Below are 112533 nucleotides of genomic sequence, written 5' to 3'. Positions count from 1 at the left end.
GGGCCACTCTGTTTAGCATAAAATAGATTATCTAGCATTTATCTCCATTTGCTGCCCTTGTAGCTTGGGGGATTCTGATTTTAAGTTTTTCCTGGATACATGTTCAGATACAGTTGACAGATCGATTTTTTTTTTTTTTTTGTGTCAGCTTTAAGCAAAAAAAAAAAAAGAAATTAATTCTCATGACGAAAATGGTAATATATCCAAAAATTACAACAAAAAAAATTGAGTAAGTTATTTCTAGTGAAAAGTAATGTTTACGGAAAGTTTGGTAAAATCGCATTTTATAAACTAGGCAGTAGTAGGTTGCACACAGAGCATAACTCTGAAACAAATATTTTAGATTACTTGTTCATGGCTGCTATATTTGTTGTAGTGATAGACATTTTTTTCTTATTCACTAAAAACACAATAGCAGTTGTTCTACTTGATGAATTTTCATAATTTTTGGATATCATTCAAACATGGTAGTGTTCGATTATATGGTTAAGTGGCAGTTTTAGTAATTTAGAACTGCTTTAAAGCTTCACTGCTCACTCATTTTTCGACCAAATTTCAAACAATTATTACATTCTCAGCTATATTGTGAAAAAAATTGTTTTTCAATTTTCATTCAGTAAAACAAGTTGAATTTACTAGTGTTCAAAAACATAAGGAGGTGAGCAACGTTTTTTTTCTGACTGGTTTCCATAACAACCACATTGCTTCAGTGACAAGTGTTGCTACTAATTCACTGCTCTCGCGAAAAGAGAAGTAACAAGTGAAGCAGACAAGTGCCATACATTGTTTTACATATGTGTATTATATTTATGGAGGCAAAAAAGTAACACTGAATTAAATAAAGAACAAGTGAATTTACTAGAAGCCTACAAAAATCATGGATTACAATAGAAAAATGTGAGCATGAAAAGTAATATGGTTACGCTTAAACATGGAAAAGAAAAGGACAAGATATTTTAGTAAAAATATAATAAATTGATAACTTAAAATATTGCAGTATTAGGAATTGATTATATAATGTTATATTGAATTTTTTTTAAAAATCTTAGTCCTGCAATATTTTAAGTTATGAATTTATTATATTTTTTACTAGAATATCTTGTCTTTTTCTTTTCCATATTTAAGCTTAACCATATTATTTTTCATGCTCGCATTTTTCTATTGTAATATTACTATTTTCGACATGACAAATACGTAATATTATAATGATGTTGCATGCCTGGGTAACAGCAATTCACCCTGCTTATGGGCTAAGGGTAAGGTAGGGTGTTTGATACTAGGTTTAAGAAATTCATTCTTTTTTCCAAAGTCCGGAATGTTTTTATTGCTGATCTGGTGGACAGAAAAGTGCAGTTGACATGGCGACGAGAAGTCTACTTTGATATCTAGGCTGATATTGCCATTGGGCCACATGATTTAATTCAAGTGTCGAACCACCATGTAAGTTATGGGGATTGAGCTGAGCAATGGAAAGGCATAACTGATAAGAAAGTTTTCTTTTGAAAAACAAGTTGGAGAGAAAGAGAAAAATTAATTGAAGAGAGATATGGTTAAAATACAGATAGGAAAAATGATAATGAGAAAAAGTAATTTCCAGAGAAAATAGTGATCTCAAAGAGATGGTGGTCAGAATTAGGGTTCAATAAAAAAAAAAAAAATGTTTTAAGAAATATAGAGGATTTGCTTGCTGGCATCGGAGCAAATGCCAGAAACCTCGCCCAGAAGAGCTAAGTTAAAAGGCTCTTCCTCCAGACTAAGAAGTTGTCTCAATCTAAGTTGAATCATCCTGCATTACGAAGCCGTAAAGAATCCGAAGAATTAACTTCCTTTGTACAAAGTGTACCCTGAATATTTTATGAATTATTTTTTTGTTTATAAGAAATGACCTGGTTTTTCTTTTAGTGATTGCCTGTCAAATTGAAGGTGCAGTTAATTTCAGGTCTACTGACGCCCAGACAGTGAAGACACAGACCAAGCCCTTGTGAGAAGAGAACTCAGCAAGAAGTCGAAGTGGCATACAGCTGTTTGAAGTAAACAGTGTTGCCACAAATTTATGGTCATGCACGTTTTGTGTGTTCCGAGCATCTGAGTGGTATTTTCTGGTGACCAGTGAGAGTCTCATCTTTGAAGGGTCAACGATTGGACAAAGATAAAGGTGTTGCCATGGGGGACTTAGGTCTGCACATTTTCTTGCCTGTGTGTATGACCTGACCCCTGCTGGGTTAGAATATTGTCTTAACAAGCATCTTTTCCTGTGCTAATTCCTATGTACATGTATGGCATAGTTTTCTATCTTTTAAATATTTCAGCATTCTTTGGCCATCGTTTTATCTTTGTAATCAATAAATCATCCCTAAGACAATAAAACTGACGCTAAAAGAATGTCAATTTAAAGGGTTCGAAAATTATACCATACAGTCATGCATGATGTAATTAAACAAAATTAAGGATGAGCACCAGAAAACCTCCACCAGTGTTGAATCAGAACCTCTTAAGGTAGAAGAGTTGGAAAAGGGACATAAAGACTAATATATTCTACACTAAACAGAACAATCGTTATCCAGAATAATTACAAATAGACTTACAATAAGAGTCCTAAATGTTTAGCAGTCAATCAACATATTGGTATTATTTAAGAGTGGAAATCATTTTTGGATAATCTAATATCTATAAGTGCAATAAAAATGAAGGGGCCTACTCGTACATTAATTTACAAATGATCTATACACACGACCAAACCTGTTAAGTTGTAAAAAATATTACGAACTTTGAGCATAAAATTCTTTTAACCAAAATAAACAGTCTGTAAGTAGAGCTGCAGTAAAACAAAACAAACCTAAGGGAAGAAAGTTACAACACCATCACTACCTGAAATACTTCTGGATTCTTCATATGAAGCCAATAGAATGCAAGTACTTGTGAGAATACCTTTTTTTTTTTTTTGTATCCGGTTGAAGAGATCTAAATCAGCAAAGCAGGAGTTGGCTTTTTACCAACTCTCTCTCAACTGTTCTACATCTACAAACAAAAACTTACGCATTCTTTCAATATGACCAAACCAAAAGTTTCCTATTCTGTGCACATTTCCCGCTGAGGTCATCAGATCTGTGCATAAACATTAATTATACAGGGTGCAGCAGAAATATCCCACGCATTTTGACATCCAATCTTCCCAGTCATACTCGTGCAGTTTCTGAGAAATCATGAATGGAACTGCATATCAGTGTGTAGAATTCTTCCGACTGTTCAAGATAATCCCAAGGCGAAAGCGTATTTGCGAGCTGAACATGTAAGAGACTGAGTAACAGAAAGTCTTGTAGCTTGAACACTGACGTTTCAGCGTTTCGAGGTCGTCTTAAATGGCAAACCTGTAGCTCTGAAATTTGCAACCCATAGTTGTATTGATTTTCTATCTGCAACAGCATCATGCCATCCTAACTTGTAATGAACTTGGAAAGCTCTGTGTGTTGCAATTACAGATTCATCATTCTTCAAAAAACATGTCTACAATAAAAGCACAATGTGCACTAATCCAAACTATATTGCTCGATGAGGGCACTTAAAAAAAAAAAAAAACAAAAAAAAACATTATTAGCTAAATGAAAACAATTGGCACTTGCATAAGTTCATTAACAACATATAGTTGAAAGTTAAAAATGCAGGAGATATTTGTGCTGCACCCTGTACATCCATCATATTCTAATATCATTTCTCTCCATGCAACACAAACACTCATTCCTCACTGACCAGGTTTAACTTCTATACATCATCTCACTGTGTACATACTTTTCCCATGATTGACAGCAGCAGCAGCACTCTGCTGGTTAATAATAACAAAGTTTCATCAACCACCAGTTTTTAACTGTGCTCTAATACTATCATCAAACTAACAAAACTTCTGAATAGCTTTGCCATCCAAATGTACTTTCTCTACATTCAAGTTTTCATCTCTATCATTTTTTGCACATAAACTGGTTACCATTTTCCAACCTACCTGTAATTCCACTGCATTTCTTATGTAGACAATGCATAAAAGTACCAAACATTCGAGTTACTCCATACTTGTAGAGCAGAGAAATTTTACTTGTTACTTTTTTTTCTGAAAGCTTTCTAGTATTACAACCTGTGATTATCACTTTGGTTTTGGTAACATTTACTCTTGGGGAATTGATTTTTTTTCATATCTTTCGTCAATTTCTATAAATTAACAAACCATCAGGTGGTGGTTCAGAATTTCCTCTCAATTAAAAAACAAAAATAAAAATCTGTATGATTAATTAATCTCTATGTACTCGTGATGAAACAAATATCATACTCCAAAAATTATGTAAATTGATCAGGCATTATTTTTTTTATATAAAGAAAATCATTTTTAAAAAGAATTTAAGTGATTAATGGGAAATTGTAGGCATTACAAGGCTGATCCAGAATGCCTCATTTTAGGGAGATGGATTTTCTCCACATTAAAAAACATTTCTAACTCTGCCTTCATGGAGAGGAAAGTAAAGAGAAATTTCTGTACAAATGGTTGGCAATGGTACAAATTTGTTCCTAATTTATGTAAATCCCACCAAATAATATCTCTTGAAACTCTACCAAAAGCTTTCTCCAAATTTACAAATGCAAAATACAAGTTCTTAATCAAGATATTTCTCTCGCATTGTCTCAGGATAAATTTAGCAGCAGTGATTTCTTGCCCAGGCATAAAATCTAAGTGCATGGTTATTTGATTTATTTGTTGCTCAATTATTCCCAGGACTTGATCCATCAAATTTAAACCTCTTTAATTACTTCCATCTAGAGCTCCTCCTTTAACCTGGTCATCCTGCCAGATCAACAGCTGATTAGTATCACACAGAATCAGTAAATCTATCAATGGACCTTTTGTTTCCAGAGCAATAGCTTTTTATACATCAAAGGCATTTTTAGCGTTTGATTCACAAGCTTGATACCTATGGAATGTCTGGAAATATATTCTCTCAACCCTCAATTCCTTTATGATCTTTATTTCGGAAGTTCGAGAAAATTGCCCAGTTGAGGATGAAGGAATTAATGTTTTTGGTCAATTTTTCGATATTTGTCGTCCGAAGGTACAAGCTTCAAAATGATACCGATCTCATGAAAATGTCGTCTCTGTCAAAAGTTTTAGGCAGACATACATACATACATACATAAAAGTAATCTTGTCTGTCAATTTTTGGTCAACAGACTTGAAACTAGATATAAAGGAGATTTGGACGTGTGGAACAAATTCAATTTGGTTTTTAGCTGGTAAAAATAACTGCTAAAGGGAGTCAAAATTGGAACTTGCCAAGCGTAAATCGAATTAGTGTTCCTCTACAAATGCGCAAATATACATTTAGATGTTAAACTGCATCATTTTTTAAATTTTCGATATCCATCTGTTCTTGGGTCGTGGTAGCGAATATCGCTGGAGAGCTAAATGTTTTGGTTTTGATCCTAGTTGATGCTACCCAAGTCACTTTAACTCTTGAAATCACTACTATATATTGGGTACAATATAATAATTAATGGAGGCTCTATAATAATAAATCTGCATAAATTAAAATATATTCAAGCGTATTTTACGACCAGGCTGTGTGCTAGTCGGTTTATAAAAATAGTTATTGATAGACAGAAATTTGAAACTTTCCAAATCATATTCTGAGACCATTCTTTGATAGCAGCATTTTGTATTTTATTGATCATGTTTTTGATTCTCTCACTTTCAACCTGGAGCACATGATACAATAAAAAAAAATGTGGCTTGTTACTTTTAAAACCAACCTCTCGTCTCACCAACTCGTATCCTCACTTTGTCCCAATTAAAATATACTAACTTGGGTTCCCAGGTGTTTGGAGGTATGTGTTGAGCAAAAAAAAAAAAATGGTAGTAGGCAGGCAGGTTCAAACCCATGACGCGAAGACGGAAAAGAGAGTGAAAGAAAATCTGACGTCTTACCGCTACTCCATGACGCAATCGGAAGTTCGAGAAAATTGAGGATGAAGGAATTAATGTTTTTGGTCAATTTTTCGATATTTGTCATCTGAAGATCCGAGCTTCAAAATGATACCGATCTCATGAAAATGTCGCCTCTGTCAAAAGTTTTAAGCAGACATACATACATACATTTAAACAGATAGGTGAGATGTATTAAAATATATGACTTTCTCCTTGAGGATGTCCCTATCATTTGATAAGCCTTTGAACAAATCATAAATGAAAACTTTGATTCAATAAAAACAATACTTCTACTACAAGGAGGGTAGAAAATGGACTTTAGATTTACTTTTGGTCGCCTCGTTACTCTTTCTTCCCTTAGTCTTCATATTCCATGAGCAATGTTTTTGACAAAGGGAGAAGAATTGCTGTTTTTTTGGATCAGAATCTCTAGCCATGTCATACATATTGTTGACTAGTTTCTGACCTTGAAGTGTTCTCTTTCTTAGACTCATTAAGTGACTTCCTGCCTTGTCTGGAGCGATTTCAATTTTTAAAAAAATCCTCCACCTGTATAAGAGTGAGAAGTGTTGTGAAGAAGTTTTTTCTTTTTTTGTATATCTAAAAGCTAAACAATTTTTATGAACAGCAAGGTTTATTTCCAAACATTTTCTATCTGTGGAACACAATACCATGAGGCTGTTTCCCATCTGGTCGTTTTTAAGCCCAATGTGAACAAACTTTTGTTGAGCAGTCTACATAAATAATCAAATTCTGATTTTTTTTTTTACCCATGGAACATGAACTGGAATAGATACATTGAGACCATTGCCAAGGCTGCTGCAAAGAAGGTAGGCTCTCTCTACCATGCTAGAAAATTACTTTTTTTTTTTTTTTTTTTTTACATGAGTGTCACCTCTTATCAAGGCCCAGAGGCCACTCGAGGATAAGGGTTAATAGGTATGCATTAGTCATTGTGATTTTAGCATAGTAAACAGTGGGAATTTTGTAACTTGGATTACTTAGGGGGACGATTCAATTAGAACTTGTTCACATTGGACTTTTTCTTTTTTTTTCATAGGTATCACCACATTATCAAGGCCAAGAGGCCACTCAAGGATAAGGGTTAAAGGGTGTACAGTAGAGATTGGACAATATAGTAATCATTAGTAATGAAAATTTGTTAAATTTGATAACTTATATGGAACGGCTCATCAAGAACTTATTTATGTTAGACTTGAAGACAACCATATTGTAGTCAGCCGGAAAGCAGGAAAACGGAAGACAATTCCACAGGTGTGCAGTTCTAATAAAAAAGCTTTGTTCATGGAATCTACTTTTAGGTTTAGGCACAGATAAAGAGTGGGGGGAATTATTGATAGTGTTTACAGCTAGACGAGTGTTTCTTGTGAAAGTTTTGCGAGGGGGGACCATAGACTGAAGCTCAGTCGAACACTTTCCATGAAAATAACGATACATCAGAGACAAACTCGCAACATCTTTTCTGTGAGATAGAGGTTGCAAGGAAGAGAAAAGGACATCTCCTACGAGGCTACGAAGTCTATTTTGAACTCTATCAAGGCAGGACAAGTCCTTTCTAGCAGCTCCTGCCCAGATGTGGCAACAGTATTCCATCCTTGGACGTACCTGACTCTTATATAGATAGAGAATTGCATCAGCAGTGAGATATCTACTGGATCGATAGAAAGATCCCACCATTTTTCCAGCGGCCTTGGCAACAGATTTGATGTACGTGTTCCATTTAAGATCAGGAGTAATGGTCAAGCCCAGAAGCTTGTCAAAACTTGAGGCCTCCTGAAGACGAGAGCCATTCATTTCAATTGATGCCAGATGGGGATCAGAATGTTGATGATGTAAAGAGAGAAGCTTGATTTTAGATGCATTAAAAGTAACCAGCCACTCCTTTCCCCATTGTACTACATGCTCAAGATCAGAGGAGAGAGAATTGGAGAGAACTTGGTCGTTTACTGTCTTAGATGTTCTACCATCTGAAAGTATCCTGTACCTCTATAAGGCCACCATTCGCCCATGTATGGAGTACTGTTGTCACATTTGGGCTGGTGCATCTGCTGCTTGTCTCTCACTCCTGGACAGGGTTCAAAAGAGAGTCGCTAACCTGATAGGTCCTGAACTGTCATCTAGGCTTCAGCCTCTGTCCCATCGACGAAATGTTGCATCTCTCTGCCTGTTCTACAAATACTTTAATGATGAATGCTCTGACGAACTACAAACACTTGTACCTCCTCGACATGACTACCCCCCGACAAGCAACTAAGTCCCACCCCTTTACAGTAGAGATCTCTAGGTGTAAAAAAGCCTTTTACTACAATAGTTTCTTCCCCAGAACTGCAAGTTTTTGGAATTCCCTTCCGGAATTCTGCTTTCTCAACTGTACTGATATGCAGAAGTTCAAGTGTAATGTGAACAAACATCTTGCTACTCAACTCCCTTCATAATGCCCTGCAAATTGTCCCTGATAGTAGCCCCGTACTTCAAAGTGGCACTGTGCCTTGTTTGGGGTGAAAATTGATTAAAAAAAAAAATTACAAAATCGACAATCTCATTAACCCCTATTATAACCCTAACACCCTCTCTTGTCCGAGGGCCGGGCCGCATCCGTCGCTATCCTGGTTCACGGGAGCATACTTGTGATGTACTTCTGGCTGTGTTCGTCGCTCCCAGCTCACAGGACCATAGATGCAGCCCAGCAGAGCTACATTCTTACTTGTCTAGTGGTGGGCTCCTTAAGGGTGACCAAACTCTCACTGGTCACTGGAAAATATCTTTCTGCTGCTCAGGGCATGCGAAATGTGCATGACCCTAAGTCCGTGTGGCAACATTGTCGATTTTGGCCGTCACTCTGGCTTCGTGCTGGATCCAGTCTATTTCTTTCATCATCTGGTGTCAGGGCATACCTGAAATAAGCTGTATCTTCATTTAGGCCGGCAATCGAGAAAGAAAGAAAAACTCTGGTTCATTTTCGTAAAAACCAACAAAATAATTATTCATAAATCGTTCTACACTTGTTTAAAGTTGAGTTCTTTGATCCGAGCTTCATGATGCAGGTTGCATAACTTAAGTTCCTCTAATTAATTTCCCAGCTAAGAACAAGAGCCTTTCAACTTAGCTCCTATGAGGGTTTCGCCCCGCCCCTTGCCCCAGGCAGGGTGAGAGCGATGTGGACGCCTCGATGCCAGCCAGTAAAAAGGACCCTAACTCTAAAAAGCCAATCGTTTTTATAAAACTGGCTTCTTCTCTCCTCAGTTCCCACCTCAAGCTGTCACTAAGATCTGAATTCTCTTCCTATTGCTCGCAGGTGTTTAAAACCAACCCTTCCGTTGTTGATAGATGTATAACAGCCGTGATATAGGAACAATTCTCGTTTGTCTTTCTCTTAAAAACCCCACCCTGGCACTGATGTGATAAGCGATAACTATTTATTTCCATGAGTGATTTGTCATCTGAGTCAAACATTTTTGGCTGGCAACCTTTTTCCTTTTTCTTGACCCTAAACTTCCTATAGATGTCGGCCAGTGAGACCGCATCCCCCCACGTACCTTTCAACAGAACATTGTTTCGTTAATAATTTGAATTGTTGTTCTAACCTAAACCAGAAAACGACCCTGTATTGTTTTTTTCTGCCAACTCAAGAATCTCATTATCCTATTTATTTATTTTTTTTCCCCCCATTGAAATATTTTATTTCTTCTGAACATTTTTGCCTCTTCTTGTCGCTACATAAGTACAAAATGAAAATTAAAACCGCTTAGGAACAACTCTCATTGAAATATTTACTATTTCTTCTCTGGTGGACAGGAATCTCATAAACATCTGTTTTTCCTTGACCAAATGTCAGCATGACACCCCCCCCCCCCGCAACCATACCTCATCCTCTCCCATCTTCTCTTCCTCTACTTGAAAAGCAAGATCATCTGGTGTCGCCAGGGATCTCGTCATACTATCCTCTAACCATGATAAGCATTAATATATTAAAAAAAAAAAAAACATAATTGTACTAAGATTTCAATCTTCAAGAACAACTGTGGTTCCTGCCAGAATTTCCCTTATATTAAAGGAAAATAAATAAAAATCTGTATGTAGCTGTGATAAAATGAAAATATCATTCCAAAAAATTGATCAAGTAGTTTTATTTTTAAATAAGAAATTCAAATTTTATGAATAGAGGGCATGTGACTGTTTCACCTACCATTTAAAAAAAAAAAAAACTAAAAAAAAAAACTCAAAACAAGGGAGGTAATTCAACGCTAATTCTTACTAGATTGATGTTGTAATGCCTACGAATTGCCATTAATCGTTTAAAAAGGATTTTATATAAAAAAATTATTTGATCAATTTACATGATTTGGGGGGGGGTATTTTTGTTTTGTCATACAATTTTTCTGCTGTGTTTGCAAGCAACCCGCAGTAACACTGCTGAAAGGTACTTCAAAAGAACTAGTAGTCTCGAACCACTTCATATTAAGTACAGAGAAGGAGGAGGGCAAAAGTTTGAAAAAAAAAGCACCCATGTGATAAATAATGGTGGCCTGTGATTAGTTGTTTTATTAAGCCAGACTCATTTTATATTCTATATTTACGAGATAAATAAAAGACTTTTGAAGAAAAATAGTTAATAATTTCAATATATTTATTTCTTAAAATAAATTTTTTTTTTTTTTTTAATTCATGTTTCCTTAACTAGAGCATCTTTGAGTATTTTTCTGTGTACAGGTGGTATGAAAGTCCTGCTTAATTTATCCATAATTTCATTGACAGGCAAAGTTGCATCAGCATTATCAGTGCTGCAATGAAACACCCAATCAACCAATTTAGTCACACAAGCATCATCCAAGTGATGACCCGTTTTCTGAAGGGTTTTCTTTAACTCGGTTGAACTCATTGGACTGAAAGAAAAAAAAAGTTATTACATTTTTACTCAAAGTGTCATGAAAATAAAACTTAAATCTATTTAAATAAAACAGTAGATGTATGCCTGTCTGTGTGTAAATATGTGATACTATAAAGTGGGCCTTAGGTGGACTTGAGTCACTAAGTGCTGAGAGGGGGGGGCAATAGACAAAGGAACATGAAACAATAGATAGAAAGTAACAAACAATGAATCTCTAGGTATTTTTAGATCGAGCTTTTTAGAGTTGACATGACAATAGAAACCTACAGATAAAACAGGGGAGGGCAGCTTCCAGTAGTCGGGGTGGGTGGGGGCGACCTCATATACCAACCTAGAGGAGACAAGTTAGTTGACAACTAGATGCCCGTCGCGGCGGTGGAAGTTGGACAGTTTTAGAGTTGACTGTGAAACAGAAATAGAGACGATCGATAGAACAGGGCGAAGACACACACACACACACCCACACACACACACACACACACACACACACACACACACACACACACAAGTCCAACAGTCAATTATATGTGAACATTAGCGTTTGTGTTTTTCCTTTTTTTGTTCCACGATTTATTATATTTGTACTTTTGTGAAACCGTGTGTGTTCCCATCGACAGTCGCCAGCGAGAAAATCACTATCCGTCCATAAGAGGAATAGTCGAACGAAAAATCCACAATACACGATGTTGGGAGTCGGCGATCTGTTGGGGCCGCGCACATCTGGTCATAAATATGTAACCACTAAACTCTTAAACTATTGGTCAGATAAACACTGAAATTAACAGGAAACAGTAATTATACACCAATGATGGTTTATAATGAGTAAAATATTTGGATAGATAACGCGTATAGAAATGGCAAGTTGAAATACAAAATGTTCATTTCAACTTGTTGACTTTTCTATTAGTTTGCACATGCATAAATTAACCATAGCTAAAATTGGTGTTTAATTTTATAACTTTTTTTTATCCATCTGCTGAGTTAGCTCAAACGATACTGGACATGACTGGAGTGCATGACTTTTGGTTTCAATTCTAGCTGATGGCACCAAAGTCATTTTTTTTAAACTTTTGAAATCAGCACTATATATATATATATATATATATATATATATATATATATATATATATATATATATATATATATATATATATATACATACACAGGGTGAGCCAAAAGTAGGTGGACAGTAAAAAAAAAATTATTTAGAGATCACATATATGTACAACTATATGTAATAAGACAATTATATTAATGACAATTGAATGTTATTTATCAATGCAAATGCTTAAACTGTTTTCCTTCTTGATTTAGCTTTGAAGTCTGCCTCTTACGCTTCGGCTTTTGGCTCATCTTGTATATAAATATGAATACTGTATATTTCGGCATATTAGATAACTCTTAAAGTTAAAAATCATCTTTAAAAACCAATATTTCATAAGATACTGGGTGTTGCAATCTCTAGCCTAGGTTAAACAAACATGGTTTTGTGATTTAGCAGTCGTCTTATACAACCGATATATGATAAATTTATGAAAATTTGCTCCAATTTTGTACCTCGTCTTATCTGACAGTCGCCTTATACGCCGAAATATACGGCATATAAATATTCAATAGCGAATTGGCTCTGTAATAATAAATATGAAATCTGCATGAATTAAAATATATTTAAGTGTATTTTACGATTGGCACGGTTTTGTGCCCTCCTCCCACTAGGTGTCTAATAAAACCATTACTAAAACCATTAATATGCACAAATAAAGTTAAAATCCCGAATTCATTGGTTTTATAAAGCTGTAACAATACTATCAGATTGAAAAGGATTAATGCCAAACTGGAATATTTTTCTGAAAAAAATTGGAAAAGTATGTTGCTCATGTGATGGGGAGGGGGCTGGAAAATCTTCTTCCATCCTTCTCTCAGTCGAGGTAACGGTAAGAAAATAAATGAAAAGTAAAAAAGGAGAGTGTCACAGATTTCTGCCACCTGCTCTGGTGGCAGTAAGAGTTAAAAAAATAAATTAAAAATAAAGGCGGATCCCGACACATTGGAAAATTGTAAATTAATTTCTATTGGTTAAAAGACAAAGTTATGCTCGTTTATGCTCGATAAGTATAATAAGCTTCAAAGACTGTTCTGTTTGCCCACCAAATCCACGTCGTTAAGAGACAAACCCTGGACTTGAAGTTAAAATTAACTAGAACTTGATAATCGAGCTAGTTCAAACACTTTTAGTAGTAAGTGCATTTAGAAGTTGTTTTTTGTTGTTTTTTTTCTACACAAACACAACATTGTAACTCAGATAATTATTTTTATACCAAAAAAACAAACAAAAAAAAAACAACAACATTCGAATTGTTGTTTATTTTTCGTATTTAAAGATGATATATTCAGTAACACAACAATGATGACCAACGTCGGACGATTGACATCTTGATCTTTGACAACATTGGGAGAGTAGTAATTTGATGGACCTGAACCTTTTGACATCTGCGGTTTTCATTAGAGCAGCAACTTTTTTTACGAGCATGTACCAAGTGACCAACTGGAACCCAGAAACAGCCAACATAACTTTAATCAGTTGACTATAAGGTCAAGCACGCTCACCAGAACAACTACCAGATGACAGAAGACAACAGAAGTAGCAGACAGTCAAAGAAGAAGAGGTAAGTCTCTTCTTGGTTCATTTTGTTTTTGCTTAGTTTTGTGCTCTGCGGTTTTATTTTAAATTCAACTTTAAACAGAGTTGAGGACAGTTATGACGTAGGTTAATAATTTAAAACAAGCCAAGCATGCAGGGTTTCCCTCCACAAGTGAAAAAAAAAAAAAAAATCCAAGGCGTGGTTATTGAGAAAAGTGCAAACAAATAAATGGATGAACGGTTTAAGGGCAATTTTACGCCTATAATGTCCCCTATGGAAGCAACCAGAATTGTACTGGAAAATCCGTTCTAGCAAAAATTTACTTTTATCATGACTAATGTTTGTGCAAAATTTTTTTTAATCCAAGGCATGGTTATTAAGAAAAGTACGAACAAATGAACAGGTGTGAATTACTAGGTCCAGTCCGTCCTTTGTCAAGGGACCAAAACAAAAAAATAAACAAAGAAAGAAAAATAGTGTACTCCCAAGATAAGCACGGTATAACTTTGGGAATACCTCAGACAATATGGATATGTGCGGTGCAGCATATTTTGCTAGTGCATGTGGATGTCGGATGTTGCAACGATAGATGCTTGGCCAAGAACTGACAATATCTCTGGTTAGAGTCAGACATTATCTTTGTTTAAAAAAGTAAGTGCCTCATTTCAAGAAAGGGTCCTGCTGGGACCGGCTTCGTGAAATAAACAATGTCTAGATACCAGTTGGATTTTATCTTCAGAGAATGTTTTCTCTGGGCAACTGGACAATGACTGCCAACAAAGGGCCACAACCAGCTACGAGTAAAGAGATCCCAGGAAAATAGAAAGAGAGGTGGTTATAACAAGCCCCTCAGTCCCATCCTTACGGAAAAGGAAAAGTAAGAGTTGAATGTTTGAGGGGCAGTTGATTCTTAGAAGAACTATGAGGCAGTTCGAGTGAGTTTGCTTCTCCAACCAGTTGGGTCTCATTGGGGATCTCAGCCAAGAGACTCAGGTGCTTGTTAAGATAGAGTTGACAGATCAATTTTTTTTTTAAATATGTGGATTTAAACAAAAACAACAATACCTACTTAATTGCCATGTCGAAAATAGTAATATATCCAAAAATTACGAAAATTTATTAAGTGGAAAATTATTTATAGTTAAAAGTAATTTTTACAGAAAATTAGGGAGGGGGGATTGCATTTTCCCTAGATGTAAACACCTTGGAAATTGCGAATATAGGGAACAAACTTATCTCCCTTTTCGACACTTTAATGGTGGATTTTTTTTTAAGACCATAACGATGGACTTTATTTTTTTTTACTAAAAACGCATTAGCAGTTGTTCTACTCAATGAATTTTCGTAATTTTTAGATATATTAATATTTTCGACATGGTATCAAGTAAATACTGTTATTTTTGCTTAAAACCACATTTTTAAAACATCGACCTGTCAACTCTATCTTAACAAGTACTGAGACTTAGTAATGCGTGGCGGCCGAGCAGCTGATGAAGCTACTTACCCAAAATAATAAACATTTTTGATTTTTACAACAGAATCACCACTTATTTAGGTCTGAAAGCTACTCGAGGATAAGGATCAATGAGTGTACGGTGATCACTGAGCGTAGTAATTGTTAGAGGTGGAAATTTGGTATAATTTGATTATTTAAGGAGACAGCTCAAGAAAAACTTGTTTGCATTGAACTTGAAGACGACCATATTGTAGTCAGCTGGAAAGCAGGTCAGCAGAACAGGGTTCCACAGGCAGGCAATTCTAGGAAAGAAGCTATGTTCATGGAGTTTGTATTAAATTTAGGCATGGACAGCATGGGGAAAAATTGTTGATATTGGTTGTAGTTAGACGAGTGTTTTTTTGTTTAAAGTTTAGCAGGGGGGGGGGGAATCATAGATTGAAGCTCAGATGACCATTTGAGAGTTCTTTGTTGCAGTGTAGGATTGATCGACAGGCGATCTTAGCCCAGAACATGTGGGAGACGATCACAGCAGATGAGTTATCAAATTTACCGAATTTTCATTACTAATGATTACTATATTGTCCAATTTCTACTGTACACTCTTTAACCCTTATCCTTGAGTGGCCTCTTGGCCTTGATAATGTGGTGATGCCTGTGTAAAAAAAAAAAAAAAAAGATGAGTGCACACAGTGCATCATCACATGGAGAAATAAGGCCGAGATAAAACTTTAGCCCATCCTTATATGGTCAGTATTTAATGCAATTTGATGATCGACTTATTTACTTGTTTCTAATATTCAAGGGATTTTCTAAAAGTAATGCCTCTTATTTTTATTCCGTCTGAATTGATTATAGGAGATTGCAAATTGCATTGTCATGATGACCGAACTTATGCATTCAAAACCTGAAAGTTTTATCTCTCTGTTGCAGATATTGACGGTGTGAGACTCTAAGAAAGCAACCCCTGTCATGGACGTGCGTCAGAAGCAGATATGCATCATTGAATTCCTCCATGCAGAAAAAATTGAACTAATCAACATTCTCGGTGTCTCTTGAATGTTTACGAAGTCGATGCAGTTAATGCCAGCACAGTAAGGAGATGAGTTCGTTGATTTCACAGTGGCGGCAGATATGTGAGTGACAAGGTGCGCACCGGACTTTTACAACCAAAGGCATCGTTCATCGCTGACAAAAGTGCATGGTAGTGAGTATGTAGAAAAATAAACTCTGGAGCACAAAAGGTCACTCATGGGTATTTGAGAATCTTACCTGCTATCTCCAGTTTGACGTAACTTGTTTATGAAATCTGTTTGTACTTTCTGCTGCCAATCTCGAAGCATTGTTAAGAAACCTTCTTCATTATCCTAGAAAAGGCAACAAAAAAAAAAAGAAAAGATGAAATATATTAAGAACTTGGTATTGAAATATTTTGTACCCTCCATTTAAAATAATGGGGATGTGGGAGATTATGCTTCACCAGTGTTTGCGTTAATATTCATATTCACATGAAATAATATCTAAATCTGTGAAGTTAAAAAAAAGAAATAAAGAAAAACGTCTCAAGCTGGAAAGTTTTAAAACAAAAAAGAAAATAATCATATCAATCAGTATAAAAAGAAGGGAAGAAAAATAAAAGTCTAATTACAGAAATAGTGAAAGATTTATTTCCATATTCATTTAAGATAGCGGAGTAGGATTTTCTGTTTGATTTAAGTTGATATGAACTAGGTACACCAAGGTTTTCAGTTGGTATCATTGCGGAGAATTCTAGTACATATTTGAGAAGCCTTAAACCTTGTATTACATTTTCACTTACGTGTGTAAACATGTGATGTGTAGCATGTTTTGCGAGTGTGTGTAGATATCGGATGTTGCTTGGCTAGAGGAAGAGGTGGGATGCAGAGAGTTGAAAATATCTTTGGCCAGAGTCAAACCACCCAAGAGATATTCTCTTTGTTTGAAAAAGTAAGTGGCTCATTTAATGGAAAAATCATGCTGGGATCGACCTTTGTCGGAAAAATAATATTCTTAGATGGGCTCTGGATAAAACCCCTATGAATAGAGACAGTCTTAGACTGCCTTCAGCAGATGTCTGAAGCAGCCAACCTCAAAGCAAATGAATACTGACTTTGATAACAAAGAGTCAGAATTAGTCAAGGATGAAGAGATCCCAAGTGAATAGAAGGGAGACTGTCTTAGCCAGCACCCCTCCCTCCAGAAGAGTAGGAGGAAGAGTGGGAGTTAAACGTTTGAAGCAGTGGTAAGCTGCCAGGCAGTAGTCTTTCAGAACAGAGAGTTTGTTGTGTTGAGTTGGACTGTTGTTTTTCAGTTGACCGAGATAGAAAAGAAACTCATTCTGCAAGTCAGTAATGAACCTTATGTTTTGCTAATGCATGTGAGTGGCAGACATTGCAGTAATAGATGCTTATCCAAAGAAAGAGGAGGTGTTGCAGAGAGCTGAAAATATCTCTGGCCAGAGCCAGACCACCCAAGAGATATTCTCTTTGTTTGAAAAAGTAAGTGGCTCATTTAATGGGAAACTCATGCTAGGTTTGGTTTTGTGAGAAAAACAATGTCTGGAGACCAGTTGGACTTTATCTTCAGTGAATGCTTACTCTGGATGGCTGACCAATAAAAAGCCAGAGTCAGGCAGGTGTAAAGAAACCCTTAAGGTGAGTGTTGGAGTTGAATATTGGAGAGCAGGTAGTTGGGCCGGGTTCTCCAGGTAGGTGGCTCTCAGAAAAGTTGACTGTAATGGGATTTTAGTGTGTCTGGTTGAGCAAAGATTAAATGCTACAAGTCTGTCATTCACCTAAAAAAAAAAAAAAAAAAATGAAACATTATTTGTTTATAAATAGAGCTTCAAGTTAGTATGAGGACTCTTTATTGCAGTGCTGACTGGACGGACAGACGGCCTTAGCCTGGAACAATGTGTGAGATGATCATATGATACATGGTCGCACATGTGTATAGACCTTCATACACCCGGCAGAACATTAAATTCGGGATCGTTTGCTGACAAAACCACTCAGACACTAATATTAATTTATAAAGAAAAGAGAAAAATAGTCTCACTATACCTAACTACATTGTGCACCCCCTCCTTTCCCTTGAGGATGGTATCTTAAACACGTTTCCTCTGCTTGAAGTCTTGCCAGGAAATTTGCTATCCAGAAGTAACACGGTTTTGTCAACTTACATTCTGGGGTCACCTCTGATCCTTAGGTATCACTCAAAATTTTCAATTCAAACAATTCCAATTGTCTGTTGTTGTATTTCTGTATGTATAAAAACAGGTCACCTGGCATTGCCTGATCGAAAAATAAGCTTAAATATGACATTTTAATTTATGCAGATTTCTTTTTTTATTATTATAGAGCCAATATTCTATTGATTATTATATTGTACCTAATACGTAGTAGTGATTTCAAATTAAAAAAAAAATATGACTTGAGAGCTATCAGCTAAAATCGAAACCAAAACATTTAGCTATTCAGCCTTATATGCATACAAAACTTAAAAAAATAACCTTGTTAAAGATATAACTATATTTGCACATGCGTAGAAATAATGTTTAGTTGACTTAGGCCTGCCAAGTTTCAGATTTTTCAATTTTTACCCCAAAGTAATTATTTTTACTGGCTAAAAGCAAAATCGAATTTGTTCCACAGGTGCAAATTTCCTATATATCAAGTTTCAAGTCTGTAGACCAAAAATTGACAGAGTAGTTTGGTATACACAGAGAAACAGACAGACAAGGTCACTTGTATATATATTTAATTATTTAGGGAGGCACAAAACTTTATTATAGCTATTAAAAAAGTAAGACTGAGTGTTTTATATCCATGGTAAAAAGAAGAACGGAGGGAAAACATTCGATGGAGATTAAAAAAAAAAGCTGAATCGAGTTTTTTTTTTGCAGAGGGAAATGAATTTAAATGGAGGAACGCCTAAAATAAAATCAAACTATCGGAGAGAAAAAAAAAATGGGGGAACGACTAGAATAAATCTATCGTTATGATAATTATACACTGGAGAGGAAACACCTTAGAGATTAATCACGTTCAGACCCAAAAGACAATCCCTTTGCTTACAGAGAGAAGGTCTCTTTAAATGATTGTGAATAGTCTCCAAGACCTTCAGATGAAATAATGAGTGAGCGAAAATGAGTCACTGCTGAAATTCATTGCACATCGTGGGTTTTAAGCAAATAGTCCGTTATAGCAGAACCATACGTATTACTCAAAATGTCCATTGGTCGGTAGATTCCATTCCTGATTTTGCTGGATGCATGTTGTTGGACGTGACCATCTAACCTAAGGGTCGTTCTGTCAACATAGTTGACACTGCAATTACATTTAAATTGATAAATGCCATTATTCATATGATGGGGGTGCAGAACGTCCTTTTGAGAGGATAGCAATAATAATAATCTGCTCTGAGCAGTCAACTCAAAACTGTCTCCTAAATTTAATGACTTGAAAACGAAAATGCTAAGAGTTTTGCCTTAGTCTTTGTTTCAGAGTGTCACCGATAAGCAGAAATGACTTGCCTTCTTGGCCACTCTCACGACGATTCGAAAACTGACCACTGACCGTGAGGTGTCTTACTGTCTCAAGAATTCAAAAGAACTCAGCTGTTCCCCATCATCTTTACATTAATCTAACTTCCTATACTTTAGTTCTGATAAAGAACTATTTCCTCTCATTGTCATAGCTTTTTTTATTAATCACTTCCTAACACTCTGGGAAGGGAGTCCATAATATTACAGTAATACAAAATTCAAATAATAGAGGAGAGGAAGACAACCAATGAGATGGGTCGATGAGATAAGGGTTGAGGCAGGCACGTCACTCCTGATAGAAAGATAATTTTGATAAGTGGTAAAATTTTGTTTTCAAGTGCATGGCGAAGCTCTCCAGAGTATGCAAATAATTCAAGAAGTAATAGTCTTTCAAAGTGTGTGATCTGAGTATTAAAGAGAAATTGCTAGAATTATGAAGGTGTACCTTACCTGAATAAACAGCTCTTTGTATTTTATGTTATCCTTGGTTTGCATTTGTTGCACGGCAGCCGTTAACAGACAACGTGTTGCGTCTGGGTTTTTAATGCAGAAAAAATTATTGAGTTCTTGGCTGAATTCTTCTTGCGTCAAGAAACCATCATCAGGGGTTTTATCAATCGGCGTTCTTGTTTCGGTTCCCCTCCTTCTTTTTTCGCCAGCCAATAATGATTGATACAAGTCTGAGACTAATTTTTGCCTCCCGTGATATATACTTTCGCCAGCCTGTTTAGACAAAGACAATAAAAAGAATAGTTTCTCAAAATGTTAAAAGACATATTCGAAAAAAAATAAATTAATAAAAATATTGGCTTGAAGCTGTTTCGATAAACCTGATATCTCTGTTGGCTTATATTTAATTGTGACGGTTCTGAATTTTTGAGATGAGGGTTGCTTATTCATATTATTTGTATTCTTCAGACTACTGTTTTCATCTTGAGTGCTACTTTCAAACCGTTTTGGTTGATATAACTTTCTGTTGAATTTGGGGATCTTTCTCTTGAACTTGGGGATCTGCATAAAAATAAACCATTTGAAGAACAGGGGGGTTTGTTTTGAGGAAGGCAAACTGTACACAAGCTATGTTGAGGCATGACGTATTATTTGAACCTGAGAGAAAACACTGAAGTTAAGTTGGTGCGAATTACGGTTTTACTGAAAAGGAGTGCTGTCAATTTTTATTTGGATCCCCAAAAATTCAGATATTTCAGATTTACATTAAATTTGATCTTTCGCCATCAAACACCAATTTAGCATGATTCCCCAAATTTCAAGCCTTAAATTTTAGACATTTTCTAGAATTAAAATTATGAGCCTTGCATTTTAATTTAGTTTTTTTATACAATGAGAATAAAAATTTCATTAAAATTTGGATAACTTCCATTTTTTTGTGAAATTAAAAAAATAAGTATTAAACACCAATTGATAATTATTCCTTAAATGTCAGTTTCTTGGAAACTTTATGAGGCATGTACTTATAAGCACAACCTCCCATTTGAAAATTCAAATATTTCAGATTTGCATTAAATTTTATCTATAGTCATTAGACATCAATTAAGCAAGATCGCCTTAATTTCAATTTCTCCTTAAGACTCCTTAAATTTTATACATTTTTCACGAATAAACATCATGTAATAAATGTCGATCAAAATTTGAATAAGGATTCTAGACATGAGGTTTAATATCAATATATCTTGATTTTAATCTTCGTAAGAAGATATAAAAGTGATGCAAGACTATTCTAGTTATTTAGAAAAGTAAAATTTGCGAATTCTTCAGATAATTTAAAAGAAAAAATTAAAAAGAAATGATTATTTACTCGAGTTGAAAAATGTTGAGAGTTCAAAGGGAAGAAAATATCGCCTTACTTGTCCATCGATAATATCCATAAACAGCTTAAACTTGTCAGAGGTGTGTATCAGTTTATTACAGGCTGCACTAAAAGTGTATGCCCACTTGACTCTTTCATCTGAATTTGGAAATTTTTCATGCAGGTAGTCGTCTAAAAAATCTGCCAACGGTTTAGGATTCTACAAAAGTAAAAAAAAAATAAAATAAAAAATAAAACATTTTTTATTTCAATTTTGTTTTTATCATTTTGTTCTAGCTGAGGATGGAGCATCCTATCGAATGCCAGACATTCACCCACTATCCTATACATCCCAACTGAGAGATCTTTTTAGAGTTCTAACTGTTTCTTTAAGTGCAATTGTTTGACTGTCTAAATACATTAAAAAAGGGCCAGAGACTAGATGATGTTACATTTGTGATCCCACAGTTGGAGATTGCATTTCACTGGTAATTCGTCATGACTGTGGGAGCTAACGGTTACATTATATTTTACACCAAGCTGTTTTTCAGCCATCTGTGCACTTTCTGTTGAACTCGGGAATTTGCATAGAATTTTGAACTAAATTCTATATTTAATCCGCAGGGGTAGCATGCTCTCATTCTATCAGCCATGACTGGGTAGAAGTCTTAAGTAATTTGCAATTGTATTCTTAGTGTCACCTGCTCTGAGGATTGACCCATTATCTCCCAGAAAAGTGTTACTTTACAACTGAATTTTACCAAGTATTTTTATCCACTATGCCAGGGGTGATAAGGAATTGTTTGATTTGAGACAATTCCTATCCGCAAATGTTCAGCTGATTTTGATCATTTTTTTTTTTGCGCTAGACTTTCATTGCTTTTGCTTTTGGAATTTATGGACCACGTCCTATCTGCTTATCCTTCAGCTTATATTCATGTCTGTGTAGACTTTAATGTTCACAATGTGGAATGGTTAACTCATTCAAACAAGACAGATGATGAGGGGAGGTTCTGTCATGATTTCTCCATTGCTTATGACCTCACTCAGATTGTTCACGAACGCACCCTTGTGCCCGATACTGATGGCCAGTATGCAAGTCTCCTAGACCTTTTTCTCACAACTTTCCCTGAACTGTGTTCAGCTTCCGTTCTGTCTCCACTTGGATCTTCTGACCACTCTGTTGTATCAATTAAGATAAAAATGAAATGTAATAAATCCTCAGATGTATCTCTCCATCGTACAGTATATCGATACTCTATGGCTGACTGGGATAGCTTCCGTACATTTATATCAGATCTATCTCTGTGTTCCATGTTTAAAAAGGATGTGTCTTCTATAGTATCAGACCTTATGGAATGATTAATTGTAGGTATAGACTGTTTCATACCCTCGAAAAAGTTTCAGCAAAAACCTAATAACCAGCCATAGTTCTCTCCAGAATGTGCTGCTGCCGTTGCGCACAGAAATCACCTTTTCCATTGCTTCCAGCATAATAGATGTACTAAGACTAAAGCCGCTTTTAGGACTGCCAGCAACTACTGTAAAAAAGTAATAAAGAATGCAAGAGAACTATATGCTCAGTCCGTGAAGTCCAAACTAGCTGAGCAGCGGCTTGGTTCCCACCAGTTTTGGCAAATAGCAAACAGAATCCTGAACAGAAGCGTGTGCTCTATCCCAACTATTATCAATGGACCTGAGGTAATTTTGTCAGCATCAAACAAAGCCAAACTCTTTGCCAAGAACTTTGCAGCTAATTCTACCCTTTGCGACCAAGGCCGCCAACCCCCAATATTTCCTCCTGTATCAGAAAACACGCTATGTGATATACAAATATCTGTACGTGATGTTGCCAAGATAATTAAAAACGTTGATTCCAGTAAAGAAACCGGCCCTGACGGTAGTCCAATTATAGTATTCAAAAAAACTTCAACCTGAACTAGCGCCCATACTTACTAAACTGTTTAAACGTTGTCTTAAGGAGAATTGCTTCCCATCACCCTGGAAAATCTCATCAGTATGCCCTGTATTTAAGAATTCAGGTGATCGCTCATCTCCCTCTCAGTACAGGCCAATAAGTCTCCTGTGCATCATGAGTAAGTCACTGGAATCTGTGTTAAATAGAGAAGTAATCGATCATCTCAGCAAAAATAACATTCCTAGTGACATGCAATATGGTTTCTGTTCTGCTAGATCAACAGCAGATGTGCTTACAGTTATATCTCATAGGATTAGCGAATTTCTTGACAAAGGCTTCCTTTCTAGGACAATTGCTCTTGACATATCAAAGGCCTTTGATAGAGTATGGCATAAAGGTTTACTTCACAAGATCTCCAGCTATGGTATAGGTGGAAATGTCTTCTCAATTATTAAATCATTTCTCTCTGATAGGTTCATAAGAGTAGTGGTTGATGGGCAGAAATCAGAAGCTCACAGTATTAATACTGGAGTCCCTCAGGGGTCCATCCTGGGCCCAACTCTCTTTCTGATCTACATTAATGATCTTCCAAATCACATCTTTACATCATTCGTAGACATTGACCGTAAATGACCAAGTTTTCTCTGATTCTCCCTCCTCTGATCTTGAGCAAGTGGTACAATGGGGAAAGAGGTGGCTTGTTACTTTTAATGCATCTAAAACTAAGCTTTTATCTTTACATAATCAACATTCTGATCCCCATCTGGCATCAATTGAAATGAATGACTTTCGTCTTGGGCAGGCCTCATGTTTTGACAAGCTTGTGGGCTTGACCTTTACTCCTGATCTGAAGTGGAAAACATACATTAAATCCGTTGCCAAGGCCGCTGGAAAAATAGTGGGATCCTTCTATCGATCCAGTAGATATTTCACTGCTGATGCAATTCTCTATCTATATGTGAGCCAGGTACGTCCAGGGATGGAGTACTGTTGCCACATCTGGGCAGGAGCTGCAAGAAAGGATTTATCATACCTTGATAGAGTTCAAAATAGACTTTGTAGTCTTGTAGGAGATGTCCATTTGTCTTCCCTGCAACCTCTTTCTCACAGAAAAGATGTAGGGAGTTTGTCTCTGCTTTATCATTATTTTCATGGCAAGTGCTTGACTGGGCTTCGATCTATGGTCCCCCTCGCCAAACTTTCACAAGAAACACTCGTTAAGCTGAAAACACTATTAATAATTCCACCCACTCTTTATCTGTGCCTAAACCTAAACGTAGATTCAATGAACAAAGCTTCTTTCTTAGAACTGCACGCCTATGGAATTGTCTTCCATTTTCCTGCTTTCCAGCTGGCTACAATATGGTTGTCTTCAAGTCTAACATAAACAAGTTTTTGAGGAGCCATTCCATATAAGTTAACAAATTTACCAAATTTCCATTACTAACAAGTATTACACTGCATATCAAATTATTAATGAGTTTAAATTTTTTTTAAATATTTAAGGAACGAGTGAATAAAAATCCATGAAACTTTCAGAAACTGCTTACAAGATTATTCAGCTTCTCCAGTCATAAAATAAAAGTATTCAAAGCAGTATTAGCAAAACTATGGCAGAAGATAATATATATATCTGTTAATTTCAGTGTGTCAAGTTATTAACGAGGTTGAGAAAAAAAAAAAACACAATATATGCATAACTTGTTTCTTGAAATAATTTTCAAACATTAAATGAACTAAGAAAAATGCTTAGAACACAATAAGTTCATAGCAATTTCTACATTGACATAATTGGTAGGGGATATGCGATCCTTTTTTATGAATGACTTGTAAAAGACGTTGGTCCACAGAATTAGTCAAATTTGTGATTTTGTCAACAGTTATTCCTCACGATACCTCTTGGAGAGCATCCCACAACTCATCTTTGCTCTTAAATTGGTGTTCACTTGCATAGAAGGGTCGCTTCATGATAAAGGTTCTCAGTTGAGTTCAAATCTGGTGAATTCACGGGCCACTCCATCTTCTATAGCCCAGAGAACCCCAGTTGTTGCAAATACTCTTTGCTTTTGTTTGCTGCATGCAAGGGAGCATTATCCTGCACTTATGCAGGATAATGCTCCCTTGTACGCAGAAAACAAAAGCAAAGGGTATTTGCATAATGGTTCTTCTGAACGTCAACCTTTGTTTCTTCAACCATGGTTCAAAGTGCTCTTTCAGAAAAGCTATGTAAGCATTTGACATCATTTTTACGCCTTCTGGGACTCTCCATGGGCCAACTAAAGTACATCCAATAATCCCTGCCCAAATCATTATCCCACCACCCACCTTGTTGGCGTCTTAATCGCTGATGACGATGTCGTCCATCTAGGACCCATCCCTTGCTCCAGCCATCTGGGCCATCAAGAGTGGCACGCACTTCATCCGTGAACAAAACTTTGGAAAAATCCGTTTTCATGTTGTCCTCTGTCCATTTCAATCAGTTTTGTATGTGATGTTGCTTTAATGGAGGCTTTGTCACAGGCTTAACAGACTTTGCCACTTCTTTCAGAAGGTGACATCGAGTACTTTTTGAGACATTCTTCAATCCGACTAGGTCAAAGATTTCTCAACTTGTTTGCTCAGGGTTTATTAACTACTTCATCTTTAATTTGGAGTAGAGAACGGCGTGTAGTGGACCAGGGCATATAATACCCTAGCTCGCCACAAGAAAATAATGAAACGAATGGAATTGAAGGAAACAAAGACTCAATTGATGGATAAGATAAATGTCGTTTATTTGCTATTGAAAGAATGAACGTTTTAGTTATAACATGTGTTCATTTCCGCGCGTGTGTAACCAATGTTCGTTGCGGGGTTGGTGTTGTTGAAGAATAGGAAATGTGTGTTCATCTCACTATCATTTGTTCGCGCGTGGGAAGAGAAATGAGTGTTGTAGTGGAAATGAGAATGGTAGTCCAGCGTGTAGACAAAGAAGAGGATATGAGAGTTGACATCAGTTAGTAGTCAGCTACGCGAAGGTGTTCTCAGGGACCAGTAGTAGATAGAGAGAGAAAGAGCGTAAATGTGTACATACGGTCTGTTAGCTCGTGCCCCATACATAGTAGTAAGTGGGCGTGAGGTACGTGTGTGCGCGCGCCGAAATGGCGGCGGCTAGCGCGCCGACCAGCCACCTAGGAGGCTAGTCTCGAAAAGGAAGAAGCCGGTTGTTGCTCTTTGTTTTATACTTGTTTCCTGTGGTCATTTGTGCATGTGTATAATTCCTTAAAAAGCGGAAGTGACGTCGTCCATGTGTGTGTTCGTGTGCGCATGTGTGAGTACATATGTGTGCATTAGCGTGTGTATCTATACACGTGAATGTGAGTGTATGTATGCGAACGTGAATATGTGTACATGTGTGGACATGGGCGCGTATGTTTGGGTGCGCATATGTATATGACATAGCTTGAAATGTGAATGTGTGTTTTTGTGTGAGACTTGAAAAAGGCTCATACAGGCGTGAAACAACCCTAGATTTACCTTTATCGACTCTCTTACATACCTTTGTAGGGTTCTTGACAAAGTTCTTCACAGTTTGATGGTACCTTGTTATCATTTTCGATATTTCAAGGGTAGTTTTACCTTTTGCTAGCTGTTCTGTAATAGTACTCTTTTCAGAACTACTCAAACCACCTTTACGACCCATTTTATTGATGAAACAAACTGTTATCGCGTTAATAATTTGACATGCAGTGTATATTGTCCAATTGTCTATTGTACACTCTTTAACCCTTATCCTTGAGTGGCCTCTTGGCCTTGATAAGTGGTGGTGCCTATGTAAAAAAAAACTCCCAAAAACATTTTTCTTAACAATGTAGAATCATGCAGCATAAAAGATTCGGCTCAGCTCCATGAGGGGTGTGTTATATGGAACAAATCTCTGGAGAGTAATATTAATTTTTATCGCTGCCCTGGTAGCTCTCACAATTTAAACTTTTGGCAGCTGAAGTCCAATCCTCTTATTTTGTCACTAATTGTGTAACATCGAACGTTTGACATCAAAGAAACTGTTTATAGTTAACACTAATGTTTGGATTATATCTACCTTTTCTCCTGGGGAGGTTAGATACAAGGTTAGGTGTGGTTTTGAAACTAGCATAAGCACATTCTAACATACAAAAATGCCTAAGCAGTCATGTCGACATTCCCCTATAGAGATACCTAACGCAATAAAACTTACTTTACAATTCATAATGAACTCATAGCACGTGTGCATACTTCAACGTAAATGCTCTGACTTGACAAGCAACAAAATCCCACCTCTTCACTGTAGAGGTCCCAAGATGCTAGATTGTTTTTTTGGAATTCAATTTCTAAAAGCCGTCCAAACACATATCAACATGTAAAAACGGAGATGATGATGATGATGATGATGATGATGATGATGATGATTATGATTATAATGATTATGATGATGATGATGTGCAGAACAGGAAACTTGACTAAAACATGTTTTTTCTTTTCTTTATTGAAAACATTTACACTTAAGAATGATATGATATATTATGTGATAAGGATGGACTAAAGAAAAAGCGGGATAAATAAACACCTAGCCAGAGATAAGCGAGTTTAGAAATCAATTTCAAAAAGCTGTCCAACACATGCCAGCATGTAAACTGGACGTTAAACTGATGATGATGACGATGATGATGTGGGGAAGGTGTGAGTCGAGAAAACTGAACAAAAAAGAAAAAAAAAAAACAGAAATAGGTGTCCCCCACCCCAGGTGTTAGGAAATAAAAGAAAAAGGAGGAAAATATATGCAGGGTTCATGCAAGGTTGGAAAGTTCTTGAATTTTGACTTTTGCCTTGAAAAGTCCTTATTTCTATTATTACCGTAAAAATATGGGAAATGTCTTGAAAGGCTTTAAAAATTGCATTATTAAAAATAAAATCGAAATATTATTGTGGAGTTACGTCCCTTTATCATGAAACTATCTGATGTTTTCCATGTAATAACATTGAGTAGTTTTATGATAAAGGAGTTTAATTCTTGTATCCACAACACTGGAAATTCAAAATTTAAAAGTAAAACAAACACAGCATAGACCAATCTACAATGAGAAAAATAACATTAAATCGCTCTTGGTTGACCAAATATAAATGGATCAGAGAATGTAAATATGATTGTCGACAGGCATATTGTTGTGTATGTGAAACGAAATTTGTTTTGAGCAAAATGGGTGAAAGTGCATTGAAATCGCACATGGCTGGCATTAAATGTAAGATGAGCAACAACTTTAAATAGTTGACCAGTTAGGTTGCGCGTTAGAGAACTTCATGTAACTAACTGTAACCTTTAAAATTACTTTATAAAATAAAGACATAAATGAAAATGGCTTTTCCTTTTGTCAATTATTAAGTTTTTTTGGTTTATTATATCATTGTTTATATATCATATTTTGTTTTGGAAACTTGAATTTTGTCTGGAGAAGGCCTTCAAAAACTGAGACTGAAAGTCCTTGAAAATGGGCATTGGAAACCCTGAATAAAATCCTGATTTTATTTTCTTAACTTGGAGGTCACTGTTTGCCACTCTAGGGTGAGGGTTAATGAGTGTTAGCTAGATGGTGAGACAACACAGTGACAACCAACTGTAAGCTGTTCACTGGAGTAGACAAAAAAACAAAAGGACTGAACACTGGACTTGAGATGGATTTAGATTTGGTTTGCAGGTACTTTAGGATTGATAATGGGTTTTATAACTTTATGGCATGACTATAGGGTGCAGCAGTAAATGAGTTTTTACAACAATAAGAATGATTTACAGATGACAAAGTCCACTTTATGTTAGTAAGAGTTGAGAGTTGTGAGTTGTTCACTTGATGACAGAGCTTGGACATCAAGGAACAAAGATTGTGGTTTTGGGCAGATGGAGAAATAAACTGACCAATATATATGTAAACCTTAGTGCTTAGAGAATAATTTCTCACAATGGTGTCATACACAAACTCAGAACTCAACCAATATATACAGAATATATCAGAGTCTGTGTTTTCTATGGTTTTATATTTGTGTTTTATTTTAGTTTTATACTTGTGAGCTCGTGCACTCCCTTCAATGATTGCAAGTGTGAGAAACTATGATGGCCATAAGAACAGAAGATGGAAAAGAAATCGATGGCCCACAATGTTGGGGTCGCTGTTGAATGGAATAGCACATGATATCACAAAGCTAATATATTGTATTTTGACACTTGTAGATAATCATTTTCTTTTATTTTATGGAAATCATTCCAAACAAGGCATGAAGCCTCTTGATCTAAGAACCTAAAAAAAAGAATAAAATACTATTTCAAGGTAAAAAATTAGCCAACAAACTTATTTTCTACCTGTAACATAATAGTATGGTATAATCACGTTGACACAACGGTTCTCGTTAGATCATCGAAGTTAAGCAATGTTGAGCCTGGTCAGTACCAGATGGGTGACCAATTTGGGAATTCCAGGTGCTGTATGTAGGAGGATGTCGACACCTCCCTGCAAGAGTTGCAAAAACCTAACGTCGTCATCTCCCTTAACGGGGATATACATGCGACTGGGGACCGCTTGTGAATTTCATACTCCCATGGAGCTGGTTAAACCCGCATAGGGTTAGTGCTACTTTCATATATATGTGACATAATGTAAATGCAAGAGTTAGGAGTAAGTTCAGGGAACTCCTGTCATTATTAACTAGTAGAACGCTACCATTCTCGATCAAGAGAAGAATCTTATCAGGTATATGTGTGCAGTGTGATGACGTATGGAAATGAAACCTGGCCAGTGATGGTTGAGGACATGCGTTGCATAGATAGAAATAATATGAGAATGATAAGATGGATGTGTAATGTGTGTCTTCAAGACAGACTTAGATCTGAAGACCTCAGAGGAAGATTAAATTTGGATAGTATAGGGAGATATGTGCAGAACAGGAGACTTTGATAGTATGGCCACATTGAAAGAATGAATGAGACAGTTATATGGTAACAAGTTCTGTTCATGGGGGAAAGCCAACAAAAACATTTGTGGAAGTAATAAAAATGAACTTTACAGAAAGAGGGATAAAGACCTGGCCAGAGATTTGTGAGTCTGGAAGTTAATTTCTTAAAGCCATCTAGATTCATGCATTCGGTCGGCAATTGTTTTCGAGTGAGAGTGACGACATGGTCTCACGAGAAAAGGGTACTAGTAAATGAATAAGTGCATGAGTATCAACAAAGATAAAAGGTTGGATGATTGTCCTCTTAGTAGACAATAGAGAACAGTTCATATGAGAAAGTGCATATATATGTTGAAGCCAGCTCGTGTTCATCTGTATATGTAGGTAATGTGCGTGTGTTTGTATGCGTTACATTAAGTCTATGTGTGTGTGTGTGTGTGTACCTATTGTCATGTTTGATTATTGGATCTTCTTGTCAAATTCAAACTCGAGTCTGAAATGGCCCAGGAGTTTTCTCTAGAGAGAAGTTTGGGGTTTGGTTGGAGGAATGTAGATGAGTTGTTGGCAGTTTCGTCTCATAGGTACGAAAGAGAACGTAAACAGTGAGTGATCCCTTTTATAATTTCTTGCCAGGTGCTCAGCTCACATGAGAGATCGCCTCTGGTTGAGCAAGCCAGAAAGAAAATTAAATCCTTGCACCAATCAATACCAAGCTTAGAAATTAAGCATAGATTAAAAATCATTAACTGCAACATATTATTGCTTATTTGCTTGTTGAGCATCATTCACTATGATGATTTTTTTTTATTGGCATTCGTTTCCCCGATATCTTTCTATTAAGAATTCTTTTTAGAAAGACATCGGGTACTTACAGAACAGTGAAGGTTGCGAACACCCTTGAGTAAAAGTGTTTTTGTGGAACAAACTTGTGATTTGAAAGGTTGTCAGCCTGTGTTGTTAACCACTGAGCCACTGTCACCTCTTTGCTATTGCAGCTGTTGTTATCTGTAGTATAGCTGCTGACCCCCCCTCCATTGCACAGAAGAAAGAGATTAATCAAGATCTTGATTACCACTGCTATTTTTTCTAGTATAACGAGTTGGTGTCTTAAATTTACAAAAATGACAAGTTATTAATAAGATTACTTACAGGGTTAGTGTCGATATCTTTTGTTCTGTTCTCCCAAATGTCAAGCAACAACAAATAGCAATCTCGAACGAGCAGTCGATGACCCTGAATCGTACCTTCAAATCTTAAAAATATGGGAACTTTTGGATCTATGCCCTGCAAAAAATGAAAAAAAGCATACTTATATTATTTGGATTATTTAGACTATCTTGTTTGTTATTTTCACAAGGTTTTGGCCAATATGTGCAAAACAGGAGACTTTGATACTATGGCCACGTTGAAAGAATGAATGAGACAGTTATAGTAACAGGTTCTGTTCATGGGGGAAAGCCAACAAAAACATTGATGGAAGTAATAAAAATGGACTTCACAGAAAGAGGGATAAAGACCTGGCCAGAGATTTGTGAGTTTGGAAGTCAATTTCTTAAAGCCATCTGATTCATACGTCGAGGTCGGCAATTGTTTTCGAATGAGAGGGATGAGATGGCCTCACGAGTAGTAATCTTCAGCCTTTTTCAGGTGCATCTATATGAAACTTGGAAATTCTAGTGAAACTGGTGGGAGTTTTAAACTGGACCTTTTAAGGAAAGAGTCTTAAACGAAACTTGACTACACACAGACAATTGGTCAGCATTTGTTACATATATTATTAAATATATAATTTATTAACTTTGACATCAATGTTATATTTCTCCTAGTCTATCTGTCCTGTCCAATTTTTTCTTAGAAACTACTGGGCCGATTTGGCTGAAATTTTGTATGGACCATTGTTATGATAAGATGCAGAAAGCTAAATATGCACAGTTAGGGATTAATAGGAATTAATGATCTTCCACATCACATCCTTACATCATTTGTAGACATTTATGCTGATGACACTATCTATGGTAGCATATCTAATGACCAAGTTCTCTCCGATTATCTCTCCTCTGATCTTGAGCAAGTGGTATAATGGGGAATGCATCTAAAACCAAGCTTCTCTCTTTACATCATCAACGTTCTGATCCCCATTTGGCATCAATTGAAATGAATGGCTCTCGTCTTGAGGAGGCCTCAGGTTTTGACAAGCTTCAGGGCTTAACTGTTAGTCCTGATCTTAAATGGAACAGGTACATCAAATCTGTCGCCAAGGCTGCTAGAAAAATGGTGGGATCCTTCTATCGATCCAGTAGATATCTCACTGCTGATGCAATTCTCTATTTATATAAGAGCCAGGTACGCCCAAGGATGGAATACTGTTGCCACATCTGAGCAAGAGCTGCTAGAAAGGACCTGTCCTGCCTTGATAGAGTTCAAAATAGACTTCATAGCCTTGTAGGAGATATACATTTCTCTTCCATGCAACCTCTGTCTCACAGAAAAGATATTGTGAGTTTGTCTCTGCTGTATCGTTATTTTCATGGAAAGTGTTCGACTGAGCTGCAGTCTATTGTCCCTCCTCGCCAAACTTTTACAAGAAATACTCGTCTAGCTGAAAACACTATCAATAATTCCTCCCACTCGTTATCTGTGCGTAAACCTAAACGTAGATTCCATGAACAAAGCTTCTTTCTTAGAACTGCATGCCTGTGGAATTGTCTTCTGCTTTCCTGCTTTCCAGCTGACTACAATATGGTTGTCTTCAAGTCTAACGTAAACAAGTTCTTGATAAGCCGTTCCACTTGTTAATGAGTTTACCGAATTTCCATTACTAACGATTACTATATCGTCCAATTTCTACTGTACACTCTTTAACCCTTATCCTCGAGTGGCCTCTTGACCTTGATAAGCTTCTTTCTTAGAACTGCACGCCTGTGGAACTCTGTTCCGTCTGCCTGCTTCCCACCGGACTACAACTTGGATGTGTTCAAGTCCAACGTTAACAAATTCCTAATGAACCGCCCCCTTAAGTAAACACTTCATCAAATCTCCACACTAACGTAATGTACTTGCAATAACCCTTATCCCTGAGTGGCTTCCGGGCCTTGATAAGTGGTGATCACTGTAAAAAAAAAAAAAAATAAAAAAAATAAGTGGTGATGCCTATGTAAAAAAAAAGAAAAAAAATTAATAGGGATTACTCACTACTACTATCTAGATGTTTCCTCAAAAATGACTGGGCCAAACTGGTTGAAATTTTATATTGATCTTTGTTATAACAAGGTACTGCGAACTAACTATTATGGTGTCCACTAGATGCACAGTAAGGGACTAATAGGGATTAGTATTTAATACATTATATATATATATATATATATATATATATATATTCAGTCATCAATTTGGTATAAAGCACTCCTAAGTCAACGGTGTATAACTTTTGCTTGTTTATAATCTTTTTTTTTTTTTTTTTTTTTTGCTAGGATAGGAAACTAATTAATTCAAAACATTTTTATTCACAAATTTTAGAACAAAGGATTTCAGAATAGATTGAGATGTCATCATTTTTTTTTTTTTTTTTTTACATTTTCACCCCAAACAAGGCACATCGCCACTTTGATGTAGGGGGCTACTATTAGGGACACAGGCTACAGGGGTACTAGGTGGGGAGTAGGGCAGCAAGATGTCGGTTCACGTTACACTTGAACTTCTGCATGTCAGTACAGTTGGGGAAGCAGGAACCTGGCAGGGAGTTCCAAAGTCTAGCGGTTCTGGGGAAGAAACTACTGGAGTAGAAGGCTCTCTTACATCTAGAGATCTCAACTGTGAAGGGGTGGGATTTTGCTGCTTGTCGGGTTTGTTGGGGGTATTTACGTAGAGGGGGTACAAGTGTTTGCAGTTCGTTGGAACATTCACCGTTAAAGTACTTGTAGAACAGGCAGAGGGATGCTACATTACGTCGATGGGACAGAGGGTGAAGCTTGGATGATAGTTCAGGACCTATTAGGTTGGCGACTCTCTTTTGAACCTTGTCTAAGAGTGAGAGACTAGTAGCAGATGCACCGACCCAAATATGACAACAATACTCCATACATGGGTGAATGGTGGTCTTATACAGGTACAGGATACTTTCAGGTGTCAGTAGCTTTCTAGCATGGTAGAGAGAACCTACCTTTTTCGCAGCGGTCCAGGAAATGCTCTCAATGTAATTGTTCCAACTCATGTTTCCTGTGAATGTTAGGCTGAGGAGTTTAAAAGATGTGCTTTCAGATAAAGAGTCTTTGATCATTGCTATTGGTGGTAGAGAAGGTTTCTTGTAGTTAGTGAAGGAAACAAGTTTAGTCTTGGCAGCATTGAATGTAACCATACATTTTTGTCCACATTCCACTACAGATTGGACGTCATCCTCTAGTGTTTCTGCCATTTCTTTATATATGTGTTTATTTGTTTTCCTGTCGTGTCTGTTATAGAGTGTGGTGTCATCAGCATATATACCCATCTCACAGACAATTTTGTCAGGGAGGTAATTTATGAATATTAGGAATAATAGAGGTTCAAGGATAGACCCCTGAGGCACTCCCGCATTTATATCATATTGTTTAGATGTACAACCATCGAGGACAACCTGGATTTTTCTCTTATCTTAGACAAATTTAATTATGTTAAGTATTCTTCGAGTGATACCGTATGATCTGATTTTCCTGAGAAGACCTTCGTGCCATACCTTGTCAAAAGCCTTAGATATATCTAGAGCTACCGCTCTATCCTCCCCTGCTTTGTCAAGTGAATGGTATATACGCTCGGAGATTACAGTTAGAATGTCTGCTGTGGAACGGGCTTGCCTAAATCTATATTGTTGGTCGGTAAGAAGTTTAGCATCTGTAAGGTGATGGACTACAGCTTGGTTAATTATGGACCCAAATATTAGGAGGCTAATGGGGCAGTAATTTGTTGGGTCAGTTCTTTTGCCAGAATTCTTGAAAACTGGTATCACAGAAGCAGTTTTCCAGCAGGCAGGAAAGCAAGATTTATTGAGGCATTTGCTGTAAAGTTTGGAGAGGATTGGAGCTACTTCGGCAGAACACTTTTATAGTAGCACAGCCGGGATGAGATCAGGTCCATATGCTTTTGCAGTGTCAAGATTTTTTATAAAAGCATGCACTTGAGAAGGGGTGATTTTCAGATCGTCAAGTGTGGCATCTGTCCGCAAAGGAAAGTCTGGGAGAGGGTGGTTAGCAGGGTCTAGTGTGGAGTTGAAGGCAAACCGACTGGCAAGCATGTTAGCCTTCTCGGTTGCTGAGCAAACAACTTTATGATTGTTGGATAATGGGGGAATTGTTGATTGCCCATTATTTACTACACTGTTGTAGATTTTCCAGAAGTCACGGGTTCCTAATTTCTGAGCTTTGATGCATTTTGGGGTGGTTTCAGTAAATTCTCTCTTAGCTGTCACTATTTCTTTCTTACAGTTACTTCTAGCTTCTATATACTTCAGTCTGTTTGAACTGGATGTCGGTTAAATATATCGTATGCGTGCTGCCTTTGCGTGATGGCAGCTGCACATGTGGAAGTAAACCATTGGGGAGAGTGGGGCTTGCTATAAAATTTCCATGTGGGGACATGTGCTTCAATTGCTGTTTTGAACCATTCAGTGGTCTCATTTGCACACTGTTCAGCAGGAAGTGAAAAGATATTTCGCCATGGGGTGTCTCTAATGAGATCCCTGATGGCTTCCTAGTCAGCCTTTTTATAATATCTCGTTGTTTTGAGCAATGTCTCTTCCATTTTGGCTCTAGAGGTTAAGGTGATTTCAACTATTATCACTACATGATCAGCATTCCCAAGTGGGCTATGGGAGTTCGTAACACAATCATCAGGAACTGTGGTCAGAAACAGATCTAAAAGTGATGTGTGTTGTTCTTGCTGGTCAGGGAAACGGGTAGGAAACGTACTCGTCTGTGATAGGGAATGAGATATAGAGAAGCTATGTGTTGTGCTACCAGCTGCATCTGTGTTATTAGAGAATCCAAGCCAGTTACTGTGGTGGACATTGAAGTCACCAAATACATGGACTTGTGCGCTAGTGTCGAGGGAAAGTGCTGTATCTATGCTGTCAGAGACTTTGTTTATTAGGGTCGAGGGAGAGCGGTAGAGAAAATAAAAGTAACTAATATTATGTTGCATGTTAAGTCTAAAGCACATAAAGGCTTGATCGTCCGATTCTAGTTTTCTTTCTCTAGTCAGGAGGAGGGTGTTTCGAATATAGACTCCAAGCCCGTGCATATGTCTGTCAGAGTCCTTACGGCAGAGTGGGAGATATCCGAGCATGTTAAAGTAGTTAGAGGGGATGGAGAAGTGTAGGTTAGTCTCACTTAGTGCTAACATATCCGGGGTGTTTGTTAGGAGAAATGCTTCAGCATCATTTAAATTAGTTCTAAGCCCACGGATGTTAGTAAATGCAAGCATCAAGGGAGGAGGCAATTTGATTTTCTTTGAGGTTTTTCCTGGTTTAAGCGTAGATCTTTTCTTTCTCTTTCTCTACTACAACATTCGATATTGCTTTTATCATTTGTCCTTTATTTGAATCGCCTTTTCTCTTACCATTTAAAATTTTCATCTATACATTCAAAGAATTTCAAAATACATTGTGATGCCATGATAGACCTTCTTCTCTATGTAACAAAGTGCTATGTAAATGCATGAGAAGTGATGTCATCGGTGTGTGTGTGTGTGGGGGGGGGGAAGTACTATAAAAAAAGAAACACAAAGATCTAGATACGGACAAGATAACATTTGAAATCTCGGGAGAGACGTGGAGATCACGTGGGTGACGTCATGGCTGTAACAATGAAAAAATAAATGTCATTGCAGAAAACCGAAAAAGCGAGTTGGAGTTATTTCCTGTTCTTTTGTCCACTTTTCGACTGAGGCCACGTGTGTGTGCAAGTGTACTACATTACATCTATTCTACCTCTTCTGTCTATGTTTTGATTATTTGCATCATTTAAATTTTATCATCATCTAAAGACAAGATGAGGCTCAGATGAGTTGGAATGTGTCGAGAGCTGACAATGACACTGTTGTGAAATTCACCTTTAAATTTGAAGTTGTTAGAAAGTGACTAAGAAGAAGATCGATGAGATGGACAGACAACCTTATTACATGGGGTCAATACTTATTAAGACCCAAAGGTCATTTGAGAACAAGGGTTAATGAGTGTGTGGTTGTCACCAGGATAACATCATATTAATGGTTAGTGGTGAAAATGAGGTAGAAATGGATTATTTAGAGGGGGGGGGGCTAAAAAGAAATTGTTTACATTGGACTTAAAGACGACCATATTGTAGTCAGCGGGGAAGTAAGCCAGTGGAACAGAGTTTCACAGGCAGGCATTTCTAGGAAAGAAGCTTTGTACATGGAAGTTGCATTTAAATTCAGGCATAGATAGAGTGGGGGAAATTGTTGATAGTTGTTGTAGTTAGACGAGTGTTTTCTGTGAAAATTTAGCAGGAGGTGTGGACCATAGATGATCACCTGAGAGTTCTTTGTTGCAGTGATTGATTGACAGACGACCTTAGCCCAGAATAATATATGGGAGACTATCACGGCAGATAAGTGCACACAGTACACCATCACATGGAGAAATAAGGCCCAGATAAGACTTTAGCCCATCCTTACGTTGTCAGACCGAGGTATGCAATTTTATAATCGATTTATTTACTTGTTTCTAATATATAAGGGATGTTCTAAGAATAATGCCTCCTATCTTTATTCCGCCCAAATTGATCATATTGTTTTCTGTGAAAAACATACATTGTTTGCAAATTGCATTGTTATGATGATTGAACCTGAAGTTTGGCAAAGGGGAATCATAGATGGAAGCTCAGACGAGCACTTGCAATGAAAATAACTATAGAGCAGAGACAGGCTTGCAACGTCTATTCTGTGGGACATGCACAATGATTGCCATAACACTGGCCTTCTCTTGGACTAAGTCTGTAATCATGCCAAGCTGAGACAAAACAAGAGACCAACTCTCCTATATTTAATTAGAATATAACAGAAAAAGTCTCACAAAAGGAAAAACAAAACCTTTCTTTATATAAGAAAAACAAAAGAGTTTATTCAATTACCCTCACCATTTGGTTTAAGTAGAAGAAAGTTTTCAAAGTGAAGAAAATAGAAAACTTATAAAGTTCTTTGGTCTGTCAAAGGTCTTTAGGCAAAGATAGTCTATGCTTGAGTGTCCAGTCGATAGAAACAGGAAAGAAAAAGAGAAGAGACGTTTCTCCTTGTTTTCAGGTTTCCCTGAGAAGATGAAGTAGTTCTTTAGGGAACAGATAGAATCAATGTGCCCTGAAAGTTTTGTTTTTTTTACTTGTTAGTCACCCCTTATCAAGGCCCAAAGGCCACTCGAGGATATGGGTTAATGAATGTAAGGTGGTAGTGTAGTAATAGTTAATGGTGTAAATTTGTTAAAATTTGATTATTTATGGGGACAACTTAACAGGAACTTGTTTACATTGGATTTGAAGGCTACCATGTCGTATTCAAATGAGAAGCAGGTAAGTAGAACTGTGTTCCAAAAGCAGGCAGTTCTGGGAAAGAAGCTTTGTTCATGGAATCTACATTTAGATTTAGGCACAGAGAGTAGGGCAAATCATATATAGTGGTTGTAGCTAGTCGAGTGTTTTTTTGGGAAAGTATTGCAAGGGGGGGACCATTGTTGAGCACTTTCCATGAAAATAATGATAGAGCAGAGACAGGCTCGCAACATCTCTTCTCTGGGAAAGAGCTGGTTGGTTAGTGTGTGACCAAATCACCTAGCAGGGACATGACTGCAACAAATTCATTATTGCAGACCTCGTCATAGCTCAGGTCTAAATCCAAGAAAAAGAACTTATACATTCTACCATCATTTCTCTTATTATTTACCCGTTATTTACGCTATATGACTTTTCTCCTACTATCACAACGAAAAATGTAATATAATTGATATGTCCTGCGAAAAGGGTATCAAAAATTTATAATAAACAGATAAACTGTTTTAAAACTACATGAAGATGCAAACATTTAATTTAATGAGATTTTTTTTTATTAATGCTTTGGACATCTTTGTTTCATTCTCTTTTTGGTCCCCCGACAAAAGGAGGGTGGACCTGTAAATTCACTCTTGTCCATTCGTTCGTTTATCTGTCCCCACTTTTCTCAATAACTACACCTTGGAATTTTTTGAAATTTTGCACAAACATTAAACACGATATGAGTAAAAAAGTAACAGGACGGATTTTGGGGGGAAAACTCCGGTGATCCCCTAGGGATGTCTTCAGGTTAAAATGACTAAAATTGACACTTATGTGCTTATTAAAAAAAAGATTGATGCCTTGGATTTTTATAAAACTTTCTGAAAAGTTATAACTAACTGATTTCTATATCATTTTGTTTGTCTATACTTTGTGATAATTCTTGGCTGTGCCCTGGGGTCTCTTTTAGAGCTAATAAAAACACTCAATTTTTTTGGACTATTTTACCATATTTATCCAAAATTTTCTGTTTATGTCTATTTAGCAGTTTTTCATGGTGCTGAGCTCAAATTTAAATATGTTAAGACCTTGGGAATTTTTGGGACTAAATATGGAGGGATGGAGAGGCAAATGATGGACTTAGTCATTTCGTTTTTTGCATGAACTCAAATTTGCATATGTTAAGGCCTAAAACTGCACCGTTTGCTCATTTTCATCAGGATTTGACGTCCCCTGGGGACTTTGGGGGTTAATAGGGGGGGGGGCAATGCGGAACTTAGTCATTTTTTTATGCCTCATTCACTGTGCACTCACGGAGGACCATGCATGTTTCACTTGTTGTAATTGAAATGTATCTTATTAATTTCTGATCCTAGAAGATCCATCATCAGAGACTAAGTTCTTTTTTTGTAGTTGTTCTTTTTTTTTTCCATAAGTTAAATATCCGTGCCCTTGTTTTGGTATTTCAGGAATTTGTGCTGGTGTTACTGCAGGGAGAACTCTTCAATGTGAGCTGCCTAAGCACGTGATAATCCAATATTAATAAAGTTGGCAAAAACTCTTACAAGCACCATTTATAAAATTAAAAATTTAGAATAAACAGAAAGCTGAGTGACTCTTGGTACAGTTTTGAGTAATAATTTCATAAGTCTCTGTACTGAACGAGTATCATAGTCAAAGCAAGTGTTCCTAGCATGAGGCTTGCATACCTTTCAACGTCTGCCATTAGATGGCTCTAACAGTTGGTATTTATATATCGGTTAACAAGCCAATCATAATCTAATATGAAGGAAATATATTCATTACATCACCTTTCGCTAACCTTAATTTTCCCATAAAATTTAGTTTTAATCCTTTATGACGTAGTTGAACTAATTTGTTCAGTCATGAATAAATGAATATAAATAAAGTGGGAGTTGATTTAAACGCGCCTTGTACATATTAGTTCAGTGTCTGGATAGATGCCAGATACCTCCAGATTGCAACAGTCCATTGCTTACATTCAGTATGCTGTCATCTATCTCAGCGAGTGGAGGATTTCGTTTGTTGTCATAAACACACTTTTTTTTCCAGCACTACAGATAATAATCAAGCTAAGTTTATTAAATGCAAAAATTCTCAGTGGTAATTTAACTATTAAACTTCACAATTTTTCCACTTTGAAGACAATCATAGTGCCATTACCCTTTAAACTAACTAAAATTAACAATAAACATTTTTTTAATCATCTACATCATAATTCAGGTCATAAAGGGTTAATATTTTCTGGACATAATCTATTTACTTTTTTTTTTAGTCTTTTCTTACTCAATACTCCTTGCCATAGTGACGTTTGAAACAAACGGTTTAATCGCGATGCCCACCGTGGCATACGACGTCAACGCTGTTCAAATTAAGCTTAGTCAGAGCAAGGCATATGATGACTTTGCAAAAAGGGCAACAAAAAATATGATCCCTCCTTGTAAAAAAACGGTCCAGTTGACGGTGAAAAAATTAATGTTTTTGGCCAATTTTCGGATAGTTATCGGCCGAGAGACTGAGCTTTCAAACGATACCAATTTTATCAGTGTTGGTTGCATGTGTTGAAAGTTTAGCGAGACATAACAAACATACACACTAAGAGACATTTGAGATTTATATTATAGGAGATAGGGAGATTAGCCGAAAAGAGCCCTCTACAGAAATTTACAATAAAAAACAAACCGAGTATGCAGGGTCCTCCTCCATGAGTGAAAAATTTACTTTCACCATGACTAATGTTTGGGCAAAATTAAAAAAAAATCCAAGACAAAGTTATTGAGAAAAGTGCGAACGGATAAATGATTTGGGGGCAATTTTACTCCAATAATGCTCCCTAGGGGGCCAGCCAGAGTTATCCCGGAAAATCCATTCTGGCAAAAATTTACTTTCACCATGACTAATGTTTAAGCAAATTTAAAAAAAAATCCAAGGTGTGGTTATTGAGAAAAGTGCAAACAAATGAACAGATGAACGATTTGGGGGTAATTTTACCCCTATAAGGCCAACTAGAGTTATCCGAGAAAATCCATTCTGGCGAATTAATATTTGTGCAAATTTAAAAAAAAAATCTAAGGCATGATTATTGAGAAAAGTAAAAACAGCCGAACGGGAGTGAATTATTAGGTCCAATCCCTTCTTTGTTGGGGGACCAAAAAGGAACTAAGATCAGATAACTCCAATTCCTTAGAACAACATATAGCTGATCCTTTTAAAAATATGGTACAGGGGAGATAACTCTTAGCAAACTGAAAATCATTGATAACTTCAACAACCGGAAATCAAGGGACAAATAAGCATATGAGAAATGGTTACTCACCAAACCTGTAAAAAGCGTAGGTTCTACAGCCACATTACCAGTGATGTCTATGTAATCACTATTCTGGTTGATTGTTTCCTGCAACATTGCCAGTAGGATTTCGCAAGACGTTGTGGAAGAGACATCTTCCTTGTTTGTTATGCCTCCATTTAGATAAGCAACACATTTATTCCAGTGATCCCTTAAAAGTAAAAATGCAATCTTATATAGAACAAATACATTGAGAATACTGCTAAGGCTGTTGCAAAGAAGGTGGGCTCCCTTTACCATGCTAGAAAATTACTCACACCAGAGAGTATTATATATCTTTACAAAGCCACAATTCATGCATGGATTATAGCTGCCACATCTGTGCTGATGCATCTACCACTAGTCTCTCATATTTAGACATGATCCAAAAAAGAGTTTCAAATCTAATTGGTCCTACGCTGTCAGTCAAGCTCCAATCTCTGTCCCATCACCACAATGTTGCATTCCTGTGTCTGTTTTACAAGTCCTGTAATCAAATGTGCTCTGATGAACTCACAGCACTTGTATTCTCTCAGTATATATACTTTCGACTAATCCGACAAGTAACAAAATCCCACCCCTTCACTGTAGAGGTACTGGATGCTGGAAAGTTTTCTACTCTAATATTTTCTTCCCTTTAACTGCTAGACTTTGTAATTCTCTCCAGTTTCCTGCTTCCCTGACTGTCCTAATCTGAAGAAGTTTCAATGTACAAGGTGCCTTCAATAAGTTTCCAGACTTTTTTCGTATGAGCACTTTTATTAATAGTACACACATGAAACTCTAGTCCCTTTCGAAGTAATCTCCTCCGACTGCAATGCACTTGTTTTAATAGTTCCAACAACTTCTAGAAAGCTCCATGGAAGTCCTCTTATATGAGCATGTCAATGACCCTCATCACAATCTCTTTTGTCTCCTTAATTGTGTCATAATGGCAGCCCTTAAAGTTTTCTTTGAGTTTAGGGAATAACCAAAAGTCACAGAGAGCAAGACCTGGACTACAGGGAAGGTCTTGATGCCCATTTTAGTAAAATAGTCAGTGACAAAGATGGAGTTGTGGATTGGTGTATTGTCCTAGTGGAAATGTCATCAACTAAATTAGGCCTCTTTTCACAGAATCTCTTCCTGAAATCCTTTAAAACCTCAACATAGTATTCCTTGCTGACTGTCCAGTGGAAAACCAGTGCATGTAGACCATGTCTGTGCTGTCAAAAAAAGAGATCATCATAAGTTTCTAGGTGGATTTGCTCTGTCTGGTCTGCTTGGGTCTGGGAGAGCCAGCATGCTTCCACTGGGAACTCTGTCTCTTGGTCTTTGGGTCATAGCAGTAGATTCAGCTTTCATTGGAGGTGACCAGAGCATCAAGAACTGTCGGATCGGAATTGATCAGTTTGACCATCTCCTTGCTGTCATGACAACGTCTTTCTTTCTGATCTTCTCTGAGCACCCTTGAGACAAACTTTGCGCAAATCTTCTGCATCTTCAGTTCCTTGTGAATAATTGTGTGTACAGTTCCAACACTGACATCAAACTGTGCACTTATTGTCTCTATAGACACACGACTGTCCTTATCCATGAAATTTTTATTTGGTCAATCAATTCAGGTGTTTTGACTTCCTTACTCCTCCCACATCTCTCATCATCCCTCACAGATTCCCTGCCTTTCTTGAATCTCTTATGCCGCTCAAAAACTAATGCTCGATTCATACAAGATGGTCGAAAAGCAGTCTGAAGTATTCCATATGTTTCCATATCATTTTTTTCAAGCTTAAAAAATTGAATTTTTATTGCATATCATCCTTCTAAAGTGTCCTCACGTCCAGATTGCATTTTTGAAATTCACCAGCTGTGACAATCAGGCTTTAGTAGGGTGTATTTTAATTCCTACTGTAGTTGTTCATTTGATACTGAAATCATAAAAATTGGTCTGTCATCTCATAAGATGTATAGTAGAAACATACTGAATTTTCAAGAGTCTACGACAATTTTAAATCAGTGTACAAAAAAATCTGGAAACTTATTGAAAGCACCTTGTAACAGGCATCTCGCTGTTCAACTCCCAACAGTCTCTTATGAGACATGATCCCAAATAATAGCCTTTTAAGTTCCAAATGGCAATGTGCTATGTTTAGGGTGAAAAGAAGTAAAAAAAAAAAAAAAAAAAAAAAAAAAGAAAATAATACAAAGTTCTGATAAATTATTAATGTCACGGAAGCTTATTTATTAATTTACTGAAGTACTTGCTAAAACTTTGTGAAAGAGCTTATCACTACAATTCCCAAAGTTACTCCTTTTTCTACTTCTGAATTCCGGGGAAGATTGCTTCTTGTGACTTTGTAAGCATATAAAAGCCTGAAGTCTAGTTTGTGAGAAAATAATATAAAAAATTACAAACTCTAAAAATCAAATCAATAGGATCATTCAGTTACTCATAAAATTTGATTTTCTTATTTAAAAATAAAACTATTTGATCAATTTATGCGATTTTTGGAATACAACGTTTTCGTTTTGTCACGGCTGTGTACATTATACAGCTTTTTGTTTTTTAATATAGCAGGAATTCTGGACAAGTACCAAATGATAATAATAATCTCAATCTGTATAAAGTTAAGTGTGTGTATATTTTTATATGTAGGATTGCATACAGGAGTCATTCAGAAAACTAATTGATCGATCATTATGACTTTTGGAATACATCTGGTAAGTATAATAGGTTATGACATAGGCTCTATTTGATTTTATGGAAATGGTGTAAAAAGGTATGGGACTCAGATATCTCTGAATTTTGTTAAATTCTAACAATAAATATTCCTCAACTTTTAGTTTCTCGTAATTATTTAAAAAAATTTTAAGAGACATAAAATTTAAATATTTCAGATTTACACTGAATTTGATCCATAGTCATTAGAAAGCAATTAAATAATATTCCCTAAATTTCCATTTCTTCTTAAGACACTTTAAGCTTAAGCATTAAGTTTGATTTTCTAAAATTTTCTAAAATAAAAACAATATAATGGATTTTGATCAAAATTGGAATAAGGGTTGTAAACATAAGGTTTTTATATATATATGCTGCTATATATCCATTGAATATAGCCACCCAAAAGGTAAACTTATGCAAGCACACATACATACACACAATGAAAGTTTGAAACAAACTTTTTAATGCTTTTGTCTACTTCTTATTCAAGAACTTTAAAACTTCTCAACTTGATCTTTTAAAGTATATTTTACATCTCTGTATAAATAGTTGAGATAAATATATTTTGTTAATTTATGTTTTCTTGCTTTGATTCCCAAATTCTTGTTGTTGAGTTAGCACTTGCTAACTGGTGACCCATTCATAACATTCATGTTTTTATCCATCTTTTTCATTCACATATTTAACTACATGTTATATTAATTGTAAGTTCTTGGCATTATTATTGCCAAAATATATCATCCGAAACCAATAGTGGCATGACACAGATATTATGAAATTCATTTTAATACTGAATAGTGGTGGTTCCATTTGAAAGAAAACAAATAAAATCTCATCTGCATGTATAATATATTGATTGCAGAAATTCTTCTCTAGACCAAAATAGTGTAGGTTTGCAACAACCGAAACCACATACAAATTAATTAAGTTTAGACTATTAGCCACTATCTTATGTAACTTTAGAATGCCACCTTACACATTTAGTCATTCTAATAAAATCCCACATTTCATCCTAAGAGCAACACCATCACAATCGCAACCATGTTTAGAGGAAGCAGTTCCTATTCTTCCCTCTAAATGTGAAGTTCTCCTACCGCCCCCAGTCATCACTGGGAGGAATTCTTCACTTTTGACAGATATGAGGTTTAACCTCTCGTAACTTGATCATTGTATATTAATTGTTAATTCTTGGCCTTACTATTGCCAAAATACATTATCTGAAATTAAGAGCGCCATTACAAAGATATTATGAAATTTATTTTAATACTGAACATTGGTGGTTCTATTTGAAAGAAAACAAATAAAATCTCATTTTTAATAGATTTTGATTCAAAACATGGAAAGAGAGAACAATAAAAGAAAAATGAAAAAAGAAAGGGAAAGAAAGATAAAATACAAACATAATTGAAAAAAATATTAATAGAAATATTTTTTTTGTAACTTACACAGCTATTTCATTCTGTTTCAGTTTTTCACACTCAACATAATAGAAGTTTCGCTCTTCTGTCAAACTGGAGCTGACTGACAATAACTCACTGAAAATACAAATAAAAAAATACCAAAAATAGAAAACACAATTAAAACTAATTATCCTCTCAACTATAACGATAGGCTGTATCTGTATATTTCTAAATATGTTTGCTGTATCCTTCTCCATCGCTAATTAAGGAAATTGGTTTGTGAGAAGGAGACAGATTGGCTCTTTCAAACAAAATTACATGTGACAAGGTATTAAAGTAATACTACTAATACTACTACTAATGATGAAAATCTATATTATATTTATCTTAGTCTGTCTGTCTGTCTGTTTGTTCCACTCTTTCTTAGAAACTATTGGACCCAATCTGGCTGAAATTTTGTATGAACCTTTGAACTAAGCATTATGGTAGCTGTTCGATGCACAGTTAAAGATTAAGAGGAATTAGTATTTAAGTTCCACTTTTTCTTAAAACTGCTGGACAGATCTAGCTGAAATTTTGTATGGATGGTGGTGTGAACAAAATATTATAATATTCATTTAATGCAGAGTTAGGGATCAATAGGGATTAGTCACCATAATACCACGTTTATTCTAGAAGTTTTCTCCATAAAAACTGGGCCGATCAGGCTGAAATTTTGTATTGACCTTTGTAATAAGCTGCAGCGAACTAAGTGTTATGGTATCCGTTCGATGCACAGTTAGTGATTGAAGGAAATTAATATTTAATGCAAAAATGATCATAAATTTAACCATATTCCAAGAATAAATGTTATATTGTGCTGACTAATCCCTATTAATCTCTAACTGTACATCGAATGGATACCATAATGCTTAGTTTGCTACCCCTTTTATAACAAAGGTCCATACAAGATTTCAACAAGATCAACTCAGTAGGTTCTGAAAAAACGTTGAACGGACAAAGAGAAATATATCCATATATGTATATGGTATATGTTTTCACTTGGCTAATTCAGACGGGGGTGGAGACGATTCGGTGTCCAATTAGTGCTTTGCTTCGTCATTATATTCAAAGTTATTTTTATATTTTTAAAATTAATTCAGTAAACGATTTTTTTCTTTGAATAAAATTGAAATAAAATTATTAAAAGAAAAAAATGTAATGTGATTTGAAAAAAAAAAAAAAGAACTTAAAAATAACCGTGTTTATTTAAAACACAGCATGAAAACAGACAACAACAATTAGTCGTCAACAATTATTATATTTTCATAATGCTTTTCTTAATTAAAAAAAAAACTTCAAAATATTTTAAAGCTTTTAATCCTTCAAAAAATTAATTAGAAAATAATTAACCAAAAAGAGTTTTGCAAACAAAAACAATTGAAGTGATATATTTTTATAGTTTTCTTAATAAAAAAAAAGTTTATCAAAATTGGTATGGTCGACACCGAATTCTCCCTCCGCCAAAACAGCTGAGCTGACTCGGCCAGGCCAAAATAGCAACGCTGAAACGTCCCATTCCACATACATATATATATATATATATATATATATATATATATATATATATATGTTTATAGTTAGGAAATATATAAAGAATGTATATAAGAAAAAAAATAAAAAATTGAATATGTTTACTTTATTTTATAGAATTTTAAACCCTTATAATCGGCCATTTCGAAATAATAAATTTCTCACCAATAATTTATTTTAATTTTACTTATTATCGCATATATTGAGGATTGAAATTTCAACGTCCTGAGGATTATCACTTAGAACTGATTGTACTCAACGCTTTTATCCATTGCGCCATGTATTTACATGGAGTTCCCATGCTTGACATAAAGACTACAGAGTTTGAAAAGATAAACTTGAAGAAGGTCAGAGACTACATCGGCCGAAACATTGTGAGAATAACACCCAAGATGAGAGTTCGAATAATCCAAAATTATTAATCCTCATCTAGAAATTCCGAGACAAAGTGTTAGATCATATGGGAAATTCCAAATTTGATTATTTTCAGACAAAAGAAAAAGAGAATTTCATTATTTTATTTATTTATTTCTTTTTTCATTAAATAGCTTACATATTTGATATATGTTTTTTATGTTTTTATCATACACTAGGGGACACCCAGCTTTGCCCGGGTGTAAAATATGATATTTTAATTTGTCCAGACTTCGTATATATTATTATAGAGTCGTATTTGGGTGGCATTATTTAGAATCGAAACTGAAACTGAAACTGTAACATTCAAAGCTGATGACGTTACCACTATACCAATATGACACGCATATGAACTGATTAAAATTAAAATTAAGAATAAACTAAGATGAATGTACAAAATGTATAACGATAGTTTTCAATTTTGACCCGTTTTTTGACCCTTTAAAAACTATTTTAACCAGCTAAAGACCCATAAAAAAACGGTCAGTAATAAAAAAAAAATCTAATCATTTGAGGCTCCTAACGCCGCTCTGCAACTTTTAGTTTCGGAGGAGATAGAGTTTGAAAATGTGGAGACAGACAGACATATAGCCTTTTATATATTAGATAAAAAAATAAAAACGAAATCTCTTACCTATGTTGGTCTTTAAGAGTTTTGAATTCCGTCATTATTTGCTCGTTGCTTTCTTTAAAAGACTGGCAAGATAAAAACAAGGAAAGAATCTTCTAAGTTTCTTTGTTGAAGACACAATTTTGTATAAATTTGAAGAAACAACTTCATTACAAAACATGAACAAAAAGAAATATTAATTTAAATATATATGTATCACCCCCCCCCCCTCAATAATAGAGTCTGACATCAGTGAGGGAAGACCAATACACGGAAATATCCTTGGGAGGAATACCTGGAAGCGATGCATATTTTCTGTCGATGACATAGAGTTGAAATTAAATACTGTACAGGTGAAACCAGCCAATAAACACGGTTATATACAAGTTTATGAGGTAAGCCGTTTCCTTACAGAACAATATCTTCTGTTGCCCGCTTACTTCATAATGAGTTTCTACTACAATTTCAATTGCAAATTCCATTCTATGTGTTTGTGTGAATCTAGCCTTATGTGCAAACAGGATATCCATTTTTTTTTTTTTTTTTTACTGTAATTGCACCCCAAAGAAGGCACAGTGTTACTTTGTTGTAAAAGGTTACTATTTGGGAACAAATTTACATGAATACTATATAAGGAATTGGACAGTGAGATATCTGTTCACATTACTCTTTAACTTTTACATATCAGTACAGTCAGGGAAGCAGGGACCTTGAAGGGAATTCCAAAGTCTAACAGTTCGAGGGAAGAAGTTATTTGAGTAGAAGGTTTTACGGCTTCTAGGGGTGGGATTTTACTGATTGACGGGTTTGTCAGAGATATTGTTGTCGAGGGTTTACAAGTGCTTTGAGTCCATCATCAGAGAACATTCCATTCAGGAGATAAGTTGGGCTTGTAAGAATCAAAAGGGATAATCAGAAAAGCTATTGAAAAAGTAACAGTTGTTATCTTTAAGTCTGAGATGGAAGTCGAGATCAACACGATGCACTTTTAAGAAAGGCTAACATAATGTATAGTAATCAAGCCATGCACCTGTAAAGTTAATCTCTCTTTCTCTCTCTATATCAGTGTTCCCCCTCCTCCCCTTTGACTTTGCAACTCACTTGATGATCAAGTGACAAATGATTGGATAAATCAGTTTTCTTTTTAGATGGATCGAAGTAATTAATTGTAGAATAAATTTGATAAATTGGAAATAAATTTGAGATGGCTTGGGTTACATCTAGGAAATTGTCCCCAGTCTAGCAGGATATATGTTATATACCTGCAGGGGAAGAGGTGTATATCTTCTCGTGTATGTGATGTCTGTATAATTGTGACATGACATGGCCGTCCGTCTTTGTGTGTATACAATCGTGTGTGTGTGTGTGGGAGGGAGTCACATATTTTTTTGTGTTCTTGATCAGTGCCCCCTCGCGACTATTCATGCCTTCTCCCAAAACATGATTTGATTTTGTTTGAAGAAGTCTTTATTTTGGATTTTCCACTTCCCTTAGCAGCATCGAATCGCTGAATCGATTCAGATTTCCTTTCTCCTTTTGCGTTTTCTCATTTTGAATCAAGAAGTCTTTGACTGTCTGGCTGCGATTCCCCTGGCTAACTTCAGACTAACTACGATTAACTAGACTAGAAACACATGTGCGTACCTATTTATTTGGGTGTATGTATAGGGCAGTAACATTCCGTTAACCATTTGTACCTAAAATGCACCCTCTGACCTGTGGCATTTGTCAATCTCGGTTCAATTGTTTACCGACCAGAGTCAACAAGTCTGATTTATGTCACTGGTAACCTTTTTGACCCCTTCACACTCAACTCGACACAAGCAAGTTGGGTTCAACTCGTACCGCATTAACAACACATAACAGTAGTACATATACAATTAATGTAAATTAACTTTTTAAGTAAAACTGCCTGGTAAAATAATTTTTTTTCTATAGAAATTGCTTCAGAGAGGGCATGAAGCTACTTAATATCAGGAGCTGAAAAATACCATTTCAATGTCAAAAACTAGCCAATAATAAGTGTAATATGGATAAATTGCAACTCAGAAAACAGCAATTCTTTCCCAGAAACATCAATCATGGAATGTGAAGACTAAAGAAAGAAAATAAGGAGAGCAAGAGTTACAAGAATACAGATGTGTCAACAATACTCCAAGGATGGAGTATTGTTGACATATCTGGGCAGGAACTGCTAGAAAGACCTTATCCTGCCTTGACAGACTTCCAAATAGACTTCATAGCAGGGGATGCCCTTTTCTCTTCCCTGCAACCTCTTTCATACAGAAAAGACATTACGAGCCTGTCTCTGTTTTATTGTCATTTTCATGGCAGGTGCTCGTCTGAGCTCCCATCTATGGTCACCAAACATTCACAAGAAACACTCGTCTAGTTGAAAACATTATCAGTAATTTCCCCCACTCTTTATCTGTGCCTAAACCTTAACATAGATTCCATGAACAAAGTTTCTTTCTTAGAACTGCATGCCTGTGGAACCCTCTTCCATTTTCCTGCTTTTCAGCTGATTACAATATGGTCTTCTACGAGTTCAACGTAAACAAGTTCTTGATGAGCCGTTCCCCTTAAGTAATCCAATTGACCAAATTTACACAGCCAACGATTACTATGATATTGTCCCATTAACTACTGTATACTCTTTAACCCTTATGCTCGAGTGGATTCTGGGCCTTGATAAGTGGTGACTTCTTTGTAAAAAAAAAGTAAACCTAAGATCCATTTTCCCTGAACAGAACAGTTTTGCACCACTTTTATGTCTCCTTAAGAAGATTAAAATCAAGATACATTGATACTAACCTTATGTCTAGAATCCTTATTCAAATTTTGATCAACATTCATTACATGATTTTAATTCTAGAAAAATGTCTAAAATTTAAGGAATCTTAAAGGCTCAAGGGATCTTAAAAGGAAATTGAAATTAAGAGAATTTTACTTCATTGATGTCTAATGACTAGGGCTATAACCACAGCGTGTTTTTTTCATTGTTTTGACTCTTGAGTATATATCCGATACAGTTAGACACAATTAATCAATCAAGAACCACATCACTCAACATAAAAACATATAAGATATCAATAGATATATACCTGAGAATCAAAACAAGGAAAAGAATATGCTGTTGTCATAGACCTACTAATGACTATGGACAAAATGAAATGTAAATCTGATATATTTTAATTTTCAAATGAGGGGGTTACGCCCATACTGTTCCCCATAAATTAACACTTCAAAGAACCCGAAATTTAAGGAATATTTATTAATTGATGCCTGATATCTATTGTTAAAATTTCACAAAAATTGGAGGCATCTAAATTTTCTATCGAGGTTTCTACTCTATTTCTACACTCTTTGTATGAAAATAAATTAAACTAAATACAGTCCACATTTCAACCCCTTATGCCAAGTAGCTGTATTCCAAAATTCATAATGATATGTTAATTAGTTTAATAGTGAATCCTGTACATAGGAATGTATGAACATATATCCATACCTACATACCTAACTTTATATATAGACAGCAAATCATTTTGAAAATTCATAGCCATGCTGATGAGACGGTGCCTTTCTTGTAAAACGAGAGCTAAGGTGCTTAATGTGGTAGATGCATATAGTATGACAGCATTGGACACGCAAAATGAGGATCAGATAGCAAATGTGATAAAATTAATATTCTAAAGTTCTCTAAATTACCATCAAAACACCATACATGAGAACCCATCTTTCAAACTCCTCAGCCTAACATTTGCAGGCAACATGAATACATTGAGGATATTGCTAAGGCTGCTGCAAAGAAAGTAGGCTCCTTTTACTAGAAAATTACTCATATTAGAGAGTATCTATATCAGAGAGTATCCTATATCTTTACAAAGCCACCATTCGCCCATGCATGGAGTTTTGTCTACCAGTAGTCTCTCAGTTTTAGACAGAGTCCAAAAAAAAAGAGTCTCAAACTTAATAGGTCCCACAGCCAAGCTCCAACCTCTGTCCCATCACTGCAATGTTGCACCCTTGTGCCTGTTTTACAAGTATTATAATGAAATGTGTGCAGATGAACACTTGTGTCCCCTCGACAACTAACCCAACAAGCAGCAAAATTCCATCTCATTATTGTTAAGGTCCCTAAATATAGAAAAGCCGTCTACTCTAACAGTTTCTTCCGCCACAAGATTTTGTAAATCCCTCCCTGTTTTCTGCTTCCCTAACTACACTAACCTGCAGAAGTTTAAATGTGTAACCCAACGAAGACTCTAAGGAGTGGTCACCAGTACGTAAGTGCAGTTCTAGATGATTCCAATTTTGGAACACCCAAGAAGTTCAGCAGCTTGGCCTTGATCATCTGTATGATGACAAGATTTGATGTGTGTAGTCATTTTTCACAAGTAGTCCGCAAAGTAGGAAAAAATAAAAGGAAAACAATTCAAAGTTTCCAGAGAAATAGATGTGGCGTATGCTTCTTTTAGATCTGCGGGCCACAACCTGTTCCTGGCGCTAGAGTAGATGCCCTTTTCACTCGCTGTCTCTTTTAAGAAAATAATTCAAGTAGACTGTTCAGTTTGATAGTTAAGTTATAAATCCCATAGACAATAAATAAAAACTCCAGTTGTCCGTTCTTGTTTTTACAAGAATTATATTATCAAATGAAGCTTCTAACTACAATGTTTTGGTATTCTACAATGAAATTAAATTCAACAACGCAAATATTTACAGAACTGTAACAGTTAAAAAAAAAAAAAAAATTTATTTGCTATGAACGATTTTGTTTGTTTGTTTCTTTCATTATTTTTTAATACCATCGCCTGGTGGTCACTGAGAGTGGGAGTTAGCAGCTGGCGTGAGGGAGAAGGTGTTTGCAGCTGGGAGCTAGTTTGGATTCTGATAAAATCTGCTTGTGCATGCCTTCTTATAGTTGGGGAGTGGAGTAGGGCTGATGAGGTCTGAAGTCCCATTCAGCCAATCAGTCTCTGCATTATCAGAATCGAATTCGCCTGGATTGGCCAATTTGGTAAAATCACCTGTGCATATAAATCAAATAACTTTTCATTGAAGGTTTCTCACGCTGAGTAAATTTTGAAACCTTGACATCAAGTTCACATATGTCTTGACAAAATACTCAAAACGATACTCACTACCATTCTATCGAATTACAGTTTTCTTACCAAAACAGTATTAGTATCAAAATATTATTATCAATCTCATATCCGCTCAACTGAAGGTATTTTTCCTTGTTTTGGTTTGAATCATTAACCAACCAAATGGAGTCAGCAAGGCAACCAGGAATTGCCCGGGATTGTTCAAATAATAAAAGTTCTAACTCAGCTCTATTATAACTGTTATTACTGTAAAATCACAAGAGTAATGTGAACAGACATTTCACTGCTCAACTCCCCAGAGTCCCATTTTAGACTTAATCCCAAACAGTAGCACCTTATGTTCCAAGTGGCAATATGCCTTACTGAGGATGAAAAAGCATAAAAAAAAAATCCAAAAAACATTAACAATACCACCACCACCATCACTACCACCATATCCATTTTTACATGTTGACATGAGTTGTACAGCTTTTAGAAAATAACTTCCAAACTAACCTATCTCTGACCAGGTCTTTATCCTTCTTTCATTTAAATGCATCCTTATCACTTCCTTCCATGTATTTTTTTTGGTCTTCCCTGTGATCTCAACCTGCTAACTCAACTGTTCTACAACGTAACAACAGTTCTGAATAACCATAATCCAAATATACGAAGTGCCTTCAATAAGTTTCAAGACTTTCTTTTGTATGGCCACTTTTATTGATAGTACACACATGAAACTCTAGCCCCCTTCAAAGTAATCTCCTCCGTCTGCAATGCACTTGTACCATTCCAACAACTTCTGAAAGGCCCCATGAAAGTCCTCGTGTCAATTACCTTCAACACAGCCTCTTTCATCTCCTCAATTGTCACATAATGAAAACCTCTAAGGTTTTCCTTGAGCTTAAAGAATAAACAAAAGTCACAGGGAGCAAGGTATGGACTATGGAGAGGGTGAGGAATTGTCTTGATGCCCATCTTGATCAAGCAGTCTGTGACAAGTATGGAGTTGTGGACTGGTGCATTTGCGCAAATCTTCCGCATCTTTAGTTCCTTGTGAATAATTGTGTGTACAGTTCCTATACTGACATCAAACTGTGCACTTATTGTCTCTATAGACACACGACAGTCCTTATCCATGAAATTCTTTATTTGGCTAATCAACTCTAGTGTTCTGACTTCCTTACTCCTCCCACACCTCTCAGCATCCCTCACGGACTCCGTGCCTTCCTTGAATCTCCTATGCCACTCAAAAACCGATGCTTGATTCATGAAAAATGATCCAAAAGCAGTTTAAAGCATTCCATATGTTTTCATGCCATTTTTTCCAAATTTAAAACAGAATTTTATTGCATATCATTCTTCTAAAGTGTCCTCACGTCCAGCTTGCATTTTTGAAATTCACCAGCAGTGACAATCAGGCTTTAGTAGAATGTATTCCGATTCTTACTGTAGCTGTTCATTTGAACCTGAAATCAGAAGAATCAGTCAGTCATCTGATAAGATTTATAGCAATAGCATACTGAATTGTCAAAGGCTTTTAACAATTTACAAAAAAAGTCTGGAAACTTATTGAAGGCAACTTGTACTTTCTCCGCATCTAAGTTCTCATCCATCTCCATCATCTTACGCTCCTTGCACACAAACTGGTTATTCTCTCTCTCAACCTACTGGTACTTCCACTGCAACTCTTGTGTACCCAATGTTTATAAGTACCAAAAAAAAAAAAAAAAATGAGTACCACCTGATTCCCTTTCCACAAAATGGGCAGGGAAACAGCAGTTCTTTCCCCTTTGTCAGAAACATCGCCAAGGAAATGTGAAGACTAAAAGACAAAATAAGGGAAGCCAGTATTATGAGGCTGCCGAAAGTAAACTCAAGCTCCACTTTCTATTTTGCTGGCGGGTGACGTAAGCGAAATGGTCACGGACAGAAGTTGGAAGTCTTTCATGAAACGTATAACCTCAACGTGAAACACAAAGATAAAAAAAATGAAAATATAGTAACATTAATATTCATTGCCAACCTGGTATTTCTCCTCCATTTTAGCAAATGTTGGTCGTGGTACGAGATCTGAATAATCGGCAAGTATTTCATTGATTTTTTCACTTGCGGCTTTTTCATGTTGTCGAGCGGCACTAAAAGAGAATAAGCACAAGAAAAGAAAATATATTGATATATTAAAATAAATAAATAAATAAACTCCCCATAGATTTTTTTTTTTTTAATTTTAATTGCATATCGAAACTTTAGTGGGTCATTTCATACTTAATAATAATGGATTTGCGGAGAGATGCAGCCTGAACGATTGTCGAACATCTGAGAGAGTAAACCTTCACTCATAACATCAAACGGAAAGGTAACAGTGTTTTATGATAAAGACATACAGGCGGGCAGATACATATAAGACAAGACCATGAAGCCAGACATTGTTGTATGGTGCAAACCTGAAAGGACGGCTTTCATTATTGATGATTATGGCCTCGGTGAAGCCGAACAAGGAAAATATAAAATAATAGAAGTCTGCCCGGTCGTAAAATACGCTTAAATATATTTTAATTAATGCAGAATTCTTATTTATTATCAATATGCCGTAGGCATTAAACGTAACGTTAAATTCCTTTTAAAAAATGAAGTAAAAAAAAAAAAAAACGGAAAGAAAATGAAACATGTACATGCGAGCATTATGTTTTTTTTTCTAAATAGTTAATTTCTTGTAAGTAAAAAAAAATACTCGAGCTGAGATCGAAATTAAAATCTACAACAGTGAGTCAAGTACGATAACCATTAAACTAGCTTTACACGATCTATGAAAATGTGTTTTCTAAGCCTGCTTATTCTTAACATAAAGCTGTCAAGCTTTCTGGCTGCATGTGCACATTCATGAAACAGTTGACAAAGAAATAAAAATCAGACGACCCCCACGTACCAATTTTTCAATTTTGACTCCTTAGCAGCTTTTTTTTTTTGCCTGATGAAAATGGATTAAAAAAGCTTTCCACATATCTGAATCCCTTATATACCAAATTTCAAGTCTGTAGATCAAAAATTCGTTGAGTATATAGGTTGAGTAGTGTCCTCTCTCTCTCTCCCACACACATATTCTCACTTATATAGATATATAGATCAGGATCTCAAAATGGATGTGAAAACATGTTTCTGAAATTATCTATCATTTATTTATTGAAATCCTTTGAGATAAATAATTTGTGTATTTATTTATTTATTTATTTGTGGACTGCTATCCTCATCTTCATAGTTGTTGTTGTTGTTTCATCACGTTTCGGCCAACCCATCCTCTGGCCTTCTTCATGTGGTTAATGCGACACAATAGGAATGCTGAGTCTAGTAACAGTATCCCGAGTAATTACTGCCTTTTATAGTTGTTGTTTCACTATGTTTTTGACCAACTAAACCTCTGGCCTGCTTTGGGTAGGATTGAAACCATTCTCTTCAGAAAATGTTTCTGAATGTAAATATCATAACAGTTATGGTAGAACCAACTGATCTAATGAAGAAATTCTAACAAAATACTTCCATTCTATAGAAGACCAAGCTGTAGCAAAGTACAGATAGCAATCTTTAAATGGACAACGTTAACCCTTGAAAGAGTCCTCGGATATACATCTTACTTATTTTGCATTAGATGGAGTCTTTTTTTTTCTTTTTACTTGTTAGTCACCATTTATCAAGGCCCAAAGGCCACTCGAGGATAAGGGTTAATGAATGTAAGGTAGGTAGTGTAGTAATCGTTAATGTAAATTGGGTAGAATTTGATTATTTATGGGGACGGCTCAACAAGAGCTTGTTTATATTGGATTTGAAGGATATCATGCTGCATTCAGGAGTTTGTATATACGTGTGTCTTGTACGTGTGTGAGCTTGTGTATCGTCTATGAGGGGCGTGCAATAAATAATGCCCCTGACCCACTTCCCATAGCAGTAGAGCAACGAAACTTGGCACAGTTATTAGTCTTTCTCTACATAGGAAGCACCCAGAGTTATGCATTTCTCCCATCGTTTGATGCAGCTCTGGAGACCGTTTTTGTAGAACACCCCAGGTTGGTTCTCCAACCATGACGTGACTTCAGAAATCAAGGCTGCATCATCTGGGAAACGCTTTCCTTTCAAAAACAACTTCATGGCTGGGAAGAGGTGAAAGTCAGAGAGTGCAAGGTCAGGAGAGTAGGGAGGATGGGGGAGGATTTCATAACCACACGCCCGTGCTTCTGATCTGGCTACATGCGAGTTCTGGACCGGAGCGTTGTCCTGCAGGAGGAGGGTAGCTTTACTGATCTTGTCCTGCCTCTTGATTTTGATAGCTTCCCTTAATTTCCTCAAAAGTGAAGCATAATAGGCTCCTGTAATTGTGGTACCCTTTGCCAGGAAATCTGTCATCACTACTCCATCCTGGTCCCAGAAAACTGTGAGCATGACCTTGCCAACGGAGGGCTGCACCCTTGCCTTCTTTGGAGGTGGTGAGACCAAGTGCTTCAACTGCATTGACTGGGCTTTGGTCTCAGGATCATAGTGATGGAACCAGGTTTCATCCTGTGTAATCAGTCTTTTGAAAAACTCTGACTCATCTTCTTGGCACATCTCCAAATTCATCCTCGAGCACTCGACGTGTTCTTGCTTCTGGAATGGTGTGAGCATCTGGCAGACACCTTATGCATATGCAAATAATTTCCAAAGACCCTGTACCAATCTTGACATCTTGGGCTATTTGCCAAATAGTAATGCCCCAATCTTCCAAAATGGCAGCCTCAACTTGACGGACAGATACCTCATCAATGGCAGAAGGGGGGCGACCAGGTCTGGGAGCTATTTCCACAGACTTCCAGCCATGTTTGAATTCACGATGACAGCGTTTTACAAGGTCAAATGATGGGGCATTATCACCATAAGTTTCTTTCATTTCATCCAAAGTCTCCTGTGGTGTGCGTCCTTTCAAATACAAAAACCGGATCACTGCTCGACATTCAACAAGCTCCATTTCACACCTGACTCAGTTCAAACACCTATAAAACAGAAACCACAATTAGTTCAGAGCTGTAATTTGCCACATAACCCGTAGAGATATAAATCATTGCACATGCAAAATTTCAGCTAGATCAGACAACTGGAAGTGGGTCAGGGGCATTACTTATTGCACGCTCCTCATAGTTGTTATAATGTTTTTCTTTTCTTGCACGTATGGCTCATGTCTCTGTAGTGTTTAACAAATGTATGTGTTGTATAGATAATTTAAAACGTATATGTTATATAATTGTTTGTACATAAAGTGTTCATTTAAATAACGTGTAATGTTTATACTTAAGGAAATGGATGTATATATATATTCAATTACGCAGTTCACAAATATACCTTTTTGCATAGTTTGCACAGTTCTTTTTCCCCCGGTTGTTTTTGTCGTAAAGTTCTGTAATTGAAGACACTTCCCCCAAGGAAAACCCATAACAACGAGTTATATTTTTATATGGCTTTTATTTGTTTTAATAGGCGATCCCTTTTCTTAAAGTCAGCATGCTGTATCTCTTCATTTTTCTCGTGTGTCCACTGAAATGCTTCCGTGGACTTCCCCGTCCGTTCTCTCCAATTCTAACTGATTACGTGTATTTTTTCAAACTATCTCGTTACGTCATTAACTCCACGTGATCAAAGACACAAACTGGATGATCCACCTTCGTCACGTATTTCGTTTATGTTAGTTAACATTCTTTTTCATCAAGATAACATTTTGGGGAACTATTTTAACATAATTTTTATCTTTACATATTTATTTCGCTTCGATAACATTCTTTCTGTTATTCAAACATTCTTTTCTTTATTATTCAAATATTACTAACCTAAACACTGACAATCGACCATTGCAACAGGTTAACTTGTCATTGCCGAAACCAACTACGTAACACTTATAACAAAATTAAATGTTAGCTCTACGAGGGGGAGTTTTGAGCTTTTAGAATTTTATATTTCTGAGAACTTCAGCTAACTTCAAAAATGAGATAAAGGATCTAATAAAGTACTTTAATATAATCCCTGGCAGACTAAACACCGGATCCCGTTAGATCATTGAAGTTAAGCAACATTGAGCCTGGTCAGTACTAAAATGGGTGACCATTTGGGAGTTTTAGGTGCTGTATGTGCTCTCTGCTTATCTCTGCATTGTTTTTAGTCATCCTGGACCTGTCCTTTCCACTGGACTCAAACAGTGCCTATTCAGGAGGGGGTGTAGTTGGAGATTGTGCAACCCTTGCCTCCCAATTACATGCACAACCTCATTTACAAGGAATATCCATTGTCTTTCAAGACTAAACAGAGGCGTTTATTACTGTAACAGTTTAGTGGCCAATTAAAGAAATGAAAAAATAATGTTCTTAACTACTTTACGAACTCAACGTTTGAATTTAAATGAAAACTTTAATTGAATATTCGAATATCTATGTATCTCATATAGAGATCAAGTGTTAGCCCAGAAGATGCCCGTTCAATTTTTGATAACTTCAGCTAAAGTCAAGTGAAACAAAAGAGATAAAGGATAAAACTTTGATACAATTTCTGGAATACCAAACTGTAGGGAAGTATGGATAGTAGTCCTAAAAGAGATAATATCTATCCTTAAGAGAGTCCTTGGATATAAATTAAACAGGGAAATCAAGTGCCAGCCCCAAGAGGAGGATATCTTGATCACTTCAAACTGAATTAAAATAATAATAATAATAATAATAATAATAATAATAATAATAATAATAATAATAATAATAATAATAATAATAAATGTAGTTTAGGAGTTTAAAAATGTCTGGCTATGACCTTATAAAATTGGACATTTGATTAGGAGCAAAGTGTAGCATCTTTTTCATTTATTTATTTATTTATTTATTTATTTTATACTTTCAATATATTCTAATTCATGCAGATTTCCTATTTATTATTACAGCGCCAATTCTCTATTGAATATTATATTGTACCTAATATATAGTACTGATTTCAAAAGTTTAAAAAAGAATAACTTGGGTGCCATCAGCTAGAATTGAAACCAAAACATTTAGTTTTCCAACTGCGTTCCCTACCATTTGAGCTATCGACAGATAAGAAAGATTTAAAATTAAACCACTTCAAGGTATGAATGAAATTGTGCATTTGCAAAAGTAATAGAAATATGTCGGCAAGTTGAAATGAATATTTTAACCTGCAGACATATTTCTGCATGTGTTATTTATCTAAATGAAGATTTTACTCATTATAAAACATCCTTGGTGTATGATTGCTATTTCCTGTTAATTTCAGTGTTATGTGACTAATAGTTGAAGATTTTATCGGTCAAATATTTACAGACACACACACATACAGACATAGGTCTACTGTTTTATTTATATAGATTTTATAAAACATTTGAATAACACCGAACGTAGTGCCATTATTAATTGTTGAGAGTTTGTTTTTTGTTTGTTTTTTATTCCTGTAGTTTAAACATAAACCATTAAAGAAGAAACTTTCAAAAAGAAAACCAAAATATACTTCTAAAGTATATTTCTCATAAATTCTAATTTTATGCTTAACAAACATAAATTAGATAAAATATACATTTGTAGATCAGCATCATTCGTTGAAAAAGAGAAGTGAGATTCTATTTTTAGTTTAGGCAATTATGTGTTGGGACAATCAATCAAAATTGGAATAAAGGAATCAAAAAGAAATCAAAACTCTTTGGGGTATTGGAATCGGAAAAAATGTTGTGCTTATTTTCTGATACTGAAAACGATTCTTTTAATTACTCTTTTTTTTTTAAACTTAATTTTCCATGACTTGCATTAATGGTAAAATAATAAATATTTATTCATTTTAAACTACAAATCAACCCACAAGTATATTTTATGGTTTCAAAAATATATGACACATTGCATTGGTTTTTATGGTACCCCACCCCCTCCCACAAAAAAAAAAAACAACAACAAAAAAAAAACAACAACTCTATATTTAGAAATTTGAAAAAAATTGGAATCGGAAATTGTATTGGAATCAAGAAGTTAGAACAGAATCGATAATTATATTGGAATTGGGAAAAATGTTGGAATCATTCCATCACTAGCGAACATCTTAAAAACTTGCTAGAAAGAAAAAAAAAAAAAAGAACAATTACTAGTTTTTTTTATATAAATTTAACCTAAAATGATCCCCCTTTTGTGGGTTCTTCTTGTCTTTAGGGCAGTTAACACCAATCCTAAGTCTGAGTGGCAAGGTTGTAAAACCACATATAATCGCCTACAATGTATATAAAAAAGAACAAGGCAGGTGAAACTAGACGAGTGTTTTTCATGAAAGTAAGACAAGGAGGGACAATAGGTTGGAGCTCAGACGAGCATTTGCCATGAAAATAATGATAAAGCAGAGACAGGCTCGCAACGTCTCTTCTTAAAATTAATTTATATGGTATTATTAGGCGAATATTTAATACTTGCATTGATACCAGGCGTTGCTCGAGTCGACATGAAGTTCTGTTTGAACACACCTGCTATATTAAGGATATTGAGCACTATCATCATGCAACATCGATATTCTCACACAAATTTAAAAAAAAAAAAAAAACAAAAGAATGGATAAAAACACGAAAATGTAATCGCCCAAAAAAGAAGAAGTACGTCATAACCTCCCGACCAGATATTTCGGCAGAAGGGATACAAAGAGAAGAAGCTACTCTCCGAATATTGAGCACTTTTGTTGCCCATGTGCTGGACCCCCCTCCCCTCTCTCCCAAATAAAAAATGAATGCATCAAAACATCTTTTCTTTCAATGAAAATACCAGGGAGTACCCGTATGACCAAAAAAAAAAAAAAGAAAAAAAAAGAGCTGCCATGTCTGGACTCGAACATGAAACATGAAAGAGGGCAAGAAGGCAAAAACTTACGGACAAACTATTTTGCCTACACAGCCACAAGTACTTATGACGTCATGACAGTGCAAAATAAGCTTTTTAAACATAGTTTTAGTTTGATATGCGTGGGTGACTTGCTGAAAAGGAGCCCCTTTCCAAAAAGTGGTCCAGTTGACCACCACAGAATTAATCTTTTTTTTCTAATTTTCACATATTATGCATCCGAGGCATTGCTCTTTCAGATGGTATGAGTTTCGACTTGGCTAACAGAAGTTTTTTGCAGACACACACACACACACACACACACACACACACACACACACACACACACACACAAACGCACAGACGACTTTCCTTTATATAATAGAAGATCTTTCCTATCAAAAACAAAGATCCAGGTTGAACTCCAGAGTCGTATATCCAAACAGCATGTAATTAATGGAGTTGTAGCTCAGGAGTCAATCCTTGTACCTTTATTGTTTTTGATTTTCATAAACAACCTTCCTGATAAAATTGTGTCCAAGATGGGGATATTTGCTGATGACATCACACTCTACTCTTGACATGGACTAAAATGGACGTACACATATCCAAGGCAATGGTTAAATCCTTAGAGAATGACCTGTAGTTGAATGGAGACATACAGGGTGCCTTCAATAAGTTTCCAGACTTTTTTGTATGGACAGTTTTATTGATAGTATACATATGAAACTATAATGGCTCTGTTCTGGCAAAAATTTACTTTCACCATGACTAATGTTTGCGCAAAATTTCAAAAAAATCTAAAGAGCGGTTATTGAAGAAAGTGTGAAGAAATGAACATACGAACAGGAGTGAATTACTAGGTTCAATCTCTCCTTTGTCAGAGGACCAACAAACACTATGTTGCGAAACTCCCCACTTAGGATGTCCCCCTATTCATCAAACCCCTTATCTACACTAGCCCCTTTTGTCTAAGTGACAATGTGTCTTGTTATATAAATGCAACTTTGTCTGTGTGTGTGCGTGCGAGTTCATTCCTTATAGACTCGAAAACGGCTGAACAGATTTTCTTTAAAATTTACAGAAATTTAGTGTATAAATTTGGGAGTGATCAGTTAAGTTTTGTTTCAGAATACCCCTGATAATTACTGATAATCAATAATCGAAACTGTTATATTAATTTATCTATCATCGGTAAAGCTATTTTTTTCCATGTCATCACTTAGCAACAATGATAGAATAACGGGCCGTGAAAATTCTACTGTGGGTAAGTTGATAGCATGATTTTTTTTTTTTTTTTGCATGACATGGTCTGTAGGTTTAAACTCCACATGTAAATTTCTTATTTTTTTTTTCATTAACTGCAAAGAATTTTATAAGACTTGAAAATTTACGTTTTTTTTTTTTTTTTGCTTGACATGGTCTGTAGGTTCAAACCCTGCACGTAAATTTCTTAATGTTTTTTTTTTTTTGTCAACTAGAAAGAAGCTTATATAAAATAATTTTATAAAAGAAACAGTAGGTTCTCTAGAGCGCAATGTAGAATAACATATATTTTGGACTAAGTAACTGCATGGAGGTATGTGAAGCTTATCCCCGGGCGATTTCATGGATTTCAGTAACAATAAAAATATAGGAATGTGAAATATTTATCGATCATCATCCAATCCCGGGCAACGTCGGTTCTCCCTGCTAGTTAAAAAATAAAAGAGAAAAAAAAAATAATGCAAGATTTATCTCCTTTCCCCACCCCTAAAATTGAGTAACTGCCCTGAAAAGTAAGACTGGCCCAGACGTGGTGAATCATTTTCAATGAAATTTATATGCAAAATCGATATCCCATGATTTTCTGAGTGTTCGCATGTAATCGTCTAAAAAAGGTAGAATCTCAGTTTGTTTCTTGTTTAGAGGAGGGGACGGCTGATTTAGTGGAGAGTTACAATAATACACTTTTATGGTATCTTCACTGTAATAAATAAGAATAAAAAGAAATATAAAATTACTTACCATTTCTACCTGGTCATGGCTGACGAAAAGAGAATCTACTTTCGTGTGTAAAGTATGGAAGATGTTTTTTAGCAGTTCATTGCTGAGTTCCACTCAAAAAACACATGGCTGCCGCTATCTGTTCTTATATAGTCCTAAGAGGCAGATAACTCACCGGTACTTCCTGTACCAGGGGTAGATAACTTCCCTGTACTTCCTGTATCAAGGCAAATAATTTCTGAGTACTATTTCAACAAAGGAGTAGATAACTATTTTTACTTAAACGCCAGAAACACATAGAATTTAAGATAAAAACGTTCTAGCACACAGAAATATTTTATATATATCTATATATGTATATATATAACAGTGACCTTGTTGGTGTATTTGCAAAAAGTCTCTAACAAACTCCTCTCTAAATATTTGGTCGACAGCAAACTTTCACAAAAAACATCCACTTAGCTACAACCACTATATATTATTTTCCCCACTTTTTATGCCTAAATCTAAACACAGATTCCATGAACAAAGCTTCTTTTCCAGAACTGCCCGCCTTTGGAACACAGTTCTACTGGCCTGCTTCCCAGTTGAATACAACATGGTAGCCTTCAAATTTAATGTAAACAAGTTCCTGTCAAGCCGTCCCCATGAATAATCGAATTCTAACCAATTTACACCATAAGTGATGACTACATCACCACCTTACATTCATTAACCCTTATCCTCGAGTAGCTTTCGGGCCTTGATAAATAGTGACACAAGTAAAAAAAAAATTGAAAATTGATATATAGGATATGCATAAAAGTGACCTTGTCGATGTATGTGAAAAAAGTCTCTAACAAACTCCTCTCTGAATATTTGGTCTATAGAATTGAAATTTGATATATAGGATGTGCATTCTTATTTGGATAACTAACAGCGTATAAAATATAATGAATACCTGATGCTCTCTCTGATAGCAACCGGATCTTCTTGAGGGTCTTCCTTTTTCTGGCTTTTAGTTTCTTCCAATTTTTCAATATAAAAACGCAGGTCGTTCATCTTTGTCACAAGTAACCGACGTTGATTAAACTGTTCTTGATATTGTGCGTGCAGGTTTTCTATTTCATTCTTCAATCTGCCAATGAAATGCTTAGCATCCTGTTCGGTTTTCTGGAGAGACAACAGTTTCTCGGAAAGCTGTCGATGGGCTAATTCGAATTCAATCAATCCTTATACGAAAAGAAACAAGAAAATATTTACAAATTAAAATAAAAAAATATTGAAACCCATATGATATTTTAAAACAAGTCTTCTTTTTTATGTTTCCGAATTTTTGAGATGAGGATTTGGATTACTTATTATTTGGACCACTGTTCTCATCTTGAGTGTTATTTGCACACCATTTCAGACAACCTCCAACCTTCTTCAGGTATATCGTAATGAATTTGAGAATCTTTCTGTTAGACTTGGGGATCTGCACAGAATTTCGAACAGAGCCCATTATTTAATTCACAGAGGTAGTATGCTCTTGTTCTGTCAGCCCTGATAAGGTAGAAGTCTTAAGTAATTGATAAGTAATCATAATTAAGTGATTGTACACAAGTACCTGTGGCATAATGGATAAAGTACTTGGTAAAATTCAGTTCTAAACGAAACTCTTCTAGAGTTTAAAAGATCAATCCTCAGTACGGGCAATATTAAGAATACAACTATGAATTATTTAAGACTTTTTGGTTTGGTGGAGCAAGGACAGTTTCTCAGAAACCAATCTTTATATATGAAATTCTTTTAACGCAATCTAAGAGTGAGCGACTAGTAGCAGATGCAGCAGCCCAGATGTGGTAACAATACTCCATGCAAGGGCAGATTATGATTTTTTTAAGATATAGGATATTCTCTGGTGTGAGTAATTTTCTAGCATGATAGAGAGAGCCCACTTTCTATGTCCTCAATATACGTGTTCCAATTCATGTTGCCGATTCCAATTCATGTTGCACCATTAACGATTACTGCACTACCACATTATATTCAGTAACCCTTATCCTTGAGTAGCCTTCCGGCCTTGATAAGTGGTGACTCCCCTGTAAAAAAAATCTTTTATTATAGACATTTCCAATAGACACTTTGTCTGTATGTACACAGACACACATCCACACACAATTTTGAACAATGTCGTAAAACTAAGAATTTTGAACAATCAGATCAAGTGTTATTTGTCATGGCAATCGGTGGTTGAGAAGGTTTTTTGTAGTTGTTAAAGGAAAGAAGTTTAGTCTTGTTAGCATTAAATGTTATCTATTAACAGACTCTACTTTTTGACCTGGTCTAAGAGTGAGAGACTAGTGGTAGTTGAACAAGCCCAGATGTGGCAACAATACTGCATGCATTTAAAAAAAATAAAAACAATGCATCAATGGATTGATTTTCATAAACTGAAGAATGTACTCACTTTTTTTGTCTTGTTCCCGCAAATCCATTATTTTATGTTCGTATCTTTCAGATGTTGTAGCAGCTATTTGCTGAAACGATCAAAAAGATGTTCAAATTTTACTGATAATAAAATTGATATGAAGGTGTAGCATCACCTTCTTTCCTTAAACACAGTTACACAGTCTCACACCAGAAGGGGTTTTCAGTCCCGAATTATCTGCCCTTTGTGAACACCAGAAAAATTGCTGCACAGGCAAAATTCATTTTCTTTTTCCAGCTGGCCTCAATATCCACATATCCAAGACCAAGGTCGGAAGATTGCCTTGATAAACAGTTCACCATGTGCCTACACACACAAACATACTGCTCTCACCATGTCTACACACACACACACACACACACACACACACAAACATACTGCTCTCACCATGTGTCTACACACACAAACATACTGCTCTCACCATGTGTCTCCACACACAAACATACTACTATCACCATGTCTACACACACAAACATACTGCTATCACCATGTGTCTACACACACAAACATACTACTGTTATATATTCAATCATCGAAGTTATCCTTGAGGGGTACCAAATTGAGCTTTCGTTACATTTGAATATGTTATATAGAGTTCTTCATTTAGGGGTACTTTTTACGTTTGGGTGTATACACTATATAACATCAAAGATTCCGTGTGATTGTCTCTAATATAAATGGTTGTGTGTTTGATTATCATAAAGAGAATCGTGTGTGTGACATGTAATTTCTGAACCTACCTCTGTTCTCGCTGTTGAACCATCTGGCAATTTCTCATCCTGGAGGGAGACTTGATACCTGTTTGACGAAGATTTATCACTCCAAGACGATGTGTTTTATAGTTTTTTATTTCACTTTCCCCAGAGGTCCTGCAGCAGGTGTAAAGTGAAATCTGCTTGTGTGGTTCTTTTTCACACACGTCAGCGTTCGTCTCCCCCCTCCCCAGTTAAGAGGGGGGAGACCACGGAAAACGTCCGTCTTCTTCAAAGCTCAAATCAAATCTCACAGATCTAGCCAACCACGTCACACATACGTAATTTGGTCAGCTGACCTTTGGTTCTGGTAAACGTGGAGGTAGACACGTTTACTCACCTCTCTCTCTCTCTCTCCCTCTCTCCTTCTCTATTCTCTTATAGAGACACAGAGAGATAAAATAGAAAGAGTAAGAAAGCCAGAGAGGGGGGGGAGATGCTCGTTAACACTACTATCACCATGTCTACACACACAAACATACTGCTCTCACCATGTGTCTACACACACAAACATACTACTATCACCATGTCTACACACACACAAACATAATGCTATCACCATGTGTCTACGCACACACAAACATTCTGCTATCATCATGTGTCTCCACACACACAAACATACTACTATCATCATGTCTACACACACACAAACATGCTGCTATCACCATGTTCTCACACACAGGGATGCATATAAGAACTTTTCTTCACTTACATGCATACATACAAAATACTCAGACTTCCTTTGTGTGACTAAATCTAAACACAGATTCCATGAACAAAGCTTCTTTTCTAGAACTGCCCATCTGTGGAACACTGTTCCACTGGCCTATTTCCTAGTGGATTGCAATATGGTAGCCTTCAAGTCCAATGTAAGCAACTTTATGTGATTTTTGGAATATGATATTTCCATTTGTTACAGGTACGTACGTCATGCAGATTTTTCTTTATTTTTATTTCTTTATATGTAGTGAAATATGGACAAGAACAAGCATCTTCTCTACAATTAAATCAACTTTATTAAATTGAACAAAACAAGAATATAGAAATATCAGGATGCAAGACAAGTTGATTTGGCAAGCATCAATTCTTGGAAAGAGATGACAAAGTGCACATGAAAATCATATTGTGTGCAAACTGGTTTGAGCAAAATAAATTTTTCATTGTGTAACTGCTACAGAACTATCTTAAAGAATATTCACAGGTTTCTTTATGATGACTGTATTACGTTAGCAGACATTATGTACCAATAAGAGTTTCCCCCCTTAACATATAACATCTCATAGCGATGTGAATAAAACGAGACTAACAGTCAGCCATCTTACCTTATTTTACTAACAAAATCCCAACAAAACAACTGAGATTGGAAAAATTATGACTTCATAAGTGCATGTATCATTAGTAGCAAATAAACTCATGTTTTGAAACCTTGATCAACAGTGATAATGCTCTGCTTGTTAGTAATGATGAAAGTTCCCCCCAGGAACATTTGTGACAATATTGTGGAATTGAAAGTGTTAATACCAATATGTACTGAATTTACATAAAAGAAAACTTACATTAGAATGATGAAATCTGATAAGAAAGACAGAGTCGTTTTATTTTTCTCTAGATATTGGCAGATATGAAATCTTAATGTTATGACAAACGTCAATGATATTCATCAGTGTTTGCTGTTGTGTCAACAAAATTCCCCAATGGCTGGTCATAAGTAGAGACTGAGCTATCTGCCTTTTATAAGCCACAAATACAACTTTTACGACAATTGAGATGAATAGACAATAAAGAGTTAACACTAAAACGACTTTATAAATAAACAGACTTTGATGACCAAAACCGGATAATTGCTGTCTTGATCTTTTTACAATGTGGGGAGAGTGGTAATTCAACCGACCAGAATCTTTCAAGATTTACGGTCTTCATCAGAGTGGGGGGGGGGCCAAGTACTGTTGCATATTAGCACACCCAGACTATTGCCGAATTATCTGAGTCAGAAGATTATTATTATTATTATCGTGTGGATTGAATTAGATTTGTTTTAAAGAGAAAAATGAAATTTAAGGACAAATATAGTTAAATGACGTTTTAGGAATTTAACTTGACTAGATTCTATAAATAATAGTAATGCAACCACCTGTGATGGTAAACATTGCCTCAGTAACGGGTGAATTAGAGCTTTTTTTTAGAGCTTTTTATTGTTGAAGAGTCCTGGGCAGTAACCAGGTGGTCTTGCTGATTCCAACTGTTGACTGGTGACGCAAAATGCAAGAGAAAACAAAATAATTTCTGGAACATTAATAATAATATTGTTTTGTGAAGGAAATTGTTACATGGTGTTGAATAGTAATGTTTTGTCTGGGATTTGACCTGGAGGTCAAGGTTTTCAGATTTTGCTGTGTAAAAGAACTTATGATGGGAAAATCATGTAATTAATCTGCACAAGTGATTTGGCCAATTAGTCAATTAGGGCGAATCAGAATATGATGTAATGCAGAGGGATTGGTTGGATGAGAAACCCAGACTCACCAAACCCACCTGATACCTACCAATAAGAGGAGGCACAGAGCAGTTTTTAGTCAGTCAAAAAGCAGAAGTCCCCAGTTAAGTTGAGAGTCGGGACTGTCCACTCCACCACTGCGCCATGACTGCCCAATTAATTGAAGAGACAATCGGTTGTCAAAAAAAGGTCCTGTTTGACTCACTGTTTAAGCAAACTGCTACTGAAGGAAAAAGACATTGCTTGTATTTTTTTTTTCTTTTCTATAGTTCATAATTGTTAAAATAACATTTCTCTTGTATTCAGAATTTATTTCATGATTAACCCTTACAAACGAAAACCGAAATTTTTTTCTGGAGTCAGTTATTTGTTGCAACGGTATTCATGTCTAACCTGCAGGTGAATGATACCAAAGTGAAGTAATTTCTTTCAGCTGACAGCAAGCAAGAGGAGAGTATGGACAACCCAGTGCCCATGCATATGGCCTGCAACACATGTCTTCCCTGGAAACTTTGTGTTGTGTACTTTCGAGTTTTGATTTTTATTTTATATATATTTTCCTATTTTTTTTTGTTCTTGACCTGCAAGCCTCTGTTGGGACAGGAAATACAGGAATCTCACCTGAATCCCGTCATTGTAGGACTGACCGAGACTACACTATTGAGCTTCTGTAGCTGTTCAAATCAGAACTACCCAAAGCTGCTTATGTACTGGTTAATACCATGGTCTTCATCGTGTTATACAATAACAAGAAGGAATTTTAGATGAATAAAACACACACATCTGGGTTATAAAATATTTTGTTTATTCCCAGTGACAACCTTTTCGATTTTAGTATGATGGTTGTGACATCAGTGAAGGTGAAGGTGCGTGGGGGGTGCAGATGTTTTTGACAGCCTATCCTCGTTCTGTGACCAACTCTCTGTCTCTTTCTGTTGTCAATTTATGTAAACATTCTTTAATTCAGGAATGTTTAATATTTCCCATTGTCTATTGTTCTACCTTTTTGACCAATGTTTCTCTCACATATTTCTGGTCATTTCAATAGACGATAGAGGAAGTCTCACATTCCTCAAATGGAATTAATTTGTGTGAGCAACCCATCGAATGCCTCTTTTCACAGGGTCGCCTGCCAAATATCCAACAGTACCAAATGAGCAACTAGAAGCCAAAAATGGCCAAATTTGGTCATGTCATGAGAAGTTGGGGTACACATCCATCCCTAACTCTTATGATCATACCAGCAAGATCTTCAGCAAATAATAAAACTTCTGGAAAATATCAACAGACTTTCTATCCAAATATACTTCTCATTCATTTCCATTGCCTTGCACACAAACTGGTTATTCTCTTTCAACTTGTAATTTCACTGCACTTGTTGTGCACTTAACATTTACAAGTACCACAAAAAATTGCATTGAACTCAAACTGATCATCACATTGATCTTTGACCTTTACTTTTCATTGCTGACATCCAAGCTTTGCTCTTAACAAATAAACCTTCGCAAGGACCCGTAGCACAGTGGTTACAGTACTTAGAAAAATCAATTGCAAATCCTAACTCGAAGGCCCAATCCTCGGTGTGGGCGCCCGAAAAATACAATTGCGAATTACTTAGGACCTCTATCCAGTCATGGCTGATGGAACAAGAGCATGTTAATCCCATGAAGTAAATAAAGGGTCCCACTCAAAATTCTGTCCAAATTCCAGAGTTTGACAAGATACACCTGAAAAAGGTTGGAGGTCATATCGACCAAAATATTATGAAAATCACACTCAAGATGAATCCAAATAATACGCAAACTTTCCATCGTTTCACAGATAAGCACCAAATCATTAGCATAAACAAAAGTTCTAAGACACGCATAAAAAGCAACACATTCAGTATAAACTCAACCGTGGCATTTTTGCCCTCAACATCAGAATCAATAAAGTCTATGCTATTTCAGAAATGACTTTTTTGCCTGTTGATTGCAGTATGTACAATCCTAGGAGGTCCGACTCCCAAGCTTTGCTTTCTTTCTTTGAAAAGGGGGTAGTTTATTGCTAATCGTCTGAGGCGCCCCTACTGTTGAATGTTGACGGACTAGGCATTTTTTACAAGCCAGAGTACTCCTTCTGTGGGGGCGTTGGCTCTTCAATCCCACTTTCTGGCCCTAGTTTCATATCTTCTCACCATGGGAGGGAGATAAATATCGACTCAGTACAGATCTCTAATGTATTCCCATTAAAGTTGTCTGAGAGGAAAATGAAATTTGTCCACAAAGATGAATATTTTTTAATTTCTGTAAACATGCGCTGGGCTACATGTTATAGTGGTGCATATGATTGGCAGACATTGCAGGTGACTTTACTTTGCCAAAGGAGGAAGGGCACAGAAACTTGAAAATATCTCTGATTGAGGTTTCTTTGAAATAAAATAACAGGGAATCATGCGGGGACCAACTTATTTGATAAAATGTAGTGTTCCTAGATGGTCTCCAAATAAACCTTCTTTGAATGGACGCTGTCTAGCCATCATCTTCAGTAAATATTTCCAGTAGTCATCTTCTGTGTAGTCGAATGGTGACCACTGATAAAGGCCAGAAGTCAATCAGAATGACGAGATTCCAGGAGATAAGAAGTTGGGGGCACAGTTGGACTGTGGTATCTGTAATAGTGAGGTGAGAGATTGGGGCTCGTAGCTAAAGATCTGTGTGGATGTGAACTCATATTCTATTTGGTCAGGCAAAAATCTCATTTAGCAATTTTATGATTCAACCCAGGAGTATGATTCAACCCAGGAGTATGATTCAACCCAGGAGTATGATTCAACCCAGGAGTATGATTCAACCCAGGAGTATGATTCAACCCAGGAGTATGATTCAACCTAAAAAAAAAAAAAATGAAATAAAATAAACTTTTGTTGATTGTTTTTTAAACTGGAGTTGTGTTTTTTGTTTATTAAATCAAACAACAACTTTGGACCGGTACAACGAGTGGGACGATCAAAGCCTGTGCAATCGATGCAGACAGACATTTTCATAGTGAGATAGAGTGATAGAAGAATGCATGCCTTGCTCAAGGATGGCCCGCACATGTACATGTTCATACTCTGTGTTTCAAGCAACAGAACTCGGTTCAATTACGAACCTGACTAAATTATTACTCTAAAATGTGCCGCTGCAGATAAAATCCCAAGTCAAAAACCCCACCCCTTATACGGAAAAATGGTAATGCCATCTCATTATATTCCATCACCACAATCAAGTTATCTATTTTCGAAACATTTTGTTGAATAATATTTGCATGTAATGTTTCCAATAACAAAATAAATTTATACATAAATGTGAGATGTTTATATGTGCTGGTCTTTTATATGCTTTCTATTCCTTTTCATCATCAACATTTCGTCTAGTAGCTATTATAGAAATATGTCTCTTTTCATGAAGAAACAGGGCATAAGGAGACGTTTGCTGAGAGTTTTCTTTGTGGTTTTATTTGGAGAGAATTGACTCAGGAGAGAGAAACACAAATGTTATCTTAACTAGCTATTTACTTCTTTAAATTTCTAATTTAACTGAAATGAGTGACGCACATGGACAGAAACATCGGTAACATTTTGCTTAGATTATTTCTAGATCATTGACAATGTCTCATTTGCACGATATAGAGATTGATTTGAAAAACTTAATTTTGTTTTTCTCCACTTGAAAACGTGACGTTATTCATCATAGTCTGTCTATTTTAATTGATTCTACATAAAAAAAACAGACCTGTAAAAAATGTACCAAAGTTTTGATGTGCTAAAAGAACTGTTTGGTAAGAAAAATAAATAGTAGAAACTTGGAATGTAGCTATACTGTTATTCTTATATATATATTACTGATGAGCTACGAAACAGCGAAACAGTACTGTATGAGTATATATATATAGTCTTGGAAGTTTCTTTAAAACTATTTTTTAAAATTTTCTTTGTTAGAACATAATTTTGTCAGTAAGTCAATTAATCTCCTTGCTGAATAGTTTTACTTACATGAACAAACAATAGTACCAATGTTCTTAAAGGGATCACCAGTTGTTTACCATCAAACACTGTTTCGAGGATTTAAAAACAAAACTATATTAAATCATGGCTCCCCAGCAGTGTTGATCGAACACCATCAAAACACATGGACAAAAATATTTTTGATACTGGATAAAGTTTTTTTTCCTCCAGATAAATTTAGGCTAACCAATTCATGTTATTTAAAAAAGTATTTCCTATATACACATATATATATATATATATATATATATATATATATATATATATATATATATATATATATATATATATATATATATATATATTTGCCTCCTGCCTTAACTTCACGTCACCTGTTTCTGGAACAGTTCTGTTAGCAGATTAAGGTTATCATGACATGTACTAAATATGATCCTTGTAAAAATTTACACTATCTAACTTAATTGCTACTGACGTAGGGTATGTAATATGTAATGAGCCCACACACACACACATACATATAAGAAAATAAAAGAAAGGAAACTACAAACCTTCAATGGTTTCATTGCATAGATTTGTTTTTTCAGTTGAGCCATTCTCATTTCATATTTATTTTTGATACGAGACAACAAAGGTTTGTAAGTTTTAAAATTATCAATCAAATATTCAAACACTTCTCGGTGAGCCTGAAAAATATATTAATAAAAATAAAACATTAGTTTCAATATAGAAAATTAATTTATACAATTCCTATTGAGCCGTCCTCTAAAATAATGTATGCTCTACCCAAGTTCCACCATAACTGATCATGTCACACCATCTATCTAACATTTAAGCCTTATCCAATCCTTGATAAGTGGTGACCTCCTAAGTAAAAAAAATAAATAAATAAAAATAAAATTAATTAATTTCTTCATAAGGTAATTCTTTATTAAGTAAATTAATAGTAAATTAAAAGTAAACATAGTTATATCACATAGAATTAGTAAATCTCTCGACAAAGGCTTCATTTCTACGGCAATTGCTCTTGACATATCAAAGGCCTTCGATAAGGTATAGCATAAAGGCCTACTTCACAAGATTTCCAGCTATGGTATAACTGGAAATGTTTTCTCTATCATTAAATCATTTCTCTCTGATAGGCTCATAAGAGTAGTGGTTGATGGGCAGAAATCAGAGGTCCACAGTATTAATGCTGGTGTCCCTCAGAGGTCCATCCTGGGCCCAACTCTCTTCTTGATCTACATCAATGATCTCCCAAAACACATACTAAAATCATTCGTTGACATCTATGCTGATGACACAACTATCTATGGCAACACATCAAAGGCCGTAAATGACAACGTTCTCTCTGATTCTCTCTCCTCAGATTTTGAGCGCGTGGTTCAGTGGGGGAAAACGTGGCTGGTTACCTTTAATGCATCTAAGACCAAGCTCCTATCATTACATCATAAACGCTCTGATCCCCATCTGGCATCAACTGAAATGGATGGCTCTCGTTTAAGGGAGGCCCCATGTTTTGATAAGCTTCTGGGCTTGACCTTTACTCTTGATCTGAAATGGAGCACATACATCAAGCCTGTGGCCAAGGTCGCTGGGAAAATGGTGGGATCCTTCTACCGCTCCAGAAGATATCTCACTAATGATGCAATTCTCGATCTATATAAAAGCCAAGTACGTCCAAGGATAGAATACTGCTGCCACATCTGGACAGGAGCTGCTAAAAACAGCCTATCCTGCCTTGATAGAGTACAAAATAGACTTCGTGGCTTGGTGGGGGATGCTCTTTTCTCTTCCCTGCAACCTCTCTCCCACTGAAGAGACATTGCGAGCCTGTCTCTGTTTTATCGTTATTTCCATGGCAAGTGCTCGTTTGAGCTCCATTCTCTGGTCCCCCCTCGCCAATCTTTCACGAAAAGCACCCGACTAGCTGAAACCACTGTCTATAATTTTCCCCACTCTTTATCCATGCCTAAATCAAAACGCAGATTCCATGAACAAAGCTTCTTTCTTAGAACTGCACGACTGTGGAACTCTCTGCTGCTTGCATGTTTCCCCCCGAATTCAACTTGGATGTCTTCAAGTCCAACACAAACAAATTCCTGATGAACTGGCCCCTTAAGTAATGACACCTTATCAAATCCCCAATACTAACTATTACTACGATACTATCCCATTGATTACTGTACATACAATAACCCTTATCCCCGAGTAATTCCTGGGCCTTGATAAGCGGTGACCCCCATGTAAAAAAAAAAAAAAAAAAATTATGGCAAAGATGCCATGAAATGCATATTCACTGTCATTTTTTTTCATCCATTTAATTTATGCGATATAATTTTTTTATTCATTTAATTTATGCAATATATTTTTTTTTGATTCATTTAATTTATGCAAAAAATTTTTTACTGATTTAATTTATGCAATATCATTTTTTTATTCATTTAATTTATGCAATATAATTTTTTTTTATTCATTTAATTTATGCAATATAATTTTTAATATTCATTTAATTTATACAATATAATTTTTTAATTCATTTAATTTATGCAATATAATTTTTTTATTCATTTAATTTATGCAATATAATTTTATTTATTCATTTAATTTATGCAATATAATTTTTTATAGTCATTTAATTTATGCAATATAATTTTTTTACTGATTTAATTTAAACAATATGATTTTTTTTATTCATTTAATTTATGCAATATAATTTTTTTTTATTCATTTAATTTATACAATTTTTTTTATTCATTTGATTTATGCAATATAATTTTTTTATTCATTTAATTTATACAATCTTTTTTATTCATTTGATTTATGCAATATAATTTTTTTATTCATTTAATTTATACAATATAATTTTTTTTTTACTATTATTTCACCTCAGCACAGGTCACAGTGACAGTTTGACGGAAGAGGCTAGTAATTGGAACCAAAATTGAAAAAATCGTTATATATTTTGTACATTCATCTTAGTTAATTTTGAATCAGTTCATATGCGTGTCACGTTGGTACAGTGGTAACGTTAACAGCTTTGAATGCTACATTTCGTTTTCGATTCTAGCACCCAAATAGACTTATTTTTACTTTTGAAATCACGACTATAATATATATATATATATATATATATATATATATATATATATATATATATATATATATATATATATGGACAAATTAGATTATTATATTTATGCGACAAAGCCAGGCATGCTCCACTCCCCATCCGGCGAGTTAGAAATAACTGAATTTATTTATGCTCACAAATAATACAATAAAGCATTTAACACATATAAAACTTTCTAATACATGACGATATAAAAAAGATAGATTTACTTCTTTTTCTTTTTTAATTTTCCTATCATTTTCTTCTAGCTAGGGATGGGGCATTCAATCGGATGCCAGACATTCACCCACTATCTAATACATTGCAACCAAGAGATCTTTTAAAGATTCTAACAGTCGCTTTAAATGCAATTGTTTGTATCTCTCTTGTGCTTGGTTCACCGGGTATATTTGCTAGATAGTTTTAAAAATTCTTTTTCATGAGGTCGGTTGCTCATACAATTACTCGAATGATAGAGATCTTCCTATGATTCCAGTTTCTTTTCATTTCGTACATAAAACCTTGATATTTTGTTATCTTTTCCCTTTCAGCTCAGTTTAACCTAGCAACATTGGGGACACTAACTTCTACTAAGGTTGCTTCTTTCTTCTTGTCCCGTATCACTATGTCAGGTTTTCTATGTATGTAGCTGTAGGAATTTCGTACTCATAGTGGATGGTGCATGACTTATTTCCAACTGTTCTTTCTGGTATATATACCCAGGACTTGCTGCTGCAGTCTATATTCAACTTTTTACCAAATGATCCTGTGAAGATATTTACACACTCCATTGTGTCACATTGCATAGAACTCATCTTTTCTCCAACTGGATGCCAGGAAAAGAATATGTCAAATAATTTGTTTTACAAAATAGACAGTGAATGGCATCGACGCCTCTGTTCAGTCTCAAAAGATAAGGGATACTCCTTGGGGGCAGCTGCATGAATAATTGTGAGGCAAGGGTTGCGCAATCTGCAACCACACCTCTCCTGAATTGACACTGTTTGAGTCCAGTGGCAAGGAGAAGACCAAGATGACTGGAAACAATGTAGAGATAAGCGGAGAGCACATATATCACTGGGAAGTCCCAAATGATCACCCATTTAATATTGACCAGGTTCAACGTTGCTTAACTTTGGTGATCTAACGGGAACCGGTTTGTTAATTTGATTATGTCATACAGTGAATGGCAATACTGCAGTATAGTTAACAGCTGAAAAATTGAAAATAAGCAACATATACAACAAATAATTTTTTTCACAAACAATAAGAAATTTACTTTTCTATCGACATGCATAGTTTAAAATGTTTGAAACTGTTTATAAGTTTTTTTTTGTTTTTTTTTTTAATTACATTTTCACCCGAAACAAGACACAGTGCTACTTTGATGTAGGGGGCATAAGTTTCAGGGGTACCATGTATGGAGTTTAGCAGCAAGATATCTGTTCATATTACACTTGAACTTCTGCATGTCAGTACAGTTAGGGAAGTAGGAACCCTGAAGGGAATTCAAAAGTCTAGCAATTCTAGGGAAGAAACTATTGGAGTAGAAGGCTTTCTTACATCTAGGGATCTCTACTGTGTAGGGGTGGGACTTTGCTGCTTGTCAGGTTTGTCGGGGGTATTTACGTCGAGGGGGTACAACGGCTTGTAGTTCGTCGGAGAATCCACCATTAAAATACTTATTAAAATGAATTAAAAACAGGCAGACGGATGCAACATTTTGTCGATGGGACAGGTTAAAGCTTAGATGACAGTTCAGACCCTATCAGGTTGGCGACTCTCTTTTGAACCCTGCCAGGAGTGAGAGACTAGTAGCAGATGCACCAGTCCAAATGTGATAACAATACTCCTAACATGGGCGAATGGTGGCCTTGTAGAGGTACAGGATACTTTCAGGCATAAGTAACTTTCTAGCACTGTAGAGAGACCACCTTCTTTGCAGCAGTCTTGGCAATGTTCTCAATGTATCTGTTCCAACTCATGTTCCCTGTGAACATTAAGCCGAGGAGTTTAAAAGAAGTACTTTCAGATAATGTATCTTTAGCCATAGCTATTGGTGGTTGAGAAGGTTTCTTGTAATTATTAAAGGAAACGAGCGTAGTCTTGACAGCATTGAACGTTACCATCCATTTTGTTATTTCAAAATTTGTTTTGCAACTATCACTTAGTTGAATTTGTCAAACAAAAATAGCTGTATATTTTTTTTTATTTTGATGTGGCCACTAATTTCAGACTTAAAAGAGAGTAAAAAAATTGTGGGGAAGTTTTTTTACAAAAATATTTTTTAATGGAAATCGCTCCAGACAAGGCATAAATACACTTTATGTAAGGAGCTAAAACAACAAAAAATACTTCATAGTCAAAAACTAGCTAACAATAAGTGTTAGATAGATAGATTCCAACCCAGAAAACAGCAATTCTCTCCTCTTTTTCAAAAATATCACTCATGGAATGTAAGAACTAAGGGACAAAATAAGGTAAGCAAGAGTTACAAGGCTGACAAAACTAAATCGAATTTGATAATGGAGATAAGGACCTTGTTACATTTACGTTTCCAAGGACTTATGAAATAAAAATGGCTGATAGTTTGATAAAAAAAATAAAAGACTTTTATTCAACCGTGTTAAACATCTCCCAATGCGAGTGGTCCTATCAGAAAAACCTGTGGTGAGCTGATCTCAAGGAGAGATTTGGCTATCTGTTTTTATTATTATTGGCTCACAAGGAGCTTTCACACAGGTCATCAAAGATCTCCCATTGAAAACAACCTGTGGTGTTCCCTGGAAGCTGAATGACAACAAGTCTCTCCAAATCTTCCAGTACTCTCCACCTCTTGAGAACATCTGCAAATAAATTTGTGTTATCGCAACAGCCTCTCACCATTGATTTCTCGCTGGCAGCGACTATTGGTATCCACTGGAATTTGAGTGGCAATAAGCCTCCCCAAAGTCCCGGTTCTCTTCGCGCTTGTCCAGCAAAAATCTGGTTAGCGCTCTCTCCTTGGTCTTTTCATCCTCCTTGATCCTTCTCGGCTATTTGGTATCACTCTTTGGGGGGGGGTAGTGATGGGGCAATGGGAGGGGACGGGTGAGGGGATGGGGAACTTGTAGTTATATAGCTTCAATGTTCTTGGTTCCCTGTAACGCTTCTTTATATTTTACCTCTGCAGCAATTTGTCTAGCCCATGCATGTGATTCATGTGTATTAATCTCCACATTCAAAGGATTTCCTTACTATATCAGCTGTTTTTATTATCGTAACTCATTGTATCTTTGCAGCCATTCTTCTGATTCCAATTTCTCCCATTCTTTTTTCAAAGTTTTTCAGAATTGTTCCTAGTGCTCCTAATTAATTATTATTATCATTATTATAACCAGTATATTATGATCCTGACTGATATCTGAAACAAGACCCATCTGACCAAGTTTTCCAAAATATGTCAAGTGTTAAGAATTGCTTATCAAAAATTGAAAGAGACCTTACATCCACAGTGATAATTGTTAATTAAAATACTTGCCAATAAACTAGTTCCTGTGGTTGAAACCTCGATAGAGAATTAAAGAAAGAAAAATTGTGATTTTGGAGACCAGCTCCAAGGGTAGAGAAGGAACCTCCCATCCATGGTAGTAGAGAGAGATGGAAAATAGATGAAGAAGAAAAGAAAGGTTAACTTAAAAGTCCATTGGCCACTCATGGTCTGATAATATTGCCGATAATATATTATTGAGAATTATGAATTAAATCCTATTTGTATGAGGGGGTAATTCCCAGCTAAATCTCAATATAAGACGAAGCACAGTGAGCTTCTGTGACTTCACTCTGCTTGCCCACCAAACTCCACACCATTATGCGATTGATCCCTGGACCAAGGGTTGAAATGGCCAAACTTGAAAATCGCCCGGATTCAGCTTTGCTGGCCTACCAAATCCATGCTGTAAGAAGACTTTGCTTTGTTCACCCAATGATTCTACACCGTTAAGAGATTGGTCCTTGGACTTAGGGTTGAAATTGCCAAACTTGAAAATCACACAGATTTAGTGCCATCCAGAGACGAATACTTAGGGCTTAAGTTGGAGACTTGTGGATTACCAGAGCTGTAAAGTTTTTCTCTGAATAATTATTGTCACTTATTCCAAAAAGACCAGTCATCAAAGTGTTATTCCTTCTTTTGGCTTGAAACAACCTTTGCTCCTCAGTGATACAGACCCTGGTGACCAGTGTCGGATGATTTGCCCTTTCAATCTTTTCACAACGTGGGGGGAAGTGACGATTTGTTGAACAGGACCTTTAAATATCCAGGGTTTTTGCCAGAATGACCACCAGATACTAGTGACCAATTGGGACCTAGAACATCCGAATGTGGTGACGTCACTCAGTAGACGTTGTTGTAAGAGAGTAGGGGTACAATAGTACCTTTCCGAGATGGTTTTCTATGACGTCCTTGACGGGTCTCTATGCACACAATATAATGTGATGCATAAAATAAACCATTTTGCAGTTGCAGTTTGCAACAATTTCTCCATAGTGAATGACCGTATGTGTGTAGTGGTGGAAAGTCACAACCTTCAAGACAGAAATCTTTGATTTTAACAAATTTGACTAAGTGAAAATAATGAAACAAATTTCAAAATAACAAAATTCACAAACAGTTTTAAAAGTTTTAAACTATGCAGGTCGATAGAAAATTAAATTGTATATTGTTTAGCAAAAGTTATTTATTTTTATGTTTTCAAAGCTGTGACCAAATTCCTATTTAAAAATTTGCACCAAACCATGCACATACATATTGACTTCAGACTTACAAAAACCGTCAACAACATTGGACGTATCTTTTTCTCTCCTCGTGATTGATTGACCCTCAGGATTAATACCACCAGAAAAATTAAAAGAATAAAAAACAAAAACAAAAAAAAAATCAACAAAAAACTTAAAACCCAACAACCATCTTTGAAAAAGTTTTATTACACCGAAAGCCTCAGTAAAAATTTAAAAAAAAAAAATGATTTTAATCATTAAAAAAAAAATTTCATAACATCTTTGGTTTTCTAATATTTTCGAATTATTAGTTTTTAGATTTCTTCGGTAGTTAACTGTACTAAATCATTACCCAGTGGACAAATGAATGGTGGCTAAACCAAAGAGAAGAAAAATGCAAAAGATTTGATAGTCAGTTCGAAAAAGAGAAAGAGGAGGCTGTCGACTTGTGAGACATGCATTTTATAACAGTGAGAAACAGGATGAAATCAACCAATGACTGACTGCTCTGTTGTCATGTGACCAGTGACTGTACACATTAATATAAACCGACCTCAATAGTATGAAACAAGATAGCGTTTTTTTTTCTCTCTCTTTAAGTTTGCCCAAAGCGTGTCTTCTGCAAGTTCTTTAATTTCAAGTGAATATCAATTAAGCTATATCGACAGATATAGCTTAATTGACATATCAATAACTCGTTTGGCTACATCCAGAGCAGAGGACTTCATTTTCTCTGCCTCTCCATATCAAAAATCTAGCACAACTTCCATGAATGAAGTTTCTTTCCTAGAGCATCCCATCTGTGGAACAAATACTATGAGGCTGCTTCCTGGCCAACTACAACATCGTCGTCTTCAAGTCAATAAGTACTTGCTGAGTTGCCATCTTGGATAATCAATTGCCCTTAAGAAATCTTTTGCCCCTACCATGGTTGTTTCCAATCATTGCATGGTGGTACTCAGCGTCAAACTGGCAGTTTCTTTTATCCTTATCCTTGAGTAGAACGCACCCCCAGGCTTTGATAAGCAACGACTCATTTAAAAAAGAAAAAAAAGAGAAACTTACCAGGAAACTGAGTTCATTATATTCATTCTTTTTTAAATTAAGGATTGACAGTTCTTTTTCAAGGAATTTCTCCAAGTCTTCTAAAAGTTTGGGTTTTGGGTGACTCTGATTATTTTCTAAATAAAATGGTAGGGAATTGGTTAGATGATGATTGGTAGTGGCTTGTTGTTGTTGCACATCCGTACTGGCAGGAATTACACTGTCTCCGGACAAGTTGACTTTTAACTATGTACAAAAGATAAAAGCAGAATTTGATTATTTAACTTATGCAAATTAGACGTGGAGATCTTTACACACACACACACACACACACACACACACACACACACACACACACACACACACACACACACACACACATAAATACGAGCAGACCATCCAGTGTTGTTAGCCAGTCATAAAATTTACTTACATATCATATTTTAATTTATTCTGATTTCATTTTTATTATTACATTATTGTACCCAAAATATAATAGTGATTTTAAAAACTGACTTGGGTGCCATCAGCTAGAATCAAACCCAAAAACATTTAGCTCTCTAGCAGTATTCGCTAACATATGCTTATCAAAACTTGACAAATTAACACATTGAAACGTATTAATGTTTATTTTCGCATGCATAAAGCATACATATTACATAGAACTATGCCTGCTAAGTTCCAATTTTGACTTCTTAGCAACTATTTTTCCACCTAAATACTAAATCGATTTTGTTCCTGAAGGAAACAGATTTAAAAACGATAACGATAAATGTTCATCCAAACTTCTTTTTGCTAACTCCCACCTTCAGCTGTAATCTTCACTGACCTTTCTCACTGTCTTTCTTTCTCTCTCTCTCAGGTGTCCAAAAGAAGACTGCCCTGTGTTCTCCCCTTCATTTTTTTTTCACAGCAATCATTGCCTCATATGAAGATTAATGCTATATGTATATTAATAAACTGCCTATAGATAAAAATTTTTCTTTTCCCTTTCTTTTCTTCATTTCATCACCAGATAGGATAGACAGAGGCGACGTCGCTTGTATAAGTCACATTTTGCATTATTTTCGCCATAGTTCCACAGGTCTGAATACCCCATATATCAAGTTTAAAATCTATAGACCAAAAAATTGACAGAGTAGTTTGGTAGAGACTGTTCCACAGACAGAGAAGGTCACTTATATATATATATATATATATATATATATATATATATATATATATATATATATATATGACCTCATCTATTTGTTTTGTTTTCCCTTCACTTCTCCGGACTTCTGCATTGCTCTCGGCTTTTCCAATCTCTCATATTTTATCTTTATCAGCAATGCTTCAAACAAACTACCTATTCCTCGTATCCCTTGGTCTTATCCAGACAGAGTTTTGCCCTTACCAAGAGTATGTTTCGAATCTTGGAGGAGAATAATTTTCTTTTTGATAAAAAGAGGAATTTTCCCGGAATTAATAAAAGACCTTCAACAACCAAAGACTTTACACTATGGGTATATTCGTAACCTAGCTTGCTGAATTTTTTTGAAATATTTTATTTGAAAAATAAAATAAAAGTAAATAAAATAAAAATAGATACTTGTTTACCGTCGTTTCATTACAACCTCATCTGTTTGTTTTGTTTTCCCTTCACTTCTCCAGACTTCTGCATTGCTCTCGGCTTTTCCAATCTCTCACAGTTTATCTTTATCAGTAATGCTTTAAGCAAACTACCTATTCTTCATATATATATATATATATATATATATATATATATATATGAATCGCCCTTATTTTTTATGGGACATATTTACTTTTTATTATTAAATATTATTTTTATGTGCACAAAAGTATATCTATGGACATGCATGTTTTGAGTTCTTAGCTACCACCAGCATAGGTTAGGATCGACTATACTGACGACGGCTAAGAGCTGGAAACATGTCAATAGGTACACTTATGCACATAAAATAATATTTAATAATAAAAATAAACAAATACACCTCATAAAAAATAAGGGCGATTCATTCAATATATATATATATATATATATATATATATATACATATATATATATATATATAACAAAAAGAGCTTATAGCTCTTAAAAAAAACGCTAAGATAGCAGAAAATGTAAAAATAACAGCGTTTCGAAGTTGTTAATATCACTAAAAAATGCCAACAACAAATCTTTATATATATATATATATATATATATATATATATATATATATATATACTTCAGAATAAAATTATCTAACATCTGGTATGGAAACCTGTGATTATAAGCTTTACAAGATATTACTGGCAGTAATATTCTATAAGTACTATATAATAAGTAATATATAATATAATATATATATATCTATCTATCTATCTATCTATCTATCTATCTATCTATCTATATATATATATATATATATATATATATATATATATAAGTAATATTCTATAAGTACAAGGATGGAATACTGTTGCCACATATGGGCAGGAGCTGCTAGAAAAGACTTGTCCTGCCTTGATAGGGTTCAAAATAGAATTCGTAGCCTGGTGGGAGATGTTCTTTTCTCTTCGCTGAAACCTCTATCTCACAGAAGAGATGTTGCGAGTTTCTGCTTTATCGTTATTTTCATGGAAAGTGTTCGACTGAGATTCAATCTATGGTCCCCCCTCGCCAAACTTTCACAAGAAACACTAGACTAGCTGAAAACATCAATAATTTTCCACACTCTTTATCTGAGCCTAAACCTAAACATAGATTCCATGATCCAAGCTTCTTTCTTAAAACTGCACGCCTGTGGAATTGTCTTCTGTTTTCCTGCTTTCCAGCTTTCTATAATATGGTTGTCCTCAAGTCCAACGTGAACAAGTTTCTGATGAGCCGTTCCACTTAAGTTAACAAATTTACCGAACTTCCATTACTATCGATTACTATATTGTCCTTTTGACTACTCTACACTCTTTAACCCTTATCCTTTAGTGGCCTATCGGCCTTGATAAGTGGTGACGCCTATGTAAAAAAAAAACAAAAAGAAAAGAAAAGTACTATCCCACCTAAATAAGAAATGCTCGATATACAAGGTAGAGCAAATGAATCAAATTTGGTCATTTAATGAATTTAAATATTTATGACGTGAAATGTTTGAATTTCAAATCAAAAGATTTTTATTATTCTATGTACGACAAAGACTACATTTGAAATATTATAACTCCTTATCCTATAGGATTTCGATTTCTACCATCTCTTCAGAGGAGAAAATATTAGCAAATAGTTATAATGGTTTACACCTTATTTGCTAAAGTCAGTGAGACATGGAAAATCACAATTAAAAGTTGTTTCAAAAGTTGTTTAAGTATTATATATATATATATATATATATATATATATATATTGTGAAAGCCTTTTCTTGTTGCACACAAACATACACACACACGTACATATATTCACGTTCATGTACATACACTCACATTCATGTGCATACACACACATGCTAACGTACACACACATACACACATGTACACACACATACGCGCACACGTACGCACACATGGGCAACATCACTTCCCTTTAAAGGAAATCCACACATGCGCGAAGGACACCGGAAACAACTACAAAAGCAAGAGACCTAAGCTTTTTCCTTCTTTTTGACCTGGCTCCCGACCTGAGTGGTCGAAGGTCCTACCGCTCCCTTCGGGGCGCGCCCACACTTCACGTCCCCTGCCACTATGTGTGGGGCCCGAACCAACAGAGTACGTTTACACCTTACACGCTTTCTCTCTCCATGGTTTGGATTGACTTTCTTACCCTCTCTCTCTATGACAATAGACTTTCCCTCTCACTAGTTAACAGTGAGAGCACGCACGGCAAACTAAACTCGTGCTGTACTCTTTCTTTTATTTGTTTCTTCATGAAATAAATTCTAGTTCGTTTATTTCAATTTAACGCGTTGTTCGTTTCTTTCTCAATTCAATTCATTTTTCCTATTTTGTGCGATTGGGGGATATGTATAATATATCCTAGTCTGCCACAAAATATATATATAAGAAAATAAAAATTATTTTGGATAATTGAATAGAAAAAAATGTTATTCAGAGACCAAATCAATTTCAAAATATGTTTTGTTTATGTTTGAGAAAGAAGCCTTTGAGTGACGTCAGAAATGGTGTGAAGTTAAATATGTTCCTTTCAAGTGTCAGCATAACTAAGGTGCTAAATCTGCCGTTGATCCATTCTCTTTCAAAGCAGAAACTAATTATAAGCCTGCCATTTCCGCATGATGCTTTCAAAAGAAACGGTAGTCAATTCACATACCAAACATTTGATCGGCCCTGTCGGTGGGGCATTAGAATACGCCGACTGCCCCTTTACAGAGGGTAAAAGTCCCTCAATGGGGGTCCTGGATATGACCTTAAACTATATCCAGTGGTGAGGCCCCAGCTTGTGGGCTTTGGGGAGTGTGGAGCCACCCTTTAATTACCATTGCTCCCAGGTCCACTGACTCGGAGTGGTAGTACCTGTTAGGGTCCCAACTATGGGTTAAATAGAAACTGACGTGAAAACAACAAATATATTCTATTAAAAAATTTTTTCTTCAAAATCTTTGGATTCGGCATTAAATAACCCGAAAAGGGTTGATATGCCGTAAAACAAAAACAACCAACCAACCAACCAAACATTTGAAGTTTTTCGATGACAAACGAGTGTTTCAAGCGGATTACCTTATTGATATCTGCTGGAGTCAGTGAAAGGCACGTGAGTTTGAATTTGTTCAACGATGATATGGACGAATACTGATTCACACCGGTACCACCTCTGCAAAAGACAAAGTGCGAAATGTGCATTATCATTTTATGGATTAATAAATCGGACAATTATTTCATTTAAAAAATTTTTTTTACTGGAGGTGAGGGGGGGTCACAACTTATCAAGGCTCAAAGGCCATTCGAGGATAAGGGTTAATGAATGTCGGGTAGATAATGAGACACCACCGTAATGATCGGTAATGGTTGAACTTGATAAGGTTTAATTATTTAAGAGTACGGCTCAACAAAACCTATTAAGATTAAATTTGAAGATGACCATGTTGTAGTCAGCTGCTCAGTGGAGCAGTCGAAAATAATGATAAAGCAGAGATTAACTCATGACGTCTATTCTGTGAGAAAGAGTAAGTAAAGAAGCGAAAGGGTCCTCGCTAGATTTTGAAGACAGTTTTGTCTTCTGTCGAGGTAGGAAAGATTACTCTTAGCCGCTTCTTCCCAGATGTGGTATTTGATTTTTGCATCGGCAGAGAATTGCGTTGGGAATGAGATAATTCCTGGAACGGCAGAATGATCCAATCATTTTTTCGACAGTTTTTACAATCAATTTGATATGTTTCAGGGCAAAAGTAAAGGTTAGTCCCAGAAGTTTTTCAAACCTGGGTGCTTCCTCAAGATGAGAGCCATTCACTTTAACTGGCACCAAATGGAGATCAGAGTGCAGATGGTGAAAAGATAGAAGCTTGGTTTTGGAAGCATTAAACGTAACTAGCCATTTTTTACTTTATTGTATTTCTTTTAATGGCTATTTCAAACAAGGCACAGTGCCACTTGGATGTAGGAGGCTACTATTTGGAATATAATTTGCAGAGACCCCATATAAGGGGTTGAGTAGCAAAATGTCTGTTCACATTACACTTGAACTTCTGCATGTCAGTACAGTTGGGGAAGCAGGGACCCGGGAGGAAATTCCAAAGTCTAGCTGTTTGAGGGAAGAAATAATTAGAATGAAAGGCTTTCCGGCATCTATGGACCTCGACAGAGAAAGGGTTGGATTTTGCTGTTTGTTGGGAGTATTTATGTCCAGGGAGTACAAGAGCTTAGAGTCCGTCAGAGCATGTTCCATTAAAATACTTGTAAAATAAGTGCAGGGATGCAACATTTTGTTAATTAGACAAGGGCTGGAGTTTGGTTGACAGAGCGAGACCTATCAGGTTGACAATTCTTTTTTGAACTCTGTCTAGGAGAGAAAGACTAGTAGTAGATGCACCAACCAAAATGTAGCAACATTATTCCATACATGGGCGGATGGTGGCCTTGTAAAGGTACAAGATACTCTCAGGTGTAAACGATATAATGGATGTGTAGTGCAAATAATAAAGACTGGACTAAGAGGAAGATTAAATATGGACAAGAGCTACAAAGTGCCTTCAATAAGTTTCCAGACTTTTTTTCATATGAGTACTTTTATTGATAGTACACACATGAAACTCTAGTCTCCTTCAAAGTTATCTCCTCCGGCTGCAATGTATTTGTTGTACCGTTCCAACAACTTCTAGAAGGTCCCATGGAAATCCTCTTGTGTGAGCATATCAATGACTTATCACAGCCTTTTTTTTTTTTTTTTTTTTTTTACATGGAGGTCACCACTTATCAAGGCTTGGAAGCCACTCAGGGATAAGGGTTATTGCATGTACAGTAATCAATGGGATAGTGTCGTAGTAATCGTTAGTATTGGAGATTTGATAAAGTGTCTTACTTAAGGGGGCGGTTCATGAAGAATTTGTTTATGTTGGACTTGAAGACGACCAAATTGTAGTCAGATGGGAAATAGGCAAGCAGAAGAGAGTTCCACAGGCGTGCAATTCTAAGAAAGAAGCTTTGTTCATGGAATCTACGTTTTGATTCAGGCACAGATATAGAGTGGGGAAAATTATTGACAGTGTTTTTTTTTTGTTTTCTTTACAAGGTGATCACCACTTATCAAGGCCCGGAAGCCACTCAGGTATAAGGGTTATTGCATGTACAGTACGTTAGGAGTAAAGATCTACTTAAGGGGGCGGTTCATCAGGAATTTGTTTACGTGTGACTTGAAGACATCCAGGTTGTAGTCAGGTGGGAAGCAGGCAGACGGAACAGAGTTCCACAGGCGTGCAGTTCTAAGAAAGAAGTTTTGTTCATGGAATCTACGTTTTGATTTAGGCACAGATAAAGAGTGGGGAAACTTTTTGACAGTGGTTTCAGCTAGACGGGTGTTTTTCGTAAAAGATTGGCGAACGGGGACTAGAGATTGGAGCTCAGACGAGCACCTGCCATGGAAATAACGATAAAACAAAGATAGGCTCGCAACGTCTCTTCTGTGGGAGAAAGGTTGCAGGGAAGAGAAAAGGGTATCCCCCATTAAGCCACAAAGTCTATTTTGTACTCTGTCAAGGCAGGATAGGCTGTTTTTTGAAGCTCCAGCCCAGATATGGCAGCAGTATTCCATCCTTGGGCGTACTTGGCTTTTATATAGATAGAGAATTGTATCAGTAGTGAGATATCTTCTGGAGCGGTAGAAAGATCCCACCATCTTTCCAGTGACCTTGGCAACAGACTTGATGTACGTGTTCAATTTCAGATCATGAGTAAAGGTCAAGCCCAGAAGCTTGTCAAAACATGGGTCTTCTCCTAGACGAGAGCCATTCATTTCAATTGATGCCAGATGGGGATCAGAGCATTGATAACATAAAGATAGGAGTTTGGTTTTAGATGCATTAAAGGTAACCAACCACGTCTTCCCCCATTGAACCACATGCTCAAGATCAGAGGAGAGAGAATCAGAGAGAACTTTGTCATTTACAGCCTTTGATGTGTTGCCGTAGATGGTCGTGCCATCAGCATAGATGTCAATGAATGATTTAAGTATGTGTTTAGGGAGGTCATTGATGTAGATCAGGAAGGGAGTTGGGCCCAGGATTGACCCTTGAGGGACTCCAGCATTAATACTGCAGGCTTCTGATTTTTGTCCATCGACCACTACTCTTATGAGCCTATAAGAGAGACATGATTTAATGATAGAGAAAACATTTCCAGTTATACTGTAGCTGGAAGTCTTGTGAAGTAGGGCTTTATGCCATACCTTGTCGAAGGCATTTAATATGTCAAGAGCAATTGCCCTAGAAAGAAAGCCTTTGTCAAGAGAGTCACTAATCCACTGTGAAAAATTTCCCCCACTCTTTATCTGTGCCTAAATCAAAACGTGGATTCCGTGAACAAAGCTTTTTTTCTTAGAACTGCACGTCTGTGGAACTCTGTTCCGTCTGCCTGCTTCCCACCTGACTATAACTTGGATGTCTTCAAGTCCAATGTTAACAAATTTTTAATAAACCGCCCTCTTAAGTAAACACTTCATTAAATCTCCACACTAACGTACTGTACTTGCAATAACCCTTATCCCTGAGTGGCTTCCGGGCCTTGATAAGTGGTGACCACCATGTAAAAAAAAAAAAAAATCTGCGGTAGATCTTGCACCACGGCAAACCATATTGCGTGTCACTAAAAAGGTTATTTCTGCTGAGGTGGTTGACCATTTCTCTATTTAATACGGATTCCAGCAACTTACTCATGGCACACAAGGGACTTATTGGTCTGTACTGAGAGGGGGATGACTTATCACCTGCATTCTTAAATACAGGACATACTGATGAGGTTTTCCAGGGTGTTGGAAAGCACTTCTCCTTAACGCGGTTTCAGCTAGACGGGTGGTTATTGTGAAAGATTGGCGAGGGGGGGGGGGCAGCCTTTTTAGAATCTCTGATGCCACTCAAAAACTGATGCTTAATTCATGCAAGATGGTCTAAAAGCAGTCTGAAGCATTCCATACATTTCTGTGGCAATTTTTTCATGTCTAAAACAGAATTTTATTGCATATCATATTTCTTAAGTGTCCACACGTCCAGATTGAAAGAATAAATGAGAGTGCTTCAGTTAGTGGATGTAGAACAGTTGGGGTAGCAGGGTTAGTTGGCAGAGGAAGAGGAATGAAAACATGAAAGGCGGATTTGAGAGAAAGAGTTTTCGTTCGCTCTCATTACAAGAACTTAGACACCAGAGTCGGAAAGTGGGATTATTAAGTCTGTGTCCCCGAGGAGGGGCACTCTGACCTGCAAAACGTGTCTAGTTAGCCCCGTCGGCATTCCACGGTAATGACGCCACATGTGATTAGCAATATATTAACCTCTTTTTAAAGAAAGAAGACAAGGCCTGGGAGGGTGGACCTCCTAGAACTGCACAGAACTGAAATGCCAACGCAAAATCAACAGAGACCGGATCATTACAGGAATGGAATAATATCTGTTGATTTTGGGGCCCAGGATAGACTTGGCCAGAGATAGGTTATTCTGGCAGTCAAATTCTAGAAGCCATCCAACACATGCCAGCATGCAAAACAAATGTTAAAACATGATGGGTTTTGTTGTTAAGTCGAACTTCTGCAGAAAGCTCATAAAGATCATGCGTTAGGATTGTCTAATCTGTATGAAGTCCTCCTCATTAGTTTCAGCTGTTTCTTAACTCCGAGAGCAGCCAGACCCTGTAGTTGCAAGTGAAATCGAGGAAGGTTTGGGTCAGAAAGGAATAGCGCACAAGCAACATCGCCATTTTCATTCCATTGATTGATGGTTCCATATTCCGTGCCCGGCACATTTATGTTTGGTTGTATTATTTGGATTCTTCAAACTACTATTCTCATCTTGAATGTCATTTTCACAATGTTTTGATCTGATCTTCTTTAGGTTTATCTTGTTGAACTCAGGAATATTTCTGTCAAACTCGGGAATCTGCACAAAATTTCAAATGGAACCCTTTATTTGATCCACGGGTGTAGCACGCTTTTGTTCTGTCAGCTATGACTGGGTAGAAGTCTTAAGTAATTTGCAATTGCATTTTGAGTGTCACTCGCACTGAGTGTTCAAACTCCAGAAGAGTGTAATTTACAACTGAATGTTACCAAGCACTTTATCCACTACGCCACAAGTCTTTCACCAAAATCCTGTTAGCCAGATTGCGACCCTAATACTGCCTGGTGTGAAAGCTGTTTGCCATGGGTGACTTTACCAGAACCTGAAATTTCATAGCAGTTTTTACATATACATTTTTTAATATTTTTTTGGAAAATGTTTAATTGTGAATTTTGGATGCTGGAAATGTTTAATTGGGAATTTTGGATGCTGAAAATGTTTAGTTGGGAATTTGGGATGCTGAAAATGTACACAACTCCAATATTTTGTTTCATTGTTACAGTGTTGTAAATTGAACATATTGCAGAATATCTATGCTTTATTTTTTTTTTAAATTTGAAACAATACTTTAATGGACCATGCACTGATGAACTCATAGCACTTATGCTCCCTCGATGTACATACTCCTGACTAACTTGACAAGCAGCAAAATCCCACCCCTTCACTGCTGAGGTCCCTAGTTGCTAAAAAAGCCTTCTACACTAATAATTTTTTCTCTCGAACTGCTAGACTTTAGATTTCTTCCCTTGTATCCTGCTTCCTTTGCTGTACTAAACTGCAGATGTTTAAATGTAAAGCAAACAGACATCTCGCTGCTCAACTCCCTACAGTCCCTTTTTAGACATGATCCATAATAGTAACCCCTTATGTTTTAAGAGACTATACGTTTTCTTTAGGATTAAACACACACACACACACACACACACACACACACACACACGCGCAATAAATTAATTATAATTTATCTAAAAAATGATTTTATTTCAACAAAAAAGATTTTAAAAAATGACTTTAAAAAGAAAAATCTTTTTTTTTAATTTTTTTTTTTTTTTAGATTTTGATACTTCTGCAGTTTACTGTGTTTTTAGATATTGTTTTAAAGTTGAGTTCAATTTTTAAGGTATTTTCTTTTTTTATTATTATTAAATTGTAAGGTGAAAATACAGAATAGTTACTAAAGTTAAGAATGTTTTTCTAAATAGTAACATTATTTTTTTTTCATGGAAATTGCTCCAGACAAGACATGAAACCACTGCAATGCATTGCATTAGTAAGGAGCTAAAAAAATGAAATAAAATAATTAAAATAAAATATTACTTCAATGTCAAAAACCAACAACAATAAATGATAGCTGGATAGATTTAGACTAATAAAACTACAATTCTTTCCCTTTTGACAGAAACATCGCTCATAAAATGTGAGGACTAAAAGAACAAAATAAAAAACAAGAATTAGTACACGACACGACTGCCGAAACGGTCGGTAAACTGCAGAAGTGCCATTTTTTTTTTTTTAACGCGGCTGTGATTAAAAAGAAAGAAATGTTGAAGCGAAATGAATATTCCACAAATAGCAGATAGATTACCTGGGCAATGAAGGTAGGTGTATAGATTTACGACTTTCCTCCATTTTCAAAGAATCCGTTGTTTAGTCGGCCATGTTTTGTCGTTATGGAAACACATACACAACTTTTTTTTTTTTTTAGTTTGACTCTTGCGCACAGTGTATCCATGAGAAAAAGAATGCTTGTTAACGAATGCAATATCCGCAAATTTATTCTGACTTAAGGTTATACAAAAACATTTTGAAAAATTATTACGGGGGGGGGGTGGGGGGTGTACAAGTTATAATCGTCAATTTCTGTAATTTCAAAAAATAATCCAAGGGAGATAATTACACCGTAACGTTGGTAGTATTTACCTCCCTTACACCGTGAGACGATGAGGGCGAAAAATCAGTGCCTTAAAGTTAGAGCATTTTAACCTAAAAAAAAAAATTAAAAAAAAAAAAATCGTTTCCACAGGAGCATAGTCCCAAACATTGCCGAGGCAGTTTACAAAAAGGAAACAACTTAAAAAATACACTAAAAAAAAAAAAAAATGTAATTTTTCAAAACTGAAAATAAAATAGTGATCATATATAATATTTATATTTATGATTGCTATTTTATTTGAAAAAAAAGAAAAGAAATAAAATAGCGATCATAAATATAAATATAATATTTATATTATGATCGCTATTTTATTTTTCAATTTCGAAAGGCTACAATGTTTTATTTGGTGTGTTTTTTTAAATTTTGTTTCTTTTTCGTACACTGCCTTGTGGAGACGAGTTTTTTTTTTTTTTTTGATGGATTAGTGTCCCAAATTATTTAATTTTTGCCTAGTCAATGCTAGATATCCCCGTTGTATAATCGTCTCGAACTCCATAAGCGACTCGATCGACATCACTCAGAGGCAAGGCACAGATATTGAGAGAGAGAGAGAGAGAGAGAGAGAGAGAGAGAGAGAGAGAGAGAGTAGGCCAGTGAACATGACAGTGTGATGTCATTACCAGATCAACATGTAGGTAAAGAAAGTTTCCGGTGCTCAACCACGTGGCCATAAAAAACAATTCTCCATTTGGATAATTATATAATTGCAATTATTATAATAATTGCACATTGGGATAATTTTAATCTAACAAAATATAACAGTAAGTTGTTTGTTTTTGATTTTTATATCTATCGAAGGAAATCGAATATTTCATTTTATTTATTTTTTTAAACTGCAAAACAAAAATTTTTATATGAGAATATTTTTCAGTCCGTTCTTTTAATAATAAATAAAACTTTTTATTGAGTATTTCCAAATATTTTAAAGTTAGAAGCATTTTTCACAACAGGTTTTTTTTCTTTCTTTTTTTTTTAACTAAAACGATCGATCAATTCGATATTTTAGCACTGGGCATAATTTATTTCTTTGAAATATATTTAAAACTTAAAAAGTTTTGTTTGTTTGTTTGTTTTATAATATTTTATCTGTGTTGGAATTTTTTCTGTTTTTACACCAACAATTGTATACTCCCCCCCCCTGTGTATATACTTATATTTTTTATGCTGGTTCATGATTTATATTTATATATATATATTGTTTTATTGGATTGGGTTCCGTGTCCCTTTTTTGTACGAAACTCCCTTCAATTTGGAGAAAAGAGAAATGCTAGCTCTGTGATGACGTCACGAGCTCAGCGCGTATTTCACCCTCTTTTGAAATTCTGCTGTCGAGGAGAGAGACCGTGTTCTTTGCCCGGCGCTGAAGATGGAATTTTGAAGAGCCCTCCTTGAAAGAAGTAAACCCGGCTGTGACGAGACAGGCTTCTGGAAATTAACTACGTGGCTGCGGTCCTGCACGTATTTATTTTATTATTATTTTACAAGGAGTGGAATTTAAAGAAAATACCTTTTACGTGACAAGGTATTATGGAATTTCCTATCCGGACAAGCGACGAGGTCTTGCTCCTGTAATACATGTGTGTCTACGGTTTTTACGCAGGACAAGGAAAATTCTCAAAGAACTTTAAACAAAAAAAAGAAAAAGGCCACTTGCCTGGCAGGCTTTCAATTGTGAGTACGCTCCTGAAATTAACTTCATATGCTAGTGTGAATGGGAGATAGTACTATTTTGTATATTCTTGTTGTATTCGTAATGGATACGCACAACTTCTTTGTAAGAACCAGCAGTGTCGTTATTTTTTCTTTACATGTTACTTTTTCATTTTAAGTTACATTGGCGTTTTAAGTTTAATGTCCGCAAAGGGAAAAATTTGCAACTTATTGTAAATAAAGTTTCTTCTTCGTTTTAAAAGCAAGACATTTATATTTCATTCTTTACCCCCCCCCCTTTTTGTTTCATGCTTTTTTTTCAGCCTAGTTACTTTAGCGTCGAATTTATCTGGAAGTAAGATAAATTCCGACATCTGGGGAGCTTTCTAATTATTCTGCACTAAAAAGATACCATAAAATTTAACTTGAAAATCCTATCTAAAATATAACTGTTGTTATTATTATTATTATTATTACAACAACAACAATAATAAAAAACCGGGAAACATGGATCCTGCATAAACGGGTTTTAATTTAATGGTTGCTCCCTAAAAAGTGCATATGCAAAAGGTTTTCATTGGTTTATTTAATCACAAAAACTTTTTTGAAGATACTATTTGAGGCAAAAAAAAAAGGTTAAAAGCATTATTTGAATATGTATGAAAAAATAAATGTAACAAAAAATAAAAATATTAATGTGGAAAATATAATATAAAAATAAAAATAAATTAAAGTAAAATAAAAATAAAATAAAAACAAGCACGAAATAAAAGTATGAATTAAATTTATTTAAAGAAATCAAAAAAATAAAATACATGCTCGATTACAAAAAAAATGTATGAGATATATGCACAGTGAAAGAAGAAAACCTCAGGGAGCAGCCATTGAATTTAAACCCGTTTACGCAGGGTCAACGTGCCAAAAAACACTGTAGATAAAGTCAACTGGCGCCACAGCAACTAGTTGTGAAGGGTCAGAGAGTATGGAAAGTCCGAAGTAGGAGAGTACCAACCAGATCTTCACTGGAAGTGTGCAGTTTAAATCTGGTACCTTGGGGAGGCATTTTGTCACCCATACCCCAGTCATGAAGGATTTTTCCTACACTGGCCGAAGACAGAAAAGGTGAATTATAGTATCAGAACAGATATTACACTATGATCTCATCCCGAAGGTCAAGAATTGATTGTGTTTTATGTTTCTTTAATTATTTTTTCCCCTAAATTCATAATTCAGTTTTATCAGTATTAGATTGTATATTGCTTTAAAATTAAGTAATTTTACATAGATAATATTTATATTTTATATTGAATGAAATTCAGTTTTATTATTAATCAAATAGGGTTCCTTTTCTTTAACATTTTTTTTAATTACATTTTCACCCCAAACAAGACACATTACCACTTTGATGTAGGGGGCTACTATCAGGGATATAACCTACAGGGGTACTATGTGGGGAGTTGGGCAGCAAGATGTCGGTTCACGTTGCACTTGAACTTCTGCATGTCAGTACAGTTGGGGAAGCAGGAACTCGGAAGGGAATTCCAAAGTCTAGCGGATCTGAGGAAGAAACTACTGGAGTAGAAAGCTCTCTTACATCTAGGGATCTCTACTGTGAAGGGGTGGGATTTAGCTGCTTGTTGGGTTTGTTGAAGGTATTTACGTCGAGGGGGTACAAGTGCTTGCAGTTCATCGGAGCATTCTCTGTTAAAATACTTGTAGAACAGGCAGAGGGATGCTACATTTCGTCGATGGGACAGAGGCTGAAGCTTAGATGACAGTTCAGGACCTATCAGGTTGGCGACTCTTTTGAACCCTGCCAGGAGCGAGAGACTAGTAGCAGATGCACCAGCCCAAATATGACAACAATACTCCATATATGGGCGAATGGTGGCCTTATAGAGGTACAGGATACTTTCAGGCATTAGTAGCTTTCTAGCACGATAGAGAGAACCTACCTTTTTCGCAGCGGTCCTGGCAATGCTCTCAATGTAATTGTTCCAACTCTTGTTTCCTGTGAACGTTAGGTTGAGGAGTTTAAAAGATGTACTTTCAGATAAAGAATCTTTGGCCATTGCTATTGGTGGTAGAGATGGTTTCTTTTAATTATTGAAGGAAACAAGTTTAGTCTTGGCAGCATTGAATGTGACCATCTATTTTTGCCTCATTCCACTATAGATTGGAGGTCATCCTCTAGTGTTTCTGCCATTTCTTTAGATATATGTCCATTTGTTTTCCTGTCGTGTCTGTTATAGAGCGTGATGTCATCAGCATATATACCCATCTCACAGACAATTTTGTTAGGAAGGTCATTTATGAATATTAGGAATAATAGAGGCAATCCCGCATTTATATCATATTGTTTAGATGTACAACCGCTGAGGACAACTTGGATTTTTCTCTTATCTAAGAAGGATTTAATTATGTTAAGTATTCTTCCAGTGATACCGTATGATCTGATTTTCCTGAGAAGATCTTCATGCCGTACCCTATCAAAAGCCTTAGATATATCTAGAGCTACTGCTCTATCCTCCCCTGCTTTGTCCAGTGAATAGTATATACGTTCAGAAATTACATTTAGGATGTCTGCTGTGGAATGGGCTTGCCTAAATCCATATTGTTGGTCGGCCAGAAGTTTAGTATCTGTAAGGTGATGGATTAGAGCTTGGTTAATTATGGACTCAAATATTTTAGCGAAGAGTAGGAGGAGGCTAATGGGCGATAATTTAATGGGTCGGTTCTTTTGCCAGAATTCTTGAAAACTGGTACCACAGAAGCAGTTTTCCAGCAGTCAGGAAAGCAAGATTCATTAAGGCATTTGTTGTAAAGTTTGGAGAGAACTGGAGCTACTTCGCCAGAGCACTTTTTTAATAGTATAACCGGGATGAGATCAGGTCCACATGCTTTTGAAGTGTCAAGATTTTTTTATGATACCATGCACCTGCGCAGGGGTGATTTTCAGATCGTCTAGCGTGGTGTCTGTCTGCAAAGGAAAGTCAGGAAGGGGGTGGTTAGCAGGGTCCAGTGTGGAGTTGGAGGCAAACCGACTGACAAGCATGTTAGCCTTCTTGGTTGCTGAGCAAACAACCTCGTGATTGTTGGATATTAGGGGAATTGTTGATTGCCCATTATTTACTACACTGTTGTAGATTTTCCAGAAATCACGAGTTCCTAATTTCTGTGCTTCGATGCATTTTTTGGTGGATTCAGTAAATTCTTTCTTAGCTGTTGATATTTCTTTCTTACAGTTACTTCTGGCTTCTATATACTTATGTCAGTTTGAACTGGGCTTATGTCGGTTAAATCTGCGGTACGCATGCTACCTTTGTGCAATGGCAGCTGCAAAAGTAGAAATAAACCATTGGGGAGAGTGGGGCTTGCTATAAAATTTCCGCGTGGGGACATGTGCTCCAATTGCCATTTTGAACCATTCAGTGGTCTCATTTGCGCACTGTTCAGCAGGAAGTGAAAAGATATTTCGCCATGGGGCGTCTCTAATGAGATCCCTGATGGCTTCCCAATCAGCCTTTTTATAATATTTCGTTGTTTTGAGCAATGGCTCTTCAGTTTTGGCTCTAGAGGTTAGGGCGATTTCAACCATTATCACTGCATGATCAGCATTTCCAAGTGGGCTGTGGGCATTCGTAACGTAAATTCAGGAACTTTTGTCAGAAACAGATCTAGAAGTGATACATGTTCTTGCTGGTCTGGGAAACGGGTTGGAAACGTAACCATATATGATAGGGAATGAGATATAGAGAAGCTATGTGTTGTGCTACCAGCTGCATCTGTGTAAGTAGAAAATCCAAGCCAGTTGCTGTGGTGGACATTGAAGTCCCAAAATACATGCACTTGTGTGCTAGTGTCGAGGGAGAGTGCTGTATCTATGCTGTCAGAGACTTTGTTTATTAGGGTACAGTCCTGGTTCGAAGGAGAGCGGTAGAGAAAATAAAAGTAACTAATGTTATGTTGCATGTTAAGTCTAAAGCACATAAAGGCTTGATCGTCTGATTCTAGTTTTGTTTCTCTAGTCAAGGGGAGGGTGTTTTGAATATAGACTCCAAGCCCATGCATATGTCTGTCAGAGTCATTACGACAGAGTGAGAGATATCCGGGCATGTTAAAGTTCTTAGAGGAGATTGAGGAATGTAGGTTAGTCTCACTTAGTGCTAAGATATCCGGGGTGTTTGTTAGGAGAAATGCTTCAACATGTTTTAATGCTTGTTCTAAAAATGCCCTCATATAGTATCGACAGTTGCAATTTAACAAATCTTACCTACATTGCCTGCAAGCATTTTTCAGTTAACAGGCCTTCTAATATTGGTGGCCGTGCTACTAGGCAATAGTTGAGACAACCGTTAGTCTCACAGTTTGTCGGTATCAACTTGATACTAGTTCTTTTTAGAACCGAATAAAAGCATTAAAATAAAACAAAACCTATCCAGATAGGTAGAAGAGCAACTTATCTTGTCTTTGGTAACTGATTCATTTGTTATATATTAGAATTTTTTTTTACCCTTTTTTTTTTTGTTTGCTGACTTCTCTTGCAAATCCTCAGATTTTCACATAAAAATGTTAAAAATGTCATGTTTGTTTTTAAAATTGTATTATCGATTGTAATAGCTTCAAAAATTCATTTGTTTCATTGAAATATATTAAAATCCATTTTTTCGTTTGTTTAAATATTATCATACTTTAACTGTAAAATAATTTACGTGACTAAAATAGGAATGTTAGAAGAAATGCTTTATTCTATCCGAGAAAGTTGAAAATAATGAGATTTTTTATTTCACCTGTTTTTGCTTCTTGACAGTGACAAAAATGTTATGACAAGGGATCAGACTAAGGGAGAGTGTCATTAGTGTTATGAGGGTGAATATGATACCGTTTTTCTAGTTTCTCGACGTAAACAAAAACATTAAAAGATGTCAAAATCAGCATCAAGATGAAGTCGAATATAAAAATTTATAAAATGGTTTTATTTAACATAGCAAGAAATAAATCATATTTTTATTGTTGACATATTTATTTATGTGTGTGTGTGTGTGTGTGTGTGTGTGTGTGTGTGTGTGTGTGTCGATTCAGCACACGAGCAAAAAAACAAAACAAAATTGTCTGATGTTTGTGAGAATGTGAAAACGTTCTTGAAAGAAGTGTTCTGGCATAAATGCTATGTTTGTAACTTGGTGTATAGTCGCTGGGACTTAATATATATATATTTTTTTAAAAGAGTCTGATAGGTTTTGTATTAAAACATGTAATGAGAAGCAGGAGAGAGAAATCTTTCTCTGACTGAGGTAGAATGTCATTTTTTGTAGAAAAATGTTTCTTTTTACGAAAAAGAAAAAAAAAATTGTTGTTTTAATCAGTTCCATGAATATATGATGCAACACAAAGTTATATATTTTTTTTCTTTTGGTAATTAATCCAGGGAGATTTATAAGCTTTAGGTGCATGGCGCGTAAAATTATATTAATAGTTTAACGTCACGAGACGGAGCGAGCAGTTGAGATGCGTCCTGTCTGAAGTGAAAGGAAAACCTTACTTGACTGATTGGGTTTCACATGCAGTGCCCTTCTTATAGGTTTCAAACCGGCTCCAACGAAAGCTGTCAGAAAATTATTTTAGAAATTTGCTTTCTTTGAACGCCGATTGGATAAAAAATAGACACCCTGTAATAGATAAGGCCATATACTACGTCCGTGCAAAAAGATAAGTTTTAGTTTTTATGCTCGCAGAATTTGCTTGGGTGTATATAACAGATGTACGCGCAACTAGAATGCTCCTTGTCCAGCCACTTTAATGTCTCTGGCATGTTGCTACAATAAGACAAAATACAACAAAGGCCTACCTTCAAATTTATTACAAATTTTATTAGTTTCTCATTGCAAAAAAGGAATGCCCGTTTTGCCTCTGAAAAAGAGCTGTTAACAACCTCGAAAGGTGATAGTCCTTTGTCTTCAATAGGAACTGGATGCTGGTTCATTTGTCTTCGAAGATCGGAGATTACAACCGTTTGAAGGTGGTTGGAATGATGCCTTCTGATGAAAGGATTCAATTCTCATCTTGAGTTGACATTACAGAAGTTCATAATCAATGTTCATTTCAAAGAAAAGTCCTTAACTCAGACCTTAAAGTCTCTGGGAGACACACATAATAACTGAGCCTAATTGTTTAGGCTTAAAATAGTCTCAAGGAGACATATATAATAATAACTTAGCCTAATCATTTAGGCTTAAAATTGAAGTCTCAAGGAGACGAAAATTAGAAGTGCCCAAATGCCGCATATGCCGAGAGTGCGTTCCATAGGTGTTTTCTTCTCTACTGCTTTCTGGAACTAGGTTCCCTCCTTCTCGTTCAGCTATCTTAGTGAAACTGAAAAAGGAATGCATGCAAAAACCCGCTAAAGCCAATCACTCTGCAGTGAATAAAATCGGCCAATCTAATTGGTCTAAAACAAATATAGTGAAAGGCTTGTAGTAATTGTCGAATTTCTGACAAAATTTAATGGGGGTTGTATTACAATCCACAGACGTACGTAAACGTGGTCAAAAAATAAAAAAAAGATAATAAATAAATGTCATGAAAGGCTGTAGCAACCGCTATGCTTGGCCGGAATAAATGCCCAGCAGGAACATTTCACAGCGATCACCGCTTTGATACACCCACACATATGAAGAATGAGTAAGTACATGTTGTGATGCGACCACCATACACATAAAACAAAAAGAACTATGTTAAGCTCCCTTGCGTATGGATACAGTAACAGGCTGGAACATTCGAGAAAGCTTGTATATAAAGATTTGTCTGCTAAAATCAAATAAGTTTTCTCTTCAATTTCTCAAGTTCAACACATGGTGGAAGGAACTCCATCTGCGAGATATGTAAAAACCCCGTCATGATTTTACGTGTGATAGGCATGAACTTTAATACTCAGCGTGGAAATTTACCACATCGAGTGAGGATTAAAATCTCCTTTTAAACAATCTTATTTCGAACTACTGTTTTTATGATTGTATTTATTTGCTTCCCCACAGAGCAAATTAGGCACAAGGCCGTTTTTTAATGTGGAGAGAGGGGGAAGGAGACCAGCTTCCCGATGGGGAAATGGATAGTGACAATTGGTATGAAGGGTTTCCCCCCACATTGACCAAAACTGATTGCTACAAGAGCAATGGTCTGATATATAATCTTTAGTGCAGCATCCACCGGAACAGATGGTATTTATTTGCAAATTAGGCACAAGGCCAATTTTTAATGTGAGGAGTGAAGGGAGGGGGAAGGGAAAAAGGGGACCAGCTCCCGAGAGGTGGGAGATGGGAGCTGGTTAAAGGTCACCCATGTGGGGTTGCCCCCACATCTGGTCTTTGCTTGCAGTATCTACCGGAACAGATGGTATTTATTTGCTCCCCCACCAAGCAAATTAGGCACAAGGCCAATTTTTAATGTGAGGAGTGAAGGGAGGGGGAAGGGAAAAAGGGGACCAGCTCCCGAGAGGTGGGAGATGGGAGCTGGTTAAAGGTCATCCATGTGGTGTTGCCCCCACATCTGGTCTTTGCTTGCAGTATCTGCCGGAATAGATGGTATTTATTTGCTCCCCCACCGAGCAAATTAGGCACAAGGCCAATTTTTAATGTGAGGAGTGAAGGGAGGGGGAAGGGAAAAAGAGGACCAGCTCCCGAGAGGTGGGAAATGGGAGCTGGTTAAAGGTCAGGCATGTGGGGTTGCCCCCACATCTGGTCTTTGCTAGTCATAGCTCGTCATAGCTTGCAGCATCTGCCGGAACAGATGGTATTTATTTGCTCCCCCACCGAGCAAATTAGGCACAAGGCTGATTTTTAATGTGAGGAGTTAAGGGGAAATGGGGACCAACTCCCCGGGGAGTAAGGGAGCTGGATAGTGACAATTGGTATGAAGGGTTGCCCCTACATTGACCAAGGTCTTATACGTGGGGTCGCCCCCACATATGGTCTTTGTTTGCAGTATCTGTCGGAACAGATGGTGTTTATTTGCTCCCCCACCGAGCAAATTAGGCACAAGGCCGATTTTTAATGTGAGGAGTGAAGGGAGGGGGAAGGGAAAAAGGGGACCAGCTCCCGAGAGGTGGGAAATGGGAGCTGGTTAATGGTCAGGCATGTGGGGTTGCCCCCACATCTGGTCTTTGCTAGTCATAGCTAGTCATAGCTAGTCATAGCTTGCAGCATCTGAAGAACAGATACTACACTTTGATCTTGACCAAAAGGTCAGTGTATCTGTCGGAACAGATGGTATTTATTTGCTCCCCCACTGAGCAAATTAGGCACAAGGCCGTTTTTAATGTGAGGTAAAAACCAGCTCCCCTAAAAGTAGGCAAAAAGGGGGCACTCTGGTTACCAAAAATAATAATTGTCCCAGTATAGAGGGTTTCCCCTCCATTGACTGGTACAAATTATCTTAAGTGCAGCATCTGCCGGAACAGATGGTGTTTATTTGCTCCCCCACCGAGCAAATTAGGCACAAGGCCGATTTTTAATGTGAGGAGTGAAGGGAGGGGGAAGGGAAAAAGGGGACCAGCTCCCGAGAGGTGGGAAATGGGAGCTGGTTAATGGTCAGGCATGTGGGGTTGCCCCCACATTTGGTCTTTGCTAGTCATAGCTTGCAGTATCTGCCGGAACAGATACTACACTTTGATCTTTGAGCTCCCGGCCCAACTACTGGTCTTGTGATATAAATACACACACATATTCACTTATATGGATTTATGGACTGTTTCTCTCAAAAAAAGTCACATGGACTTTAAGCCCTCGTGCAGCACTCTTATCATAAAAAAAAAAATCAGTAATTTCAAGCCTCGTGCTATTCTCAATCTCCTCACTTTATTAATCCTTCATTATGAACATTCAACACAAGAAAACACTTTTGTTGACACAATTTAAATTAATATTCCTGATACGTGAATAAATATTGTTTATTTTATATTGATTCAGCGATTTTGTGTTCTTTGTTGAGTGTCGGTATTTTCTGGATTTCACTTTTATTTCTTTGTGTAAGGATGTAGATTGGTGAGTCCTTTCTATTAATTGGAGATTCGGTTAAAATTTACTTTTAATGCGTCCCGTGAATACACTCCTACAATTGGTGACTCCCAACTTCAATAAAAATAACAACACACAACCTCGGTTCTATAAATTGATAAATCCCGATTAAGGATTGGTTACCCTAACGATCGCACATCCTACAAGGCAAGATAATTTACTCTTCTACCTATCTGGAAAAGTTTGTAGTGGTTTTACACACTTTAAAACGTTTAATCGGGTCGAAAATCATACAGCTGACTGTTAAATACATGAACATTTGGAAAATGAGTTAAAACTAAAAAATTACATAAAATAGTGTTAGAAACCCATTCAATATATGCCAATGTAACATGTATTATGTGGGTTTCTAACACTTTTTTTTCGGGTGCCCAGCTAGTTAGTTTTGAAAAAAATGTGTAGCTTGAGAGCTTGGAATCCTAACCCTAACATCCAAAGAGACTGTAGAGCAAGTCTCAATCTATTTCTTGTAGACATCAAGCCAAAGTAGAGAGGTATGCAGTATAGATATGTTTACCTTGTAAATAACAAGCCAAAATATCAGTGTAAACATGCGCTGCACAGAATGTTTTGCTGGTGCACATGAATAGCAAAATATTGCAGCTATTAGATGCTTTACCAAGGGAAGAGGTGGGCACAGAGAACTGAAAATACTTGCCAGAGTTAAATAACCCAAGAGATATTTTCTTTGTTTAGAAAATAAGTATGTTATTGAATAGGAACGTTATGTGAAATACCCATGAAAGACTATTTAGATGCTATTTTCAGTGGTTGTTTTGAATAGTCAACATCTGGGTGGCTGATTAGCGACCATTAACAAAAGACTAAAAGCAGTGAGAGGGTGAAAAGATTCCAGGAGATGAGAAGAGGAGGCCCTATTTTGGAGAAGGAGGAGTGAAAGTTGAAGTTGAAGTAAAACATTCGATAAGGCAGTTGATTTTTCTGAGAGCTGTCAAGTAGGTTGGTTGGTGTACCTCTCCAAGCAGATTGGGTCCTTTGGGGCTTTCAGTCAAAAAACTGTGTAATGGAACCTTCTGCAAGTCTGCTATTCAACCTGAGGAAGGCGAGTGCCATTTGTAATATCCAAAAAAAATAAACATTTGATGGCAATTTTCTGTTGAATGAAAAAATGGCGTTCTGCATCTAATCTGGTGCACTGCAGCATCTGCTGTGGCTATACAGTCCGATCTAGAGTGGCCTCCAGTTACCAGGGTCCCTTTCTTGGTGTTACAGACAAAGTCCGATGGAAAGGTAAGCCAATACAATCGGAGCCAGAGCAGTTGCAAGAATTATCGGAAAGGTGTTACAGTGCTTCACCATCCATTTATCGGGATTCCAAACCAGATTTTTTGTCTCTTAGCCTTTGCCAGGGCAGTGAAGCTATTTGTCCATGACTAATGAAAATTTGTAAATATTTCCAAATTTGATATCCATGAGAGAAAGGAGTTAAAAATAAATCACTAAAGAAAAAGTCAGGTTAGGGTTAGAGAGAGAGAGAGAGAGAGAGAGAGAGAGAGAGAGAGAGATGTGGTACATAGAAAAAAGGCAAGAGATTGAAAAGGTAAGGAATTAAAAATAAAGACAAAGTCAATTGCATTTCAAGAAGGATGAATATCTCAAAGGTATTTATTACATGTTCTGCTGAGTTTTACAAAATGTAAAATTCGGTCCCAGTATATACAGAGAGTAAAATTGTACAGACTTTAAATAAGAACATAAGTTTGTATGTACAGATCAACAACAGTAAAGCAGGTTGCAATGTCGGAAAACCGTGGACACAACCTCGGATATTATTTTACATTGCACAACTTGAGGGTGAAAAAAAAAAAAAAGAAAAAAAAGGGAAGCCTTGGATGTTTCTTTTAGTTGTATTATTCAAGGTGGTCAAGTCTTTGTATGAGATGGGGTTTGGAATGAGGTCAGAAGGAGTAATCATGTGAACCATCTGGAAACAGGGATCAGTGTATGGAAATGACAGGTGAATATGTGGAGGGTGAGGGGGGATACTGCTGCAAAGGCGCTTCTCTATTTAAATAACGAAAAGGTATTGAATTTCAAGTAAAACAAATAGTTTCTATGTAATTGCTATGTCGCAAATAGTAACATATCCAAAAATTACGGAAATTGATAAGGCAGAAAATTCTTCATGAAACAGTTCCGATAAGGGTAAAAATACTCTGATAAGCTTACACGCTGAAGCAGACATCTTGGGTCACGTGACAAAGACAAAGAGGAAGTTACTCAGATGAAACACCATATATAGCAGACAGAAGAAATCGATAAAAGTCTGCATTTATCGCTTGAAAAAAAAGTAAATATCACTGATTTAATCTCCTCAAATCCATGTTAAAACTTTTCAAAATTACTTTTCCGGAATTGGCATTAGATTTCCGAGAAATTGGAAACTGAATTACTTCCCTGTTAACTCTCCAATTCGAATCAGAAGGTTTTGAAACAAAAAACACTAGATTTTACAAAATGCCTTTTTTCATGCTTAATTAATTTTTTACCTTATCGATTTCTGTAATAGTTGGATATGTTACTATTTGTGACATGACAATTACATAGGTACCATTTGTTTTACTCGAAACTCAATTTTTTTTGTTATTTAAATATAGAAGCACCATTGTATACTTTTCTAAAATTATGCATTATGCAAAAGATGGAGGAAAGAAAAGAAAGAGACATGAGTTTAAAATACAGTTAAAGAAGAAGAATGGAATTAAAATGGAGAAAAACAGTTCTGAATAACAGAAAAAAAGACAACATAAAAAAACAAAACCGATGTGTTTCGGAATAAAAATCCTCGATAACTACAATAAATCAGATTCTAATGTTATGCAGATTGTATATAGAAAAGTCTTTTCAGGTGTTAGTGAAAACAATTTGATTTTTATTTACGATTTTCAGTGCAAGTCCAGAGTTCAACCTAATTAAAAACAAAAACAAAAACAAAAAAAAACAAGAAATAAAGAAAAATCTTTATGATGTATGCACCAGACACGGAACAAAAATATCATGTTCCAACAAGCACGTAGATTGTTTTTTTTTTTTTAACTAAGAAAATCAAATTTTATTAGGAAGTGAGAACGTTGAGCCTTGATCCGCCATATTTAATAAATAAAAGACAACTCAATTCGAACTACCGAGATCAAAATCAGCCTTGTAATGGCTACTAAAAATCATAAAAAATGATTTTCTATATATAACAATAAACTACTTGATCAATTTACTTGATTTTTGGAATATAACATTTTCGTTCAATGACAGGTACATATACAATAATCATTTTTCTATATTTTCTTTTAAATAAGGTTTAACACTTGACTTGCACCCGATTTTCAATTCTTCTGACATTGCAAATAAGTTTGTAGACGGTCATTTTGAATATCTATTTGTAAGGGCAGATAACTCGTTTGGATTAAATCATGATTTAGTTGATGCCAATTTCTGCTTAAATTTGGCTTCACCTCATATAAAGAATCAAAATGCTAACCATTTACAAACTCTTTTCCGAAAGATGATGAAATTTGAAAATCTTGAAGCAAAATTGAAAATCTTAAGGCAAAATTGTTTCTACTAAAATTTGAAATCGTACCTTTCTATGCATTAAAAAGTCTGCAAAATATAAAACTGAAACCTTATTTGCAGTATTTACTGAGGATCGTTACATCAAAATAGCATAGAATAACACATCTAAACTTTGATAATAAAGTAAAGAGAAAGAAAAAAAATGAAAAAGCTGTCCTACTATGTAGAAAATAAATATTGAAAGATATTAAGAAAAACCAGTAATTATATCAACAATAAGCCAATATGGCATAACTGTTGGCAACAGAAAAGATTTTAGCGGAAATATAGTTGAGAAAATAAGCGGAAACAATCATTTTGATTTACCTATTAATGTGTGAAGTACTTATGCTAAAAAATATTAATATTTAAAAGATGTTACCTTTAATATTGGTCATTAGTTATTAGCCATCCAGCACAATCACGCTGGCCCACTGGTTCTCTTCAGATAAACGAAGTTAGACAACACTAAGCTTGGCCAGTAGGTGGAAAGTCAGACCAGTCCTCCTGCTTTCTAATATGTGTTGCAGTGGTGTGTGCACACATTAACAGCCATATGAATAGATTATGGAATTTACTGAACATCATCATATCGACTGCGGTTGCAAAATGATAAATTAGCCATCCAACTAACATGGTTGACAGATGACTAACTACTCAAAACCAACACTAATGATAACATCACATCTTTATATTTTCTATTACAGATTAAACTTTTTAATGCAAAAAGGTCACACATAAACAGATAAACCCAAATACATTGTTTTGGACTAATTTTTCAATTATATTTTCTTTTAGGTTTGTGCGATAATGATTTCTACTTGATCTTCACACGATGAAATATTAGACCTGAACCAATTAGTAAAAGAGAGAAAGGAAGCTATGACCACAAATTTTATAAATTAAGAAAAACAAATGTCATTTTATGTTGACTCAGCTGTGGAATGTGGTCTCATTGGCTTTTTTGTTTTCTTTTATAAACAAGTTGTGCAATTATTTTTGCTTAAATAATGATTGGTACTGACCCAGAACCTGACCTAAGCTCACATCAGCATTTTCCAGCAGTTTACTATAAACAGCCGAACAAAGACAGTGCAAACACTGTCAGACGATAAATTAAAAATGCTGAAAACAAAATTTTAACACAAAATAAGACTTACCATAAGTTTAATTAAATGAAAGAAATACTTTTAAATTTTTCAAGAAAAGTATATTAATTTTTTTTTTTTTTGGGGGGGGGGGGCAATAAATGTCTCAAAGAAATAATTTTTTTTAAAGATGAAAACGTGGAAACAACTATGACCGAAAATGAAACTATTTTTTTTTCATTAAAAGTACCTAATAATTTTTTTTTATTTTGAAAAAAAAAAAAAAAAAAAAAATCAATAAAATAAGTTTTTTTTTTTTTTTTTTTTTTAACAAAAATTTTTCTATTCGGGACAACTATGATCGAAAACAAGGTTGTTTTTTCAAAAAAAGTATCAGAAAAATGATTTATTTTTTCCTAGAAAAGTTTAAAATTAAAATCTTGCAGAAGTGTGGAAGGGGGGGGGGGGGTAAAAACAAAATTTTCTTGTTGCAATGGATCAATTGAAACTTGTCTGCTTACAGTGGATTGCTGATTGGCTAATCACAGTGGTTTTTCATGACTGCTTTTCTGGCAAATTACAGAAGATGTCGACATGACCATGGATCGGATCATGGATCAGTACCTAATAATTTGTTTTTTGTCCAGATAATAGGACACAATATCAAAAGTTGAACATAACCAGCTGCTCAAAATATTGGATGTGCTGACCGCTTGGACACCTCAGATATTGAGCATCACCAGACATGTTGAGTGATACAACTGCAAGACAAAAGAAATGGTCACTCTGAGATGAGTGAAGATATCAACCAGTCATGCACATTGTCTATTTCAGCAGTCGGATATTTCAATTTTTTTTTTCTGAAATCTTAAAATTTTTTATTCTGTCACCTGATATGAAGAATCAGGGAGAGAGAGAAAGAATAATAATAAAAAAAACAAAAACAACAAAAGTAAACTTCGGCTTAAAAAAATTGCCGAAACAACAAGAATCAAAAAGTATGGCAAAGCCAAGAATGAATGAATAAATAAATAATTTTTTTAAATGTGTGTGCAATTAAATAATTGTCTAAATTAACATTTTTCTTTTTTATAAAAAAAAAAAAAAAAAAAGAGAGACTTAAATCTTAAATTAGCATTATAAATATGTGTCTATTTATAGACATCCTACCTCTTCAACAAGGTGAAATCGTTAACAAAATTTGTAATCCTTTTTGCAATCAATTTCCATGCCATACCAGTGGCATTCACCCTCGGCAGGTTGAACCAGCTTCCACCAAAGGAGGAAATTTCATGGGAATATCAAGTTCACAAGCAGTACCTAGTTGCATGTGTCTCCCAATCAAGAGAGATGACGATGTTAGGTTTTTGTTGTTCTTGCAGCGAGATGTCATACAGCACCTAGTACTTCCACTTTGGTAATCTAATGAGAACGGGTGTGTTCATGTGATTATACTATGTATCAAGTTTATGCCCGACTAGCCCACCAAGTTTAAGTTATGAATGTCTAACAGTCTTTATTGTTGTTCAATGATAAGCCCACCTGGAAAATTATCAAAATCCCTGGCACACTCTTCTCTTGGCACGGTCTTTATTTTGATTGTGATTTCCCTCTTCAATTCAAGAATAGTTTAGGAAGTTTTTTTTATAGAGATTACCTTTGAGATAACCCCCAAAATAAAAATCTAGAGTGGGGAAGGTAAAGTTCTGGTCAATATGAAGCCCATTCTAGTTAATCATAATTTCATTGAACAGCAATAAAACAAATACTGTTGTATATTCACATCTGAAACTTGGTGGACAAGTTAAGCATTGGTTGAAGTAAATTTTTTACAAATATGATTGGATTGCAGAAAGGATTATAAATTTTATTAACAATTCCATGGATGATATATATTTTTTTGTTAAATGGGAGCAGGAGTCACTTGCTTCACCATTGGGAGCATCAGTTTTAACGTGGGGAATATTCAAATCACCAAAAATGGTTATTTTGGATTTGAACAAAGCTGAGAAGAATTTTTCCTTTTTTGACTGAGAACAAAACAGGTATTACACTTTGATCACAGTCCAAAGGCCAGAAAGATTCAAATTTTAAATATGCTCATTTGGTACAAGTCCAGAATTCAACCTAATTAAAAAAACAAAAAACTTAATGCATATGTATCCATCACAGAACAAAAAGATATTTCAAAAGTCATGTAAATTAATCAAGTATTTTTTTGTTATATAGAAAATCATTTTTTTAACAATTTTAAGTGAGAATGGTAAATCGTAGCCATTACAAGGCTGATTTTGATCTCTTGCATTCAAATTGAGTTATTTCCCTTTCTTCAAGATCACGGAGTGACACATTTCATCCTTGTTTCTTCATAAAATTTTATTTTATTAAT

General features: G+C 35.9%; 1 protein-coding gene across 1 annotated transcript; it reads right to left on the bottom strand.

The window, feature by feature from the left end:
- Positions 1–10592: 10592 nt before the first annotated feature.
- Positions 10593–94635, bottom strand: LOC145284878 (translin-associated factor X-interacting protein 1-like). The gene is made up of 15 exons (XM_080133907.1): positions 94418–94635; positions 88013–88106; positions 83324–83548; positions 74940–75074; positions 67137–67206; positions 65646–65916; positions 55885–55996; positions 48796–48857; positions 46221–46310; positions 42066–42246; positions 31368–31502; positions 21402–21563; positions 19987–20259; positions 16242–16336; positions 10593–10866 (listed from the first exon to the last, which is right to left on the bottom strand). Exons 1-15 carry the CDS (start codon positions 94459–94461, stop codon positions 10647–10649), a joined length of 2169 nt encoding a protein of 722 aa, XP_079990033.1. The 5' UTR covers positions 94462–94635; the 3' UTR covers positions 10593–10646.
- Between the last annotated feature and the right edge of the window lie 17898 nt (positions 94636–112533).

This window comes from Euprymna scolopes, chromosome 9, assembly GCF_053919585.1.
Source record: "Euprymna scolopes isolate OS-2025 chromosome 9, ASM5391958v1, whole genome shotgun sequence".
In the NCBI taxonomy this organism is placed as follows: domain Eukaryota; kingdom Metazoa; phylum Mollusca; class Cephalopoda; order Sepiida; family Sepiolidae; genus Euprymna; species Euprymna scolopes.
The sequence above is the reverse complement of the archived record's forward strand: the minus strand, read 5'-3'. Positions and strand labels throughout refer to the sequence as shown.

Excerpts from the sequence above, each read along its gene's own strand:
- LOC145284878 (XM_080133907.1), bottom strand. The coding sequence starts at position 94,461 with ATGGAGGAAAGTCGTAAATCTATACACCTACCTTCATTGCCCAG. Across the intron at positions 75,075-83,323 it reads ATAATGAACTCAGTTTCCTG|GCTCACCGAGAAGTGTTTGA; the intron begins GTAAGTTTCTCT and ends TATATTTTTCAG. Across the intron at positions 48,858-55,884 it reads AAATGGAGGAGAAATACCAG|TCTTTTAAAGAAAGCAACGA; the intron begins GTTGGCAATGAA and ends TTATCTTGCCAG.